The sequence below is a fragment of the Microchirus variegatus genome (assembly GCF_963457635.1).
Source record: "Microchirus variegatus genome assembly, chromosome: 5".
Classification (NCBI taxonomy): Eukaryota; Metazoa; Chordata; class Actinopteri; order Pleuronectiformes; family Soleidae; genus Microchirus; species Microchirus variegatus.
The window spans coordinates 10,917,035-11,060,289 of NC_139806.1; the positions used below are offsets into that span (position 1 = coordinate 10,917,035).

At 41.7% G+C, this 143,255-nt stretch overlaps 13 protein-coding genes across 14 annotated transcripts in view; 6 read left to right on the forward strand and 7 right to left on the reverse strand.

Annotated features, from left to right (window-relative positions):
* The first annotated feature begins 10,262 nt into the window (after positions 1-10,262).
* On the forward strand, positions 10,263-12,902 carry LOC310927120 (myocilin-like). The gene is made up of 3 exons (XM_083889387.1): positions 10,263-10,879; positions 11,254-11,361; positions 11,807-12,902. The coding sequence occupies exons 1-3, from the start codon at positions 10,396-10,398 to the stop codon at positions 12,598-12,600; spliced, it is 1,386 nt and encodes a 461-aa protein (XP_083745513.1). The 5' UTR covers positions 10,263-10,395; the 3' UTR covers positions 12,601-12,902.
* Positions 12,903-13,786: 884 nt separating this feature from the next.
* Positions 13,787-15,657, forward strand: LOC310927126 (peroxiredoxin-6-like; the record flags this gene model as incomplete). Its single annotated transcript, XM_083889393.1, has 5 exons — positions 13,787-13,869; positions 14,516-14,672; positions 15,011-15,160; positions 15,273-15,419; positions 15,529-15,657. 5 exons carry the CDS (start codon positions 13,787-13,789, stop codon positions 15,655-15,657), a joined length of 666 nt encoding a protein of 221 aa, XP_083745519.1.
* Positions 15,658-18,057: 2,400 nt separating this feature from the next.
* Positions 18,058-27,651, reverse strand: fggy (FGGY carbohydrate kinase domain containing; the record flags this gene model as incomplete). The annotated part of the gene is made up of 16 exons (XM_083888968.1): positions 27,520-27,651; positions 25,936-26,129; positions 25,617-25,728; positions 24,855-25,006; positions 24,597-24,685; positions 24,163-24,278; positions 23,887-24,015; positions 22,720-22,823; positions 22,159-22,266; positions 21,372-21,433; positions 20,931-21,093; positions 20,205-20,279; positions 19,995-20,115; positions 19,759-19,853; positions 18,523-18,584; positions 18,058-18,148 (listed from the first exon to the last, which is right to left on the reverse strand). The coding sequence occupies exons 2-16, from the start codon at positions 26,116-26,118 to the stop codon at positions 18,058-18,060; spliced, it is 1,662 nt and encodes a 553-aa protein (XP_083745094.1). The 5' UTR covers positions 26,119-26,129; positions 27,520-27,651.
* A 4,632-nt stretch (positions 27,652-32,283) lies between these two features.
* Positions 32,284-34,384, forward strand: LOC310927121 (transcription factor Jun-like). The gene has a single exon (XM_083889388.1). The coding sequence runs from the start codon at positions 32,600-32,602 to the stop codon at positions 33,611-33,613; it is 1,014 nt and encodes a 337-aa protein (XP_083745514.1). The 5' UTR covers positions 32,284-32,599; the 3' UTR covers positions 33,614-34,384.
* Positions 34,385-35,800: 1,416 nt separating this feature from the next.
* On the reverse strand, positions 35,801-39,595 carry tada1 (transcriptional adaptor 1; the record flags this gene model as incomplete). The annotated part of the gene is made up of 8 exons (XM_083889389.1): positions 35,801-36,136; positions 36,738-36,894; positions 36,995-37,146; positions 37,501-37,713; positions 37,822-37,916; positions 38,118-38,183; positions 38,394-38,485; positions 39,522-39,595. 8 exons carry the CDS (start codon positions 39,593-39,595, stop codon positions 35,984-35,986), a joined length of 1,002 nt encoding a protein of 333 aa, XP_083745515.1. The 3' UTR covers positions 35,801-35,983.
* A 6,112-nt stretch (positions 39,596-45,707) lies between these two features.
* Positions 45,708-51,617, reverse strand: angptl1b (angiopoietin-like 1b; the record flags this gene model as incomplete). Its single annotated transcript, XM_083889386.1, has 4 exons — positions 45,708-45,895; positions 47,436-47,706; positions 49,550-49,743; positions 50,816-51,617. 4 exons carry the CDS (start codon positions 51,615-51,617, stop codon positions 45,708-45,710), a joined length of 1,455 nt encoding a protein of 484 aa, XP_083745512.1.
* Positions 51,618-58,272: 6,655 nt separating this feature from the next.
* Positions 58,273-66,598, forward strand: LOC310927115 (protein zyg-11 homolog). 2 transcript variants are annotated; one of them, XM_083889381.1, is made up of 14 exons: positions 58,273-58,486; positions 59,436-59,601; positions 59,801-60,603; positions 60,764-60,904; positions 61,435-61,611; positions 62,322-62,386; positions 62,656-62,755; positions 62,956-63,006; positions 63,268-63,429; positions 63,530-63,577; positions 64,812-65,012; positions 65,095-65,147; positions 65,400-65,497; positions 65,611-66,598. In XM_083889381.1, exons 1-14 carry the CDS (start codon positions 58,484-58,486, stop codon positions 65,781-65,783), a joined length of 2,241 nt encoding a protein of 746 aa, XP_083745507.1. In that variant the 5' UTR covers positions 58,273-58,483; the 3' UTR covers positions 65,784-66,598. The 2 variants fall into 2 exon arrangements, with proteins under 2 accessions (XP_083745507.1, XP_083745508.1); XM_083889382.1 differs by having other exon boundaries at positions 63,271-63,429.
* An 8,199-nt stretch (positions 66,599-74,797) lies between these two features.
* Positions 74,798-82,825, reverse strand: LOC310927123 (leucine-rich repeat-containing protein 52-like; the record flags this gene model as incomplete). Its single annotated transcript, XM_083889390.1, has 2 exons — positions 74,798-75,242; positions 82,177-82,825. 2 exons carry the CDS (start codon positions 82,823-82,825, stop codon positions 74,911-74,913), a joined length of 981 nt encoding a protein of 326 aa, XP_083745516.1. The 3' UTR covers positions 74,798-74,910.
* A 3,589-nt stretch (positions 82,826-86,414) lies between these two features.
* Positions 86,415-88,488, forward strand: mgst3a (microsomal glutathione S-transferase 3a). The gene is made up of 6 exons (XM_083889394.1): positions 86,415-86,509; positions 86,948-87,074; positions 87,248-87,321; positions 87,412-87,469; positions 87,690-87,762; positions 87,854-88,488. The coding sequence occupies exons 2-6, from the start codon at positions 86,958-86,960 to the stop codon at positions 88,027-88,029; spliced, it is 498 nt and encodes a 165-aa protein (XP_083745520.1). The 5' UTR covers positions 86,415-86,509; positions 86,948-86,957; the 3' UTR covers positions 88,030-88,488.
* A 187-nt stretch (positions 88,489-88,675) lies between these two features.
* On the reverse strand, positions 88,676-94,094 carry LOC310927124 (uncharacterized protein). Its single transcript, XM_083889391.1, has 5 exons — positions 93,966-94,094; positions 92,778-93,092; positions 91,119-91,403; positions 90,868-91,034; positions 88,676-89,789 (listed from the first exon to the last, which is right to left on the reverse strand). The coding sequence occupies exons 1-5, from the start codon at positions 94,030-94,032 to the stop codon at positions 89,745-89,747; spliced, it is 879 nt and encodes a 292-aa protein (XP_083745517.1). The 5' UTR covers positions 94,033-94,094; the 3' UTR covers positions 88,676-89,744.
* A 465-nt stretch (positions 94,095-94,559) lies between these two features.
* On the forward strand, positions 94,560-105,711 carry LOC310927113 (importin-13-like). Its single transcript, XM_083889379.1, has 21 exons — positions 94,560-94,956; positions 95,827-95,952; positions 96,422-97,062; positions 97,576-97,716; positions 97,814-97,955; positions 98,039-98,205; positions 98,905-99,025; positions 99,124-99,271; positions 99,363-99,544; positions 100,141-100,167; positions 100,806-100,940; positions 101,158-101,304; positions 101,556-101,636; positions 102,531-102,668; positions 102,770-102,866; positions 102,944-102,996; positions 103,072-103,138; positions 103,513-103,571; positions 103,671-103,760; positions 103,838-104,019; positions 105,468-105,711. The coding sequence occupies exons 1-21, from the start codon at positions 94,870-94,872 to the stop codon at positions 105,559-105,561; spliced, it is 2,925 nt and encodes a 974-aa protein (XP_083745505.1). The 5' UTR covers positions 94,560-94,869; the 3' UTR covers positions 105,562-105,711.
* A 537-nt stretch (positions 105,712-106,248) lies between these two features.
* fzr1b (fizzy/cell division cycle 20 related 1b) lies at positions 106,249-113,554 on the reverse strand. Its single transcript, XM_083889385.1, has 13 exons — positions 113,436-113,554; positions 110,714-110,815; positions 110,566-110,629; positions 110,340-110,467; positions 109,527-109,609; positions 109,235-109,418; positions 109,083-109,148; positions 108,881-108,983; positions 108,468-108,649; positions 107,796-108,029; positions 107,522-107,626; positions 106,943-107,035; positions 106,249-106,397 (listed from the first exon to the last, which is right to left on the reverse strand). The coding sequence occupies exons 1-13, from the start codon at positions 113,511-113,513 to the stop codon at positions 106,356-106,358; spliced, it is 1,464 nt and encodes a 487-aa protein (XP_083745511.1). The 5' UTR covers positions 113,514-113,554; the 3' UTR covers positions 106,249-106,355.
* Positions 113,555-125,795: 12,241 nt separating this feature from the next.
* The window catches only part of LOC310927116 (3',5'-cyclic-AMP phosphodiesterase 4B-like), a gene marked incomplete at its 5' end in the record, with an annotated part of 37,134 nt that continues 19,674 nt past the window's right edge, over positions 125,796-143,255 (reverse strand). The window contains 10 exons of the mRNA XM_083889383.1: positions 125,796-126,184; positions 126,280-126,462; positions 126,849-126,971; positions 127,070-127,224; positions 127,461-127,560; positions 127,881-128,045; positions 128,135-128,233; positions 128,334-128,533; positions 129,799-129,892; positions 138,364-138,476. Of these exons, the coding sequence (XP_083745509.1) occupies positions 125,804-126,184; positions 126,280-126,462; positions 126,849-126,971; positions 127,070-127,224; positions 127,461-127,560; positions 127,881-128,045; positions 128,135-128,233; positions 128,334-128,533; positions 129,799-129,892; positions 138,364-138,476 (1,613 nt within the window). The 3' untranslated portion in view covers positions 125,796-125,803. The remainder of the gene's footprint in view (positions 126,185-126,279; positions 126,463-126,848; positions 126,972-127,069; positions 127,225-127,460; positions 127,561-127,880; positions 128,046-128,134; positions 128,234-128,333; positions 128,534-129,798; positions 129,893-138,363; positions 138,477-143,255) is intronic.

Sequence of the window (143,255 nt, forward strand, 5' to 3'; positions counted from 1 at the left end):
GCTGCGCATCGCTGCAACAGAGGAGGTGAACGCGCTGCTGCTTCTTCAGATCCCCGCAGTATAAGAAAGAGCAGAAAGCAGCTGCCGTGGATCTCCTTCAGGGACATTTTCATACATGTGCAGGCCGTGTCAGGCATATGTCACGTATGTTTGTCGACATCACTGCGTCCTTTAATAAAACACTGATATAACCAGCCTGTGTCTGGGTTTTCTTTGCGTGGACACAAACTCAGGCTCAGGCTGGCACAAGCGGTCACGTGGTGGAAAGGACGCTGTCATTTTGTCTTTCAGGACACACTATATGCTCACACAGTACATCGCTGTGCACATTTGCAGTAAATCAGGCCACTGAGTCCTGCACAATGTACTTTCACAGTTGGTGACTGGTTCATTTATAGCTGTTAAACAGCTGTTTACTTTAACTTCACAGTTAAATGACTGCGATTTAGTAGTATTTTAACGATTACTACCCTATTTAACTGTATAAATACGCCTTGCAGGAGTTTTCTGTAATGGTCACATAGTAATTTCACAATAAAACACAATAATTACGGATTATGATGTTGATTATCGCATTTAAAGTATGTGAATTGACAATTATAGGCACTTTTTTCATAGTTAATGACCCAGTGGCCTGCACTTGGTGGGCAGGGGCTCAGGTAAAAAAAAAGAAAGAAAAAAAAGGCACCCCTTCATAGTTATTAATAGAATTAACAAAATCTTCACAGTGGCAAATCAATAACCATGTACTCATGCAGGTGTTAAAATACAACTTTTGGGGGATATCATACACGTTGTAGAGATAATTACAAATGTCCTTCAAAACATTCCCTTATGTGTTTAGCAGGTGCTTCAGCGCCACCTGTAGTCGTGTACGTGCACAACCACGTGGCCCAGATAATAACAAGTGTCTCTGTTTTTACTGAATGAATTCTGCTCATGCTTTGATACAGAAGGACTAATCTAATTTACTCCACCAGGGCCTTTGGGCTGAGACATGCTGTCATATAAATAAATAAATAAATAAATAAATAAATAAACAAACATGGAGGACATTAGAGAGAGAGAAGGCTGAGCGCGCCCCTCCCCACCTGTCAAAAACAGTAAAACCTTATTGATTTAGTCGGTGGAGTCCTTTTCATTATGGTCAGACCTCCTTACACTGCTGTTTGACACATTAAGGTTCAGGGAGTCAATATGTCACTAGGTGGCAGTAGACTAAAACCCACTGGAGCACATATTTAGGGAAAATCAAACTCACAATTTAAAACATTGTAGAGGTATTTCTATTTAAAATGTTTTTATGTTCTTATTATTTATAATACATACTCCTCGAGTGTTTTATACTAATTACTTATTTTCATATTTGACAATGCTGCTTCCTATCTTGGCCAGGACAGACATCTCAGACTTCAAATAAAGGTTATCATTAAATAAACATTTTATGCCAATAAAAATAAAAGAATTCACAGCTAATAAGTTCTAATTCTTGCATTAGATTAGGGTATCAAGAGGTAATCCTCCATTACTTTCTGGATGCATAAGAGAGCAAATATTACATTTTTTGATACCACAAAAATATTTTTGTTAAGTGGTATTTTAAACATGCGGTGAGAAAAGATTTTAGAAAAAGACATTGGCCCACATTTCTTGTACAAAATGACAATTCCAAAGAATGGCTCAGTAATTGGGTTAAAAAGGTATATAGTATAATGATTATTCAAATATAAACTCTGCTTTAAAGTGTCAGGTGGTCTTTACATTTCTACTGAAATTGAAGTGACATGAAAACTGTCTCGATGCCGGACTGTGGTAGATCACAGGCTTGACCTCTGTGACCTCAACTGTCAGGGAAGGGATGTATGAGCTGAAGCGTCCAATAACATCAACATTTATCCACTTCTTCCACTCTCTCCCTCTCCCTCTCCCTGCCAAAGATCCAAAAAAGATCCCGTTTCCTGAGGCATCTTGGGTAACACGAGACTCCAGGTCAGGATTTAAGGCTCAGAAATATAGGTGGGTCTATTTTTAGAGCAGGAACTAACAAGTGCATTCTCCTCTAGACCTGTTCACCAACAGCAACCAACTACTAACAGCTCTGACTTTCATGTCAGTGATGTTAGCAAAAAAATGTAACTGTGAAAATGAGGGGTCGCCACAATTCAAACCATTGACGAATGATTTCAAACAGTGCTGATTAAGTATCTGTGGACACGGGGAGTGACGCGTTTTACATCATGACTGATGCAGCGAAGGCGGACGCATTAACGGCTGCGCTAGTAAAGCGAGTCGGCAGTGAAGTCTAGGTTAAGGAGTTAACCCTGGTTCTCTGAAACACGCGAGAGGCAGTGTGAAACCAAAAAAAGAGAACCGTGGGAATATGGACCGAGAGTTGTCATGTTAGAAAACTCAGAGATGTGGGGTCAGTCTGAGGGGTCAGTCTAGTAGTGCCTTGACAGGAGAAGTTACAAAGTGGAGCTTTAGATAATGATCTTACAATAATAATAATAATAATAATAATATGCAGATGAATGAATGATGAGGCTACATGTGAAAGAACAGAGTGTGTGGGTGCTGTGGTCGTGTGTTTCTGTGTGTTTTGAATAAGAGGCAGATGGTGCGACGCTGGTGGAGAACAGATTATTGGCTTCAGGTCAAAGGGAGGCCAGCTATCAACACGACGGTCTCCATCATCACGGCCCTGAATCATCCATTACCCATGGCTCACTGCAGCACAATTTCACACGCAGATTAAAAACATAATAATAATAATAATATTAATGTGAAGGCAGTTTTACAGAGGTGGGTTTTGATTGTGGGGACGTCAGTGCTCCAGAGAATATGGACAAAGCTCTGTTGCTTGGTCCTGACTCCTTATCACACAGGACTAGCACTCTGCTTCTCCCCCTCCTGGAAACTCCTCAGGACGTTTTCCTGGCCCACAACACTCCAGCTCCAGCTTCTATCTTCATCTTGCTCTCTTCCATTATTTGGCAATAAAAGACTCCTCCTGATTATTGGTCCCCAGCGTTCACCAATGAATCTAGACGTTGGGTTAGCTCACAAAAATGACCTCAGTGGCGTGTTTTGTTTTGAGAAAGTCGGAGACGTGCACTGCAGATGCAGCTGTTGAATTTGATACAGCCTCAGACGCCTGCATCTGCGTCCAGGGAGGGAATCCAGTGACTTTACTGGCCATTCCATGTCCCTGAGATAAGACTAGGAGGAACATTCTGTATGTGCTACTGTCAGTTTAAGGATAAGTGAGATACTAAAACTAATAGAAAGGTCAAGTCATTCACACAAACACAGAAGCTTAGTTTCTGGATGTTGGGGATCAGGCAAATGAAAAAGTCCTGCTTCGTGTTAAAGACTGTTATTGGTGTCCTTGGTCAATTCATATTATATCTCATTTTAGTTCTATTTTGGGATGGCAAAATAAAAAAGCAGAAACTCTGAACTCATGTGACATTTTTGTATAACAAAATAATAACAAAGGACTTAAAGCCACTGTGTTTGGTTTGTTCCACAGTGGAAAGGCCCTGGACAAGCGTTGGCCCCATTACGTAACAGACAGGCTGTTAAACCGTCACACACACACACATGGAATGTCAGTTTGTGTCACTGGTATGAAAAGAGGAATTTACTGACACTGTTAAATGTACATATTAGAGCTGCTGGAATCTCATAACCCATACTTTAAAAAACATGAGGAGGAGATGTTACTGGAATTACAATTTGGTGGAATGTCATCCACGTTTCTCCTCTGTGTATTTAGATGATGTAATGCCGCAAACAGCAGAGACGTCAGCGTTCATTTTAAAGGAGTTATTCATTTATCTCTATCTGATCTCACCTTCAACAAGATAAAAACTCCCATTGAGATAAAAAAAAAAAACTGGTCAAGACAGGAGGCAGCATGAGATTCTGATTTTGAAAGCATTTAGTGAGATTAACCCTTTAACACCTAAGCTTCAACATGTCTGTCTGGACTATTTTTGCTTATTTTAACCATAAAAGGGCTAGAAAATGTCCTCTGACCCATTTTTTTCCCCCAGACTTTCAATATATGGCAGATATTTACAATTTACTGCATGTTCAAAATCCACTGTATTACAGGTGTACATTAACACCAGATTTTGAGTGTTAAATGTGAACATTAGAACAGTATAAAACAACTCTCTCCAAAGACCTGCATTACCGTAATAACCACACGTTGGCTTCTCAGAAACCGTCGCAATTTTTCCGATAGCACAAACCGTCGCGCACTTACGGTAATGCAAAGTGAGAGTGAATAGTTACCCTTTCATCCTTCGTCAGCCGGCTGTAGATCTAAACAGGATAAAGCAGATGAAAAAAATTATTCATGTTACTCGTCAAACTTTCTTCAATTTTAACATCTGTGGATATATTTGTACATGGTACAGTTCTTGCAGAACTGTGCTCTCGTGCCGTTTCATACTCAGTCTTGTTAGTCTGTGGTCTCGGGGAGGCAACCATTTCCCCTGTTTTCAGTCTTTATGCTGAGCTCAGCGAACGCTCCGCTGGCTCTAAACAGCAAACAGATGGAAATATTGGTATCACTCTCATCTCCCGTTATTGCTTTTAAGATCCCTTTGAGACATGTTTAACACTACACTTAAACGCTCACTTTAGAATACTGATGAGCGCTTGTTTATTTATGATGTTTTATGAATGTTAAAACATATATACAGAGGCTATAAGAATGTGCAGAGTGTCTTACATCCTTTTTTCAGCACAACACGTAGATCTGGCGGATTTCTTTCCATTTTCACCAACTATATGAATGAGCAAAAAGTGATTGAATTTGTGAAAAATTGTGAAATTTGAATATTTCAAAGTTCGCTTGGCTCGTAAAATAAAACAAAAAACATCTATTTTGTGACTTATGCACAAGTAGCACTATTCCAATTTATTATTATTTATATATATATATATTTTTTTTTAAATAAAACAATGTGTGATATAAAATGCATCATAACTTTGACACAACAACACATAAGACCACAAAAAATAGCATTTTGTAAAGCCTGAAGATGGGATATCATGATCTGTGATGCACCTGCAGCAAATAATCCATGCTACATGAGCACTAAGGGTTAAAACATGCAATATTTTTCACCACAGAAAAGAAAACAGCAAATGGAAAATGGAAAATCAACATGACACCATATGAGGGGAAATATTGCAACTGCATAAAAAGGTTTTTGTCTGCCAGTCTTATCTTGAGATCTTTTCTCATGAGACCGTGAAGCAGGACGGCTTCTAGAGAAGCCCTTTACTGTTGCACGTTACACTGAGTTGTTGTGTAGGTTGTGTCTGTCAGGTGTGTTTGTAAATGTCTGTGTCTGTTTTCACAAAAGGACACTGTGGAGCCAGGTCTCTATCAGTAATGAGAACCTTGTGGTTTAACACGTGTGCAAACCTGTCAAAGACCAAACAACACCAGCTTTAGTCTGCGGGGGCGTCGCATACACAATTATACCTTCACTGTCGCAGCAGACATCTTTAATGCTTTTCTCGGAAAATACTTCACTCTGACCCACTTAGGTTACCTTCCAAAGAACACGAATATAGAACTATATTCATAATTATTAGAACCTGAGCACTCCCTCAGTGGTGCGAGGATCTATTGGAGTTCCTGGAATTAGTTTTCTTCCAAAAAGATCGCATTTTTGAGCTATTAAAAGTGATAAACACAAACTGACACACAAATCAGGTGGAAAAAATGTTTATAAAATAAGGGAAATGCGTAAAAATGGCTCAGTAGCGCCCCCAAAAGGTAAAACTCTGTAGAACAATGCTGAAATTATGTTGTGCCAAATTTCACGAAACTTGGTGGAAACATGTCGCAGCCCAAGACGAATAAAAAAGTCCATCGGGACCATGGGCTCAACTCAACAGGGAGTCGGCCATTTTGAATTTGGCGTCCTTGGTGATTTGCACGTTTCATAAATGAACAAACCCGTCTGAGCATTAATGGTACCAACATAAAAAAACATGATCATTTGAAGACACGTCAAAGATGAACACTTATGGCACAATTTACTCAGTTGGTACTTTGTATGTAAAATTTGAAAAACACTAATTTGGAGGAAATAAATCACGATCAGGATTCGAAATTCAATTTCATATCATTGCAATAACATTAAAAGTAAAGAATCTCTTAGCCCCAGTGCCAGCTCAACTCACCAGGTAATAAAATCAACAATGTTAGTGGTAAAATAATAACAAAACTGTGCTTTCAGTCTGGGTAATGTCACCTACACACTTAGATGGCAGGTTGTGTTTAAGAGTTTGAAAAATGGACTTGACTTCAGTGCTAAATCAAAAATGCAGACTGGCACCGATGTAAATGCATATTATACAACACTATTTACGCGTGTAAATATACGTCTTGTGAGTCCGTCTGTCTGTGTGTGTGTTTGTGCGCATTTGCTGCCTCTGGAAAATGATGATGTCATCGTCTCAGTGACCCAGAGCGAGAGGACTGGCATGCTCCTAATTATCAGCCACTCCCCTCGCCTCAATAATAAAACTGTAACGGCTGCTGCTGCGTAAACAACTCTAACGGCCTTTCATTCCTCACGTTTATGCACCGACTTCGCCGTCACACTGTGACTCATCTGTTTTTGCTTTTACTCTGTGACTCAGCCGCAGCCTTCCTCTTGTTCCTGGTGCATAATATTAAGAAATTCATATTCAACCAAATGCATCAGAAAATGCACTCCTGTGAATTAAACTGTCTTATTTTGCCAAGCACCCTGTGACTGTTTCTGTATTTCACATAACTGGCAAAAACACAAACAACGTTGACAAATGACATTGCCTTTAACATTAAAACATTAAAATGAAAATACAACATGTTTTGATACATGAGTGATACATGAGCTGCACAGGCATCAAGAGGTAAACTGATATTTTTTTTTACCAGTTTCCAGTTGATTCAAGCTAAACTAAGCCACATCTGGCTGCAGCTAAAGGTAGACATGGAAATGGTCTTGATCTTCTGAGAAGCTGAACTTGGGTTGAGACATGAAGAGCTACTCAAAGACTGGAAAGCAACTAGTGTATAGTATAGTAGTATAGTAATATAGTAGAATATAGTAGTAATAGTGAGGAAGACAGGAAAGGACAAAGAGTCATGACTATGAATATTTAAGGATCAGAACAAAATGAAGGTTAGAGTGGAGTGATCTAACAACACTGGTCAACACCAAATTTATTGTTTAAGTGTTTTTTTGCTGATTTAGGATCATTATGTGACGTATTCTGCTCCATCTGTTGTGAATACACCATTGTTTCTAACAGGAATCTGTTAGAAAACATTTTTTTTCTCCTAAAACCTTTTTTTGGATGAGAAATATTAACGATAAAAATCAACTGATAATGTCACAAAATTTTAAATTTAGTCAGAAGATCGCATTTTTCATAATCAAATTAGCATAAAAACCTGACCTGATCGTGAAAAATGGATGTCATTTTTGGATTCAGCGGTGCAAAATGGTTCTAATTCTGTTGAAAAGACATAGACAACAAATGTTTTTTGTAACCCAGTGCAATATATACAGAACACAAAATAAACATATCCTTCATGGCCACGCTGCAAATCATGATTTTGAAATGGTCTTATTAAACTACCAACAATTTGAAATTATTGGTAGTTTAGTCTAGAAAGAAAAAAAAGAATAAGGAATAATGTGAAACTCAGCATCTAATGGAGCTGCATGTCCAAAACCATTGACTGTGACTTTGAGATGGTCCAAATCATTAATGGTGACACCAGATATCTTACACCACAACTTGACTATTATTTGCCAACTTGTTCATGATTTTAGGGTTAAAGGTGCATTATGTAATAAATCTAAAGCAACTGGCCATAAAATCCTCCTAATATGTCACAGAGACTCAGGAATAATGTTCATATAACAAACTGAACTCACCAACAACAACAGTACAGACAAAATATTCGCATAAAAAATAATCTTTTGAGGACTGCAAATCATGTTTATGTTATCAAATCATGTTTTTAGCATGTGGCGCCACCTACCGCCGTCTACCAAAGATTGCAGTCAGTAGAGTCTCAGCTACCGAGCAACCACGGATTGCCAGTTACGTCTGAGCTACAATGGCGGAGAAAACGAAACCTAAAAGACCTCGGTATTTTGAATTTGAGTGTAGTAACTGTTTTTGGCCACATTCTTAAATATGGCAACTTTAAAACTTTATCAGAAAAAAGAAGAATTGCATTAATGTCATGCTCGCATTAAAAACTTATAACAGTCTTAAAAAGAACAACCATTGCTGTACCAACACAGACTACACATATATGCTGAAATGAAATGTATATTAAAGCAACACTATGTTTAACCCTAAGTATTATAAGTATTTTCTTTTCTTTGAGCTGCAAAAAGAGAATGGTGTCAAGTGGGTGTCAATGGAAAAAGAAACGTGGAGGTCATCACACATCTGCTTTCACTGCAGTGCAGTAAAGGTTACACAATAGGGCAGCCACTGAAGATCATTTTGGTATCCATTCATTCTTTTGTTGTCTATTAGTCACAATCATTTCTGTTTATTCCAAATATATACTGGTAATGTTGTTACATTTGTTGGTCTTTGTTGGCTTGAAATGCATTTGGTGTTAACAATGGAGGAAACAGGGCCTACTGTTGCCAGCACTTCCTGTAATATTTCGGTTCCTGAACGTGGTTAAACAGGTTGACAACACATCAGCATAGTGTTGCTTTAATGCAGCTTAAGTAGAATTCAGCCCCTGCATTTTCAAAATCTGTTTAATTACTGACATAAACAGTGAGAATCCTCATTGCATACACGTGTGCTCTTCATCTCAAGAAGACGCACATGCTGAACATTTCAGCAGACAAACACTGAGGTCTTGTTCCCAGTGGAACTATTATGGAAAAGAGTGTACACACGTTGTGATCTTCTGTTTTCTCCGGGGCTGGAGCTGACTTTTACAGGTTGCCAAGCCGTTCTGTTACATAAGTTTAAAAAAAAAATCACCTCAGCAGTAAAAACATTGTGGAATACCGGTGACTTTCCATGGGTCGTAAAACAGACAGGTTAACTAGGGAACAGAGTGATCCTGTGGAACCAAACACAGATGTGCTCTGGGGTTCATTACTGTTGGTATTTATATGAAATGCTTTGTAACAGCCATTCCGGACCAAACTAAGCATGGGCGATTAAGAAAATGATAAATGTAAGGGGCATGGAAAAGAGCTGTGGAGGTCATGTGAGAGGTCATGTGTTCATAACTGCAACTAATGGTCTTTTCCCCTATGAGACCAGAATGATGTTTTTTGCCCACCTACAATGGGCATACGTGCATTTGGTATTTCCTCTCTCTGTTCAACTCAGAACCAAACCAGGTCCCAGTTGTTTGCTCAGAGGCAAAAAAGGGCCACATCTATCTATCTATCTATCTATCTATCTATCTATCTATCTATCTATCTATCTATCTATCTATCTATCTATCTATCTATCTATCTATCTATCTATCTATCTATCTATCTATCTATCTATCTATCTATCTATCTATCTATCTATCTATCTATCCAATTGTAATAATACACCATATCTGCTGAAGAAAATACGGAGCCACTTGTTAGAAGATAAAGGTCTATCTGGTTTTCCCATAGACTTTCAGTCTACCCTCCTGCACCAGACGTCCTGTTAAGCTGTTGAAGTGGGGCAACTCGAGTTCATGCACAAAGGCTGCCATGTTGTTGTTGACGACAGCATTAAATGCTTTAACAAATTTTGTTAAATCTATAAACTCTAAAATCCTTGCCCTTAAGCCTAAATGTGACTTTGTTCCCACGTCATAAACTGATTTTAATGTTGCAAATCCAGCTATGGAGAAGTAAACATAATTTGACAACCAGGAAGATAAGCTGCCCAGGCAAAACAACCTGTGCATCTGCTGAGGCACAGTGAAATAATTCCATAAAAGAAACACAAAAAAATGGGTATTTTTCTGCAGATACTGTATGATTTTCACAATGTTTGTCCCTTTTAGCAAACCTTACTTAAACACCAGCAGAGAGAGGGAACACGTGGCCCTGAACACACAAACACACTTCACCTCACGTCACTACACACCCCCTGGCTATTTCATTCCCTGCCACACTCCTCGTCCCCTCCCACCCCCTTGACAGTTAACAGTATAAATATCCTACTCTAAGCACTGCTGGGATTCAGACACTGACCCTCACTGACAAGTGACACTCAGGTAGGAAGAGACTAGCTAAAAACAGTAAAGGGGCTTAGATCCCTTACAGAGAAGAAGAAGATAAACAACTATCTCTCTGTAAACACTCTTGAAGATCACTGACTGCCTCCATCAGAATGTGGCTCCAGGTGTCTTTCCTGTGTCTGTCCTGCTTGACTCTGTCAAGCCACAGCCAGGTGGAGGATCGAGCCTCCCTCCGCCGCTCCAGTGACCCTGCTGGACGCTGCCACTACACGTTCACTGTGGCCAGTCCACAGGAGTCCAGCTGCCCTGGAAGCAGCATGAAATCAGAGATGGACGGAGTCCTGTCGCGGCTCACGCTGCTGGAAGCTTTGGTCAGCGGACTCATTGCAGGAGTGGACGGAGGCACAGGGACCGGGGTCAAGCCTGGCCGCGATGAGGGTCTCCAGACAGCTTTTGCCCAGGTCACAGGGGAGAGAAAACAGCTGCAGCAGGACAACGAGCATCTGAGCAGGCAGAACCAGGAGCTGCAGAGGAGGCTGAGCGAGCTGAGCCAGGAGGCAGAGAGGCTCAGGCAGATGCCATGCCACCAAAAACACACCTCCGGGGGGGCTCAGCATGAAGGCAGACCTGCCAGTGGTATGTACGTCCATGAGAGAAGGGAAAGTGCACAGAAATGAACCACACAGTCATACAAATGCTGTTGTTTTTTTGTGTTAGGCTGTGAAGGTTCTTCCAGGGTCAGAGGTCATGTTGCAGTTAGTCATGCCAGGATGAGTAAAGGGAGAGGAATTTACAACACACTACTTTTATGGCTCTGTCACTCATGCATGTCAGGTTATGTGGGCATGATGATTGTGTTATGAGTTATCGGTGGAACCTGCTGTTCAAACGCTGACACTTTGATGTTGTCTTGTCAGGGCTGCTGATTCTCTTGATGTTTTCTTCCATGCATCATTCCTCCCTCATAAACATTTGTGTAACATTTTTCCTCCTTCGTTGCCCTCTCTCAGACCCTCCTGCATATGATTCTGGGAATGGTTCGTACCAGGAGATGAAGGCTGAGGTGACAGAGATTCCAGCATCACGCCTCATTCCTGACGGAAATCACAACTTCTCAGGTAAAAAATGTGTTTCACTGATGAAAGGTCCAGTGTGTGAGGATTAGTGACGTCCAATAGAAAGACTGCCAAGTGCAACATACAGAGGACTCAGCTCTCACCCTTCCCTTTCCAAAATGTGTCAGACATCTACGGTGGCCTTTGCATACCAAACATGATGTAAACACTCCTTCACAACTCTTCCACTCTGCCAGTCTCTCTGCTATTTCCTTCTTTCACTGGTTTATCCATTATGTTCATGGGAATTGATCTTTTTTTCATTTATACAGGAAACTTACACTTTCAAATTGCAAAACTGTCTGGTTTGTCTCTTTTACAAACATACTTAAGCATAGGCATTACATTTTTGGACCCTCAAATGAACACACAGGACCTTTAATGTCTTTCAAAGTATTGCAAAAATTCAGCAAATACCATAAAGGTGAACGTTCTGTTGTCTCTACAGGCTGTGGAGAGCTGCTGTCAGTGGGAGATCCTGTGTTGCACAGGAAGGCTGACAGCATCACAGGTAAATATGGAGTTTGGCTGCAGGATCCTGACCCTCAAGGTTCCGTTTACACCAACAAGACTGTGTGGCGCATCGACACAGTGGGCAAAGACGTCCGTCAGCTCTTTGCTTACGAAGACATCGATCAGTTCTCCAGAGGTTTCCCTATGAAAGTGGTGGTTCTGCCAGAGCCAGTGGAAAGCACAGGTGCAACCGTCTACCGCGGCTCCCTCTACTACCAGCGCAAACGCAGCCGCACCCTGATCCGCTACGACCTGGCCTCTGAGAGCGTGGCCTCTCGTCTGGAGCTGCCTCACGCCGGCTTCCACGGACAGTACCCTTACTCCTGGGGAGGCTACACCGACATCGACCTGGCAGTGGACGAGGAAGGCTTGTGGGCCATCTACAGCACAAGCAAGGCCAAAGGCGCCATTGTGATTTCCCAACTGGACCCTGAGAGCCTGAGCATGAAGAAGAGCTGGGAGACCAACATCAGGAAGAATACGGTGGCCAACGCTTTCATGGTGTGTGGACGTCTGTACACGGTGGCCAGCTACATTGCACTGAACACCACCATCAACTATGTGTATGACACAGCCACAGGCGTGCGACGGGCAGCCGCTATACCCTTCAAGAACAAGTACCGTTACAACAGCATGCTGGACTATAACCACGCCCACAGGAAGCTGTACGCCTGGGACAACTTCCACATGGTCACCTATGATGTCAGACTGGGCAGGGCCAACAGATAAAGAGGAAATCGACTGAGGGAAATTTACTGGACTAACAAGAGCAAGTGAAAGTGACAAGATATGTTATTATTATTATTTACATTGTAACTGTAAGGCTCACATATCTCTGTTTTTGCATCAATGAAATATATATATTTTGTCTATTAGTACTGTAAATAAGATGTATTATGACAACAGTGAACAGTTCATGTAGCAGGCATATAAATGCAGTAAGAATGGTTTTTAGTAATGATTTAGAAAGAGTGGAATATTTTTGTTGTCTCTTCATAAATGGTCGTGTTATTTAAGTTCTCAATAAATCTTTAAATGACTCACTGACTCACTCATTGAATAATTTCTGTCTTTTGCAAAAACATAGCTACCCAAATGCACAATGAATGATTTGGAGTTCCTCCAGTACAACAGCGTTCAAAATTATTATTATCTTAGTGAAATTAATTTAATTAATTAACTAATTAACTACTTAATTAACTGTTACACAACATATGCACATGAGAGAAAATAGGTCATTTGAAACAAAACCAAATAATGTGTTTATATAGTAATATAGTACTGATTATGCGTTATACATGAAGATGAAGATTCTGTGTATACTGTACGTACTGTAAGTACCTCGCTACTTTTTTGCTTTACATATTTTAAGCAGCTTGTTCTGTAGTATTTATGAGAAATTGTCAGATCCTGTGTCAAAATTCGACAAAATGAATGCAGATATTTGAATGACACACTAAAACTAAACTCACCCTTTAATCCATGTTAGTTTGGGGGGTATATTGTATTATGATGCACTGCCCCCTGTGGACAACTGGCTGCATCTGCAATCAGCCCGAACCTAACCGAAATTCTACCCCTAAAACCAGCTTTTACATCTCAAAAAGTCCTTTTGGATTAACAGCCAAAATGTGTCCTCTCATCCTACTCTAGACATAACATACACAAACACACATATTCTTGTACAGCTCTCTTACCGAGGACACTTGAAAACATAATTAATTCTCTAAACTCTCACTCCATCACAGTGAAAATGCCTAAACCTCACCCCTAACCTAACCTGTGTTAAGCAGTGGCCAATCAACTGCACCTCATGTGAGTGTGAGTGTGGTTACATTCAGTCATCCTGTGAGTATATAAACGTAGACGTGTGTTCAGAGGGAAGTTTTCATCAGACTCACCACTCAGAGTAAAGATGCTGCTCGGAGACGTGTTTCCTGACTTTGAGGCAGAGAGCACCCATGGCAAAATTAAACTCCACGAATTCCTCGGCGACTCGTAAGTACACTGTGAAATATGAAATAATGATTAAAACACTGTATTACACACTTACTATATACTATATTTAGACATTAAACACAAGTTATTGTGTTCTCAGAAGTTAAATTTACAGTCATCCATGGTCAGGAAGGTACAGCTAAGGAAAACATCTAATGAGCATCTATTTAAAAGCTCAACTTGCCTTAAAAAAATAAGTCATAAAATATAAACAGTAACTTAACAAACATAAACTTAATCTCCTTTGTTGAAACAAAATGTAATGTCAAGTTGCGTTTACTCACATTTTGAAGGTTTCTAACTTGTTAAAGTGATACAATTTCTTAAATGATTTTATCATTTACATTTCTGATATCAATGTGTATAAAATTTAGATAATTTAAAAGAGAATGAGTGAGAGAGAGTGAGTTCCTTCCGTCGGGTCTGTATTACTGCAACATCAGTGTGCCACAGACCTCACATCCTGCCAGTTTGCCGTCAGCTTCACCACATCTTTTTACTCTGCCGTGCAAAACCCCCACAAGCACCAACAGCCACATGACTGTGTCCGATGAGAGGAAACTGAGTCAGAATGAAAGACTCTAAAGACAGCACCTCCTGCAGGTTCACCTGACACAGCCTCATTCATTTGCTTCCTTTCACCCAGATGGGGAATCCTGTTCTCCCACCCCAGAGACTACACACCTGTGTGCACCACAGAGCTGGGCCGAGCTGCCAGACTGCACGGAGAGTTCAGCACCCGCGGCGTCAAAATCATTGCCCTGTCTGTCGACTCTGTGGAGGATCATCACGGCTGGACCAAGGTGTGATATCGGTTTCTGCAGAGGTGACATGAATAAAACTGAGAGGTTTTGTGGCTGTTTCTCTATTCTCTATCTATCTATCTATCTATCTATCTATCTATCTATCTATCTATCTATCTATCTATCTATCTATCTATCTATCTATCTATCTATCTACCTACCATATCTATCAACCTATCTACCATATCTATCTACCGACCTATCATATCTATCTAACCTATTGAATCAAACACTGAACAAGGACAGTGTGTAAAATATATTGGTGTTGCATATTGAACAATATTTCACCTAAATTTGACACACTGGACCTTCAGGACTTGCATCTTTGTAATAACTAGGACATCCTGGCGTACAACTGTGAGGAGTCGACCTGCTGCTCGCTGCCCTTTCCCATCATAGCGGACAGTAAACGGGAGCTGGCAGTGGCTCTGGGCATGTTGGACCCAGACGAGAAGGACAAAAGTGGCAGGCCGCTCACTGCCCGCTGTGTAAGTGTCTGCTCACACACACACACTCTCTTTGCCAAATACAGAATTTCATTTGCATGTTGTGCAATCAAGCCTTCTCAAACTGTGCATCTCCTTCCTTGATTTTGAGCAGGTTTTTATCATTGGTCCAGACAAACGGCTGAAACTGTCACTGCTCTACCCTGCCACCACGGGGCGCAATTTTGATGAGATCCTGAGGGTGGTGGATTCACTCCAGCTCACTGCAGGGACAAGTGTAGCCACGTGTGCTGACTGGAAGGTACAGTATGTCTCACCTGGAGTAGATACAAGGATAAAAGAACAAAAGGGAAACTGACCTGCTGCTGCTGCTGCTGCTGCTGCACAGAATAATCTAAGTTGTTTTCCAGCCTGGAGACTGTGTGATGGTTCCACCAGACCTGTCTGAGGAGGAGGCTGCCTCTTTGTTTCCTGCTGGCATCTACACCAAAGACCTGCCGTCTGGCAGGAAGTACCTGCGCTACACACCGCAGCCATGATCACAACACTGACCTCTGTCACACAAACTCTACGTTAAACTTTTTCAGAAAGGTTGGTTGTACTTTCAGCTACTGACGTCAACATGCACGCTACCATGAGCACACTCACTCTGACTGAAAACATGGCTGCCAGCAGGGACAGAAGGAAAGAAACGGATTTTAGCCTCTTAACAAAAGGCTCACATGATAAAATTAATGCCTGCTTCAGTCTATGGTATCTTAATAACAATACGTTATGCCACTTTTTCATGCTGATTGAGAGCCATAAACTGCTCAGCCCTGCACCATAGTTCATAGACGGTGTCAATTTTACATCACGACTCACAGAGTTGATAATCCACTGCTGCCTCTGTCAATTAGTTAAAATATGTCATCTTTTAGGGCCAAACGGTTGGTTTAGCGGTTTGCCTTTGCAGCGAGAAGACCAGTTTGCGACCTGCACACCAATTTGTGTTCTCTGGTTTCCTCCCACTGTCCAAAACCATGTAGATTTGGAGATTTGGACACTCTAAATTGACCAGATTGACTGGTGAATGGTTGTATGTCTTCATGTGGCCCTGTGATGGAGTTGCGACCTGCCCACCTTTCGCCCTATGTCAGCTGAGATTGGCACCAGCGTCCCCCTGTGACCCTCACATGGACGATAAAGTGATAGAAGATGAACAAAAGAATGTCATCCAGTAAATTCCGGGTTTACAATCATTCGTTTTAAATCAGCGAGAACAACTTAACAAATTTGGCAGCAGTAGAGCTGCAACTCCTGTGTCTCTGCGAGCTAATAACCTGTTTTTTTCTCTATTGACTATTGACTGGTGTGGTGTTGAGTTTCCAGCTGAAAAAGGATATCTAAAGCAGGGAACATATTCTTAAGATATGTTAGGCTTAAACAGGTGTACATTTTATTAGTGAGCCTTAAGTTTAGGGGCTAAACACCGTTTCCATCTGTCTCAGCCTTGTTATCAATGAGAGCGAGTGTTTGAGTCGTGGTGCACCCTAATAACCACGCGTAGATTGAAATTAAATGGCAAAGGAAGTTTCTATTTTCTACCAGTCATTGTGTCTAATATACAAGCTGGTTTGACATGTCATGGACATTTTGGTAACTAGTTTGTCGACCAATACAAAAGGAAGTGAGCTCCGCTGTCATAAACACACATAATTAGGTAACGAGGGCACAGAACACAACCATGACCCTATTTTAGCTTCCCACGCCACAGCTATCATTTGACAAACGTGTGCTGTTGTTGTAGCAAACACACCACAGTGATTTTTGCTGACTTCCAAGTCTTTTAACTTTTTACCTCATTGCAGCAGTCATCTTGAATTTACTGGGCCTGATTCTAGAAGTTTGAGACTCTGACTATATTTAAGCTCTGCTTCCACTCACTCACCAAACCGACACAGAGCAACTACAGAGTTTCAGGTGCTGAATGGAAACGGAAGAGGCTTCGGAAGCGGCGGCGGCTACCTTGTGCTGCCAAGTTCCTACAGAAGGCCATAAGGTCAAACTAGCCAGAAAGTGAAAAGGGAGTCCTCTTTTTGTTACAATCTGCAGTCTCACCATTAGATGTCAATAATTCTTACCTGTTTAACTGTTAAAGTCAAGTTGCATGGTGTGGCTTTAAGTGCTGGAACAAAAAATATGGATTTAATGTAGCTTACTGACACTTGAATGCGTGTAATGTGTGTGAAAATCACCCGTGAGGAACAATAAAAGCTTTTTCCACCCACAAACTTCAAATATTTAAAACAAAGCATTGTTCAGCATCAAAGAACTTGCTTCATCACAACCTCTCTGATTCAGTTAGGTGTGGGTAGTAGCGCTCTCCTCATCCCTCTCCCTCACAACTTACTTGTTTTAACGGAGCTGATTGTTAACTCAGCTGTGTAGGATTTGGCACTCCCTCCGTCTTGGTTGACAGTTTCTCGACTTTGATCCCGAGAGCTGCTGCCAACAGGTTTCCCTCTCTATATATGACATGAGACAAGAGAAATTAAGGACAGCAGAGGAGTCACAAGCTGGAAATGGAGGGACAGGTTAAAATGCAGTGAGATGAGATCTTAGGACAAAGGGTCTCAAAATTAATTGAGATTTAGTTTCACTACTAATGCTGAAGTTCACAAAATTATTAATCACACATGAGAGTATAGTGGACAGCGAAAGTCATTGTAATTATTTATTAAAAACATATTTTAAGGCAAACAAGCATTTGGTGCCTCAACACTCAGTCCTTCATTCTCCTCTTCATTTTGGGGTAGAGCTGCAGTGGATCTGTTCACCCTGGACCATAATTGGAAGAGAAATAAGCAGCAGGGTTATGACTTCTGCTTTTGATTTCCAGTGTTGGTTTAGTAGTCGGTATCATCTCTGAGAGCACACAGAGACTCTGGGTCCCAGCCTCAATCTGCCTCTTTGTGGTCCATGATGGCCTGGTACTCCCTCTGGTGGGCAAAAAGCCGCAAGAACACCTTGTACTTTCTCTTATAGAAGCTGAAAAATATATATATATATATATAAATATAATACGAGGAAAATGCTTACACATGCACAGTATATATCCATATATATATAGCATTCATTTTTCATTGTAACAACCCAAACTTGACAGTATTTTATGTGCAGTATTTTAATTTAAAGATGTAGTGTGTAATTTAAATATAAAATGTCTGTTACATTCAAGCCATTGTCAGGTGAATAAAATGAGTTACACACTGCAGCTATAATAAAGGATAAATCTACATGTATTATTATTGTCATGTCATGCTCTTATTGAACACATTAGATTCAGACTTTCACTGCATATATATCACTAACCTATGCATAGTAACATAAACATCAGTGGCTAAATGAAAACAAAGTCTCACCTCTGTAGTTTATGATCGGGCTGAACAACTCTGCCCACTTTAGCCATTTTCTCCATTGCCTCCTAAAACATGAATTGCAAAAGGAAAATTTTACCCACATAATAAAACATGTTCAGCACATTCGGTTTGGGGCCTGTTCTGTTCTGACCCAGTTACAGTGTGAAAAAACACGAGCCAGCAGCAGTGGCCGCAGCGAGGCCGACTTCATGACTAATGCAGCGCAGGGGCCTCTTTGTCTAAAGCAACAACAACAAAAGAGTCCAGTCACTTGACTGTGCAGCTCAGAGGATCAGACATAACATGAGATGGCTGCTGCAGTTTAGGGCTGAAAATGATCTGACAGGTGCAGCCTGGTCCAGACAATAACATCTTTTTTTCTCACGACTACTGAGAAACTGAGGGATGATGAATTTGATCTGGTAAAGAATGAGTGCTCACTTAAATCATAAACACACTCTTGATTTGGATTTTATCTTTAGTACATTAATGCACAATGATCTTTTTGTATAGTTTTTTTCCATCCAGCAGATGGCGGCATTGAGTGAGTGTATGTTTAGTAGGGCTGAAAATGTTTTATTTTTTTATTTGACACATGAAATTAGCAATTTAATCAATCTATTTTCTATGCACATTATAAAAACATTAATACACGATAGAAGAAATTCATATCGATACGTTCTCATCCTTGCGTGTGAATAGTAGTTAATAACTTGAAAGTTTCTCATGTGTCAACACTGCATCCATTTAAAGTGAAAATTTAACTCAAGTCTAACTAAAACCTTTACAAATATTGTAGCACATAAAATATCTATCCGTTTGAAAAGCTGAAATAAGTTATTTTCCAAAAGTTTGAGCAAATGATCGTCTTTAATGCTTACGAGGGCAATTATATTGGAACACAAAATAAGAAGATTGGATTCCAAATGTTAATACAATACATGAACTATTTTTGATTTTTACATAGTTTTTCATAGTACGGAACAGATGTCTTGCATATGTTCTGTAAAAGGTAATTTGTTAAATGTATATACATTAAACTAAAACTACACCATATAAAATCTTCTGGAAACTTTCTTCAATGTGTAATTTAAATATTTGTTATGTTAAGTAAAGCTAGAATAGAAAATATGGTACTTTATTATCGTTTGTGAATATCAAATAAGACACGGTTTGAATGCACATGAGATTACGAGTGAGACGAGTTTAAACCAAGCTCTTGTGTTTGTGTCTCTTTACCTGTACACTGCTGAAGTGCTGAGATGCACATGCTCCCAAGGTTGCTGCTCCGATCAACACGGCCTCCGTCTGGTCTGGCAACACCACAGGCAATCCTGGACGTGGTGATGTTAAAAGAGTTGAATGAACTTAAAACTTTTGGTGTAGATGCTGTTTAACTGAAGTGTTGAATATTTCAATATTAATCTTTCAATACTGGATGAGGAATATTATGCATGTACAATTCTGTGTTAAACCTGTTGCGTTGGCATGAATCTGCACAAACAGGGAGTTCTTGCTCAGTCCACCGCACAGGAAGAGGGTCGTGATGTCATGTCCTGCTTCTTTCATGGCCTCCAGGATATGAAGTGTGCCGAGCTGAAACCAGGAAACCAAAGTGAAACACTGACCACCTCCCTTCACACTTGAAGACACTATGGTGTTTGAAAATGAAACGGCACGCTTACAGCGAGAGCTTGAACGGTGGCTAAGTAGAGCAGAGCCAAGTCGTCGATGGTTTGGGACATCGACAGCCCGATCACCTGCAAAACAGTGATGAGTATTTACACCTATATATGGCTACGGGATACAGTAGTAACAAGCATTATCCCAATTAACTTCCTTCAAGAGCAACTACCGTCCAAAATTTCCAAATTTCCTATTTTTTTCAATGAATATAACATTAAATGAATCATAAATACACTCTATGTATTGTTAATGTGGTAAACGACTATTCTAGCTGCAAACGTCTGGTTTTTAATTGAATATGTACATAGGTGTATAGGCTCATTTCCAGCAACCATCTCTCCAGAGTTCTAATGGTACATTGTGTTTGCTAATCGTGTTAGAAGGCTATTCGATGATTAGAAAACTCTTGAAAACCCTTGTGCAATGATGTTAGCACAGCTGAAAACAGTTTTGCTGGTTCTTTGACCAAAGCAAAGATTATTATTTTGAATAAAAATCATTATTTCTTATCTTGTCAATGTCTTGACTATATTTTCTATTCATTTTGCAACTCTTTTGATGAATAAAAGTGTGACTTTTAATGGAAAACACAAAACAATTGTATAGGAGACCCCAAACGTTTGAACAGTAGTATATATAAAAAATCTTGCTTATAAGAGTATTATACCTATTAAACTAAATATACAAATTTGTAATTCATGTCTTGGGTGTACTTCCTGCCTCACCATGCCTTTCAAAGTGGGATCAGCCAGCGGTGACCTGTTCCCGTGGAAGTCCGGCCACAAATGAAGACTGGACCCCAGCAGGTCAACAGAGGGATGAGAGCCAGTCATTAAACTCAGGTGGCTATTCAGGTAACTGTAGACGTTCTCACCTGTGAAGGGAAACCTGGGGGGGAGGAAGAGTATAAAAATTATTTTATACATGGTCACTGGCTGCATGTCTTACTGCCTCTCTCTGCCCACTTTAAAAACACAACTGGTCAGAGCAAGAAGCATGGACAACACCAGGGCATCTTATAATCAAACTATTACATCAACAATTTTTGTGTTCATCAGTTTAAATGACATCTTTCACAGATTTACACAACCACTATGATTCTATAATCTTTTTACCAAAGTGAACAGGAATGACACCCTTGTGTTAAAATGACTTTGTCTGCTGACCTCTGCTGTGCCTGTTCCTGCAGCTGAGCATAGGCAGCATGGCCCTTCACTATATGGTCAATCTGAAGGAGGAGAGAGTGACAGGGTCAAACAGAGAAAAATAATCACATATTATACATATTCATGTATATCTTTACCCAGCTTTCTCACGCCTTGTTTGACATCAAATTCAAGAACTTTTCAAAGATTTTCCAGGACCAATTCACACAAATTCAAGGACCAAATGTGCTGACACAGCTTAAGATGGGAGCCATTTCTCCCAGGGCGTCCACATTTATTAATTTGCAGCACGAAGCATGAATCTGGGAAAGTAATTGTCCTTGGTATTTTGGGCAAGTGAGTATTTGTAAATTGCATTTTCAGGCATCATATAATTTACTCTCTCTTGCTTAACGTTACTCTCTCACTGTTCCGCATGGAATCTCACATTAGCATAATCACAGCAAGTAATTAAGACTTGACATTTGTTCTGCATAAGCCTAGTCCACGTACCTCAAGCATTGCAGGGCATGAAACTGGGAGACACTTATCTAAATATCAACTTCTTTCTTTCTCAAAATTCAAGTACTTTCAATTACCCATGTCTATTAAGGGCAATTTTCTAAAAACCAAGGGCCTTGAAACATTTTGTTTTTAATTCACAAGCTTTCAAGGATTTCAAGGACCAATTGGAACCTTGCTTTATATGTGTTTCTTGGACAAGTATTCATATTGAGTGACTGATACTTGGGTAACAGGTCGTTTTACAAAACGTACTATCTATACTCTACAAAGACAGTTGACTGACCAGTCGTCCTGTAGCACTCTGTCCTCCCTCGTTGAGCCACATGTCAGGCAACATAGAAGACAGGTAGGGTCCCCACACTCCGGGCACAAACAGAGGCTGCTCACTGACCTGGTACACATCACAGTGATGACATTAATAAATGAGTTAGTTTGTTTTGTACATGACTAGGGTAAAAGCTAACAGATGTACTCTGAGGCTCTACGTCTGTGCATCTGGACCTCAGTGAACTTCTTTAATCACCTCATTTAATATTAGAGATATATAGAGGATATACAGGATATATCAAACAATCTATTAACAACCAGAAAACTGTGGTGAAATTTGTTTAATCTGACACTAAACAAAGTAAGATTAAAATTGCTTCTTATCAGAGACAAATTGCATTATGTGCTAAATAAGGAAACTATGGCAAAATGTCACAAATACAAACTAATTGAGTAAAAGTGGTAACTAATTGAATATACAACCTTTAAAAAGGCGGTTTTCTGTCATTGACAACACATCATAGGGGTTGAACACTGTTGCAATCTTTAAAAAAGAAAGAAAAAGCTTTAAACTTACAGCCATGTGACAGGTTGACGTCCCACAGATCATTGCCATGCGTGAAGTCACTGGTTTGTCCTCACATGGTAAATTGAAGCCTGCGACGTCTGCACCGATCACACCTGGAACGAGATGTGATATATTTATATTTTAATTGGATGACATTAGAATCCATTTTCTGCAAAGGTTACCAAATAGAAGTTGACAAAGCTGCAGTGAAGACCTATCACCAGTCACAGATAACATTCATCTGCAGATCAAACACTTTCAATCTTGTTTGAAGTGACCCACTGAACTACATGTGGGACCTGAGCGGTGACACTAACTGCTGGAGTAATATTTGTCAAGCTGGTTCGAGTTTAACGTGAAAGGCTGACCTGTGTGCGCTGGTGGTGTTCATCACTGTGACGTGAACAACAACTAAAAGGCTTCAGTGTGTTTTAACCTCTGACTCATACAACAATGTGTGATCGGTGGAGGTCAAAGGCAAAGGTCAGAGGGCAGAGTTCGTTAGCAGTTTACCTCTCAGAACAAAACCAGATGGTGAAGAGGTCTGAGCTGAGGAACAGGTCATAGATACAGTACCACAGTAGATGTTTCAAAACTGGCAGAGGTTTGGAATACATAAGATAATTCAAGATGGGGCCGTTCTGGTTCTTTTTTCTTTAACTTTGTACATTTGATACTGAAAATTCCTTGTGACCGTGTGTTGTTGAGCACACAGTTTTACCATCTCCATATAACCCTTATATACTGTATATAAAAATAATTAATGTATGCTTTTTCACTTTTTGGACCTACAATGTCAACATTGCAAAAACAAAAGTATCACAAACTTTAGGCTTGAAGGCCCTTATTCTCTTTAAAGATTCAGTGGTGCATAACATTTGGTGATTTCTATTGTTGTTGCTGTTATTATTCTGCCCGAGTGTGGTCTTTATGAACAGAAAGGATGTAATATTATTTGTATACTGTGTCCTTTATCTGAAAACGGTCTCTGTCACTTCAGATTTGATTCAGGGAACGTTTGTGTGTATACACCAGCAGCACAGCTTGACCTTAAACAAATCACTTCCTGTGTACAGTGCAGAAATGTCACCAGGTAAGAGATGAGACCTAAACAAAGCTATGCTGTGAAACATTAGACATTTTATGTTCCAGTAATTGTATGTCATTGTGTAATACCTAGGCCTCCAGCGTGAGCATCAATAAGAGAGGCTCCAACTGCAGTTCCTGGATCCAAACCCAAATCTGCTGCTGCTTCCTGGGTGAGGCCACTGCCTAATGGGCTCCCTGGAGAACACATCTCACTGCCTGGGTGACAGAGAGGTCACAGTTAAAAATAATTCCCACTAAATCTTACATAGACACGAAGAAACCAAGAGTCCCCACAATGTTTTCTGAATATCTTATTACTAATTGACACATTGATTCACCAGGAGATGATTTTCATTCTCTGACCTATTTTGGAAAAGTTATTTTCCAGGAGGTCCTCCAATCCGATGCTCGTCCAGAAGCTGTCATCCCATCCATCTGGAGGGCAATACATCCACTTACACACCACAGTACATAAGGACCTGTGAAAAATTGACTTCTTATTTCTGCACAAAGGACATGGAGTCACATAAACAGTATCTTGTGAAGGTCATGGTAATATATTCATATATTTGATAATTGATGAAGGAAGGGAAGCACTCTAACCCATCAGCATTTATTTTATTAATACAAGTAACATTTGGAGGTTTACAATTTCCTTATAATACTATAATATAATACGTTGTCATCCTTGCATTAATGTACAGCAATATTTACTATTGTGATGGTATCTAATGTTTATTTATCACATTCAGCCCTTATTCATATTTTGGACAAAAATTAGCTTTACCAAGGTTTACCTTGTCAACGAACCTGTTGCTTTCCAAGACAGGAAGTCTGGCAGGTCAAAAAAGTGAGCAGCTTTGTCCCAGCAGCTTTCTTTCAGATTCTAACAAAAGAGAACACATGAGAACTTCTGGGGAAAGTTGTCTTCAAGAATCCGTATTTTGGGGAGAGAGGAAAAACAACATTCACCACATGCTCATCACCCACTACAAAGAGCAACAACAAAAGCCCAGAGACATTGGTGCCCTATGCTGACCTCTCTCACCTCTCACCTCTTTCAGCCAGAGCAGTTTAGGAGGCTGCATCTCAGGTGACATGACTCCTCCCACTCTGCTCAGGACCTTGTGGCCAGCGCTGGTTATACGATTGGCCTGCTCTGCAGCGCGATGGTCCATCCACATCACTACATTCCTCTGACTGTCCCCTGCAGAGGAGACAGAGGTGATCTTAAGATTAATGCTGCAGGACATAAGGTTTGTTACATTCAAACCACAGCCAATGAGTTCCTACAATTCTGATTCAGCCTGTCATCTCAACACCACTCTCTGTGTTTCACACAGTATAGCGATGATTTAGTATAGCTGTGAAGCAAGATGGCTTCAACAGGTTGGGTGTCGCTAAAAAGGCTAAGAAGCACCCACAAAAGGTTTGGGTTATACTGCTATTACAAAACCTGGACATTCAGCAGTCTAACAGGATAAATACCTACTGCTAGATCTCCAAGGCTATTCATCACATCGAGGAATCAGCAAATATTCTGGAAATTATTTACACAAATTACAAGGTGGCATGTGATTGTGTACCAGTGTCATAACCCTGTGTTCTATCCCCACCAACTCCTGAGGTTGTGTTAAGTAAGCTGATCCTGACCTCTGACCTTGCTGTGAAGGAGGGAATTTTACCTTCAGGGATCAATAAAGTATCATATCACAACAGAGTAGAACAACACACAAGCTAAACTTAACAGACCCATAATGTGTACTTGCCGAGGTTTGCATAAATAATGCTTTACAAAGTATTCAGGTCACATTTACCATCCTGATTAACTGGCAAAGGCTGGAAGTTCTGATCCAAAACCACTAGAGAGCAGGTGGCATCAAAGCCCAAACCAGAAACCTGGCTCTTCTCCACACCCTGGGTAACTTTCTGGAACAGATAGAAATGGCAATCTGAAAAACTCACCACAAAGGTAATACGAGTGAGGAGGGGACAAAGGGAAATTGGTACACATGTCTTGTTTTTTTGTTTTGTAGGTAGAGATAGCATTAGATAAATCAACTTGTGGGTCTGTGTTATGGTGGTAGAGGGCATCTTAATATAAAGGCACAAAGAACTGTTTTAATGTCACCCTACCTTGACAACTGCACAGCATTTTATCCAGATCTCAGAGGAGGATTGGACATTGTGGTCAGACTGGGGCTCCCAAATGCTGATGGGCTCCTCTGCAGTGGTCTTCACCAGGCCATCTCTGGTCACCAGTGCAGCCCTCACACTGGCAGTGCCTACGTCTACTCCAACATAATATACCTCTTCCATTAGGAGTCCAGCTGAATGTAAAAAAAAGGAAGATCAGTTGATTAAAAACACTGCCAATGTCAACACGTACAGGGGTGAACGCCAAAAGGAAATCCTCTGACAAGGAGGTGGAGGGGGATCAGTGGGGTTGACCATATAAACTTTACTTGTGCATTTATTGATTGAGTAATGTGGACTGTATTTTATTTTTTACACTAGAGGTTGTAGATGAAATTCTTACACATTCTGACACAAGGATATTTTTAAAGGAGTATTAATATAGGTTTTTCATGTTTCAGTTGTGGATGTTGGACAAACTACTCTGTCACACACAGTAGATCTGTATAGACCTATATAAGGTACTGTGATGTCATCCTTACCTTTTTAGCAGTGTTATAAATGGAATGTCAAAAAAACGTAAATTGAAAAATCTTTTTAAAGCCATGAAACACCAGCAAAAAAGCATTACCTCCTTGGCAGGGGTTTCTCCCTCTCTAGGGGTCACAACAGAAGATAACACTGTAAGCTATTTTTTTTTATTATTGAATTTCCTTCTTCCTCAGATTAGGTGAGAGTTGGATGCTTGAATTTCACACTGCAGAGCCAGAAAGGCTAGAAATACACATCATTATAGCACCTGAATCCTGTGTGTATGCAGAGCTGCATTTTAATTTACACTGCCTTCTGCTTTCAACCACAGCAAGTGTTACAGGCATGAAATTCACACTGTTAAAACGAGAACTTATGTGGAGAACTCCATGTGATTTAATGTGTCTGCAGTGACAGAAAAAAAAAAGTGGGATAAATTATTCTTGAGCTTATTTTAGGAACGCCTACATTTGTATCCCATACTTTGGATTACAGCGTGTGTTATATATGAGCAATATTGATTATTAGGGCTGAAACAATCCATTGATAATCGATTTCTAAACTAATCGTCAACTATTTTGATGATTGATTAATCGGTTTGTGGGTTTCTTCCATTTTTCAGCTTCTTAAAATGTGAATATTTTCCGGTGTCTTTGTTTGCATATCAAAGAAACCATTAAAACTGAATCATTCTCGTTTGTGGACATTTTAGAACATCACTTCCAGGTTGGTGAAACACTGATCAACATCTAATGAACCAAACAATGGAAATAATGGTTAGTTGCAGCTCTATTGTTTATACAAAGTATGGCCAGCTTTGCAGCCTGCAGTGCAGTGTGTAAAATGACGTTGCCCTGCTGACCTGTCCTCTCTGTCCTCTCTGTCCTCTCTGTCCTATCTGTAACGGGACTAACTCGCTCACATGGTTGGATATTGTTTATTTAAAAAGAAAAACTGTCACAATGAGATATTTTAACACCGGGGTTTTCAAAACTAACCAGCTACCGAGGAAAACTCCACACATTTTGGACGTGAGGTACACAAAATACGTACGTTTTAAGTGTAGATGTGAGCAAAGTCTTCTAACCGACAGATTAAAATGTCACTCCGGTGAAGGAAACCTGAATTTTGTCAAGTTTTTAAAAACTTTGAGAATGAAAGGTCTGTGACTTTCGAACTTTGAACCACAGACAATACTTGCGACGGAACGCGAAAGAGGACAAAAATGTAAACGGTCGCATTCTCCGTGGATCTGATGTCCGGCATGAAGCGGTCATGCCACGCCCTCTCGTTTTTTTCGCCTTCAAAATAAAAGTCCATATCCTCACGCCCCCTTCTCATTTGCAGCAATTTTCTTACCCTTCAAAATTAAACTCAGTTGTTAAGGCTATTTTTATCTTTGAATACAACGCTAAAGAGGTATGTTCTTTTCATAAGACAGAAGTTAATTTTTCTTGTTCAGCTTAGTAGTTGTCCTCACTTTTGATTTACCTCTGTCCCGTGTCTGTGAAGAGTCTGTGGGGGGCACCTCTGTGTCCGTCACTGCAGGAGACAGTGGAGTCACAATGGGACCAGTCTTTTTGGGAGGGATGTAGGTGCCCGTCACCTCGGGAGGTACTGAAGGCACAGGGAGGACGGTCACTGCAGGGGTTACTGCTGGGGTCACATTTTTTCAGTTTGAGGTGATGCAAAAAATTGTCTCTCCTTACATATGTTTTTGAACAAAAACAACAGTGGTAATGTCCAGTAGTCACACAACCTCTTCGGCACTTGTATATCAAAAAGCCTGTAAAACAATGAAAATATTTTGTTATATACTGTATATATATAATAAAATAATCTCAATGGATCTTCGCCAGGATTTTTGAATTATACAGCACAGTCATGTGACCATTACCATTACAACTATTACCTGCATATCGAACTACATCTTTATTGTGGCACTGCAAGTGAGGGACCAGCTTGCAGTATTCGCCTTCTTTGGGACAGAAAGGACACTGGAATTTATTTTGAGATCCCTCTATCAATTTTGGCTTTGTGTTCTCATGCAGCACAGACATATGGGGCTAAGGAGAAGAAAGAAAAAAAAATGATATACATACATACATTATTTATATACAGTATATAACACAATTTTGGTAGAGGACACTTTCATTTTTAATTGTAGGGAACTCATTAATAACTACATTAACTCAAATAATGTCAGTATGACATCTAACCCCGGTCACATACTTTAATATAAGCAACAGAGTAAGCACTAAAAATAGTATACATATATATATATATACATTCATATATATATACATATACATATACATATATATACACAGTGTTTATATATATATATATATATATATATATATACCTCACACATGAATGGCAAAAGTGACGTCATAAAATGAGTTGCAGATATCAGAAACTGGAGTTTTGTTGATTTCAAACAGTCAGACTTTGCGATTAAATGTGAGAAAAGTCTTGCCATATACTCCAGCTGTGAACTTACTGAGTCACATCCAACTCTGGTAAGCTAAGCTGACGTTAGCTTACGTACTGTTTTCAACTGTGACATGTACACACAGGCGTTGAATAAACTGTCGTTAACCTAGCGTAGGTAAAGTTAGTATATAAGTAAGTAATGTGAGTTATAAACAAATAAAAAGCCAAAGTAAACGCTGTCGGGTTGCCTTAGCTGCTGCTTTCGCGCCATTGTTGTTTTGGTTAGAGAAGAGGGAGGAAAAGGAAATGACGTCTGTAAAAAAGAGGCGTGGCGTGGGCATTGCAGGCCCGCCCCCGCGGCCGGACCTTAACACGAAACAAGGAGGAGGACAAGGAAATTTCATAGTTAGGTCTCTCTGTGAAAAATTTCTTCTCATAATCTGAGAGAATATGAATGTAAACCTATTTCCAACAACAACAACAAAAAACAATCAGAGTCAGTGATGACCTTTGACACCAGACTCACAACATTTTGTAGGTCATGCAGTGTTACCTCAACTTGTGTGTTGATGTGCCCTGTCTGTCTAGTTTTAAGTGTGTGCGTGTGTGTGTGCGGTATCTAAGGGAAGTGGAGCTGTGTTGTGAGCTTCTTTTTTTTTTTTTTACCACAAATGAGAGTACAGAGAAAAAAAAGCCAAACAGCAGGACAGGAAGAAACAGGTGGTCTTCAACAAACACTGCACATACAGGGTTTGAAATCTCATCGGTCCCTCTCGTGTGTGTGTGTGTGTGTGTGTGTGTGACCCACGCCTGAAGGTAATCAAAGCTTTTCTCTGTTGATAGACTAACGTGCATGCAGCTTCATACTGTGTGTGATTTGCTCTCATGGAGTGGACAGTGGGGGGAGACAGTGTTTTTCATGGAAGTTGGTCTGTCTTGACATTGTTCAACAAAAGCAGGTCTGTTGGGAGGTTGGCAGGACCAGCTCCTGATTAGAAAACTGCATGTGGTGGAAACAGCTGGCCTGTATGCAGGGGAGGAGGAAAGTACTGTTATCTTAAGACGACCTCGTTAGGGCCGGCAGAGGGGAAAAGCTGACAGAGGAACAGGAAGCTTGACTGGTGTACAACAACAGTTTAATAGGAACATACGAGGAACACAGGTGTACACAGAGAGTCAAGTTGAAGAAAGGAAAATAGAATATTATTTTGAGTATTGTCGCACTAGCTTTTCAATTGGGGTCAAATGTACACAGCAGGAACGACACTGGTGTAAATACTAGAGTTAATGAAGAAAGAGACAAACAAAGGAAGAATAAATGATCTTTGAATGGTAGTTGCATGGTTTTGCTGCAAGGAAAACTTCATTAATATTCCAAATGCAGAGTATTTTTCTACTGACCATTGGGAACAGGACTTACTGTATGGACTGTACAGTATAACGGCAGTAAATATAAGAATAACAAAGTAAAACACACATTTTGAAAGAAAGAAAGAAAATCCTAAATTCTGTGTTTGTAAAATGCTCCTGAGTGAGTGTTGTGAGGACAGCGTGGTGTCTCAAGAGCACTGCCCTCCGACAGCTCTGATTGTCTCAGGCTGTCTGGGGCTGTTCACTTATTTATAGTTGGCGTGAGGAGGAGAAGAACGTGTTGAATAATACAATGGCGGAGGCCACACAGACTGGACTGCAGCTGTACAGAGCCTTCAATCATGAGTCCAGTCTGACATTTACCTATGAGACCTCAGGGAGCGCACGTGCACAGACATCCATCATCCACAGGAGGACTGTGTGAGTTTAAAGGGAAAATGTAAGACTAATGGCTTGTGACTAATGTCCCTTAATGATGAACATTTATGATGCTCTCTTTTTTTTTTTTGTTCCCTATATGCATTTCAGATGTTTTCAGTCATTACACATACAGCCCCACACCGCAAGTTCTTTATACTACTGTGGGTTGCAAGAGTGAGCTTCATTCAGAATTATTTGCATGGTTTAAATAACTATATATACTTAGAAAATGGTATTTATATACAGTATATAATAGATATTTATATTAGGTATATAAGGTAGGTAGGCATCTATATGTAAACTATGAAAGTTATAGAGACCTGTGTGTGCTGTATCTGATTTAATGCTTTGAAATGAGCTGCCACCTGGCCATCATCACTGTTTAAATGTTATGTATAGGATTCAAATGATGTAATTTATTGTATGTATTAGTTTTTATTGTCAGTGTATTGTTCTTCTCTAATGCACATTCTCATTTACGCGCACTTCAAACTATACAATACCTGCAGAACTACATTTTGGTGACGAACGAAGCTCTGGTCTTGAATGTACTTCTGAATTTCTATTATTTTCAAGCAGGACTAACAGTAAATGTACAAATAACAGAATGCACATATTACCTTACTTACTAGCTTTTTTTTTCTTTTTCTTAAATTGTGAACTTAATATACGACATGGACCAAAGTGCTGTACGTAGTAATAGACAGAATAAATAAAATACATAAAAGCTCACATAAGGCAATGAAATACATATAAGAAGAAATAAAAATCAATTAAAAGACAAAAAAAACAAAACAATAAAAACTTCTGAAATATTGTTTTTTTTTAAATTATTATTATTATAATGTTAAGATAATATTGCCTTTTTCACTGTGACCTGATTGGATGATTAACTCACTGATTGTTTTATGTTCTATTGTGGGTGATTATATCACCCACAATATCTATCTATCTATCTATCTATCTATCTATCTATCTATCTATCTATCTATCTATCTATCTATCTATCTATCTATCTATCAAAATCACTTGAAATCACTGCACGCTGAGGCTGAGGTTTTTGTTTGTAGCTATTCATATTTTCATTTTGCTAATAAAAGAATAATCACATTTTCATGTGCTTTCCTCTCTTTTTTTATTATATTACTTTACTTTAAACGTCCATCCTTATTTATCTTGTATTGTATTTTTCTTCTCGCTCTGTGCTGCTGTATCAACGTCGATAAAGGCACGTTTCGTCTCACCATACAAAATAATGAATGAATTAGCTGCTCCGTGTTAATCAAAGCTCAAGTAAAGCCCTCGTTTTAAGATGGGTGACTAATAATTGAGCGGGTAACTGAATATTCAAAAACACTACGTAATCCCAGGGTACATTGCTCCACTGTCTGCATTACCTAATCCCATAAGCCATCGCGAAAGGGGGCGTGGATATGGCCAGTTGTCAGAGCAACCTGCATGTCATTAGACATTCCCCGCCCACCAAGACCCTTTGAGCCAATCAGTGCTCGTAGAAATGACATCATTGTTATTTTCAGTGGCGCTGCAGCTTCGAGGTGGATAAAGTTCGTCTCCACGTTGGAAGTGATAGAAAGTATTATCCTTTATTCCGGCGCCGCTTGTTGTTTTAAGGGTCGAAGATAAATCAAATGAGGATATTTGAGGCGTGAAAACACCGAGGCTCGGCGGACCCACGACGACGTTTGTTGGCGACGGCGCGCGTCATAGGAGAAAAGTTTTCTCAGGACACTGAAGTTGTCAAGTGAGTTGAACTTCAACAATAGGCGGACTCTATTACAGGACACTTCACAGATCTGGAGGCACAGAACCGCGTAATTCTTTATTTTTCTTTAAAAAAAAGGGACATCATATTTCCTTCAAGGTGATTCAAAAAAAAAAAAACTTTATGTCCAGAAAAATGGAAGCGACTTTCTACGACGAAGCCGTGAAGGCTTCGAACGCGCAGCATGACGGAGCGGCGGTGTTTGGGTTCAACCCCAAAACCCTGAAACAGACCATGACTCTGAACCTCAACGACCCGAAACACTTCAAACCGCAGCTGGGCGCCAAGGCTATGGACATCCTGACGTCCCCTGACGTGGGTTTGCTGAAGCTGGCCTCGCCTGAGCTGGAGAGGCTGATCATCCAGTCCTGCACGGGACTCACGACTCCAACTCCCACCCAGTTCGTCTGTCCTAAGAATATCACAGACGAGCAGGAGGGCTTCGCCGAGGGCTTTGTCAGGGCTTTGGCTGAGCTCCACTACCAGCAGCAGATCCCGGTGGTTCACACTGACTCACAGAGCAGCAGCAGCAGCAGCAGCAACGCCGCCGCCACCGGCGCAGCATCCGGCACTGCTGCGTCCGAGGGCGGCGGCGGGATTCCCTACAGCTGCGCGCCGCGCAATGAGCCGCCTGAATACACCAACCTGGGCTCGTTTAACCGAGCTGGAGGCCCCGCGTGTGCACCTGCCGGCGAGAGGCACCCACCCACGGGCTACCCAGGGGCTCCACCACCACCACCGCCCCACAACCACATGGACCACCAGCTGACGGGGGCGCAGCAGCAGCGCCAGCACTCGCGGCTACACTCCCTCAAAGAGGAGCCGCAGACGGTGCCCGAGATGATGTCCGGCGACACTCCGCCACTCTCCCCCATCAACATGGAGAGCCAGGAGCGCATCAAGGCGGAGAGGAAGCGCATGCGGAACAGGGTGGCCGCGTCCAAGTGCCGGAAAAGGAAGCTGGAGAGGATCTCCCGGCTGGAGGACAGGGTCAAAAACCTGAAGAACCAAAACACAGAGTTGGTTTCCTCCGCCAATGTGCTCCGTGACGAACTGGCTCTCCTCAAACAAAAGGTCATGGACCACGTCAACAGCGGCTGCCAGCTCATTTTGACGCAGCAGCTCCAAGCTTACTAGAAAGGGAGGAACAATAAAAAATAACCAAGGGACATTTCTTGGGGACCAAATGCAGCTTAAATTGGCCTTTAAAAAAAAAAAAAAAAAGACTCTCATGTAATGTTTCCACCAAATTATCTGCTCAGGCTGTGTGGTGACAAAGATACACGCAATATAGGTCAATATAATGAAATAAAAAGGAATGGAGGCCATGAAACTTATTGCAAGGACGCTCAGAGGAAACATTTGCCACCTTTTTCATATGACTTTTGTCTCTTTTCTTATTCCCACCCCCTCCAAAACGACAAAATGTATGTTGTCTTCAGCCAAGGAAACAAAAAAGGGGCAGGTGTCCTCTTCATCCGCCCCACAGTCTTCCATCATCGTGACTGGACTCTCTGAGCTTGTGTGGGAACAACTGGAGAAAAACAGTGAACCGGGTCCACGTGCTGGAAATCTGCCACTATTATCACGTTTATTATGATAATAACATGTTGTCAATGTATGCACATAGATGTGAGACAAGCACCGAGTATCCCACCAGCGATGTAACACTTTAAAACAGTTCCACACCTTTTCTTTTTTACGCACGGACTATACAGGTGTGTGTGTAGAGTTTACTGACATAAAAAAAAAGAAAAGGAAACCGCCTTACTTTCTTAACCCTTGTGTTCATATAGGTGTAACTAATGTTGAACCTGAAATAACACTTTGTAATAATATTTGTACGCTGTATTTTTTTGGAGCACTTAGACTGTAAATATGTCAAAAAACAAATAAACATGTTGGACACGAGTGATGCGTCAGTACTTGGGGAGAGGGAGGTGTACGGTCAGATAATTCAACACAGTCTCCCTTTTTCCTTTTTTCTTTTATTGGAGTGTTTGTTATTGAGGGAAATGGGCGGACGGGATATTGAGTCACCAGAGCAACGTCTGGTGGAGCTACGCGGCCTCTCATTGGACAGCGAGGTGCCGGAAGTGAGCCACACATAACCAAATAAGGCAGAAGGGTCCTGAGCGACTGTCCTCCCACTACAGCTGCTGGAGACTCCCAAAAGAAGAAACAGATGAAAGAAAAGCCAGACATGGTCTTGGAGAGTGGATTTTAGAACACAGATTGAGAAGATGGAGAGCCTGTGGAGATATTTTCGTAGAAAACAAGACGTACTTTATTCATTTCACTAAGTACTATCTGTAAAATAAAAAATACAAACGAGCTTTGTAGAAAAAGATACAAATTTATACACATTTTAACCTGAACTTAAACGAGTTGGAAGGTGTGCGACCACCAACACCGAGTTACTGAGCAGTCTGAACTGATCCAAATCAAATGATCCAAGGTTAATGGGCCTGTTTCATGGCAGCCATTTTGACAGGTCACACGAGGATAGGCGCAGGTGTAAAAAAAAATAATCATTAACGATGGCTGAGTTTAGTCCTGAAGAGTTAATCAATTATATTTATAATCCAAATCACATTTCGACACAGCGTATTTAGTGAACGGCAAAGGCTGCAAATATTGCAATCATATTTTTGTGTCTACTTTCCTTAGTAGTGGTAATGCGCAATAACATTTTAATGAATGAATATTGAACTCAACCTTGATTTTTACTAAATTAGAAATCACAATTCAAACCGCAATTGCATTATCTAGCACAAAAATGGCAGATATCTGCCCCCAAATTGTTTAACAGTCGCCGAGTTCTTACTTTCTTTTAGCTTTCCTCCGTCATGGCTGGCTCACTGTCTCAGTTGTCATTAATATTATCTGCAACACCTGTGCTTTTCCTGTAAAAACATTATAGGAACGGATATAAGAAGTGCTTGAATTAAATTTCTGGATCCTGTTAAGGCTAAGGACTTAATCCGTCGTTAAATCATTCTTATTGGTCTGTAGAAATCATTGTATTATTCCCATCGAGGTAGAAACTTCCACCTTAAATAAAAACACCAGTGTTACGTGACACGTTACCTTTTCTTGCAGGTGGTTCTTATGAGCAGTTGTGGTGCACATCCAACAATATGAACATGCTGAATCGTGCGCACACACACAGCGCAACCTGGGCCTTGTTTTTCCTTGTCCAATGCTTGTAGCTGCTCTAAATTGAAACACTAATATTATCATCCACACAATCAGATCCTCATTTTCATCCTCGTCAACTGCCAAAATGGCTGATGGGCAACACATGCTGCCAGCTAATGCCCATTAGCCTGAACCGACTTCCCACAATGTGCAACTATTCTCCTTTAATCTTGCTGTTATCTGTGAAAATAAAATAATTTCCATTTTTAAACACACTGTAGCAAGTCAATTTCAGTTTTGACGATACACTTTTTTTGTCTTCTTCCTGATGGTATGTTAAGTTGAGAGCTACAGTCCCGTTAGCTCTCAGCTCACAAACACGCCTTCTTTAGCAGCCAGGCGTTGCCGGTGAACGTGGTCTTGCTCCAGTTCTTCGTGGCTGGGGTGCCACAGCCGTGACAGGATGCGCTCCATGTTGAGGGCGTACATGGTGTGGGAGGGCATCACACCATGGTGAACCTACAGCACACAAGTGTTATACATGTATTTAACCGTGACAACTAATTTCAATATTTACCTTGAGTAGCAAGGACGTAAATTGGAGCAAATTGTAAAATACAAGGTCACAGAAACAAAGTCAGTCATTTTTGCAAGGTCATCTTATCTACAATAGTGTAAATAACGGCAGCTGAACTTGCTTGAGAAAGTCCATATTTTTAAGATCAAATCTCAATGTAGTTTCCCCCACAGACAAGGGAAGCAACTACTGATAATATTTAGGATTAATAATTGTGTCACTAAAGATTTAAAATAGCATATATTCCTTAAGTGGGATAAGTAATTATTAGCTGAATTACTATATCTCCAATTGAATCCATCATATCCAAATTATGGCTTGAAAATGGTATAATGCACACAAGCTGGAAAACAGATTCACATTTTAGTTCCTGACCCAAATCCACAGCTCAGTGCATTCATCAATGCTCAGTTATGAGTTATAACAATGCCCTTGACCTTCTTTTCTTCCAAATAACCTGTCTAAATGATTCAGGTTATTATAATGATGACGTATTATTTAACTTCTTGCAGTTATATAAGGCACTGGGGACATTTATCTTACCTGTAAAGCCTCGAGGAGATCAAACAAGTTGATGGGAGAAAGGGGTGCAGGAAGACTGTCAGCGGAACAAGCCAACAAGTGAACAGCTTGTTGCTCAGCCTCATCTGGTGATACTTGAGGCGTTGGACCAGTGTGGAGGGAAGCACTAGGAGGGGGACTGCAGGAAATAATTGCCAAAAAAACGGTTATAAACACTTATCGAATATACACTTTACAGTATATAGTATAAAATATATCAACTAGAAAGAGTGAAGTACCATTCTGTAACACTTTGGTAAGCTGCCAGGCTGTTTTTCAGATAAGGCTGCGGCGTGACATCACTGCCAAACGCATAAGGAAAATGACCGTCCCGTAAGCGGTATGCCTTCCTCCTGGTTATGACAGCGGTCAGGACATCTTTTAGGTGGTGCTGAAATAAATCATAGCTGTATGTAAAGCGTTGCCCAATCTGCAAACACAGCAATCAATTATACATGCAAAGTGGTGAAGAAGATCAAGCTCTCCAGTCATTTAATCCTCACACATCCTGCCCTGTACATCTACTTCCATAGCTTTAATACATCTACTTCCCTTTTCCCCTGTTAAAAGGTTTATATGGGAATGTTCCTTCCTAACAGGAAGTCGAAGGACAGAGATAGGTCTACCATGAACAAATTCTAAAGTATGTCCGCCAAACAATACATATAAAAAGTATTTTCAGGGTGGTTCAAACACTTTAACAACAGACTGTCGCGCAATATCCTGTAGACAGGTTCCCACACACCTCAACAGCGTAGACCATGGTGCCGACGGCATCGTCCGTTATGTTGTCCAAGCCCAGCTCAAATGCAGTCACCATCATCCGGGCCTCAAGCTGACCTCGTGTGGGCAGCAGCAGAGTGTGAGCACTGAGACGCAGCTCCTCCTCCTCACCTCCTGCCTCTCGTGGACTGAAGGGCTGGGCGGCACTCAGCGGGTTCTGAGGCTGGAACCGATGCTGGAAGAAGTCATACACTCAGACATCTCAATATTCAATACAACTTTTTTTTTAAATATAAAATACCAAAGTGCTGTTTGGGTAAATTGGCCATTTTATAGTACTTACATCAAATTTCTGTCTCGAGGAACATTTCTTCTTCCCTTTTGGTTTGCCAGGTTTTGATGCAGAGCCACCCTGCCACTGTAATGGCCCAGTGCCCTCTAGTGGACAAAAATGAAAACAACACTTAAAAAACATTTTCCTTAAAACTATTTTTTGTTTTTTTTCTTGTTCTTGAACAGTAAACATTTACTTTTACTCTTTTTAGGTGTATTCATGATGTGGTTTGTTTGAAAATGTGTGATTTAAAAATAAATCTCATATGCAGCGAACAGAGACACTAGATCATGAAATAGTATTACCTGGTGTGGAGACAATGATCTGGCAGCGCGTGAGAATGGCCAGGAGAAAATCATTGTGAACATGAACTGCGGAGAAAAGACGAAATAAATACAACATAAGTGACAGTTTTCATTCATTCATTCATCTCCTACAACTTAAACAACAAATCTGCATGTTTTTGGACTGTGGGAGGAAAACGGTGAACCCAGAGAAAACCCATGCACACAGAGGGAGAACATACATACGCACAAACCCCATTTAAAACAATATGAATGAAGAATTTCCAGACTACTTACCATTCTCCTGTGCCAATAGACGACGGGCCTCAACGTCAAACTCCTCTTTACTGATCTTCTGTTTGAACCATAGTTTCAGGTTGGCCCAGTAACTGCACGGAGGGAAAACAAATGACCAAACGTCAACAACAGAATATGTGACAATCATTTTCAAAAATAAGTGTATGCTACAGACACTGCAACCTTCACTCGTCATCGCCTCCTCAATAGTATGTTGAGTAAATGATGTACAAGAAGCTGGTTCTCAGTTGTGTGCTGATCTTACTGTTGTGAAAACGTGTGTCAAATCAGGTTTGAATAACCGTAGAGAATCTAATCACCCTTTACAGCAAGGGTTCTCAAAGTTGTGATACCTGAGGGCCAATTTAGGAACCCAACATTGGACTGAGGACCAGAAAGAAATCCCATTTGTAATAATTTTAATGACCAGATTGCAGTTCTACAGTTTACACTTATTGGTCTGTATCCAGTATTGTCCAATAAACATTTAACAAGCTTTGTAGCTCCTGGGTTAAAACTATCAACTGTAATTAATTGCAGGCCACCAGAAACGTTCCTGCGGGCCGCCATTGGCTTGCGGGCCGCACTTTGACAACCAATGCTTTACAACATATCTGAGATATCTGAGAAACCTTTATCTCATTTTTGAAAGCAAAAAAGGACATTTTACAACTTTTTACATACACACACATCTATATGGTCAAGACACTACTATTTATATAGCTCAATTGAAGAGCTTAGACACTGACAGGTAAATAAAAAACATTTTAACGGGGAAAAAGTGGGATCAAACTTAGGAAGAGGGGCGGGATCCCTCTCCCAGTAAACCATCGTCTAAGACTGACGCAAAAAGAATGTACACTTGTCCACCTCTTCAAACTGTTTTCGTACAAGACCACAACACAATTTAAAACAACTCTATTGTACAAAATACACACGGTTTGTGTATCACCTCTCCCACGAGAACACACTTTAACAGAAGAGAAGCGAGTGGACACTGGAAACGTTCACAGACCCTCGCAGGCGAGTTACTGCGTAAATAATGATGCACTTTGACGAAAAACCAACAAACACATTCATTAAACAACGTCGGGTAAAGGACATGTACAAAGACACGCTTTTTCTTACTGTTTGACATTCTCTCCAATTGCATCTGTGAGGTTTTTCTTTGCAACCTCAAGCTCGCTAGCATGAGCCGCCATAACGTAAACCCATACACTGACGTCATCAGCCGGCGACACCAAGTCGCCTTTTTTTGTCTATTCAAACTTTATTGAACACACTACAGTTGCAACAAACAGCACGTAAAAAGAGAACCAGAAAACTAGTATTTAGCGTCGGTTTTGGAATCAGCAGGTCACATGACACGTAGACAACTATATTTATACGTTAAGAAACTTTAGACTTGGAAGATATGAAGTATAAAATCTATTAAATTAAGTGTCTTCTGAAAATAATACTTTCCTTTAGGCTACGCAAACATGTTCGAAGACTTTCTTCACAAAGTCGAATCCCCCTCATTATCATCCTTAATCCCTAATCCATCAGGATTTTCACCCTCTCTCAAAGCTCCAAACAGGTAAATCTAATGTCTTAATGTCACATGTGAAAGTAAACAATATCATTGGTTTGGAATCATCATCACAAGAGATGGAATCAATTGAGGAAATAATAAGATAATATAATGTCAATACAGGAAAATTTCCTGGATTTCCTGAGGAAATATAAGGAGCAATAAAATTCAATACAATAGCTGAAATGATAATAAAGGCGTTTGTTCAAGCATGAAATGCAGTATAACTACTCAGCCACTAGATGGCACTGTGGTATCTGTTTTTTCAGTTCTACAAACCCTAACATCGAGGTTCAATTTACAGTTCTGTAAACTTTATTAAAGCATACACACACATTATACAAGTGTGATTTTACCCCCTAAGTGTAGTAACCTTCTGTAAGTTCTATTGTGATATGGCAAATCTCCATTGCCTGAGCTAATGTGTCAAAAGTTAAGCTGTTGTCGGGTTGATGTAACTTGATGAATGAGTCCTATCAAGGCCAAGAATGTGACCCAAGAAGAAATGAGTTATAAAAGAGCATGGGAGGATTAAATCCCAGCACCAGGAATGAATAATAGATAACACAAGTGCTGATTTGATCTTCCAACAAGTTCAAGACAAGACAAACACCAGAAATGTCTCTAAAAACCACCTTCCATTACAAAACCAGCAGCCGGAATCGTAGAGAAGTTTGAAATTGGACAAAGCTGTCATTAAAAAAAAACCATATCACATCCTATTTTAAACCGCTGCAATCGCTGCCCAATTTTAAAAGTCTCGCACATCTGCTGCCACTTAAAAATGCAGCAGCTAAAACAGACCACTGCTAAATGAAGAGCTCAGACACTGTATTTCCTGTTCTGTCAATGGACAGTGTTGATGGAGTCACCAGCTTCATTCAGTGCAATTGTTATTGGAACACATCCAGCCGTGAGTATCTTGTTTAAGAATTAAAATATGTTTTTTGAGCCACCGTTTTCTGTTTGTATTTTCTCTACTCTATTCTTTTCATTTCTTGCGGCGACGTATTTCCCCCCTGTAACCGTTTTATTGTTTCCACTTTATTGTCCGTCTGCAGCTGAAGGACGGGGCCAGCATTAGTGCTCTGTAAACTGCAGGGGTTGTTTGCAGTCTGCAATGGATGTAAAATATTTCTGTGGTTCGTTCTGTTGTCCTCTCGTCTCTTTTGAGCCAGTTTAGAGTGGGAGGCCCTGATGTTTCTCGCTGTTTTAACAATGGTGTAAAAACAGTGGAGCAGTCCGAGCGATAGCTCCTTACGCTCGCTCACTCCGGGCGGTCGTGAAGCCCTTAAAACAGACCTCATTGACTCATGCTATTCATCACGGTAAGTGGAGTCGTATATCCAGGACGTATACAGTTAATACTAGTGTAGACTGACTGTTAGTGGGTCCTCCAGTCGAGTGACTAATGCTGACTCCACAGTGTTCTTCTGAGGTCACACGAGACCATGTAACGGGTTTGAGTCTAGAACAAATAAGCATTTTATTCCAACCACACGAACAATAAGACCCATCAGAATTATCGGTCAGTATTTAACAGACTAGATGTCTGTTATTAGCAGCTGAACGTCGTGGCCCAGATGGCCCTTTGTTTGTTATCTCTGGGTTGCTCTCAGGGCTTAGACTGACTTGTCTCTTGGGAGGAAAAAGGTTGTTAAAATAAATCTAATTTTCACAATCTCAGCACTCTTGCTTTGGTGCTTCACAGCTGAATAAAATGTCATTCAACTCATAAGGGGGAGTGGAAAGTGAAGCTATCTGCGCTGTGAGCTTTCCCAGACCCCTCCAATTGGTCATCCTTTATAAACAAGTGTCTGCTAAGCTTTAAATCAAAAGAGCACTTACGAATGGACTTCATTATGGCGCTGTTTAACTCTCCCAGTTGGGGCAAGAATTAGTCATGGTTGCGTATTTTCAAAGAAAACAGCCTTACTTCCTGTCTGTTGATTGGCTGGTTGACACTGACCGAGTTTTGCGGGCAAATAAATGACGCTCACCGACATTTCCCTCAACCGCTGATGTCTTTTAGCAAACAACAACAAACTGTGGGATCGGCTTTTCCCAAAAACGCGGTGAAAAGGCATAGAGAGCAACGCTTCGCTCGAACAAAGAGAGCATTCACCTCGAAGGCCTCTCGAGGACCACGTTGCCATCCCCCAGTCTGGCCTGGTGTCCGTGGTGGTGCACGCCACAGTGTGGTCCCCTCGGGCAGAGGATGTCACCCTCACTGTTCCAATGTCTGACTGCATAGAAGTCGGTTTCTGTGGGCTAATGATGCATTTCCATGCTCCCATGACGCTGTTTAAAACATGAACGGCTCAGTGTGTGCAGGGCAGAGTTATTGGAAGATTTGGGTTGCAGTATCCCACAGTGGCAGCCTGTGGGCTGGTTAGCACCAGCCTCTGAGTGGCAGGTTTGTAACAGGACGGTGGCCCGTTACAATCATGGGTCTATCTCTGGGCCCAGCTGAGATAAAATGAGTTAAAATTAGACTCATCACGTTCAGCAAAAGTTGCTGAAATGTGTGAGGGAAAGGTGCTTTTTTTCATGAATTGCTCCTGTGTTGCTGTTCAGTCAGTGGTCAACGGAGGAGGACAGAACGAACAGAGCATCCACAAAACGGGCTCCACCAATACTATGACTGAGGGAGCATTTGTGTGTATACACCAGCAGTGCAGGGGTGGGTGGGGGGTATCAAACTACTTCAACTGTCTTGACACAGATCACTTCCCATGTGCAGTGTGGGAACGTCAACAGATACTTTGTTGTGTGGAGCTGATAGACTTAAAGGTGCATTATGTAATAAATATAAAGCAACTGGCCATAAAATCCTCCTAATATGTCACAGAGTCAGACTCAGGAATAATGTTAATATAACAAACTGAACTCACCAACAACAACAGTACGGCCAAAATATTTGCATTAAAACATCTTTTGCAGACTGCAAATCATGTTTATGTTTTGAAATCACCTACCGCCGTCTACCAATCATTGCAGTCGGTAGAGTCTCAGCTGCCGAGCAACCACGGGTTGCCAGTTACGTTAGGGAACGAAACCTAAAAGACCTCTGTATTTTGAATTTGAATGTAGTAACTGTTTTTGGCCACATTCTTACATATGGCACCTTTAAAGAGCATTGTCTGAACTAATTGACCTCTGCCAAGGAGGTTTATGTTTTCGCCGGAGTTTGTTTGTTTATTTGTTTGTCTGTTAGCAACATAACTCGAAAAGTCACTGGTGGATTCGGATGATGTCTACATTGGTGGAGGTCTGCGCTCTTTGAGTGCTTTTCTAGTTTGACAATGGTTTGAATGTAAGTGACATTTGTTAACATTTAAAAGTTACACACTGCAGCTTTAAGGAAAATAAAAGGTTCTCAACCAGCTGAAGTTCTTCACCTTTTCATCTATACACACTGATTAAATAGTGTGTCGACGTCCGCTATAGCTGCTCTCATATGTGCACATCATGTTGCACTTTTTAAGAAAAATAAATCTAAATTAAAATCAGAATACTTTCTCTCTGATTGAGGAAGTTTAAGGAAAATCTATGTAAAAATGACCCAAAGCTCACTGTTTTTGTCCAAATCTGTGGTTTTAGAGGGATATGCATTGAAGAAGATATTCCATTTCCCATAAAGATGAAACAAGGACTAAGGTGAAGTGAGGTGAGCTGCTGGGTTTGTTTTGTCGATTTGTTGAAAACCTTGGGCCGAGCCTCAGCTGCTGGCTCTGCTTGTCTGAGTCTTTATGTTAATGCAAACAAGCCGCCCGCTGACTCTGGTATCAATCATCGGATTTTAGTCTCGGTAGGAAATGACTTTCCCAAACTATACTTAAAAGTACAAATCCAAGTAGTGCAAGCATGAGCACAGATAAGGGATGCTATTGTGCCCTGTATCGTCAGGAAAAAAGGCGATGGGATTTCACAAAAACGCTTCGCAGTCGACTCGAAGACACGAGCAGTTGTTGAGAGAACTAAAGACATACATTTCTGCATTTATACGTGGAATAACTCTAACCCTGTGAACCACAGAGTTGTTTTACCACTTGAAAAGAGATGTCCTTCTTACACGAAACACACACACACAGCCAGGGACGTTTCTTGAGATTTCCAACACAGTCGACAACTTCATGAGGACTTACGAGTATCTGTTCAAAACAACAACATTTAATTGGCATGACTCACGCCCACGAGACGGAAAAGAACACAGACGAGTCACTTACAAGTCACGTGAAGGGTCTAAATCAGCGATGAATTGTGTTTTGTGACACATGCAGCATGTTTCAGTTTATACTGCTGTTTTAATTTTAGCATTATAACGTCATTTTTTTAATTGGAAGCTTTTTTTTTTTACATGTCCATTCCGTGTCCAGCTGAGTCTGTCCAGCCTCTGTGCTTCATACAGCTCTAAACATTTGTTAAAGAGATGGGTGTGAGGGATATTGTGGTCAATAAGGGGGGGGGAAAAAGCAGTTTATAAGTCTATTTTAACTCAGAGACCAAAGGCTGCTGGTCTTTTATGTGTGTTTCTGCATGTGTGTGTGTGTGTGTGTGAGGAAAAGATGTAGTTGTTCAAAGCAGCTCCTCTCGCCTCAAGCTGCAGAGGTTTCCCCGAAAGGACGCTGAATCAATTTTATATCCGCGATCACGGCGAGTGCAGGGATCCATGATTTTGTCAGTGAACTTTTTTTTTTTAATGAAATCATACACCTCTGCGTGGAAAGAATGTAAATGTCTCTGTATTTAAAAGTAAGAGGGGGGGAGAAAATAAGTTTGGAAATTTGGCCCGATTCCATCCCAGTTTCATCTCCTCTCCTCTCTTTTCTTTACTTTTTCTCTCTCTCTCCATCCTGTCTGGCTTTCAGCAATGTGTTTCTCGTTGTCTGCCCCAGTGCCTATAACTCTCAACACGCTCGGCCCTGGCATAGTTTTCATGCTTAAAAACCACTCGAAACAAAACATGACTCCTTTTTTTTTTAGAGTCACATTGAAATGTAATCAATGGCCTAATGAAAAAAACATTAAGAGCAATTTAAAAACGCACTTTGAGAATAATTGTCATGTATACACAGCAGAGGAAATGAGTCCCTTTTCACTGTTATGATATGTTCACTGGGCACATAAATTAACGTTTCTGGTACATCAATTTTTAAGATACTCGTATAAACTTACATATAATGTATATATAACCATTAATCAAATGTACCTAAAGTACTTTCCTTGGGAGGTTTTTTTTTTGGGAAGGATCCTAAATAAAATGATATAGTTACAGCTCCCAGTACGTCTCAAGTTAAACACCATAAAAGTGTTTCCTCAGATGTTTAACCTAGCGAGGTAGCTATGATAAATTCAATAACCCTCTGAGGATGCGATGATGAGGAAAACATTGGTTTCTTGGATTATTAAACTGCTCAATGATGGCATTAAATTTTAACCGCCCCCCCCCCCACGATGATACATATGTGGTGGTTAATGGGGTTTTATGTCTTACTATAAATAGCAGTAATACAGTATTTCAAACTCTGTACATCTACAAAGAGATAAAGGACAACGAGGACAACAGTCATTGACATTGGGGACATTTCAAGTCGCCGCTGACCATGTTCATTTTTCCATTCTGTGCTGCTTCTTTTATCTCAAATCATTCGATTGCTGTTGACAAACAGTCAAGAATGAGATTCAAGATGGCGTCTATAGTGCTGCCTGTGGACCAGCCTAGCTTTACGTGGTCAGGCTCAGTCGATGGGCCTGATCATCATGCGGACAGATTTCATGGAGTAGAAGCCTCCACCATAGTCCGCCCAGAAGATCCCATCTTGGAACTTGCTGCGGTAAACGCCGCCGTTGTACCAAACACCGTTAAGGTTGGCTTGGCCGCAAGCGTTGTACCACCAACCTCCTTTATGGAAATGGGCACAGTTACCTGTTGTCGAAGAAGAGGAAGATGATGAGTTAGTTTTTCACAGACTGAAACAAAGGACACAAGCAAAATTCAACCTATTATGTTTTGATGTTTCATGGCATATGGTGACTCTCCAACTCTGAATTTTGGTTTTCGTGTCACTTTTTTTGGTGAAACACGAGGCAAATGTTTGCACAAAGTTACTATTTCACACAGTGTTTGTGATCGGAACTCATAAGTATAGCAGGTGCTGGTTTTTGAAACAGGGGAAGCTCATCGTTTCATGCCTACATTATGACTAAAAAGAGGGTAAGGACATCTGATTTGTTTGTTTCTACTTCTTCATTTTCTGTGGTATATGCTCCAATTGCGCCATATCACATTGCATTTTTCTCACAAAACATTTAATATAACAGTTAATATAAATCAAGGCTATTCAACTTAAGGCCCGGGGGCCAGATCCGGCCCTTCAAGCAATTTGGACCGGCCCGTGGCCCAATAACCCATAAATAATGAATGTATTATTAAAAAGCCAATAAAACCGTAGCTTCGACTATTTCTGGCACTTTGCGACACTTTGTGATACTTTGCGTCCATTTTTGACAAATACTAGTACATATAATTCTAGGCAGCCTATGTATGTACCAGAATATATCACTCTGAGCCAACTGTAGCAGTACCTGTGTTTTGTTGGTACTGTAACATTGTAACATTTATGTTTTGCATTAAAAACCAACTGTAGCAGTTGTACCTGAATATTATTGGTACTGTTACTTATATTTCTGCAAAAATAGCCTTTTGTGGCCATTGCACCTTTATGTCGTTTATATTGTTACCTCTAATTTTGAAAGAGGCAGTTGTGACTGCTCTACACAAATGTTGGTGGTACTGTAACTGTAACCTTTTTGCACTATATACGCAAATTGTATTGTACCCGAATGTTGGTGGTTTTGTTACTTAACCTTTTTAGCACAAAACTAATTTTTTTTTATCTATTTGTATCCGTTTACTGTACATGCAACACACAATAGTAGTACAGGGGTTGATTGGCCCACTGGCTGAACAGCCTTCCGAAAAGCTGGCCCTCCGGAAATTTTAGTTGAATAGCCCTGACATAAATGGTCTACTGTCTAAAGATCTCCTCAAGTCTTGACAACCATTCACGTACAGAACATCTACTCCATGCGTCACTTTTTTTTTCCTATCGCACATCATTCACACACTGCCGTTAATTTGAGGTTTAGCGTCGTGTCCAACGACACTTTGGCGAGTAGACTGAAGGAGCCGGGATGAAACAAGCAACTCTCTGATGAGTGGACTACCTGCTCTACCTCCTCAGCCGCAGCCGCTCAGGAGAGCGCTTTACTCAATGACACTTTTAATAAGTGGGTGTGGACACGTCAGCGGGGATGTATGTCTGTAAAACCACTCGGATCACAGGTACAACCTTATTACTCCAAGGTTCAAGAGAGGCGTAATATTTTTATTAAAGAAAAAAAAAAAAACATGGCACACTTCAAAGGATGCTGACGGAGCACAAAGGAACCCTGTGTTCTTCTACCTGAGAAGGCATCCTTGTCTCGATCCAGAGTGGTGAACTGTTTGCCGTTGTGGCTGCTGAGCGAGTCCCCGGCGTTGCCCATGTAGGTGCCCAGTCGCAGGCGGTAGTCCTCGCCCGGCGGCTCCAGGTGGAAGCTGCTGTACTGAGCGTAGACCTTTTTGCCCATCCAGTCCTCCAGCTCCACCAGCAGCTTGTAGTCACCCTGCCTCCCCAAGCCGTAGATGGTTTGCAGGCCGAGCCAGTACTCGCCATCTATGTTCCCAAAGCCGCTCTGAGTCAAAGAAGATTAAAAGGAAGGTTATAGAAAAAATTACAGAAAATAGCGCACACTGTTTGTTATGCGGTAGCCTTGGGTGTTTGGAAACACGAGAATTGTTTAGTAACTGTGGAAGACGCTGCGGTGCCGCGCACAGAGCAGATGAGGATTTTCTGTTTGATGACGTTGGTGCTCATGGTTCTGTTGTTAGGAAAAACTTCAAAAGAAAAGTACATGAAGGGAAACAATGCCCCTCTGTCTTTGACATTCCGAGGAAGGACATGTCGTAGAGTTTGTGCAGCAGCCTTCTTCACAGCACCGGTTCATCATGCGATCCCCGCAGATATCTTGGATTTAAACTGGAATGGGCGCTCGCGTTAAATAACCTTGAGCAATCTACATCTGGCCATGTGCCTCCAAAACACTTCTCTTGGTAGAGGAGGCTGAGGTTTGTGATTGTGGATTAGTGGAGTGAGCCAGCAGATGATGAATGATGTAGGGTTTTTGGTCCGGGGCCTCCTTTTTAGTGCTGTGTGTGTGTGTGCAAATGTGGTGACTTTGTGGCAGAGCTCATTGCTGAGGAGGGCATTTAGCTTCCAGTTACACACGCACAGGCCTGGCCAGGCCGAATGGAACAGTGGATTGCTGAGGCTGCCAGCAGTGATATACTCCATCTCACTCTCACAGAGCTTTGATGACAGAAGAGGCTCTATATGGTGCGAGAGCAGCCAGCCATCCAGCCATCCATCCATCCAGGAAGGCACCATAGTAGCAGTGTTTTTGGAGTGAAAAGCCTGCAGATTGAGCTGTGGCACAAACCTTCCTCGTGGGCCATCTAGTCTTTCATGATGGGAATCTCTAACCAAACAAGCAGTGCTGCTGATGTTACGTTTTACTGTCAGTGAAGACACACAAGTATACAAGCAGCGTATGCAGTCCCAAAGACTCTAGACCAGGGGTTCTCAAAGATTTGATACCTGAGGGCCAATTTAGGAACCCGACATTGGACTGAGGACCGCCAAAGGAAAAAAAAACGGGGAAAAAAACTGAAAGAAATCCCATTTGTAATAATTATAATGACCAGATTGCAGTTAACACTTATTGGTCTGTATCCAGTAATGTCCAATAAACATTTAACAAGCTTAGTAGTTCCTGGATTAAAACTATCAACTGTAATTCATTGCGGGCCGCACTTTCAGAACCAATGCTCTAGACACTACTGTTCAAAAGTTTGGGGTCACTTAGAAATGTCCTTATTTTTGAAGGAAAGGCACTTTTTTCAATGAATATAACATTAAATGAATCAGAAACACACTCTATACATTGTTAATGTGGTAAACGACTATTCTAGCTGCAAACGTCTGGTTTTCAATGGAATATGTACAAGGTGTATAGAGGCCCATTTCCAGCAACCATCTCTCCAGTGTTCTAATGGTACATTGTGTTTGCTAATCGCGTTAGAAGGCTATTGGATGATTAGAAAATCCTTGTTATTATTTTGAATAAAAATCATTATTTCTAATCTTGTCAATGTCTTCACTATATTTTTCAATTCATTTTGCATCTCTTTTGATGAATAAAGGTGTGACTTTTAATGGAAAACGCCACAAAAAATTGTATAGGGGACCCCAAACTTTTGAACGGTAGTGTATATGTGAGGAAGAGGAGGATGATGAGAGAGCAAATTATCTAATTGGGAGTAAATTGATAATGGTGCCACTTGGTGAGCTCAATATTTTCTCAGGTGCTACTTTTGTATGAAAAAGTCTGAGAACCACTGCTTGGCCAAGTATTTGGCCAAAGACAGGAAAGAGAAAGAGTGTGTGAGAGAGAGAGGAGAGGTGTCCTTCATCATCACCTTGTAATTTTCCCAGTTCCTGAAGAAGTTAACAGATCCATCTTTTCTGGTCTGGATGATGGTCCAGCCTCCGTTGTCGATGTCCTGTTCACACCACACCTGCACCGGTCGCTCTGCTTCATCCGGTCGGATCAGGTACATGCCGCTGGTGCTGTGGCCGGCTTCCTGCGCGTCCAGACAGTCTCTAAACGGACCTGAGAGAACGCACAACATGTCAGGTGGTCGCAACAGTTACGTGAATGTGTTCCAAGTTTCTGCCATTTGGGTCTGCCATTGGATGTTTTAATGTTGCTGAAAATCCTTATGTTTTCTTTTCCAAAGCATATATCTATAGTCATACAGTCAGATTTTGGTTGCCAGAGGACAGGGACGACTACAACCAGTGCCATGATTTTACATGTTGAACAAACAGTCTGACAGAGGGTTAAATAAGCAGGAAAAGACTAGCAAACAAGAATAAAACCACATCGTCAGACGCACTAATAGAAAACACATTTATCTCGGTCCACAAAGAAACACTTGTTTGCTGTGTCCTCACAGAGCAGAACAGGAAAACGGGGGTTACTTTTTTTTCGATGACAGAGAAATCGCATGAGGTCAAAACATAAAATTTAAATATCTCATTACCCAATGTTTAAGTGGTAAGGAAAAGGTAATTCCCATTGCGAGAATCTTAATTACATGCACATGTAGCACTGAGTTTATTCAAAGTGCGAGCAGTCACTCTCCTAAGCTCCCAGCTATTAATGTAATAATGGAAAGGTGCTCATTCGTGACATGAGTTTTACCAGAAGCGCATGCAGGAGCTTATATCATGGCAGCCTGGGATTTGTCCACATCTCGCATGCAATGGAACAGTAGAGGATTATATTCAGGAGAGGGGATTATTTTCCGACACAGCTGTACTGAAATCCTACTCACTTTATTATTCTTTGGCAAGGCCAATCTAAATGTGTCAGGAATTTCTGTTGATGAGCAAAAATCTTTGCTTTGCTTTGCTTCAGTTCAGACGTTACAACATTTTTATTTCCACTCTGCCTTGTGTTCTTTCTGTTGAGCAGGGAGCCAAATTCTAGCTGAATTTGCAAATCTTTTTTAGAAATTAGGCCCACACCTGTAGCTGTATTCAAATCTACAGAATGTTATCGTAGGCCTGCAGTCAAGACAGTTCCCCACTTAAACTGACTGTTTTGGATGTTTGCCACAGAATCAAGGAATAGCTAAAATGAAGAATTGGATGCTTGGATGGTTTCGGAACGCACTCACCTTCAGTGCTGAAGTTTCTCTGAGGAGGTTTCTGGGCCTCCAGGGTCACACTCGTGGGCGACGGCCCGGAGCGAGAGCCCCTCTCCCTGGCGAACCCTCGACCGTTGTCTCTCTGGATCTCATTGGTAAAGCGTGGCACATTGACAGGGATGTTTTCAGGCACCACCTGCACCAGTGGAGGTCCCACTGGTGAGTGCTCATGTCTACGGCTGTACACCTGCATACAGCGCTCCTCCAGGGCTCCGATCAGCACAGACTGGTTGTTCACCACTGCAGACAGGACGGCGTATTTGCCCTCCAGCTCTCTGTACCTGGAGGCCAGACGTAGTGACTCACTGGTGGCGTTGAGGATACGCGTCTCCAGCTGCGCGAGCTCCAGCGAGTTATCCCTCTTCCTGATGATCTCATGCAGCAGCTGCATGTAGAGCTGGGTCACCCTGGAGTTCATGTTCCTGCTCTCTTTCCTTAATAACTTCATCTCGTTTACCAAGTTACCGTCCACATCCACCACCAGTTTCAAAGTCTCCATCTCGCGACGCTGCTTTGAAAGAAGGTCTCGCACTGCAGCGACCTCCAGGCGCGTCACTCGGTCTTTATCGGTGGAATAACCCCGAGCAGCACAAATGGGGCCTGTGATCTTCTGTTCAGGGACCAGGAAGGTGTAAGAGCACTTTTTGTTTTCTTCATTTGCCTCTGGAGCCCTTCGTATCCTTGAGAGAATGGGGTTCTTGGTGGCGGCGTGGCTGTTGCTCCAGAGGGCCAAGCAAAGCAGGACAAATAAGATCCATGTTCCAGGTCCCATGGTTCTTCCTTTCCTTTTCACCAAAAAAGTTGCAGATCTATAAAAACAGGTCATTTTACTTTAAAGGTGCATTATGTAATAAATCTAAAGCAACTGGCCATAAAAATGTCACAGAGACTCAGAAATAATATCATATAGTATATCACATACTGAACTCAAGAACAACAGTACAACCAAAATATTTGCATTAAAAAAATTATTTTGCTGACTGCAAATCATGTTTATGTTTTGAAATCATGTTTTGGCATGTGGCGCCACCTACTGGAGCAGTCAGTAAAGTCTCAGCTGCCGAGCAACCCACGGGTTGCCAGTTACGCCTGAGCTACAATGACGGAGAAAACGAAACCTGAAAGACCTCAGTATTTTGAATTTGAGCGTAGTAACTGTCCACATTCTTACATATGGCGCCTTTAAAGGACTCATATTATACCCTATTTCTCCAAGTTAACCTAGTTCCCTGGTGTCCTAATGAACATGTCTGTGACATGCTTTGGTCAAAATACCATAAGGATGAAGCACCACAGCAGTTCCATCACCCTGCCAAAACAGCCCTGTTCAGAACGCTCTGTTTTGAGTGCCTGTCTCTTTAAATGCAAATGAGAAACAGGAAACTACGTCAGCGTCACTGAGGTGCCAGCAGCTAACAGCAGTTAGCATTTGGAAAAGCCATCATTTGCCGACTCTAGCCGGCACATTGCCATTGTCATATATAAAATTAATCCACTGGATTCGTGAATCCTCTGAGGCTGGAAGTTTGTGTAGAACTCTGTGCTGCACTTCCGCTCTTCCGAATACTATTGCCCTCGTCTGCACTCTCGCGTTTTTTAGGGACAAAGCGGAGCTCCGATGTCAATACATTGTGACTTAACAATGAGTACGGAAGTGAACTTTGCGTGTTTTATCTCCTGCACTTAGACTGAGGCGGACCACAAAAACATGACTGAGTCATCCTTTTTCGCTCTTTGCCTACTCATAGGACCTCCAGAAGTATTAAATTGATTAAAAAGTTGATTGTGTAGAATATGACCCCTTTAAATCTGGGGTTATATTGATGTATTTCACTCACTGCGAGCAAATTCCTTTCAAAAACAAAAAAATGCATTGGTTTATTCTGCTCGAGCTTTCCAACATCCCAGCTCTATTGGATCCTACTGAATATGTGAACCCCGAAATGGCCCATGATAGTCAGTGGTCCACCACTGATGTGCACATGGAAATATTTCAAACTAGTGGATGTTTTTGCTACAACATAATGGCTTCCAGAGGATGACAAAAAGACATGAAAAACAAATAATAATGTGCAGCTTCATTTTGCAAATAAGCAGATGTTCGCACATTAACAGGCTAAAAATCAGACGGTGATGGATGATGATGATGCAGGATTACTTTAAGTTTGATGTTTAAATTGGATTGTGATGTGTGTCACTATAGACTTAATTGGCTTGGAGTGTTTTTGTTGCACTGCATTTTCATGGGAGTACATTGTAAAGTTCACGTATCCAATATATATTCAGTATAGCCTGCAAAACAAAAGCGTGAAGAGCTTTTCTCTCAAAACACAAAACAGACTCTTACTTACTGACGTGAGTGAGCAATGACACTGAAAACGAGCACCGCAGACAGTCCTGCCCCTGGCTGGTTCATTTGTGTGCAGTGTCACCCACCCACCACAAATGTGTTATTGTTACACAAATTCCCTGTGCATTCCCTCAGAGCTTGTCTTTCATTAAGTCCCCTACCACTCATGTATCAGGTGTCTGGGTGGGTGGGTGTGTGTGTGTGTGTGTGTGTGTGTGTGTGTGTGTGTGTGTGTGTGTGTGTGTGTGTGTGTGTGTGTGTGTGTGCAAGTGCTGAGATGTGTTTCTGCTGATCTCTGATAAACCTTCCTTTTGTACTTCTCAGTGGCTTGAATTTGAAAAAAAACCAAAACTGAAGTCACAAAGTTTTGATGGAAAACATATTTTGTAGACAATAAAAATTAATTGGCTAATTTAATACATCACTTTAATGGGACAGCGTCCACTTGAATGAGCACAGTGACAGCAGACGTTTCTGCTCGACAGCTACAGACACAGCATTTATATATGGGGGGCAGATAAAATACATTGATTTATTTAAGGAGCAGAAGTGGGAGCAGGAATCCTTAATTTATGAGTAATGTTTTCTGGAGTCTATTTTTGGAAGCAGAGCTCGCGTTTCAATCTTACTGACAGCACAACGAGCGAAGCCGGAGCGGCCGACGTTCAAATATGCTAAGTGAATGATCCCTCCGTCCAACACAGTCAATAGCAAGGTTTGGCACGTGGATGTGGGGCCTCTGCTGAGTCGACTGCAGGCAGATTTTGGCCTGTTGAGCCAAATCCAAGCAGAAGTCAAATGGATGTGGCCAAGGAGGTTGAGTTACCTTCGTCCAAACGCCTCTGACGGGAACCCAATATGAGCCACTTCACTATCAGAGGTCATCAAAAGCGACCCAGTGAGGATTTTAACAGATGTGAACGAGTCCAAGACAGAGACAGCATGGGCTTTGACTCATTCCTGTGGTCAGCTCTTGATGTTGAGTTGCACTGACCACAGTTAATGAGACGGATCCAAGAGCATTACCTAAGCTCAAACTGCTGCTGTGGCAGAATAATAATGCTCTTTTATCATTTGTAGAGGAAAACATGCTCGTCTCAAGGGGAGCACAAAACATCGAGTCTTGTGTTTTCATGTCGCACAGTGAGCCAACGGTGATTTTTCATGAACTTCACTGAAATATTTTTTTTTTAAACCGCTCCCGGGGAGTTTGTATACTACTTTTAATATACTGTATACAGTTTTGTCACAGATTATAAACCATCTGAGAGCCAAGGCAAAAAAGCCCTTTAAGGAAAATGGGCCATGTGTCAGAGCTCATAGACACTTTGGCTCTGTCAGTTTGGTTATTATTATTACCCAGAGAGCACTTTTGCTTTGTACTTTTTCTAATCACAGGTCTTTGCCTTCAATAGCAACTCAGCAACTGGCCCGTCTGGACGTGTCCAAGCCCAAAGTATGAATCTCGCAGGCCCTGAACTGACAGCAGTGACAGTGTTTACGTAGAGGCTCCTCGGGCCAGAGCTGTGAATCTCATCTGTAGTTATGACCACCGGGTTTATGTCCGCCGTTCACACCCTGCTGCTCTTTATCAAGTCAATCGCAGCAGACATTTTTATGTTGTCTTACTGGAAGAGCATCTCCTCTCTCCTCTCCTCATCCATATTCACCACCAAACAGGTCTAACTTTGCGGCTGCTGGTTTTCCCCCCCCCATCCCAGAGAGAGGAGGACGCTGCCAATCAATGAAACGACCGAGTGCAACCACTGAATTCTGCCTCCTTGGCACGCCATGCTACATTAAACAATTATAATTTATATTCAAGCCTTTAAAAGACGAATCCCACGCCACATTTTACGCCCCACGCTTCCTTAACAAAATTAAAGCAACGTTTTAGTGCTTCACTAATTGGCCTCCAAGAAGTTTTTTGGATAGTGTCCTCTGATGAGGTCCATCTGCTCAGAGGGAGGACAAGACGGATTATGGGTCATTTGACCATGGATTTGACATTAAAGGTGCATTATGTAATAAATCTAAAGCAACTGGCCATAAAATCCTCCTAATATGTCACAGAGACTCAGGAATAATGTTCATATAACAAACTGAACTCACCAACAACAACAGTACAGCCAAAATATTTGCATTAAAAAAAAATATTTTGCAGACTGCAAATCATGTTTTGGCATGTGGCGCCACCTACCGCCATTTACCAATCATTGCAGTCAGTAGAGTCTCAGCTACCGAGCAACCACGGGTTGCTAGTTACGTTGGAAAGCGAAACCTAAAAGACCTCTTTTTTTATTATTTGAATGTTGTAACTGTTTTTTGGTCACATTCTTACATATGGCACCTTTAACTTAAAAAAAAACCCCAAGCTAAATATGATAAATGATCAAATATATACAGTACATGCTTTACAACCATTGCACAATTGATGCAGTTTCCGTAAAAACTTTGATCTAACTTCTGATCAAAGTTCTCACCAGTAAATGTCGTGTTTGTAATGTGCTATTGTGATTAGATACATTTTTAAGACTTTTACACAGAAGATGACATTAAGAAAACATACAAATATCACGAACTGTGAGAGTAACTTCATCAGAAAAGAAAATTATAAAAAGAAATCTACCTGTGACAGTGACCGTTCAATCAGTGGTCCAGGATGTGGAGGTAAGACGTCTCAGTTGTGGTCGTGCCTGTGTATGTTCATGCTCTCCATTATTCTTCTCCTCACACACTCTTTGCTCTCATTAAGCTCCAGCTTCAGCTCCAGCTCCAGCTCCCGCTCCGGCTCCGGCTATGGCACATGCATGCATCCACTAACAGAGAACAGTGGAGGGTGGTCCATGCACAGAAGGAGGGAGGCTGATGGTGTAATTTTCTCTGTCGTTTCGAGCGGAGGGGAAGGCTTGGCCCTGCCTCCAACCACTGATGTCACGTAAAGTTTCACTGCAGTTAGGAAAAAGAAAAGAAGAAGAAAAGTAATGAATCAGATCTAAAGATCCGCTCTCATGTGATCTTCTTTTGTCTCTCGCTTGTAGAATTTGATGATCTACTCTTTGTGTCTGTCGCACAGAGATTACTCCTCCCCTCAAACCCCCCCCCCCTTTTTTTTTCTGTCAGCTCCAGTTTTAATGATTGACTGATTCTGGCAATATAGTAGCTTTATGTAAACAGTAAGACGTTTACTTTGGATTTGTGTTTATATATCGTGGGTATATTATACATTGGGTTGAGGAGGAAGTGCAGGGGACGTGGGGGAGACATTATTCAGCGTGTGGGAGGGCTGTTGGTCTTATTATGAACCACTGGTGCAGAATAATAGAGAGTGAAAATCTATTAAAGAATGTGTGATCTGTGAGGACAAATGACTGTGTCTTCCTATAAGTGGCATACAATTAAAAATGCATCACTAATATATGAATGTAAATGTCTTAACTGGAGAAAACAAAGTTAAAAATATAGAGTAATCCACTTTTTTTTCACAGCAGACATTCTGACGTGGTCATGCAGGAAAAGCACATCACATTAACCCTTTAAGGTACTAATCAACCGTTTGGTCGACCACACTTTATGTCACTATATCTCATTGAAAAATGCATCAAGCTGAATGAGCCATCTCTACCGTTTGGTGTAGTTGTGCAATGATAAAAAAAAAAAAATCCACTAGATGGCGCTGTGTCTGTGGCACAACGAAAATGCACGTCCTTTGATGACACATATCGGCGGAACTTTAGAAGTTAGTTAGTTAGTTAGTTACTATTTTGTTGACATATTATCATTTCAGAGGAGTTGTTTTGAAATTATGAATTGAATTATGTGACTTAAAGGTGCCATATGTAAGAATGTGGCCAAAAACGGTTACTACATTCAAATTCAATATACCGAGGTCTTTTAGGTTTCGTTTTTGACGTAACTGGCAACCCGTGGTTGCTCGGCAGCTGAGACTCTACCGACTGCAATGATCGGTAGACGGCGGTAGGTGGCGCCACATGCCAAAACATGATTTCAAAACATAAACATGATTTGCAGTCTGTAAAATATTGTTTTTAATACAAATATTTTGTCTGTCCTGTTGTTGTTGGTGAGTTCAGTTTGTTATATGAACATTATTCCTGAGTTTCTGTGACATATTAGGAGGATTTTATGGCCAGTTGCTTTAGATTTATTACATAATGCACCTTTAATTCAACAAAAATACGTCTTATAAGGGTCAAATATTTTTTTCAAAACATCCTCTACCAAACAGTTGATTTGTCATTTTATGGTAAAGTTAGAGAAGCGAGCTACAGTTGGTAAAATTAGGGGGGGGGGGTAGTGTTGTTAAAATGATTACTTTAATTTATTGATCCAGAAATTGCACTTAATATTGTTCCTTTACATTTTGCTTGGTGCGTACCTTAAAGGGTTAATGATGACTCTGTTCAATATAAGTAAGTCAGCACAGTATGGCTCATGCATCCTGAAACTGACTAAGATAAATGGAACTCAGCCATCACTTCTTTGATTATTAACACCTGTGCTTTTTCCACTGGGATCTGTCAACATGAACGAGGCCTTTATAGACCACATCGTTGGTTTATTTGTGTCCTTGTCCCCACAGTGTCACTCCAGATCAGCCCAGTCCAGGTTCAGTGTTGGCAGCATCAAAGAGGGTGGACAGTTTTTTTTATTCTAGCCCCTGAAAGTCTCTCTGAGTGAGCCCACAACTCCTTCACCACAGCACCACAGAGTGATAGGAAGTGGAAAATCCAAAAATCCAGCTCTCTGTGTGAGCTCCTCCTTGTGGCCAAACACGCGCACTGTCCTCTCCAACCTTGTCCAGGTACATTTTGTGGATAGATAGATAGATAGATAGATAGATAGATAGATAGATAGATAGATAGATAGATAGATAGATAGATAGATAGATAGATAGATAGATAGATAGATAGATAGATAGATAGATAGAGAACCTCTTATACCATACAAAAAAAAAAAAATTCAAACAACACACGTGTTCTAATTTTTGGAGCGCCTGTGACGTCACGTGCACTGACCAACAGGAAGCGCTCACTCTGTGACAGTTGACGCTGGACGATCCAGAGCGGCTTCTGTGATCAAAACAAGAAGAATAATTCACGACTTTTTTGGTTAATTTAAAGGGAGAAAAAACATTTATTCATTCTGGTTATGGCGTCTTTTGTTTTGACGTGTGCGTAACGACGCGCCTCAGCTATAGAGGTTTATTATTTGTGTGTTTCTTTGTTTTTTTTGCTCCCTATCGACTGTTTACCTTGTTTTAAACCATGGTAAGTTTGTCTCTTCCTCTTTCAAGCATAAATATGTCGCTATGTGATGTTTTTTTTACTCTCGTGCCCTTTGGAGTATACCAAAGAACCAACTGCTTGGTCTGACTGCGTATCAGAGAGCGGCTGTTGTGATTAGTGCTTTAAAGGGGCTTTACGCGTGTGCTTCATCTGTCCAGGATAAAATTAGACTCAAACCACCTTAGATCCTGTGTCACTGTGGATCAGTTAGGGCTCAAGAAAAAGCCTGTGTATTTTAAATGTGTTTTCATTTCACTAAAGGCTCATTGAGCCCAAATTATTATTTTAATATTGTTTAATGATTTTTCCGGGTGGGAATCAGTATCCGTCCGATACTGGTCAAAATCACTTCATCGGATAATTGGGGACAGATAAAACTTGTAAAATGTGCCTTTGAAATGACTCAGCACAAATGTGTTGTGAACAACCTCATAGTTAAATGCATCATAAATTACTTAAATGACTGTATCGGACTAATATCTGTATCGGAAGAGTTTTTGATATCACTATTGGACACAAAAAAAGGTGGTATTGTCCCATCCCTAGTTTGCACTTGTCAATATCATTTTCTAATTTGATGTCTTATCTTTTTATAAATGCGCTTAATATCAGCCCATAGCGTCAATTCTCAAATAAAAGTGTGTTATAATGGCCCAAAATCACAATTAATGTGTCATTTCCAAGAGTTAATATGGTGTTTTTTATAGGCTTGATGAGCTGCTTTACTCACGCATGAATACAACACATCCATATCATATCCATTCACCCAGTGCTAGCACAGCCCACTGTGTCTTGCCCAGCATGTAGACATGATGCCCTTTGTTTACATGACCCACAGGAAATGTCTGTGTAATCCACTGCACACACACACACACACATACATACGTGAAATGATCTTTGTTCTTCTTTGTACTTGATGACGACGCCACAGGATGCCGAGGGCCCTCAGGCCTTGTGGGATCTCTGTCTGGCTCAGGTGTGCCACAGCCTGGACGTACTGTGCAGCAGGCGAGCAGACGGATCCATGAGCCTCATTCGGGCGCCACCCTTACCGCAGGAGGTAGCTGAACAGCTGCTCCGTAAAATGGCGACTACAGGTAAGTCAGAAACTTAACCTTCTGTCTTACCACATTCTGTATGAAAAGTCCCTGACTCACTCTGTCATCGTATGATTTATGAGTTCACAGTGCACTACACTGTATGACAGGTTGAAATGATGGAAAACCTCTTCTCCACAAACATATATGTGGTGCAGCTTTTTCCTAAAACATTGCTCTGTTTGCGTCTCTGCACAAGGAATCCTGAATGACACAACTGTTGGGATTTTCCGAAACTGCAAAGAGCTCCGTCTGTGTCGGGCCTCCATCCGCTACTGTCCGCTGTCTGCACAAGCTTTCCACTTGGCCCTGTGTCCTCACCGCCTGCAGGAACTAGACGCCTCCTGGGTCCCTGGGGGCCTCACTGGGGCTGACGTCGTCTCAGGCCTGGCCTCAAACGTGGAGTGCAGGTCCAGCCTGCAGAGGTTGTCCCTCAGTGGTCTACATCTGGACTGGGAGATGCTGGAGGAAAACCATGGAGTCCGCGTTGGCTTCAGCTCTCTGCGGAGTCTGAAGACGTTAAACTTGGCCAACACAGACTTGACTGATGCTGCCCTTGAAGATATCTGCACTCTCCCTCAGTTGGAGGCTCTGGATATCTCCTGCACTGCTGTTTCACAGCTTTCAGCTCTGCTCCAGTGCAAGAACACCTTGAGGTCTTTAAATGCACACGGGCTGCAGCAGCTGGATATGTCGCCTTCCAGGCTGCTCTTTGTCCTCAGCCAGCTTCATGCTCTGAGGCATCTGGACTTTTCACATGACCGTTTTGCTGTGAATGACAGTGACAGTGAGAGAGACGGGGACGAGATGGTGCAGCAGCTTCTGGAGGGGAGCCCTCAGGTTCTTCCTCAGCTCATTTCTCTCGATATCTCTGGGAGAAAAGGAGTCACTGAAGCAGCGTTGCAAGTATTTGTGGAGGCCAGGAGTGAGCTGGTCTTTCTGGGTCTACTCACCACCAGGGTTTGCTCCAGTGAGGCGCTCTCATCACGGAAAAATCTAACCGTAAGTCTAGAGTGAACATTTAGTTGATGCCATACTATGGTTTGTGAGATGCCAGGACATCATTTTCCCATTTGTATTTGGTTTGAGGCTCATTTTCCTGTATTTACTGTATTTATATAACATATATTGTATTTTACATGTCATGAACTCATGTGCTCAGGTAACTGGAGAGGCTAATGAGAAGCAGGTGTGTGAGGCCCTGAGAAGGTACAGAGACAGGGAGTGTTTCACGCGAGAGGCCCTCATCCATCTCCACAATCTGACCACAGACATCGAAAAACCACGGCCGGATATGCTAAAGGTCTGGTTTGTTCATCATATGGTACAGTATACGGAAAATACATTTGCAGCTACTTTGAAAATCAGTTAACATGTCATTTTTCAAGGAATGATGCCAAGAATTAACTGCTACATACAGTAATGGCAAATTAAATACGTTTAGCTTTGCATGGTTGCACATTTACAGCTGTTATTACTCTGTTGGTTTGGAACAGGACAGGAACCATCATTAGACGATGACCACAATAACATCAGAACAGACAAACAACAACAGACTGTAGACCACATGTGTTGCTTTTATGTGATTTATCAAGAAACCATAACTTGCTTATACTTACATGACCATTGAATGGAGCTTTTCTTGCGTGTTGAACAATGTAGAAAAAAAAAACAGACTGAGATTTATTATACGAGCACAGGCAAACACATAAATGGACATTAATGTGTAGTTTTCTCGTAGGAATAGACAAGGAACTCTTAATTATAAGAGCAATACGTAGTTTATAGTTCTATGACGTGACGGGTGACACCTGGACCTCCTGTTTCCTGTAGCTGGTGCTGAGCGGGATGCAGAGCCACCCCTCCTCCCTGCACGTCCACCTGGTGGCCACCGCGTGTGCCTTCAACCTGACCACTCACGACATGGCCGAGGCCATGCCCGTCGGCCTGATCGCCGCCACTGTCGGACAACTTCTGCATGCTATGAAGACCTTTCCCAGCCACCGGCAGGTCTGAAAAAACACTGAAAAACCGTCAAACCGTTAAAAAGTCAGCATTAAAGGTTTAAGAGCAGCTACAATTTTAGAATAGACCAGTAAGAGGAGTCTGAGGATCACAGGGAGCAGGAGGGGGTATACAGTATTAAAAGTCCTATCAAATAACCAGGGGCGAGGTTGTCGGGGCTTTAAAAGTAGTAGTAATAGTTTAAAATCCACTATTAAAAGCAGCATTGTAACCAGTGTATAGTAGCCATGATGGGAGTGATGTTATAAGATTTTGTCACACATTGTGTTTTCAAGTTCCTGCTTTAAACGTTACATTCCACCACTTTCAGCACTTGCTCCATCAAACCTTAAAGGTGCCATATGTAAGAATGTGGCCAAAAACGGTTACTACATTCAAATTCAAAATACCGAGGTCTTAGCAGCTGAGACTCTACTGACTGCAAGGATTGGTAGATGGCGGTAGGTGGCGCCACATGCCAAAACATAAACATGATTTGCAGTCTGCAAAATATATTTTTTAATGCAAATATTTTGTCTGTACTGTTGTTGTTGGTGAGTTCAGTTTGTTATATGAACATTATTCCTGAGTCTCTGTGACATATTAGGAGGATTTTATGGCCAGTTGCTTCAGATTTATTACATAATGCACCTTTAACTTTGCCCACATCAACTCAGTGTTTACCCAATATCCATATAAATGTTTCATCTCTCCAGGTGCAGAAAAACTGTCTGCTGGCTCTCTGCAGCGACTACATCCTTCAGGATGTCCCCTTTGACAAGTTAGTTTAACTTTACTCTTGTTTTTTTTAGTTTTTTTTTTACGACGTATGAGCCCACAGTCTTGCAGTAGCCAAGATCATCACTGCAGTAGTTATAGCGGCAGGGCACTGTCGAGATTTTCCAGGAGATTGTGATCCAGCCAGAACATACTTTCTCCTCTGGCCTCACCGCTAAAAGAAATATACACCCTTCAAGATGTAAAAGTGCAAACCAGGACTCTGATTTTTCTTTTTTTTTTTTTTGTAATTACTCTGTCATCTATGTTCAGGTATTTAGCAGCCACCCTGGTGATTAACTGGCTGAGCAACCATGAGGACTTGACTCTTCAGAGGATGGCGGTTGCTGTCATCTCCATTCTGGTGGCCAAGGTCAAGGCTCTCACTCATTTAATAATGTGCGTTAGTTTGCTGCGCCTGTTCGTCCCGACCTGTTCAGAGCTTCTGTGAATATATACTGTGAATTTAGGCTGCTTGAATAAAACTAATTCCCCCATACCGTGGGTTAAAAGTTCTGTTCGTTTGAGACGCTGACATTTGAGAAGCACTTTTTGTTTTTGTTTTATTCGCAGTTGTCGACAGAGCAGATCGCACAGCTCAGCAAGGACATCTTAATTATGAAGGTACATTTACATATCCAGGGTATTTGGTTTCAAACATACACAACGTTCCCGGATTAGCACTAGATATGCAGGAGTGTATTTCGAGTTCCCTCACTCTCTTCCTCACCAGCTATATTTTCCATGACTATACTCATCTACTGACTGTCACCACATTGCTCCATGAACTTCAGTTTATTGTATATCTGGTGTCACAGGAACAAAAAAAAATCTTCTTACCAGAGGATGCTCCTTATGTTTCTCTGAATCTCTTTTGTCTCACAGCAGCTGCTGTCTATCGTGCAGCAGAGGGCCATGGTGGGAGCGGTGGACTCCTCTCTGAAGTTTGCCCTCACTGCTCTGTGGAACCTGACCGATGAGATGCCCTCTGCGGCACACAACTTCATTCAGTGCCAGGGCCTGGAGCTGTACGCCGAGGTTCTGGAGGTAAAGGAGCCCTGAAAACACACACTGATGTACAGATTATATTAAAACACAAAAAATGAAGATTTTTGTTGTTGTAATGCTGTGGCCCTTTGTTTTGCAGACGTACTACGCTGAGCCTTCGATTCAGCAGAAACTTCTTGGCCTCCTGGTGCGTTTCATGTGTGTAAATGTAGCGTCAGTAGTTGATGTGTAGGTTTGAATCCATGAGTCGGGGTTATGTATGTGTGTCGCAGTCCTGTTTATATAAGTAGAAGACATGGACGGGTCATGGAACATAGCAAGAAAAAAAGACAAGAAAATATGTCATATACATATTGAAAATGAATGGTAGTGTATCTATGTATGCATTCTGGGGAAATACACCGTGTTCCAAATTATTATGCAAATGAAATGTTTTCAGATTGTCAGTATAATTTTCAAGTCATCAACTGTGAGAGTATAATTCAAATTTTATTGAACAAACCTCCCAACTATAACAGTATCTTTTTCAAAAATAAGAATCTCAAAATGCACTGTTCCAAATTATTATGCACAACAGAGTTTCAAGACATTTTATAGGTTGTAAAGAACTAAAAATGGTCATTAGTTGAATTTGCAGCATTAGGAGGTCATATAAATTAAATCAAACGTTATTTCAATCAAAAACATCTCAACAGGCCGAGTTACAGGTTAACACAGGACCCCTCCATTGATATAACCTTCACAATTCTTGCATCCATTGAATTTGTGAGTTTTTGGAGAGTTTCTGCTTTAATGCCTTTGCAGGATGTCAGAATAGCTTCCCAGAGCTGCTGCTTGGACCAGGACTACCTTCCCACCCTCATAGATCTTTTGCTTGATGATGCTCCATAGGTTCTCAATAGGTTTGAGTTCAGAGGAAGAGGGGGGTCAGACGATGAGTTTCTCTCCTTTTATGCCCATAGCAGCCAATGACCCAGAGGTATTCTTTGCAGCATGAGATGGAGTTCAGTCAAACCACGTTGCAGCAGGCAAGAGGAGAAACCCTGTGGTCTGTATTTATAAACCACGTTTCTTGACTAGATGACCATTCAAAGCTGATTGAACACTTTTTCTATCACATAATATACCGTCTACATGTGTATGGCCATTTGCCAGCAGTGGAAATGGGTCAGAAGACAATTAAGTGTCCTGTCTAGGGACTAATGTAGACGGAGCGGAGCCCGGAATCAAACCCTTGACGACCCGCTCTACCTCTGAGTACTTTAGTCAAAAACCCAGCTATCTTGAAGACTAAACCTCTGTTTAAATCACTTTATTAGTAGACCCTAAAGGTAACTTTTCTCCCTTGAAACGCCTGTAAGAACAACCTGAAATGAAAGACGGCGCCAATACCTCTGCCAACATGTGTCTGTTTGATGCAGAACAACATCGCCGAGGTGGAGGAGCTGCAGGTCGACCTGTTGGACGAGGAGCTGCTGGAACACGTCCTCGCTCTCCTGCTGGATCCCCACGTGGAGGTCGGCGTCCGTTACTTTGCTGGAGGGATTCTGGCTCAGCTCGCCTCCAGACCAGAGGCCTGGACCCTGGACCAGGAGCTCCACGATACCATCGTGAAGCAGCTGGTGTGTGTGTGTGTGTTTTGGATGCTGGATGCAATAAAATGCAGCTTGGTCTCTCTTTTTTAATGTTCTTCTTTCTTCACAGCACACTTCCATTATGACATGGACCCAACTGGAAAGAGAAATGGTGTCCTATAGGTGAGACAGAGAAGATGCTTGGTGTAAGCAGTCATTGTAATGCATGTATTTGTTCTCTCTCATACCTCATTTAAGTAATTTCTCATCATTTAAACATCCTAGATTCTGTCTTTAAGACGTTCACCATTGAGAAAAAGTCTCTTAGTATGTGACAGAGTTATAATTACACGTTGCCTGATAGCACACACCAAATTGAATTTACTCATATGTTAATCTTATTGTGCTGCTTTGGGGTGTACACGTACATTTCAGGTCGTTCCATCCATTCTGCCCTCTGCTCCAGACGCGTCAGGCCCCGGGGGTGCAGCTGTGGGCTGTGTGGGCCGTACATCTGGTCTGCAGTCAAAACAGTAAGACACGCAATGTTAAATTGATTTAATTGAACATCAGAGGGTTGTTAGAGGTGAGGTAACGGTGCTTTCTCTCGTCCTCCTCTTTGACTTCTTACGCCGCCATTTTCTAGAATCACATTACAGCAGCATGTTGGAGGTGGAAGGTGTGACAGAACTCCTGAGGGCTTTGGTCGTACATCCGGACACACACAGCGACGTTAAGGGACTGTCACAGAGCGTCCTGCTGATGGTAGAGCAGCACCAGAGTCACTCTGGGGCCTTCAACGACCACACGGAGCCTTGAAATGCCTGAAAGGAACATATAAAAGTTTGAAATATGGGATTTTGGTAACACTTTAGATTATTGAACACATATTCACCAGTAACTAGGTGCTTACTAACATTATATAAGTAGCATACTAGCCCTTTATTAGTAATCATTCAGCACATATTAACACCTTATTCTACATAACCGTATTCTACCTCTATTACGATATGGATAAAGTAGGTTTTAAGGTGTTAATACGTGCTTAAAGGTGTCATATGTAAGAATGTGGCCAAAAACTACATTTACTACATTCAAATTCAAAATACCAAGGTCTTTTAGGTTTCGTTTTCTGACGTAACTTGCTACCCGTGGTTGCTCGGCAGCTGAGACTCTACTGACTACAATGATTGGTAGATGGCGGTAGGTGGCGCCACATGCCAAAACATTTCTAAACGTAAACATGATTTGCATATATATATATAATATTTTTTTAATGCAAATATTTTGTCTGTACTGTTGTTGTTGGTGAGTTCAGTTTGTTATATGAACATTATTCCTGAGTCTCTGTGACATATTAGGAGGATTTTATGGCCAGTTGCTTTAGATTTATTACATAATGCACCTTTAATATTCACTAATAAAGGGCTAGTATGCTACTTTTATGCATGTTAGTAAGCACCTAGTTAATGATGAATATGTGTTCCCTAATCTTAAGTGTTACTGGGATTTTTACTGTACATAATTTGATATTTGAGTATAAAGTGCAGTCACTTGTTGTGTGGAGTATCGGAATGTTCACATTTTTTTGATAACTGAAACAAAAATGTGTACAGATGTGCTGCTAGATAATATAATACATAAATAAATAAATAAAAGAGTCATTCCCCAAATAAACTGTGTAAACGATTGTGCTGAAAATCCACTGCCTGTCACTAGAGGGTGCTTCAGCGCTGTAGCTTCAGGGTCTTAAGATCTAAAAAGTTATTCATTCATTAGATTCAAGGTCTGACGACGTGATGAGTGACACAAAATTGACTCCGTTCATTCTTTTTTTTCCCCCTTTGTTTCCGTACTAAGCCATCATTATGAAGTCGTCAGTGCTTGAAAGCAAGTTAATCTCTCCCTCTCTTCAATCTACCCCCCCCCCCCCTCCCCAGTGGGATTATGATGAATTAATTATAATTTATGTAACTCAGCTGGAAGACAGAGCTGCTCCCCGTTATCCAGAGTCTATTCTTAGTTGGCCTATTGATATTTTCTCTTTAGAAAGTGGACGAACAGGCTCATGAATATTTGAGTCAACTTTTAAGTGTCAAATCCCCTGAAGGAATTCAAAGATGGCGACTGAACAAGGAAGCGGATCTCCGTGTGGCCCGAGAGTAAACTGACACAGGGTCAGCATTTAACAACATCGCCAAGCCCTGTGGGGATCAAAGGTCAAACGCCCTGTAGTGTAAAACGTAATTTATGGATGTAACCATGAGCCCGGTCATTAGAAGTGTGGGAAAAGGCATGGGCACAGGCTGCATCATATTCTGCATAAGCATGTGTGCGGTGACTGACTGTGAGCGACTGTGTCAATAGTTAATGTGGAAAAAAAGAAAAGAAAAAGCAAAGGAGGAGGTGGAAGTGGACGAAAGAGCAAAAGGGTATTAGATCAACGCGTTAATCGACGGGTCTTAGGTTTCTGCGCGCGGGTCAAAGAGCTCATCAATAATCGAGTGACACGGGAGAGAGGAGGACGGTGTCGGATAGACGAGGACGCGCGGATGAGGATTTGGAAATGTCGACATTAACTATCATATAGAGCGGTTTGAAAAGGCCTTAACAGCTTAAATATAACACAGCAGACGCATCTCAGCTCAGTCCTGAGTGAACATGGAAAGACTGATTGGTTTGTAAAGACGAGAGCCAGCTGTAAGAACAGAACGTTCTGTTTTCAGGAAACTGAACGTCTCCAGGCCCAGATCGTGGCAGCACATGAGTGTTTCAGCGGCTGTTCACACTCCTCGTTTGTTTCTCTATTAAATTAAGCTTCCCCCGTCCAGGAGTAGCTCTCCTTCTCTTCTCTCCTCTTCGACTTGGACTTGTTCGAGCGTTTTTGTGTGTCCCAACATCTCTGGAAATGGAGTTTGTTTTCAGCAGCAGTGTGCGAGCCAGCGAGGCTCCACTGAAGACAGTAATTACTGTCCACACTGAAACACTTAGATGCAAATGAGACACCTGATACCACCTTAATACTCAGAGATCTGAAGAAGGGGAAAGTCCATTCATTCAAAGAGCAGGGGGAGAGAGGTTCAATTACAATATAAAGAAGGGAAATATTCTCTGGAAAGAACTTCCTGTGACACACAAAATGACATGTTGTCTCCCCTTAAATGACCTTGTAATGCTGGGGAAGGATGTAGAGTTTGCAGGCCTCAGAGCAGAAATGTGCAGAAATGTAAAACCATTCTTCACAGACACACTTCACACTCTTCATCATTGACCTTTAAGCACCTTCCCGTAGAGTGGAGCTTGTGAATCTCAAGTCCACGACATAATATGCAACCTTAGACGACATATAATTCCCAATGACAATGTAAGGTATTGCACTAATGATGGACTGTTACGTCAATCAGGTAAGAGTTATTATTTTACAATGAAATACAGAGAAATTAATAAAACTCATCATTTGTGTGATGCTCCACATCGGTGTTATTATAGTCAGTGTGTCGTGTGAGACTTGTTGTCATCAACTGCAAACCAACAGCAACAAAAACACACTGTAATTTATTGTTGTTTGATGTGGCACTTTTCAAACTTTGGTGTTCGTCATACCGCTGCTCTGTGACTAAAGGGTCTTCGTTGTGTTTATGAGTAGCTGTGTCAGAGGGCCATTACAGTCGGTTAGAGCCACTCTGGCTTAATGTCACGCCTCTCGTCGTCGGCGGGTGTTTTTATATTCGCCAGTTCGCCTCCGGCTCGTTTCAACGCGCACAATGGTGCATAAATACAAGTTAAACAACCAACGGGCAGGAGCTTCTGTATTCAATATCTAAGTGAATTATCTCTCGTCTATTCACTGCCTTGGCAGGTGAATAATGAGACATGGAGAAGCAAAAAACGTTTACTACTGATGCAGTAGGAAGTCAACAGAAAGCAATCATTTGCTTCGGGAAATGCAGGTTTGAGATCTCATCAGTGTGGACGTACTGGCTCCTTACCAGAATCTTAACTAGCACGACTAAATGACTAACCCTAATCCAGTTTAACCCCTAAAACCAGGTCTTAATTCTCAGAAATCGAGCCGAAATGTCCTCACAAGGTCAACCTGTCCTCACAGAGATCAGGACCCACTGCATGTTTTAGATGTTTCCCTGCTCCAACAACACCTGATTCAAATAAATGGGTTCCATACTTACCAGGCGTTTGCAGAGCTTATTGATGAGGTGACTGTTTGACCCGGGTTAGTTGGAGCAGGGAAACATCCAAAACATGCAGGGCAGTGAGTCCCGAGGACCAGGATTGAGTAAAAAAAAAACGAACTAGCTTTACTAGCGCAATGTCGATGTGGCCTCCGTCAGATCTTGAATGTCACCCAAGATCTGAACACCCTTATTGTGAGAAATACAGTACACAGAGAGTTGTGTGGAGCTGAATCAGCACAGTGTGAAACACAAGTTACTAAATACAAATAACAAATAATAACGTAATTGTATTTCTGCACTTTAGTTTGAAGAATAAAATAGGAGCATCTGCGAGTCTAAAATATCTTTTGTCTGTGTTGGAAATCACTTGCTTTGTAGTTTACCGTTTAGCTCCAGGCCAAGATATAGACCATTACATAACTCTCTGGATTACCGTGATATTTTTGCACTTACACTTTGTTTTAGGGAGGATTAAACTAATAAGATAAAGATAGTTGCTGATGTTTAGAGGCGCTGTTGTGTGCTTTAGGTTCCAGCTTTGTTTACAGCGTTTCTGCTACAATAACTGGCTTTATATAGCTTTATATTTACGACACACTACACAGGCGGTATCGGTTGTCTTATCTTTTTCTTAATCATAAAGATAATAAGCGTATTTTCCAACCCCTGTAACTCATTTGAATTGCAGATGTTGCTGTTTTGATGATGTGTCTTTGTGTGTAATGTACCGTACGTCTCCTAAAGCTTTTAGACTGTGCTCAGAGGTGATCTGTGTTGGAGTTGGTTATGGAGGCAGAACGCAACGGTGTCCGAACACACGCCGCACACACATGTGCTGCCTTGTGAGGAGATGTTGCAGTGTGGGCGTATAAAAAGTGCCAGAATATTGAATTTCATCCATTTAGAGCAGTAAATTACCAAGTGGATGCTGGTAAAAGCACAGCGTACAGTATATTAAGACACTTTTGTCTCAGGTGCTGTTTTCTTTTTCGTCATAATTATCATAGCCTACTTTTGAAATACTTACCACTCTCTGTTATTTCGGACTCAGTTTTCATGGTGTAACTTGGCCCCTCAGTTGTCTATAAGGCCAGTTCAGACTCCACAGATCTGTATCTAACTTGATTTATTTGGCAATCTGAACAGCTAAAATAAGGGAGCATGCCCATGACCAAGTGGACCCCCTGAGCAAGGTACACAAACCCCATTGTGGTTGTGATTGCTCCTAATTCTAGTAGGTTTCTAGTAGAGGATGGGTTAAATGCAGAGAAGTGAATCCCAAGGGGATTATTGAGAAGCACAAAAGAAAAAAATTAGATCCAATTTTTCCAAAGCTGATTCAAACCACATACAGATTTTGTATGCAATTCTGTTCTGATAAGTTTTAATCTGAACGCCTCAGTCCCTCAGATAGGATTTCAAAGTGTCTTCTGTGGTCCATTTTCTTTATTTTGTTCAGATGACTATAGAAATCCATGTGGAAGACTAGACAACATCAAAATGAACACATGCACAGATCGGATCTGATCACTTGCAATAAATAATGTGAAAAGTTGGTCAGGAAGATCAGATTATGATCGGATATGTTTACAAATCTGATTTGGGCTGCAGTCTAAACAACGCTTTAGTGCTAGTTGTCTAGTGTGTGATCAACGTTGTGCCTCGTTTGATGGACTGCCGGTGTATCAAATTATCATTTCATCTATCGTTAAAAACTTATAGTACGAAGGCACACGAGAACGACATCAATGCACATTTTTGCGTTGCGGAAAAAGAGAGATGTGGGTTATCCCTCTACATCTGTTATTCCATCCATGTGCCGGCATGAATTAGAGCAGACAGCTCTCTCCGATTTCCAGGCCACACCCTCACCCTTGCCTGTGGCGTCACATGACCTCACCAGAGATCTGGTGTTTGAAGGCTTCGTACACGGACACAGACGAGGGTTTAGTGCATAGACTTCAACAAACGTATGCATTATTGTGAGAACTTACAGGCACAGAACATGGCTCATTATTATTATTACACTGTGGGCGTCCAATGATGTATATATAGTAAATGGTCTGTATATGTATAGCACTTTTCTAGTCTTGAGGGCCACTCAATGCTGCTTGACACTACAGTTTTGCTACACAATCACTGCAGTTATGCAAATTGCTTCAAATTTGGATGACTAACTAAAGACCATCTTTGTGCCAAAGTAGCAGGAGAAGTTGTTACATATAAGTACATATCATTCACATATTCCTTATATGTTATTATAATAATGCACTATATATAACAGTACGTTAGTATGTTTGGATGAAGCTCACCGTTGAGAACATGAGATCCCTATTAACTGTAAAAAGAAAAAGTTTCACAACACCGCTGCAGTTCACGTTACAGAAAGACAAACTGTCTCACTGTGCACAACAAAAAGTCATCAATAAATAATCCGAGTCACAGTTAGAAAAAAGCACAGGTCATTATAACAATGAGCCAACATGGACAACAAGAGGACTCTGAAACCAAGGCCGCTTCTAACACACTCACATTTATTATTTACACCTGTGCTTGTCTTACTGGGACGACATACACACATACGCACATACATTCATACATACACACATACATATAGACAAACATACACAAATACATATAGACAAACATACACACATACATATAGACAAACATACACACATACATATAGACAAACATACACACATACATATAGACAAACATACACACATACATATAGACAAACATACACACATACATTCATACATACAAACATACACACATACATTCATACATACAGACAAACATACACACATAGAGTCAGAGTCCTCTTGGACAACAAGAGGACTCTGAAACCAAGGCCGCTTCTAACACACTCACATTTATTATTTACACCTGTGCTTGTCTTACTGGGACGACATACACACATACGCACATACATTCATACATACACACATACATATAGACAAACATACACACATACATACACACACATACATATAGACAAACATACATACATACAGTACATACACACATACATTCATACATACACATACATATAGACAAACATACACACATACACATACATACACACATAGACATATTCATACATACACACATATAGACAAACACACACATACACACATACATACACATACATATAGACAAACATACACACATACATATAGATAAACATACACACATACATATAGACAAGCATACATACATACAGTACATACACACAGTACATACGCACACGCTCACACACACACACACACACACACACACACACACACACACACACACACACACACACACACACACACACACACACACACACACACAGGTTATTCAAATAGATCTTTGATTTGATTTGAGACAAAAGGGAAAAGCTGCACAGCACGAAAGAGAAAAAAAACGGACTCAATTTTGAGAAAGTATTGTTCTGTCTTGTAACTCCTTAAGTTTGTAACAGTCAATGTCATGGTCATTGTAGATGTACAATCATAAAACTTAAAGCAAACAGAGTGTGATACTGTGGTGGGTTTCATCTTGACAAATCATATTGTCTTTAGAAAAAATAAATTCCTTCCTCTATTTCTGTGAATCTGTTCTCATGGTCGAGATAAATCAATGCAGGAATATGACGAATTGTAAAGTCGATCAAGACATTTTCATGGTTCTCTCAAAAAAGAATGAAATTCAGAATGTGTCGTGTACCGCGATAAGTTCCATTACTTATGGCTGAAGTGTGTAACACATAAAACAAACGACTTCCTGTGTGCAGTGAGGGAATGTGGCCAGGACAGCAGGAGATTGAAGCACAACTATACTGAGAAAACACAGAGTAATCAGGCTCAATCAGCACAGGTTTGGTTTGAACTTAACGGACATTTGCTCTTTATTTAAAAGTTTCACACGACAGCTTTAAATGAGTGACTGACACTGGTCGTCTCGTAAAGGTTTCTCAGTGCATGCGGAAAAAGACAGGACACACACGCACACACACACACACGCACACACACACCTACTCAAACCAACAACACAGCACGGATAACAGAGAAGCCTATAAGTCAGTGGTAGTATACTCGGCAGAGCCTGCTGCCAAAGCACACCTCAGCAGATGGTGCGTGTTTGCTCACAACTTCAGAAACACTCAAGAACCTCAACGCAAACACGATGACTGCAGTTTTTGGAGACAGTCGCTGAACTGATGCACTTCATTTCTTTAAAAGCTCGGTCAATCATAAGCACTGGACTTCATACAGTCTGCATGTGTGCATGCGTGTGCACCAATGGATTATTCACTCTACACCGTTTCTCACTGGTGAGCAGAAACAGTTGTTTGATAAATTTGGGGTATATATGTGTATATATATGTGTGTATATATACACATGTACATATATATATATATATATATATATATATATATATATATATATATAAACATATACATATACATGTACATATATATATAAACATGAACATATATATATATATATATATATATATATAAACAGATACATGTACATATATATAAACATATACATATACATGTACATATATATACACATATACATGTACATGTAAATACACATATACATGTACAGGTATATACACATATACCTGTACATATATACACATATACATGTACATATAATATATGTACATATAATATAGGTACATGTATATGTGTATATATGTACATGTATATGTGTATATATTATATACACATATACATGTACATACATATACACATATACATATACATACATATACATATATATACACATATATACATAAACATATATATACACATATACATATATATACACTGTATACATATATAGATATACAGTATATGTACATATATATCTATATGTATACAGTACAGTATTTGTTTGAGGGGTAAACACTTAATCTTATCTCTAATTCAGATTTGGGGATGGTTAAAAGGGACAGTTGGTTTTTTTGTGGGACCGTAGTTTATGTAAAAATCAATTTGATTGTCAAGTGACAAAATCTTTTGGAAGAACTGTTTTACAGTTCATAACATGTGCCGGTCCCTGAATGAGTGTATATTTGCTGTAAAATAAATGTTATTTTGTTTCTGTATAGAATAAGCATTTTATTAGTACTTTAGACAAGGTTCTTGCTTTTCGGAGGCCGCCATCTTGTGCCATGTTTCTACAGCAACCTGAATAAACAAACGAAGAGTGTGACTGTTGCTTTTTGAATTCAAAGCTACGATGCATAGACTAGATCAGAATAGATGCCACTCGTTCTTGCACACTTGAAACCCTAAAGCTGAGGAACAGCTGTTCCACCATAAACACACACATTTGCATCTTGACAATAAAGTGTAATCATCCCCTCCAAAAAAATGTCTGCGTATTTCTTGAAGCTGGGAAGTTACACATGTCTGTTGCTGGTGTACATGAACCAAAACTGGCTTGTGTTGAGAACATCCAGTAATACACGATAACCACCTTTCATAATGGAGTGTTTTATTTCAGCAGGGATGACCATTTCCCACTCAGATGTCACGTAGACCTCCGCTCTGGCAGCCAGAGTGAGTTACATCACCTGAAAGCCACTACAAATGAGGAGGATGATTTTCCCCCACATCGGATGAGCTCTGTCTTTTCTCTTTCAGAGCAGAGCCTGTTAAACAGACTCACTTTAGTCTCATTAGACGTCACAGACAGTCCTGGACGTTGACAGGAGGCACTGTGGGTATCCAAAGTCTCATCTCTTAAACATTGTGTGAGGTTTTTAAATTCCCGTTGCCATGGTCACTCCTGGCACCCGAGATACGACTCGTCTCGCCGGGCTCTTCCTCTTCTTCGTCGACGTCGAGCTGTCCGTCTTTCTTCTTGATGTAACGCTCGTAGAGCACCATGACGACGCCCATCACCCAGGCGGACACAGTGCCGGCGGCGAAGATGACAAAGCCGATGGCGACAAAGAAGAGGTAGTCCCACGAGCCCAGAGTCTGGTGACATAACGTTCGTAGCTGGACGCCCACCTCGCCTAGACGACGGCCCTGCATGTCTGCGGGGGAGCCGCACACTGTCTGGCCCTCATCTGTCACAGAGAAACACAGAGAGGGGAGAGCGTGAATCACGATACGTCAACATATAATGGGAAAAAAAGTGTGACACTGACTCGCCCTGAAGACAGAAATGAATGTTTCCTCTCAAACATCCAGGGTGATGGTGCTAAAAACAACAAGACACAGTTGGTCAGCTGAACTCTGGCTGAACTCCAGTCATGACTGAGCAGGATGTGCAGGATGTCACGCATTTCTTCATACCATCAAATCAAAAACAGCCACATTCAACCCCCTAGTGTGCACCCATGGTGAATTACTGTGGGAATAATAGACAACTCCTTATATGGACATCCTGGGGGGGGATGTCCATATAAGAACGTGACGGTTTTCCAAATATCACAAATACAATTCAAAATTTTGGCTCAGGTTTGTTTATATAGTTGGTAAAAATATTTTTTTGTTGTGCTGAAAAAAATAATATATGTATATAATATACAGTATGTGTATATGTGTGTATATATATATATATATATATATATATGTATACTAAATAAATATATACACATATATATATGAACATACATACACATACATATATATATATATATATATGTGTATATACACATATACATGTACATACATACATACACATATACAGGTACATAAATACATACACATATATATACACACATACATACACATATATGTACATATAATATGTACATACATACACATATATAAACATATATGTACATACATTTACATATATATGTGTAAATATATATACGTATACATAAATAAAAGACACTATGTTGCATATTTTTATAGCCTCTGTATATAATGTATGTTTTAACATAAAAATAATAATAAAAAAGCAGCCAAAATGCTCTGTATTCTAAGGGTCAATAATAAATACTACTAATGTACCACTACTAGAAATGATGATGATAATAATAATCACAAGAAGAAGAATTGTTCCATGGCAACAGAACAACAAAAACTGCATTACAGTTGAGTTCAGGGGCGTAAAACTCATTTAAGGGGTCAGATTCAGCACAATTTGATCTTAAGTGGGCCGGAACAATCCAATAATAGTATAACAACATTTCCCCTTGTTTTACATTTAATGAAGTATCTTTTTACAAAACTTGACACGTTTGACACCCCTGGTATAGTTCAACAATGATGAATATAAACATGAAGAGTCATTTCTAAATAGAATATTTAACTTTAACTTTAAATATTCATGTCAAAAGTTCTGGAGAGAAACTTTAAACTGAAATGATTCATCACATCTCACATCTGTGCAGTGCTGGTCTCTGTCTCAACTATCATTTCTTACAGTAAAAACACTCAGATTTAAAGGCTGCTTTGATGTTACGCTTCACCAAAGTGCACAAACACCTCAGCGAGGAAGCCCTGATGCATATTGCATTAATCAAACAGCAGTCAACTGTTATAAATAATTCAAGCATGATACTTCAATTCACTTCAGCAAGATATGTAAATGGTGTGTGGCGAGTAATGAGCGCACTCATCTTCACACAGCTGCAGGACTAAAATGCAGAAATAAACTGGACTTGCATAACAATGTTGCCGTCTTTATCAAACACCAAAGGCTTCTGGAGCTCCCGGTGTAGTCTTGAGTTTAAAAATAAAATCAGGGATGAATTATTCAAACTCCTTTCTTCCCCTCAGGATTAGAGAGTGATTTGGGCCTTTGTGTGTCAGGTATCGGGTGCGACGGCAACGACGACGACAACAATTAAGACCTTGCTAAATCCTATGGAAAATGTCAAAAAGAGTCTCTTCTCTTTCATGAAACTTCAGTGTGGATATTTCAAAGGCAGTCGATATTAAACCTGCCACATTATGCTCATATCAGCTGAAGGGATACGCATTCTCTTTTGCTGCGAAGAACAGGAACTGGGGCAACACAACACAACAGAACGATGCAGCTTTTGTACCAGGAGAATTCCACTGGGAGACATGAAAAGACATCCACAGTGTTTCTGCACGGTGTACCAGCAACACCTTTTTAATACACAGACATACATCAGTTTGCTGCCACATAAACTGCGTGCTGCGTGACTCCCAACGACATGCATGATATTCCAGAAATGTGTGCACCTTCGAACAGTATACTGTAGTTGGACACGGATGCAAAGTGCTTAAAGGTGCATTATGTAATAAATCTAAAGCAACTGGCCATAAAATCCTCCTAATATGTCACAGAGACTCAGGAATAATGTTCATATAACAAACTGAACTCACCAACAACAACAGTACAGCCAAAATATTTGCATTAAAAAAAATATTTTGCAGACTGCAAATCATGTTTATGTTTTGAAATCATGTTTTGGCATGTGGCGCCACCTACCGCCGTCTACCAATCATTGCAGTCAGTAGAGTCTCAGCTGCTGAACAACCACGGGTTGCCAGTTACGTCAGAAAATGAAACCTAAAAGACCTCTGTATTTTGAATTTGAATGTAGTAACAGTTTTTGGCCACATTCTTACATATGGCACCTTTAATGTGTGCATGAAATACTTATTCCTGGACACACACTATACATCACATGCACACAATGTACTAATTCATGGCTACAAAATATGCATAAAAAGGAAATTCAGAAAAAAATATATACAAATATGCATAACCTGTGCACATTGTGTGGCTACATATGCACGGGTCATTAACCACAGAGAGTTAACTCAGCTGTGATTTATTTTTACTATTATATACACTATTCATACACTTTACTCTGGTTCCTAGTCTGGCTTGGCTACCTCATGAATGTTATCACGCCGTTTTGTTTATGATATTATTTGAGGAACGACCCAAAAGTGATTTTAAAGTGACACTTTGGAAATCTGAATCTTTGCCAGAAGGAATCAGTTAATTTTTAGGATACAAGACTCCAGATGGATCAGTCAGTTTTGAACAAGAATGTTCCATCCATCTATCTTCTACCACTTTATCCTCCACATAAGGTGCTAACCTCAGCTGATATAGGGCGAAATGTAGGGTCACACACCCTGGACAGGTCGCCAGTCCATCACAGGGTCACAACGACACAAACAACCATCCACTCTCACACTCACACCTACAGTCAGTTTAGATTGTCAATTTGCCTAACTCCATGCAAAAAAAGACCCTTGTTCCAATTGGGTCACAAACCCGAGTCTTAGAACACAATGTCCGTTTTGTAAATGATGTAAATAGGACACTAGTGTGACCGACTGCTACTGTGAATCTCCCTTTGTAAAAATGTCTTAAATGGATTTAGCCAAATTGCGATCCTGGAGGCTCCGGAATGGGAGTTTAGATTCTTGTGGTTGACATCGCGACTGGTCGCCACTAGTAAACGGAGACGCTCAACACAGATGTCACGCATGAAACTGATGATTCACTTCTGTTTCAGTGTGTGTGTGTGTGTGTGTGTGTGTGTGTGTGTGTGTGTGGTACTTTTGCTTCACTGTCAACTTCTCCGAGCTCTAACAACCAGAAAAAATCCAAAGCCTTCTCTGATCCTTTCACACGCTGCTGCTCCTGTGCACTGTTCTCACAATATGTGGCAAGTCTCCAATTATAACCATCCACACACACACACACACACACACACTCCTAACATGTAAACATGCACTATCACCTTCAACAACACTTATCTATACCATCTCCTATCTGTGCCCCTGCAGGGTCTTGCTTGTGTGTATGTGTATGTGTATGTGTATGTGTATGTGTATGTGTATGTGTATGTGTATGTGTATGTGTATGTGTATGTGTATGTGTATGTGTATGTGTATGTGTATGTGTGTGTGTGTGTGTTGGCTTGGAAGGAAATAAGGAAACCCTTCTGGCTTCACGCACACCATTCATCCCCCCCTGCAGAGACTGGCATCAAAGAAAAGGGCTTTCCCTCTCTCTCCTTCCCCCCCATGCACACTCCACTCTATTTCGAGACGCTCTCCTTATATAACAGCGAAGAGAGTGCTCATCGAGCCAGGAAGGCGAGACAGGAGGAGAATCTGTTGGTTCCTTCCTGAAGCTGTCTCTTTGCGCCCACTTGCTTCAGTGCACTCCCTTAAAGAGGCAAGCAAGCCGAGCTCCATGATGCCGAGGCTGGAGGTCTGTGCAAAAATGATGATGATGATGACGAACAGTCCAATGTTTCAAATTGGTTTTTATTATCTAATGACACTGTGGGTGTTAATAGAAACAAATTAAATAAATGATAAAAAAAAATGTTTACTGTATTGTACCGATTGATGAATGCATGGTCGCAAAAATGAAAACTGTCGGCTCGAACTAATTAATTGGATCGTGCTGCCATCGACTCTGAAGACAATGCCAGAGCTTATGCTAGCTTGCTAAATCCAAGGAGACAGTTGCAGGAACGTTGTGGTAAAAAAAAATTAGCCAACAACAGGTGTTGGTCGCAAAGACCTTTTTTGGGAAAGCTGCTGCCTTAGAAAAAGGCTGATGCAGAGCGATCCAAGACCTGAGTGAACATCCGACATACCGACTGATTCGATTATGTTTATCGTAAGTTTATCGCAATATCGCCATTGCGTGAAACGACAGCACGTCCTTGCCCCAAGTGGTGACTCGTTCATTCACGCAACAAGCCTCTGGCGGCCTCTGCTGGTCATAGTGGCAAGTGCATGTGCGGAAGCACAAACAAACAAACACACAGAGCCACTAAAAACAATACTTTACACCCACTCCGGAGTGCATGCATCAGTCAGTAAACGTTTGCATGCATGTGCCGAGATACACACGCATGCATAAATGGCTGAGATAAAATGTCCAGTTTTAGAAAGACTGGTGTTGTTTCCGCTGCCTACTGTAGGCTTGTAGGTTGAGACTTGAGAATGTGTACGTGTTGTGCAAATTGCACAATATCACGGTGTCTGGCATCTCTGCCGTGCTGCCAGCTGTCACTGGAGGAGGCTCTGCTCCAAATTAAATCGAGACAAAAGGCGGACGAGCAACCGGAAAATAGGGCAGCTCTTACAGGACTCCATTTGGACTTGAGCTGAACAGCAGGGACTGTCTGTGTGTGTGTGTGTGTGTGAGTGTGAGTGTGTGTGTGTGTGTGTGGGAGAGGGAAGCAGGGAATGCCTTTTTACTATGTGCGGCGAGCTCGTGAGCAGCTCTGATGTTATGGAGGTATGACTGGCTTCTTGCTCAGTAAAGCACACTATAAATAGCAGCTGCCCTTTTACATAGTGACACATCTGCACTCAAAGTGTGGGCACGGCGAGAAAGACGATTACATTTCTATCAACTTCACCGTAATAACAGAGGGGGTCGATGTTTGATGGTTTCATTTATCACACTCTCTTAATAGAGCACAGATCCACACATGAGTCATTTCCAGTGTTTTCTGCAAGTCTGAATTAATGAGCAAAAAAAAAAAAGTGTAGAAATCAGATGGCTCCCTGTCCCTGATCTTCTTTCACCCTGATGGTTATTTGATAGAGTGATGCTGCGGTCACGCTCCACTGTGTCATCACCTGCGCCGCATCCCACTGAAAGCTGAGCACTTATGACGACACGACGTGCTTTCACCACGTGGTGTCAACATAAACTCACTGCTTTTGTTGGGGATCCCTCAACCCCCTCCCTCCATTTTCTTTACATAAGGGGAACCTGGGATTTATAAATGGTCATTAAATATATTTTAAATACTTTCTGTCATGACTTGAGCTCCCTGAAAACCCCCTTATATTAGATTAGAGCCAGTGAGGAGGAGACTGCACTGACACTATGGTTGGAAACCAGGCCCAATGCCACTCACTACCTTTCTCAGGTTTGTTTTGGTCCCCGGGGTCACGTGGTTATAGCCATTAATAAAACCATTTAGTTCAACAATCAATCTTAGATAATAGGGGTGGGGGAAAAAAAATCGATTCACATATGAATCATGATTCTAATCATCCACGATTCTGAATCGATTCATAAACTTTAAAAATCGATTTTTGAAAAAAGTTTCTATTTTGAAAAAGTTTGTCATTTGTGTTCAGTTTATTTTTGTAACTTCTGGGAGAAAAGGGCAGCTAGCCTAAGCTTTTATTTATGCTAGTTATTTTTTTGTACAGTAAGTTTTTATTTGTTTTGAATTAATAATGTTAACTTTTGTCTTAAGTTTGCCTGTGTGATCACATTATCTTATAAAAACTGTATTGTTTTGATGCCATAATTTGCCTTAACACACTATGCATTGTATACATTTTTGAATCGAGAACCGGTTGAATTGAATCGTGACCCCAAGAATCCGAATCGAATCGAATCGAATCGTGAGCCACCCAAAGATTCACATCTCTATTAGATAATCCAAATAGTATCTGTATCAATTGCTGGTAACAAATATGACTGGAAATTATTTGTCAATTATTAAACTACACATTTAACAGCATCAGTGGTAATTTCTTACTCATTCAAAGTGTTCAATGTAAGAATGTGGCCTAAAACAGTTACTACATTCAAATTCAAAATACCGAGGTCTAATACCTAGGTTTCGTTTTCTGACGTAACTGGCAACCCGTGGTTGCTCGGCAGATGAAACTCTACTGACTGCAATGATTGGTAGACGGCGGTAGGTGGCGCCACATGCCGAAACATGATTTCAAAACATAAACATGATTTGCAGTCTGCAAAATATTTTTTTTAATGCAAATATTTTGTCTGTACTGTTGTTGTTGGTGAGTTCAGTTTGTTATATGAACATTATTCCTGAGTCTGTGACATATTAGGAGGATTTTATGGCCAGTTGCTTTAGATTTATTACATAATGCACCTTTAAATATTGTAATTTGGTATTTCAATGATGGAATCGGCTGCCAAAGGGAGCCAGATAATTGCTTACATAACCTGGTTAATTATTAACTGGAGCACATAAATGACTACTGTTGTACAGTTTTGATGACGTGTTAATGACTTAACAATTAAACAGGCAGGACCTTGGAACTTGAAGCCCTCCAGGTGGACCCACAGACACAGGTCCTCGTTCTCGCACTCACAGCTCCACGGGTTCCCGCTCAGTCCCAAAGAGCGCAGGGCGGGCAGCGCGATCAGAGAGGTGATGTTCACCACCGTCAGGTTGTTCCGGCTCACATCCAGAACCTGCAGAGCCGCGTTTTCCGTGAAGGCGTCGGGGTGAATCTCCGAGAGCCCCGGGTTGTCCGTCATCCTCAGCATCACCAGACTTGTCAGGGGCCCGAACGTCCTGTCCTCGATCCGGGTCAGGGTGTTGAAAGAGAGGTCCAGGTAGGCCAGCTTGCGTAGGTTTCCGAACGTGGACTCGGATATTTCCGTGAGGGAGTTGTTGCTGCAGTCCAGGTACACCAGGTCAGAGAGGTAGTTGAGCGACAGCGGCGGCAGCTCCACGATGAGATTGTTGGAGATGATGAGCTGCCGCGTGGCCAGCGGCAAGTTGACCGGGAAGGTGGTCAGATGTTGGCCAGCGCATTGAACCACCAGCTGGTCGTCGCACACGCACCTGTCCGGGCAGCCAGTGGAGATCACCGGGGACGCGGTCACCGCGGTGGCGACGAGGAGCAGAACTATGAGCCGCAAGGGTTGCGCGCTTGGCTGCGGGGCAAGACGCATGTCACCGCCGAGGGCTTCATCCACCCCGCTCGAAGAGAGTCGGACGCAGTCACATTCTTCATTGATAAACACTTTCTCCCAGAATGTGTGGCCCCGCAAAGGTCAAACCGAACCGTCGCCTGCTGTGGTTAACCCCCTTGCGCGTAACGTGTCAGTTCATCCGCTGATCCAGCGCGCGTCATCCACCTGTCTGGAACTTGACAAGCAGATGCTTTTTCACGTGCTGATTGATATGTCAGCAATCGATCGAGTTTCTTCTATCAGGAAAAACAGCGGCGACGTCCACTCACGCGGTCATGTTTGCCATGTCTTGCTTTCGGAAACTGAATCCAAAAGAGGGGGCGCGCTGCGCTCAGCTTAGCGCCGGGTGGGGGTGGGGGGTTTTTGCGCTTGGGAGAGATCTGACGCCTCGAAGAGAGCTGGAGCGAGAGAGAGAGAAAGAGAGAGCTATGCATGGATAGCTGATATAATGTAAGACTATCACATTAAATATTCAGACCAGCGCTATATAATCCACGAGACCTACAGTATAGATGTGACTTATAAAGCCTCAGCTGCAGGAAGGTGCTGTGAGTGTGACCTCAGGTGGGTGTACACGAGTGGAAACTGCATGTGCACACGTGCAAAAGTCTCAGGGCACCACCAGCTGTGTTGTATCCATGTCTGACAAATTGTGAGATCATTTGGATTGGAATGATGTGACTGAAAGTTTTATATTATGCTTAGTAAGTTGTAATAAATAAATAAACGTTTTCACAGCAGATATTTTGTGTAATGGTAGGTTACACTAAATAGTGGCCCGTGGGCCAAAACTGGCCCACCAGCATCAGTATCTGGTCCGGCAGATGACTTAACAAGTATGATCTTCAATGATTTGCTTGTCTTCACAACAAAATTCAAATGTCATATTGAGTTCAGAGCTTTTATTGTGGAAAAAAATATGAATTTATTCAAATTAAACTGAATGTTTGGTTTGAAAAACACTGCTGCTGTCATATAAAGCCAGGTTTGGGGAGTAAATGCCCGTAAAAAAAAAAAACTTTCTTGTGTTAGGCTCGAAGAAGAAGATGCACAATAAATGTTAACAGTACAAGCTGGTGATTAAAAACAACATTATTGTTAGCTTAAGGCAGAAACTGTTGGTGTGTTTTAAGGCATTTTGCCTAATGAAGATACAATGTTTTGGCCCAAATATCCAATTGCTTACAAATAAATTGTCCCTTGACCACATTTAGTTGCCGATCCCTGCTATAGAAGTTGAACGTTTTTTATTTTAGTCTATAGTCTACTATGTGTATGAGATTATCCTCTTTCACAACTTTAAAGGGCACTTTAAGAGTCTGTGTGTGTGTGTAGAGGTACAACAAGAAGCAGGTGCACCTGACACCTGGTATTGTATGTGACAACATGACACAGGAATACAGGCTTTAGAAACTAGAGAGTGCATGTGGCAATTATAATTATATGTTGAGGAAGTAGTTCGGGCTCCCATTAAGCCCACTCAGGCCTGTGCTGTGTGCGCACTGAGACTCCCATGATAATGACTGACGTATCTGCCACAGGCGACCGTGCAAACTGCACCCCGTGTCCTGGCAGCTGTGGATAATAATGGAATGAGATGTGATGGGACATGAGTGATGCTCTCAGGCGAGCAGTTGTTCTCCTCCTCTCTCCAGATTCAGTCCTCCTGAGTCTATTCTCGGTTCTCTGTGTAGGTGTTGAAGTGCTGAATCAGACTCTGTGCGATGGAGGAAGAGGAGGAGGTGGAGGAGGAGGAGGACAGATGTGCAGCTGACAGTGTGTGATAAGGAAATCTTCCTGCCAGAGCTGACACCTGGCTGCACACTGACAAAAAAAAGTTTAGCATTTTTTCCTTTACTATTCCCTGGTGTAAAACAACAACAACAACAACAACAACAACAACAACAACAACAACAACAACAACAACAGGAGGCCTGTGAGCTCATATATAAATGACAAGCCTTTTTGCACTTGCTGGGATTAAACTACTTCACACAGCTGTTTGAATTCAAGGGTGTTTAGTGGCGTTATGGGGACATCTAGTGACGACTGCTGTGAAGTGTTTCAGCAAAGTGAGCACACGTGCAAAACAACCTCCCACTGTTTTGTCCACTACTTAATAATAATACATTTGTAGTTGCTGGCGCCCATGTGCCTCGACAGGTTGGGGTGAAAGGAAAAATGGGGGACAGAGGAGAGGTGGGGGACAGATAGAGGAGAGAGAAAGGACAAGAGAGAGATGAGGCAGAGACAGAAGAGAATAATGGACTCAAAACAGGATCTGGATCCTGCAACCTGGAAGATGAGGACACAGAGAGATAGAGAGGAAAGGAAGGAAAGACACAAAATAGGGAGAAAGAACAAAGTTAGTGACATACAATAATAATATTACTATAACACAATATATTAAGAATATTAGACAGTTTAAAGAGGTGCGTTTTGAGGTGGGACTTGAAGGTGTCGATGGAGTCCAAAGTACAAATGTGTAATAGGAGTTCATTCACTATTCGTTGCATTCTGAAGAACGCAATAAATACTGACCTAAATACAGTCTCATAATTTGTCTTTTTCTACGATCCCTTTGTGTCATGGACCCTGTTTAGTCCGCAGACCACATTTGAGAACCACTGTTCTAGATACTCCACAGTTTCCAAGGAAGGTTTATTCAATTGGTGCAGGAGATCAGGCTTATTTTAACCCCGAGTGCTCACGCCGCACGGATCTGTGTCACAGGTGAAGCCATGGGAACAATACACATCTCCTTATATGGACATCCTGGGCATGTGTGTTTATAGGTCACATATTCAGGCTTTAAAAAAAATAGTAGTCATAGTCGTGTGATAAAGTAGCAATGGTGCAGAAGTCACAAAAATCGGTTTTCTCTGCTTTTTGTTCATAAAATCGAGCCAAATGACCTATCAACTGTGACGCATTAACAAATTTCTCAAATTCAATGTGATTTTAAACATTAGGGTTACTTTTTGCTCAGGTGCGTTTATATAGTTGGTGAAGATGAAAACACATTTTCATCAGATTGCGTTTCAGTTGTGCTGGGGAAAAGAAAGGATATATATATATATGTATATTGCACATTCTTATAACCTCTATATACTGTACATTTTAACATAATAATGGGAAAAAAGCAGCCGAAATGTTCTAAAACAAAAATGTGTATAATCTAAACAACTATAATCTTAACTATACCTCAACTATATGTAATTCTACACTATTTTTTATCGTCACATTCACTTATGAGAGAGAAATGCACAATCATTGACTCATTATAGCCTAGTATAATGTATGTTATCAAATAAAGTATACATTTGTATAATCTAGCAGAAAGGTAATCATTTTGTTATCAGTAGAAGAAAAGTAGAGTAATAAGTGAGTTACTTATTAACGTAAACTAAATTAAACGTGACTAAAAGGGCGAATATGTAGGTTTAGTACGTGTTAGTACAGTAACACATTAGCAACAACACCTGGAGTCAGTCAAAGGCGGAAACCACGCCCTGCGCTCCGCTTGTTTATGCGCGCGCGTGCGCGACCTTACGTAAAACCTTACGCACACGGAGGAAGCAGAGAGTAGAAAACTTGAGCGAGGTCTATCTGTCCGCTTTGTGCTACTGTCGTCCAAGAGTCGTCGTCCTCGACACAGTGAAGGTAAAACGCCGTCTGCCCGTTTGAAAATACGCGAGTCGTTTTCACCTCGTTTATCCTCGTTTTCACATCTTTGTTGCGTTTCCTCGCGGAGTTCTTATTCCTCTCTTTTGACCTTGTTTACAGTTTATAGAGTTTCTACGACGTCGTTACTCTTCCTGTAGTTAGCTTGAAAAGGTGTACGCACTTATTTTTTTAGTTAATGCAGCTGTTGAATGCATAGACGCAGTTTATGAGTCTAATCGAAAGGAAAAGTGTTTTTTGTTGTTGTTATTCTCTTTGTCTAACAAAGAGTTCTTTCTTAATGTTCTTACATAAGGGGAAACTGAAGTTTAAATTCACAAACACTGATGTCTGTATCTCCGTGTGTATTTAATATTTATCCATTTTATCTTGCTTTCTCTTTCTGGGGGTTTGATTGTGTAACGTTTCCTCACTCAGGTTTGCCAAAATGGGTGCGATGTCCAAAGAGTATGGCTTTGTGGTGTTGACTGGCGTCGCCAGTATGTTCATGATTGGACATCTGACATTTAGAGTTGCCAAAGCCCGCAGAACATATAAAGTGAAGGTGAGCACATGTACTGCTCTTCAAACTTATTATTCAACTTTTTTATTTTTTTGATGATGATGTTGCCTCATGTGCATGTGGCTGATGTAATGTGCTGTAACATAATCAGTGAACTAATCATCTTGTTGAAAGGTTGTGACTTTTCTAAAAATGCACACGTTTCTGCCTCGCAGTACCCTCAGATGTACAGCGACGACCCAGAGACGGGAAACATTTTCAACTGTATCCAGCGTGCACACCAGAACACGTAAGGTCACACACAGTGAAATACAACCGACGACGGTGACTCACGATGGAGGAGGTTTAAAGTAAACATGCTATAATCCCCTCTCATCAGCCTCGAGGCCTACCCCAGCTTCCTTTTTTGTCTGGCCGTTGGAGGAATGCATTGTCCCGTGAGTTTAATTTTGCACTGTCATACTACCACAGCACTAACACACCACTCCCACACTTGGGAGTTGTACGGAAAACCTGTTTAAGTCCATCTAGTCTGACTCCGTCTTTTTGTTTGGAAATGATAGGTGGGGGTGTGGGGAGGGGCTTTGTTTGCTGGAATCCCGGAGGGGGCATGTTCACTCTTGTGAAATCTGACACGGTTATCTTTTTGTGACGCAGCGTCTCGTCAGCGGACTTGGAGTCGTATGGATAATTGGTCGGGAGGTGTATGCACATGGATACTCCACAGGAGGTAAGAAAATGTTTTGTAGTCCATCTTATTTCTGTCTCTACTTTTTCTGTGTGAAAAGCTTGACATTAATGCTCTTATTCATCCTCGTCAGATCCTGAAAAGAGAAAGCGGGGCTTTTTTGGAAACATTGCTTTGTTTTTCATGATGATGGCCACAGCAAGCTACGGACGCCACCTGTTGGGTTGGACAGGACCACGGTATGGTCGGCCCTTCCGTCGCATCCCCACTTCCATCGCCCCTGCCGTCGCCCCTTCCGTCCCATTATAGTGAGGACAACGACTTCAAGCCCGGCTAGTGGAAATAATTATCACAGTTAAGATCACACTAATCAAATCTTAATTATTATTTTTTTAAAGCATGCATGTCCACCTCAACCATCTTTAAGTGCCCTGACCAGTTTTTGAGAGAAGGAATGTTCTGTGTAAATAAAGTGACGCTCCCATTCAGGCTCACAAATCAAGGTCAAATCAAGTCCACTTACCTTGACAGCACTGACCAACAGACTTGATGGTGTTCCATTTACAGTAAACACATGAAGATGATGCATATTATAGAAGTAAATAAACCATTTTCCACTGACAGAATTTATCAACTTAAACTGAAAAAGTGCATCGATTAGAAAAACAAATATGGTTGGTCATAAATAATGCAGCTAAAATACACTTGATGTTGTTTCTCAGTCTGTAAACTGATGGAATTAAATTGTACACAAAGGTTTTACACATGCTTCTTTTTTTTATGGATTGATTTTGGAAATGGACTGTGTATAAAAAGGAGTGGCTTTCTTTCTTTAGTTGATTTGTTCAAAGTCCACCAGACTTGTTTGGGCTGATAAAAGTGACACGATGACAAATTATTATAGCAGTACATTCATCATCCCACCCTGTGAACATACAACGCCGGCCTTTATAGTAATTCATTTTATTATCAAATGATATCAATAAGTTCTCACAGTCCACACTTCAAAGGCATGTCATATATCACTAATGGCACTTAAAGTCTGATACAACATCCAAAGTCCACCACATCTGCACAATCTAAAACACACAGGTAACAAAGCAACTTCCCTGATGCCACACGTTCAATTACAACAGCAGACAGCGTGTCATTTACACTAATATTAGAGTAAAATATTTAGTATAGCAGTGTACAACGGTGAATTAAGTATTCATCAGTAATTTATAGAACGAATAAATTAAAATTTTACATACCAGAATCCGCATATAGTGCGATTATACACACATTACAGATGGCAACAAATATAGTTCATGATAGCTTGGTTAGAGAACTGGTCTGTTATTCCGAATATAACACTTAAGAATTGTATACCACTGCAATTTTGTTCAGATTCTCTGCAAGAGCTCAGATTTAAGACAAAATGTGGATCCCGGTAATTCGGAAGTGCACTAATATTAGGTCACCTAGGATTACGCTTCATTTGGGGGGGAAGTCGGCACCTTCTTGGTGCGTCTCAAAGCTCGTATCATTCTCAGTCTGCCTCTTAAATCACTTGTTGACCTGAGATTTGTCAATTAATTTACATTGAAGGACGATGCAACCTTGATTCACTTCACCCCATGAAGGGCACATTACCTCATATGTCCCCTAGAGGGCATTGTGACCATTCGTGCCACATTAAAGTGCTGTGAGTACTTGTGGAGGCAAGTCAGATACAAGGAAAACATCCGGTTCCTACTGAACAGAAGATCTCCTTTACTCTAAAGGGAATGTCGGGGTGGGGGAAAAGTCAAAGAAGCAAAAACCTTTCATTGAAATTTCTCTGTATGTTCTTTCAGAGCAGATACACATTTTCATCACCAATAGGAAACACTCGGTCACAAAGGGAAAACTCATTCGATGCAGTTGCACCAGGCAAAAGCTTTGCTCACGTCCACCCTGGTCTTGCTGTGGTGTCTGCTTTACCTCTGTTCTGTTACCTCTGAGTGGTGGAAATGACAAACAAGAACGCCTCATCATCATCATCAGTGGCTGTATCTGGAGAGAGGCGTGTCCTCCATCAGATCATCCTGAAGAAGATTATCAACACAACATGTCAAGAGAATTGTACTTTATATAGGAGTCAAGTTATTTTATAAGTGAATCTGGGGCATGTTTGACTTTGTTAGTGAACAGGATCGGTTTTATAAATTTATCTTCTTTGGCATTTCATACATGCAATGCAAACGAGTACTAATGCATGTAAGGGCTGCAACTATCGATTATTTTGATAGTCGATTAATCTGTCGATTATTTTTTCAGCAAATTTGTGCAAATGCACGATTTCAGGCCAATTAAAAAACAAACTTATCCAATCCAGTCCAACTTTATCTATAAAGCACTTTAAAACAACAGCTGAAACAAAGCACTGTACATCAGAGAGATAAGAAAACAAACAAAATGGACGGAAACACCCTCTGTTTTCTCCAGTTGTGTTGATGATAAAGTGATAAATTAACTTACTACGAATTTAGCGTGACTCTCCTTCACCCGTGAATGCAACACGCGTCCTCTTCACGTGCTCATACAGCGCTTAAGTGCTGTCGTGCCAGTGCGACATCAGCGGTGCACATTTTGTGACCGAACGCTGTTCTTTAAACTCGTTAAAGTAAAAAGTGCTCCCGTACTTTTGACCACTTTGACGTACATTTTTCTCTCTGTTAATGTTGTCCGGCGCTTCTGCCATTTTTCAAACGCTTCCTGTCACGTCACGTGAGCTCCACAAGGCGTGACATTGGTTAGCTTCTTCTTCTACTGCTTCTTTTACGGCGGTCTAATTTAACTAACCCTCGTCACTGGCTCACTTTGGTCCTTGAGTGTATAACTGAAGTTCAGAATCACTCCATACTACATTTCCCATAATGCTCCTGTATGTTTTTTGTACATCCTGTTTCACAAATCGAGTATTATTTCATCCAACTTTTGGCAAGACCCTTAAATGCAACAGTAGATGCTGAAGCTGATTTGATAATGATATCAATAATTGATAATTATTGATATACGGTTGTACTCCTGACACCTAAAGTCATCTTTGTGTGAAAACAAATTGGTGGTGTGTCCCAGTGTGTTACAGTACACACAGATAGGGATGGACAACAGAAGCCTCACCATGGGGAGATCCTGCAGCCGATGGAACTCGGGGTGGTTTGTCCGCTGGCGGAACCTGAGGAAGAGGGCGATGAATACGATGGCGGTGGTGACGATGAACACTGACAGCAGACCAGCCAACAGGGGGTCTAAATGTGAACGGGAGTGATGTCGGGGCCCCTTGAAATCTGTGTTACACAACAACAAACATTGTAAGACACACATTTGGACTTATGTGAGATCATAATATAATATAAGTAATGCTCTTTCACCTTCATCTCCAACATTCAGTTCAGATGGGACCTCCTGGTGCGTTGGCCCAGCAGGGGCTGGAGCTGAGGTCAAAGAGCGGTCTGTGATCCAGGATTCAGATTGTGACTTTGTAGTGGAGTCGCGAGCTGTGGAGCTTGTATCCTGCACTGTGTGGGCACACTGGGCAGGTGAAGATGAAAAGGTGCTGGGGGGACCTTGGGTCAGGGGAGTCCTGCTGTCTGTGGTTGATGCGCGAGGCGGAGGAGGGGTGAAGCTATGCAGAGCGGGCGTGGATGAAAGGCTGCCTGAAGCAGAGGAAAGCAGAGGTGTGAGGGGAGTGCTGTGTCAATTCAAAACAGTGCAGGGAATTCTTCCAAAGAAATGGAGCATACACACAGCAGCGAGGGGAGAGCTGTAACGACACACCACCCTGCTCATTCAGGTACGACTGACATTAAAGCTGCTCGTGTTTTTATTGTCCAGCACCACCTGCTCTGCCTTTTAGGGCCAAGAAAGTCACACACTGTGTGTATTTTTTTTTATTATTAACAGTGGTGGCGGTGGATATGACACTAACAACTGTTAGGATTTGCCCCAGCCCTCATTTCGCCCTGAAATCTATTTAATTAAGTAATCAGTTGTGAATTGTTATGAACTGCAGTCCTAATACAGTCTAAATCTACACAAATAAATACGCTGTGTTGTGGGAATTCTCTGCTGCTGGTGAAGAATGAAATAGAGAACATCTGCCGGCCGACAAGGTTTTTATTTTCGTTGCAAAGAAAAAGGTCAATCTTCAGAGACCCTGAGCAAAGTGAGCCCTCCACATTTATACCTGAGCAATTCCCCTTTTGCATTCCTCCAATAGACAAAGAGTCTGCCATTGAAGGCGGTGATTTTGCAACTCTTTGTCTACTGGAGGTATCGGGGAGCTGACTACCTGCAGATGTTGAAGAAGGTGTCAGTTCAGACTAGACACAATACACAATATACAATGCACTATACACAAAGGACCTGGTATTCTGTGTTCGGCAGGTATGGGTGATAGACAGTTTTAGCTCTGAGTCAAAGAAATTGAATTTACCATTACAGCTGCCATCATACAGGTGTGAATGTGAGGTAGTATGTCTCTACCTGTCCAAGTTGTACACTACCAGTCTTGTACAGCACATAAAAGGGAAACGTATAAAAGTAAAAGTTAAAGTATCTGACCAGAAAATGACTTTGGTAGAAGTAGAAGGTTATTCATTATTTGGTAAATAATGAATGGCTTGATTGAAAAAAAAAAATACAACACATCTAATGCATATTGTACAGGCAATACAAAAGTACATTTTTCAGTTAAGATAATCTATGTCAGCGGTGAGTAAAAGTGTGACTTCATGTTGTTTGTTATGTCTGGGCTCTTGAAAGAGGTGACATGACATCAGCTGTGTTATATATCTATATATATATAACTGATCTATTAAAGGGAGCCTCTCAACTTAGGTTACAACACAGTTTCTCATGTGGGGATCAGAGGACGACTACGCTCCTGGAACGCTGCTGGCAGTGAGTGTGTGTGTTTGCAAACACACAGCTTTTATTCAGTGTGGGTGGTTTTATTTTAAGATAATAGTCTGTAACTCGTTATGGATGAGTTTTAGACTTGTGAATGCAATGAGGTTTGTCTTGATTACCTGAAGTGGTAGCGGTGCCGGGCTGAGCTGTCAGGACAAGCTCTTCATCCATTTGTTGAGATGTCGTCCCTGCAGAGCTCGTGCTGAACAAGTGGGTTCGAAACGCTGCATCTGTGACAGTCTCTGAATGGACTGCTCCGTTGGTCCTGATAGTGGTTGTGGTTTCAGTAGAGGTTCCATCCCTCGCTGCAGGATTATGTGTCCGCTCCAGGACCTCATTCCCAGGATCCTCTGTCAGGTCAGGAGATGCTGAGGTGTCAGCATGACTCGGGAGGGCAGCTGAAGGAAAGACAGGGGGCAAAGCACTGCTCTGACCTGTGAAAGTAAAACAAGAATTGTCTTTAAGATTGTGTTTGAAAGTTCTGCAGTCCAGATTATATATATATTTTTTATTTTATTTTATGAGATGAACTGATTAATATCTGATTAATTTATCAACAGTGAAACCAGTCTTTTACAGCCACGTTAGAGATTGTAAAGTGTCATCCTAAGTGAACCATCTTCAGTTTATTTGAAACCTCCGAGAACCATATAATATAATAGAACCATCCCCCTCTGCCTTTTTTAATTTGTTTTAATTGATTGCCAAATTTACCAGGAGCATACATACATACATACACATTAATACAATTTTGGTGCATATAAGTATAGAGGTACATTGGTACAGTACAAAGAAGGTATATGTATATAAATAGAGACTAGATGAATCTAATCACTGGGGGAAAAGAGTGAAAGAAAGAAATTGTCACCCTGTCACATGAATAATGAGTACATGAGTAATGAATCACAACCTGCTGGATACCTGAGTGAAACAGATGAACACATTATTATTAAAAATAATGTTATAGATGATATTTGTTATTTGTGGTTTTATGATTTGTGGTCTACATTCATGAAGATCAAGAACTATATTATAGGCGGAGTGATATGATGAAAGGTGGTAAGGTGATATATCACTGTTTATATCCTACACTTAATGTTTAAAGGGACATGTAAGTACTTTCACATCAACATACAGCCCACAAGAAAACCAAGGTATGGTTGTATTATTTTTATTATTATTATTACAACAATTATTATAATAATTATTACACGTAGTCTCCAACTTTCTATAAGATCAATTTCTGATTTAATAACAAACCTAGCTCACGTCAGCAGGATGTACACACGCGCGCACACACACCTTACCTATGGTCTGCGATGAGCCTTGAAGGAGCACCAGCATGAGAAAGACCGAATTAATTTCTAATGTCATCTCATCCGCTGCAGATCCCAGTGAAAGTGAGCTCTCCTCGCTGTCTTCGCTGCAGCTCTGCCTCTTCAGCTCTGGGGGCTGTTTCCGTTACGTGATTTGACGGGGAACATCATCACCGGCGCTAAAAATATCCTGAGGGAGTCGGGCAGAAGAGGAGGAGAAGCAGGGGTGGGGCCGCATGTGCGTGTGTGTGTGTGTGTGTGTGCAGCACAGACGGCACCAACAGCGACTGTGAGGAGAGAAAAGTGTCCCTGATCCCACTGCACGTTCACGCTTCACCTTCTTCTGCATCCATCCCTGTGTCATGATCCATGATCAGTTTGCATAGCGCTGTTACTCCGCCGCGCCAATCAGGTGCCTGTGCGTCAGAGGCGCAGTTGTGTGCGTCAGGAACAGGAGCGCGTGTTGTAGAGCGGCTGTGTGGAGCCGAGGAGCTAAGTTTCCACTGTGATCTTTGTTATTGCAGGGTGTGTGTGTTTGTTTGTTTCTCTCTCTGGCGCATGGATCTGTGTTGAGGCAGTAGTAGATGGACACATGTCAGTGTTTGCAAATACAAAAAAATAAATAAATAAATAAAATCAGTGTGAGAGAACTTTCGTGCGCGCACATAGGTCAGAGTGTGTCGTCACGCCTCAGCGCACTGCCCTCATGTGTAACTGTAGACGGCTGAATGACCCGCTGCGTCCTCTGTCAGCGCCGGGCTCTCTTGGACGCGCTTGAAAGGAGGACAGTGAATGCTCGACGCACCGATTGTTTTATTATCACCGATCAGGTTTTCATTTCTAAAAAAAAAAGAAGAAAAAAAAGGTAAATCCAGACGCAGCAGGAGAAACCTCCATGGAGCCTCCTCTTCCTCCTCCTCCTCTTTCTTATTCAGCCAGTCCTCCAGGAGAGTTGGAGTTAACGGTGGAGAATGTGGAATCGGTAAGTTGACAGCACTCACACAGTTATGGGAGTTCAGGCCTGCACATACTACTGCTCCTAATATCAATAAACATGTATTCAAAGAGAGCTGCTCATATTTTATATGTGAGTGAATGATCAGTAATAAAGCATCAGAGAACAGAACTCTGGTGATTGTAGTTTAACATGGGGGGGGGGGGGGGGGTCAGATTAGACAGACTGGAGTTTTTGTAACATGATACCAGCTATAAGCAAATGCTGTCCTAATAATAACTAACACCACGTGCTTTGGATTAGTTGCCATGACAACACTTTTTTTTTTACTCTGTTCAAACAATTGGTCGACCAGTCTGCACCACTGAAATGAAATTAACCTGGAAGTTGAATCTGTGTGACAACTCCTCAGTCTAAACAGACAGAAAACATGACATTTTCATTCATTCATTCAGTCATTCAGTCATCTGATGGCCCTCATCAACAACACCATCCCATTGTATAAACCAGAGTTCTCAAACTTGTGGCCCGCTACTTCATATCAAGTTATGATGGGACCTGACCCACGACCTCCTCTACCTGTAGCTAGATTATAGATTAGACAGACTATAGTGAGCTTGTTTTGTGTGTTTTTATTATTATTTAATTTTGCATCATAACGTCAACTGTATTGTTCCATATCCTAACAAACACTTTTACTTTGAAATATTGTTGATTTCCCCCACTTTTTTCACATGACCAGACTGGATGCTCATTGGGTCATTTGAGTTTGACGCCCCTGGTGTAAACTCTTATCTCTTCTCTTTATAATAATTGTAATATTCTTCAGATAATCAATGTTGTGATTTGGCACTATATCATAATACATTTGATTTGATGTTCTCTCCTCCTCTGCAGGCTCTTTACCAGCTTTACTTCGATCCGGACATGGAACGCAAGAACTTGGCCCAGAAGTGGCTAACCCAAGCCCAGGGCTCTGCACAGGCATGGCAGTTCTGCTGGGCCCTGCTCAGTCCAGACAAGGTCTGACCGTGTTGGCTTGTTGTACAGTTTACACTCATCTGTCATGAAGTTTTTGAGAAGATAAACCTTTGTGAGCCAATTAAGTCCTCAGAAGACCATTTTACTGCCTATTCTATAATGTTAGAATAAGTCAGACATTTCCAAGATGTGTTTGGTTTATAACACTAATAAGTCCCAGACTACTTTCTGGGAATTACTGCTTTAAACTGCAGATTTGTCATTCACCCATTCACATCCACATTGATATATGCAGCACTTCTATCACATGCTGTTGGCACAGCTACCAGGAGCAATTTAGGGTGAACACATGTTCGAGGGCACGACGGCGAGTAGAATCAGGAATCAAACTGACAATCTGGTTGGGAAAATTACCTGCTGTACCCACTGAGGGCAGTTAAGATCTCCATAGACTGTGATTCTGAGCAGCTATTTCATCAGTTAAAATTGTGTCTTTTTCTTTTTTTTTTAGCTCCCAGAGGTGCAGTTTTTTGGTGCCAGTACCCTCCACACCAAGATCTCCCGTCACTGGAGCGACCTCCCCACAGACCAGCATGAGAGCCTCAGGACGCAGCTCCTTTCCCACATCTTGCACTTCTCCTCGGGGCCCAAAATGGTGCTGACTCGTCTGTGTGTATCGCTGGCTTCCATGGCTCTCAATTTAATCCCCCAGGCTTGGTCCCGGCCGGTGGCAGACATGGTGAGGGCTTTCCAACCGCAGAAGCCTGCCTCTGAAGGCGGCTCTGGAGCGGAGCCCTCCCAGGACCCGCATACACACTGCCTGGCGCTGCTGGAGCTCCTCAGCGTTCTTCCTGAGGAGTTCCAGAGCAGCCGTCTGGCTCAGGCTCGCCGCTCACAGCTGAGAGAGGCCCTGACTGCGGAGTGGGCGGTGGTGTGTCCAATGCTGCGTCAGCTCCTCCAGAGCCAGGACTCGTCGGACCAGGTGAAGGATAAGGTTCTGCGCTGCCTGTCGAGCTGGGTGGGCCTGGATGTGCCTTTAGGAGAGAGTCATGAGCTGGTTCAGGACTGTTTCATGGCACTGTCCAATCCAGAGCTGTTCGACACGGCCGTGGAGACAATAGTGAACGCCATCTCACAGCCTGACTGCCAAAGGTGAGATATAAATGTTCTAATGAGTCGATAGCCTTAATTATTGGGTCTTTTGAACAGTAGTGTACATCCAAACCATTGTCTTGACTTCAGAGATCCCATCAGCTCCATACAACTCAACTTTCTCATGGTGGTGCTTTAATCTTGTTCCACTGGGCGACATTCCCCCACTGCACACAGGAAATTTCTCATTTTAAGCCAAGACCGTAGACTCTATGTTAAAAGTGGACATATTCTTCTGTTTTGATGGCTGACGACAACCTGGAAGTGAGAATTCATTGAATAGCCACCAGGGGGCGACACCACTGGTTGCAAAAAAAAAGTTTTTTGAATGGAAGTCTATGGGATTATGATCCTACTTGATTTGTAAGATCAGTAAACATCTTCCTGGAAAGTTAATGGTCTTAGTCGCTTGTTCCAGGTCTTCTTGGCGTTAAACTATGTGCCCAACATAATAATGATAAATCACGGTACATAGGAGTGGAGTGACAGCTACTACCACCCTGTGTTTTGCAGGTACGTGGACGCTCTGGTGAACCTGATGCCTCTGGTGCTGGGTCTTCATGAGCAGCTGAAGAAGGCGGTGCAGGACATGGACATGGAAACCTCACACGGGATCTGTCGCATCGCTGTCGCTATGGGAGAAACTCACTCCAGGTGCACACACTCATTCAACCTCTCCTCCGAAAAAAAAAGCCTTCAGTCATTTTAAATATCCCTTAACGTGTGGGTCCTTGTGTTTGTGTTTGATCAGGGTTTTGTTGGAACAGGTGGATCACTGGCAGGAGTATTTGGCTTTGGTCAACATGATTCTGTACTGCACTGGCATTCCTGGTCATTATCCAGTCAGTGAGACCACCAGCTCGCTCACACTGACCTTCTGGTACACTCTGCAGGTAAGGTTTTTTTTTGTACTTTTCATAGATGGTTTCGATGTGAATTTTTACAGATTCCCTTGTTGTAATTCTTGAACGATCAGGACGACATCCTGTCATTTGACGAGGAGAAACAGGCAGTTTACCTGCAGATTTACCGGCCAATTTACTTCCAACTGGTGGACGTGCTGCTGCATAAATCCCACTATCCATCGCAGGAGGAATTCACTTCCTGGTCCTCTGACGACAAGGAGCAGTTCAGAATTTACAGGTAAAAGACAAAACTGTATAGTGCTTCATCAGGAGAGTGAAAGACTGGAACTGAGTGGACTAAAAGTGCTTTACACAAAAATTCAGTACATTTCAGCTTTCTTTGGAGAAAATAGTTGCTGAAGATTAAGCTTTTCAAGTGCTTAGACGTGTTTTCAAGGTTCGAAAAAGTACGGAAGAGGATTAGGGCCACACAGGAAAAGAATATTTGAGTTCCGACTTTAAACTGAGAAATCTGACTTTATTCTCAGAATTCTGACTTTAAACTCTGAATTCAGTTTAAAATCAGACTAAAAACTCAGAATAAAGTCAGAATTCTGAGTTAATTCTGACTTAAAACTCAGAATAAAGTCAGAATTCTGAGTTAAAAGTCAGAATTCCATGTTCAAAGTCAGAAATTCTGAGTTTAAACTCAAATATTTTTTTCCTGTGTGGCCCTAATCCTCTTCCGTAGAAAAGAGCTTGAATTGTGTCCACAATCTGACTGAACAAGCTATTATTGTTAAGCAGTCAGAGCAGTCAGAGTCTAAACAAATGACCCTGCTTGTGTGAAATGTTCAGTAAGTACAGTATTTGTATAAATATGTACTGGAAAAGCATGACAATTTACTCTGAAATTGCTTAAAAATAGGCTTAAATTTGACCTTCGAAAAAGGTTCATGAAAGCTGGCTTTTGCTCCTTGGCTGCTCTTCTTTGTAGGGTGGACATCTCGGACACGCTGATGTACGTCTATGAAATGTTGGGGGCGGAGCTGCTCAGTAACCTCTACGACAGATTGGGCAGACACCTCATGGACCCCCAACAGTCGACAGTATGGCAGGTAATGATCCAGCATCTCTCTTTCTTTTTTTTTACTGCTTTCACCCGAGTGTTTATTCCTCCTCTTCTGCTCTGACGTCACATCAACTTCATCTGTAGGACACAGAGGCCTTGTTATTTGGCTTCCAGTCCATAGCCGAGACCATAGACGTGAACTACTCTGACGTTATCCCCGGTCTTATCGGTCTTATTCCCACAATCAACATCAGCAACGTTATGCTGGCCGACACTGTCATGTACACCATAGGTACACAGCCACCGCTCTCTTTCTCCTTCTCAACTCTGCCTTTGCGATTAATGTCCGTGTCCATTTACTTGTGTTTGTCCTCGTTGCCCAGGGTCCCTGGCCGAGTGGCTGGCCGATCACCCGGTGATGCTGGGTGGCATATTACCCATGGTGCTCCAGGGTCTTCTGAAGGCGGAGCTGTCTGTGTCTTGTGTGTCAACGCTGAAGCGGATCTGCAGGGAATGTAAACACGACCTCGGGCCCTTTGCTCACGACATCCTGTCTGTGTCACAGGTCAGTCGACCACGTGTACGCTACCGTTCACAAGTTTGGGGTCACTTAGAAATGTCCTTATTTTTGAAGGAAAGCACTTTTTGTCAATGAATATAACATTAAATGAATCAGAAATACACTCTATACATTGTTAATGTGGTAAACGACTATTCTAGCCGCAAACGTCTGGTTTTTAATGGAATATGTACATAGGTGTATAGAGGCCCATTTCCAGTGTTCTAATGGTACATTGTGTTTGCTAATCATGTTAGACGGCTATTGGATGATTAGAAAACCCTTGTGCAATGATGTTAGCACAGCTGAAAACAGTTGCTGGTTCTTTGACGAAAGGGCAAAATTATTATTTTGAATACAAATCATTATTTCTAATCTTGTCAATGTCTTGACTATATTTTCTATTCATTTAGCAACTCTTTCGATGAATAAAAGTGAGTTTTAATTTAAAACACAAAAAAATGTGTATAGGTGACTCCATACTTTTGAACAGTAGCGTAAACTTACTTATGTGTATGTTTAAAAGTGCAGCACATGTTTTTTTTAGCCACGATAAGTAAGTATTTCTGTATATTGAAGCTTACAGTGTGTTTTGTATGCAGGATGTCCTGGTTAAAGAAATCCATAAGGTGAGTAAACTGCCTTTAAAGGTGATATATTTAAAAAATGTATAAAAATGTATAAAAAAGAGCAAGCATATGAAATGGATGTTTATATTGGTATATCCTGTATTAGAGTACACATATACATACATATTTTTCTTTACGTATGGTTGCGTCCTGATAGAACCTAAGAAAACTGATGCAAAAAAATGCTAAATACAAAAAGAAAAAGAAAGTGACCAAATGTGCTGCAATCCAAAGTCAAAACACTGGCGTGTGGTTGCCACAGAAAAGTAGAAAAGTGGAAATAATTGCACCTTAAACCTCGTGTTACACTGTTACACACCCAAACTGATACACATTTCCATGTGTCAGTAACAGGCTGAGTTTGAAAGTGTGCTTTTCCTTTAGGGGTCTATGACTTATTCAAACACATTTCTCACATTTACCACTTTCACGTTGCTCTGTAAACATGAATGCATGAAGCACTGCTGTGGACACACTGTTTATTACGTGTCACTGTGTATGTGTGTGTGTGTGTGTGTGTGTGTGTGTGTGTGTGTGTGTGTGTGTGTGTGTGTGTGTGTGTGTGTGTGTGTGTGTGTGTGTGTGTGTGTGTGTGTGTGTGTGTGTGTGTGTGTGTGTGTGTGTGTGTGTGTGTGCAGAGCAGCCAGTGCATGTGGCTGATGCAGGCTCTGGGTTTCCTGCTCTCTGCTTTACCTCTAGACGAGATCCTGGGCCGACTTCACTCGCTCATCACTCCTCACATCCAGCAGCTGGAGACACTGGCCCAACATGAGGTACTGTACACCAAGAGAAGAAGAGAACATGTTCAGTATTTACACTGCTTTATTAACACATTTATTAGACCACAACCCAAAACCACAGCTGCTCTAATCATGTTCCTGTAATGGTTAATACACCAGTATGTAGAACTTTTTCAACAAAAACGTAAATTTGAATGAATACGAGCCATCATCTCAATCCCAGCCACTTTGTCTCTCTCTCTCTCTACAGCCTACTCCTACTAATAAACAGCCTATTGTCCACATCCTGGGGCTGTTATCGAGCCTTTTTACCGCTCTGGACATAAACAGGCAAACAGAAGACTTTGACGGAGCAGCCACTCCCAGATTCACACCCTCACAGTCCATGGAAAACCCAGTGAGTTCAGCAAATAACAACAAAACCGTGTTTTGGTACTGGAACATAAAATAATTACTAGTATGTACATTTATAAAGTGGCTTGGAGTCTGTGTTTTTGGTTCCTGTGAGCAGCTTAACTCAAAAAGAAAAAAGGCGGAGTTATGGCCCAAAGATGACAGTGTAACATGTTGGTGCTAATCTGGATTTACATACGCATCAAACTCAAGTTCATCATCCTCCAGAACTGATCTTCATCATTGATTCTTTAGGTTGTGGTTGTACTGCAGCAGCTGTTCACGCTGATCCAGACCATCCTCAGCAAGTGGCTCGATGATTCTGAGGTCGTAGAGGTCAGTGTTATATATTTGAACTATTTAAACTGCACATTTACTGATTTATCAGTGTGTGGTTATTCACACTCACTCACTCACTCACTCACTCACTCACTCACTCACTCACTCACTCACTCACTCACTCACTCACACACCCACTCACTCACTCACTCAGTCACACACACACACACACTCAGTCACTCACTCACTCACACACCCTCTGTCACTCACTCATTCATTCACTTACACACACACTCAGTCACTCACTCACACTCAGTCACTCACTCACTCACACACACACACACACACAGACACTCACACACAGTCACTCACTCACTCACTCACTCACTCGCTCAGTCACTCACACTCAGTCACTCACTCACACACACACACACTCACTCAGTCACTCACACTCAGTCACTCACTCACACACACACACACTCACTCAGTCACTCACACACACACTCACTCAGTCACTCACACACTCACTCACACTCAGTCACTCACTCACACACACACACTCAGTCACTCACTCACACTCATTCACTCACTCACTCACTCACTCACTCACACACTCAGTCAGTCACTTACTCACACACACACACACTCAGTCACTCAATCACTCACACTCAGTCACTCACACACTCACTGACTCAATGACTCACTCACACACACACTCAGTCAGTCAGTCAGTCACTCAAACATAAACACACACAGTCACTCACTCACACTCATTCACTCACTCACTCACACACTCAGTCAGTCACTTACTCACACACACACAGTCACTCACTCACTCACACTCAGTCACTCACACACTCACTGACTCAATGACTCACTCACACACACACACACTCAGTCAGTCACTCAGTCACACACACTCACTCACTCACTCGTGTTTCTTATCTCCAGGCAGTGTGTGGACTCTTTGATAAATCCGTCAGAACTCTCCTCCATGACTTTGGGCCCATGGTGGCTCAGCTGAGTGCGATGCTGGGCCAGATCTACAGCGCCTTCCCACAACCCTCTGCTCTGGACCTGACACGACAGGTGTGTCTCCCTCCACAGATCACGACAACAACAATACCCACAACGCCCCTCCCTCTCTCCCTCTGCGGTGAAAGCTCTTCACATGCTTTCTCTTTTTTCAGATGGTTCACATATTTGCCGGCGACGAGCATCACACTTTTCACCTCCAGAGCCTCAGTGAAGTGTTGACGTCAGCCACGCTCACGATATTTCAACAAGGTAATGCAAAGAAACGTGTTTTAGATTTAACATAACCCCTTTGTCCTGCTCATCGTACTATTATTTTTTTTACACAGGTCCACGGGATCATCCTGATATCGCTGAGTCATTTATGCACCTCCATGCTCAGGTCGGTCATGATCCCATTTATGCTCATCTGTATCATTTGAAATCCTTTTCCTACTTCTGTGTTCTTGACCTTTAGATTCTTAAAAGGAAGCCTGATTTGTACCTGTCCAACCAACTGGATAAAAAAGCACTGTTTTACTGCGGTGAGTATCATTACTGTGTCGTTCTTATAGAAATACTTCAGTGTGATTTATGTATAGAGATGAGTCTAGCCAAAGAATATAATTCAAAATAATGTAGAAAAACTAATGATAATGACTTTAGTTGTGTGATGAGGTTTAAATGTGTCCTTAAAGGACATAAAAGTCTGATTCACGTCAACAGTCAATGATATGTTTTAACTATAACACACAAATCATTCATATTATTATGTTCTACACTTGTGACTGAGATAAAGATCACATCTTATAACCAATTAATGCAGGAAATCAAGTCACCAAGTTGTTTTTATAACATTTTTTTTTTTGCATGATCTTGAAATTCAGACTAAAACTTTATTTGATGATGTTTTCTCCAGGAATCCTGTCGCTCAAGTTTCCAGAGACGCCCACAGTAAAGGCTGCCAGTCTGTTCTTTGTAAGTCAAGCCAGGATTGTTGTGTTTTGATTTATTTAACACGTTTTATCGCCCATCATAGACTCTGGCTATTATGATGTGTGTTCTCTCTCCCTGCAGACAGAGCTGCTGCCCCGCTGTAAGGACATGCCAGTGCTTGGTGAAGTGCTTCAGAGGGATGGAAAGCTCCTGACAGAGACCATCCTCCAGGTAAAGCCTGGGAGAACTAACTCATTACACCTCCTTGTATGTATACATTTATTTATTTACTTTCCTCCCTGTCTCAGGCGGTCGGCGGCAGCTCTCCCCGCAGTCTCACGGAGCATTTCTCTGAGGTGCTGCTGAGTCTCAACCGACACTGTCCCGCTTTATTGTCTCAGTGGTTAAAAGAAACACTACAGACCCCAGGATTCCCTTCTGCCCAGGTCTCCGCAGAACAGAAGCACACCTTCACTCAGCAGCTTCTAAGGTAAGCGTGGCCTTTTAGAAGCGTGTTTAATCACTTTAAATAAGAAATCAACGTTTTAATCATTTTAATACTTATATTTGGGACTCTGGAGGCCCTATGAGTAGGCAAAGTATGAAAAAAGATGACTCACTCATGTTTTGGGGGTCCTTGCTACGTCACAGTGAGACGTTCCTGGAATTGTTGTCTCGTGGAGCTCTGCTTTGTCCATAAAAACTGCGAGAGAGTGCAGAAAAGAAGTCCACAAAGTGTTCTATTCTTGTTCTTTACAAACTTCCAGCCTCAGAGGATTTACGTGTATAGTGAACACATTTAATATATGACGGCAATGTGTTGGCTAAAGTCGTCAAATGATGGCTTTTCCAAATGCTAACTGCTGTTAGCTGCCATAGCCTCAGTGACGTAGTTTCCTGTGTCTCATTTGCATTTAAAGAGACAGGCACTCAAAACAGGCTGTTCAGAACAGGGCTGTTTTGGCAGGGTGATTGAACTGCTATGGTGCTTCCTCCTTGAAGTGTTTTGACCAAAGCATGTCTACTTTAAAATAAAAATTGTTTGTCTTTTATAGCCTGAGAATAAGGCTTTTATATGTGCTGTTAACGGCTGCAGTGGAAGCTTACTAGAAAATCCACATCCTTCGAGTATGTGAAGGCCACTGTAGTTTGCTGACTATTAGATATTTCTTCCACACTGGGCTGTACTCATTGTTTTGATATTAATAATGGATCACCCACAGAGAAGAGTCACCTGACTCCATTGGTTTCCCCACCGTTTTAATGTCCTAAACCTCAGCGTTGTTGTTTTGTGATGCATACAATATTCATGTAGCTCGACTGTTCTCGTGAACCTCACTTCCAGCTGAATTCTAAATGAGCTCAGTTGAACATTACTTGTGCAGTGTAGAGAAATTCTCCATATTACAAATCAGTGAGCCATTGAAATTATGGCTTATTATAAGACAAAAAAAAAACAAGACAAAAGATGTACAGTGTCGCTAAGCACCACTATAAACACTCCACAGAGCTTGGTGGCATAAATAGTGGAGGGACATTTACTTAAGTGTCCGCAAACACCACCTCAAATGGAGGCTAATGGAGAATCGTGCCTCTTTCATTCCCACACTGCATAATGTCTGAATGTGAAGAACAAAATATGTACTTGCAGATTTAAAAGTTTGACACAGACTGTTGTCAGACTTATTTACATAAATCCACAACATGACTGGATAGTGCTGTGCCTCCTCAGTGTGGGAGATGAGATTATTCTCGTATTTTTATGCCAATTGTGAGCAGGAGATTGCAGACAGATGGGAGGTAACGCAGGGACACAGCATTCAGCTGTCAGGTTACAGGCTTAACGGAGAATAACGTTCAAATCATCTAAACCCAGCGCAGGATTTTAGGATTTAAAATTTAAAAAAAAAAATCTTCTGTTCTGTTTCTTTATTCCAGGGAGCAAAACAACAAGCGCTACGTGAAGGAGGTCGTAAAGGAGTTTTCTCTGCTCTGCCGAGGCCTGCAGGGCTCTGGATACTCGGATTATTAATCTGACGTTTAAGGGAAAAGGAACACAAACACAAAATATATTTGAATCTGTTTACGTGCCAAATAGGAATTGGACAAATGAACCTGGACAACAGACGGCAGCGTTTGGACCGAACCAACGCAAAGACAAGGACGAACACGTTTGTAATAAAGTGTCTCTGTTGGTTCCAAAGGAAACAACGTGTCGGTGTGTTTTGTTCTCCTCGGACGTGGATGTTTAAGGGCTGTTTTTTATTTTACGAACTTGAGTTGTTTTAGTTGATATAAACTTGACACAAAATCCAGACAAAACCTGTGTCTCTTCCCAGCTGCATGAGCAACTGTGTGTACGTTCACACATTTATTGTTTCTCTTCTGTCGTTTAACTGCTGTAGATCATGTTCACACATTATCAAAATATAGAAACCCTCCCCACCCGAGCTGAGACGACATCTTCTTATTATTATTATATTCTTTTTAAATGTGATGTTATTACATGATATAGCGTATAACTTTTTGACGATGATCCCTTCTGCTAATATAGAGTAAAACAACTTAATCACACAACAACAAAAAAAAAGGGGGGCAAAAACAACAAAGTCCACGAGGTGTCCCGGCGATAGGTATGCTGCTCGTTCAGTTTTTTTTTTTTAAGTCAGTGAAATCACTGCGAGGGAGAGCAGCTGTCGGCTGAAGTTGTAGAAAAAAAGAGGCCCGGTTGATGCTGAAGGTGCTGAGATGACGGCTGGTCTGTGAGTGTGTCGCTGGGCGACTGTGCAGTTCAACCACAGGGTTCCTCCTGAACCGGTCCTGACACTATCGTATTCGTGTGAAGAGGTTCAGCACCGACTTTGATTCCTGAGGGAAATAAAGACATTTATTTCAACGTATCAGAAACATTGGATGATATGGATATATACTGTAATATACAAGCTGTGTTATCCTATTTCTAAAAGTGGCTTCTACTTTAAAGACTTTCTTCATTAAGTTCAAACAACCGACTGCATCAGTTAATCCTTTACTTAATCCACCAATAATTCAATAGTAATTAAGCATTGTAATTAATCAGTTTGAGAGTGTTTTTTCTCGGATTTTAGCTTCAAACGTGAATATTTTTATTTTTTATTTTTATTAGTTACCCAAAATCCTTGCTTCGAGGAAAAAAACAAGACAGGAGAACTGTTATGACATATTATGAACTATATAACAAATCCTCCCACAGTCCAAAAACATGTACTTTTGGGGATAAGGTAAATTGAATTGAAATGGTTGTTTGTCTCTATATGTGGCCCTGTGATGGACTGGCACAGCACCATCTATGACCCTCATGAAAAGGATAAGGTGGTAGAAGATAGATGGATTGTTCCACCATGCCGTAGTTTCATTGACAGACAAATGTGTACCTTGGTACAGCGCGTCTTGCTAAAGACATTCCAGAAACGTAGCGTCTCATCCCCGGCTCCTGTAACAATGGCCTCTCCGTCAGGTGACACAGCCTGAGAAGGAAGGAAAATTAAAGCAAAAACAGGTGAATGGTTGATCAATAGATTTGGAGTGTGCATGCTGGGAAATGCTTGATTGCAGACAGATATATAAATCCAGTGTGTAATGTACAACATGCACATGATGAACATAAATCCATTGAAATAGCCTTGTCGCAGAGAGAAGACTGCTTCTTTGTGAAGTCTTGGCTCCTGCTATATCACATGTACCACTATATTTATCACTATAGTATTTATATATCTTATATGAACACAACCATTTTCAACCATTTCCTTTTTTGGTTCACTTCAACACTACTTTTTAATGCAAACTAAAATGATTTAAAATAATGTAAAAATCATAGATCATGTCCTAAATTGTAAAGCACCGTGTAACCCTGCTTTACAAAATGTTTATTATCACCCACATCATTATACAGGATTAACTAATTCCAATTTCAATTTTAGCCCAACAGTATCAATAAAAAGCTGTCCTCTCACCAGATACAACACTCTGTAAGAGTGACCGGTCAACTTGGCCACCTGTGTTAGAGACGGATACTTCCACACCAGGATCTGGTTCTGAGAGTAGCCGTGAGTGCTCACCTGGAAACAAAGACAAATGATAAATCTCTAACTATAAATCAACAGTTCCCATGAAGTAAAACGAGCGTTGAATAACTGTAAACTCAGTGTATGTATATTAAATGGCCAAAATGTATTAAATTGTCCTTTTAATGTCCTTAAACATATCCACACACTTGTGTCTCCTCACCAGTTCGTTGGCATGTTTGGACCACGCCAAGTTGCAGACCTGCGAGCCGGTGTCTGTGCTCTGCAGGGCCTGTCCCGTCAGCGTGTTCCAGAAGCGTAGGCAGCGGTCGGCGGTGCCGCCCCCTGACGCCAGCAGCCCGTGTTGGTGCGGTGACCAGGCGATGGCCTTGACTGCTGCCAGGTGGTCACTGTACTGCTGCACGGGGAGAAGACTGGAGCTGTTCCACACCAGTAACTGGGCCAGAAATAGACAGGAGCTTCAGAAACGATCACCCTTACCTTCATAGATAATTTGATTCATGAAAAAGAATTGATACATACACTACCGTTCAAAAGTTTGGGGTCACCTATACAATTTAATTGTTTTTTCCATTAAAAGTCACACTTTTATTCATCAAAAGTGTTGCAAAATGAATAGAAAATAGAAGAACACTGGAGAAATGGTTGCTGGAAATGGGCCTCTATACACCTATGTACATATTCCATTAAAAACCAGACGTTTGCAGCTAGAATAGTCGTTTACCACATTAACAATGTATAGAGCGTATTTATGATTCATTTAATGTTACATTCATTTCAAAAATAAGGACATTTCTAAGTGACCCCAAACTTTTGAACGGTAGTGTACTTAAGTCACTCACAAACCTTGTTTACTGGTTTCAAATTCTCTCACCTTGTTATCGTTGCCTCCAGACGCAAGGTGCTGGTGGTCAGGAGACCATTTGAGACCACACACTTCTTGCCGGTGACCCTGCAGCCTCCTCTCACCAGAAGGCGGGGTTCTGATGTCCCGCTGGAGGATCACTCTGTCCCGACTTCCTGACGACAGCTGCTCCCCATTCCACGCCAGAGCACCTTCATCACAGAGGGCAACAGGGAAGGCTCTTTACATTCCACTGTAGCTAATGGCTGACAGACATCCAGCTAACTTATGTGACTCCTGACACATGCAATACGTGATGGATTTTAAAGTTAGTCTAAAATAGCAGTTCCGTTTGCAGACTGAAACACAACTGCAGGTGGGTTTTAACACAGATAATTGTGTATTTTCTTTTACATGCGAGTGAAAACCAGGTGATGACTGACCGACACGTGCCGAGTGACCCTCCAGACTGGTCAGCTTCCTTCCTCCGGCTGCGTCCCAGATCTGAACGTAGCCCTTGTGCGTTCCGACGGCGACTAGACTTCCCTGATAGGAGCGGAGCAATCAAATATTATAATTTTTTTCTACATTAACACTTATTATTGTGCGTGTACGACACATAAATAAGCAGTTCTGGCAGCTCACCCGCTCGTTCCAGCACACTGACGTGACAGAGTCTCCGTCCACTGAAAGGTCACATAATCTAGTCACCTGTTAATTAAGACAACCACAATTTATTTTCCTGAAGCAACCAGAGGAGGAAATTCTAAATGAACGTCTTCGTGTCCTGCTCTGACCTGGCTTGTGCAGGCACTCCACAGGTAGACACAGGCTCCCAGGCCGACACTGAGCAGGTTACCTGCTGACCAGTCTACCAGGTTGAGGTAGAAGTCATCCTGCAGCTCCGGAGCGTCCAGCACCTTGAAGGGGATCTTGGAGATCTTTCGGGCCGGTTTACGAGGAGATCGGAGCAGCTTGTGGCTACGGGGGGTGGAGACAATGGGAAGAAACAGAGGGAGAAACGTTTTTCAGAGTCTACAGGTTCAGCATCAAATCTGGTCAGGCTGCAGTCAAAGACGCTTCACGTACCTCTTGTTACTAAGTGGAGAAAGGGAGTATGGTGAGACTTCATTATCGCTATCAAAAGGCACTCTCTTAGTGTGGACAGTGTACTGCAGAGAATGAACACAAAGCAAAATTTTAGTAGGGAAGGCGCTAACAGCCAACGTGATCGCATGTCAGTGTTGAACGGTTTCTTTGTGCTCAGGCATACACTACCGTTCAAAAGTTTGGGGTCACCTATACAATTTGTTTGTGTTTTCCATTAAAAGTCACACTTTTATTCATCAAAAGAGTTGCAAAAATAATAGAAAATATAAGATAGAAATAATGTTTTTTGTTCAAAATAATAATTTTGCCCTTCACACTATGAAAGAACCAGCAAACCTGTTTTCAGCTGTGCTAACATCTTTGCACAAGGGTTTTCTAATCATCCAATAGCCTTCTAACATGATTAGCAAACACAATGTACCATTAGAACACTGGAGAGATGGTTGCTGTAAATGGGTCTCTATACACCTATGTACATATTCCATTAAAAACCAGACGTTTGCAGCTAGAATAGTCGTTTACCACATTAACAATGTATAGAGTGTATTTATGATTCATTTAATGTTATATTCATTGAAAAGACTATTTGACTAAGCTACGTTAAGGGATCCTTTTTTTTGTTTTCTTCACTTAGATATCGTTGTGTGTCGCTATAGGATTGTCTTGCAATATATTGATTATCACGATATTACTGGTATCGTGTATCGCGTATCGTATTGTTAACATTTGACTTTGTCACCGTTTCACTATCTACTCACAGTTTTCATTGGCGTCAACCTTCACGACTCTTACCCTAAAAACGCTGTGAGAGTCTTGAGAGAGGACTGTGTGTCTCCGGTCGTCCGTGTGAGGGTCCGGCACCGTCTCTATACCTGCACCCAGCAACTCGTTCCTCAACAGGGCGGCATACGCCACCGTGTCTGCAGGGTCAGCAAGAAAAACACAGACGCTGATTACAAACATGACTCACGCAGAGATCTTCATCCTCACATTAAAGTGTCCATGGAGGATTTACGACCTTTGCTGGAGTCGGAGCTGGCATCCTTGGCTTTGTGGTTCTGACTGGGAGAGCGACAGTTCTCCTGTGGAGACGATCGGGACATTTATCAATTACTGAACTTATGTGGCGAGTCAAAATAAACACATCATAAAATAGACGCGCTCACATTAGCATAGTGGAAGTTAATGCTCCAGTTGCTTCCAGCTCGAGTGGGAATGAAACGATCCCCCGACTTAACACTGACGGGACTGCAGGTCGCACTCACGCACTGGGAGGATCGGAGAAAGACATGAAAACCATTTAAATTACAGCAGAGTTATAGTGATCTGACATCATATTTAAACCTCTTTTATTTGGTCAAATAAACAATCACAGTGAAAATAACCATGAGACCCAGTGCAAAGGAAACAAAGGAAGGAAGACACATAATGGAGATAGATTATTATTATTTCAATCATTTGAATGCAATAATATTATATCTATTACTATTCTTTCTACATTTTTATCGTCAGAATCTTGAAAAATGCTGCTAAATCACTCAAATTATATATATTTTTAATCCATAAATTAATAAGACAAAGGTACATTTATTTCATGGATTTAATATTTAGTAAATAAATACATTGACTTAGGGGAACAACTGTGCTAAACCATGTGGAACATATGGAACCCAGCTGTCACATGCACTCGCATAGTGTGGAAGTATTCATTGAATTATATGAACATTTTCTGTGGTCATTAACATGACCAAAATAACTGCAACATCATGATATTATTGTATTAATATTACAGATGTTTGCCTTTGTTGATAGAAAACATCCAGCCCAACAAAATGACTGTCTGAAACACACGTGACTATAGAACCGTGCAGTCCTACTGTAATGGAGTGGAGGAGATCTACAGAGACTACAGGTTTCCTGCTTGTTTTTCATGGCTATGAAACTGAAAACTTCTGGCCCGGATTCCATTTTCATCCCCGAGGAATTAAGCAACAATCAACGAAAGCGAGACAGGCGGGAAAAAAAGGGACATGCTGCACCTTTATGTTCCTTTGTAAGTACTCAAATGAACGTAATGTTATATACATTAATATTGAACATGATATGATATCATATCCAGGTGGCGAGACTGAGTCAATAGCATGAAATATTGATGATTTCCTTTTACATGAAGCACTTATTGTGAGCTCTTTTTTAATCACATTGCACAATAATGTAGTATATTGTATTCAATATAAATATTATGTATTCATTCTGGTGCCACGCTGATGATGTGACTGTGTGATGATAACTCATAATACATTTGCATGTAAAGCTCAAGCATTTTTTTCAATAAACCCTTTTTTCACAGCAGATATTTTGTCGACATGGAATATTACAACAAACGTAGGTTTTACCAACCACATTAATCTGATCTCCATTGCAGGTTAAAGAGAGCCAGGATCGCACTATTGTTCAAGTGTAAGTGAAGGTCACACTTAATTCTTTAAATCAGTAGAAGTTGTTGTTTTTCCTGGAGAAAATGTTGTTTAAAAACTGCATAAATTAGGGTCACAAGATGCATGAGGGAAAACATGAGGAAATGCCCTACTGGCTGCCATTCATATGTGGCTTTGAAATCAAAATGTAAATTTAAGATTTAAGTTTAAGTTGCAGAAAATTTAAGTTGCATTTTATAGTGTCCTCTGGGTGTCCTTCAAATCAAGAACATTGTGCTGTACATGACAGTGTCTTACAGGAAATTATATTATATGTATATTTTCCCTTAAAACTTTGTCTTTTTTTTAACCTTTTTCCTACTATCTAAGTGTGTATTCTTGTAAATGTCCCCACTGCGGGACTAATAAAGGACTATTTATCTTATCTTACAATGGAGAGGAAAATAATACATCATACATGCCTGCCTTGAGTGCACAGTCCATTCCCATTGTCCCAATTAGAGCTGCAACTAACGATTATTTTCGTAATCGATTCATCTGTCGATTATTTTCTCGTTTAATCGATTGGTCCATAAAATGTCAGAAAATGTGAAAAACTTTGATCAGTGTTTGTCAAACCTGGAAATGACGATGTTCTCGAATGTCTCGTTTGTCCACAAACCAAAATTATTCAGTTTTAATGATTTCTTATGTTATGCGGCGCAAAGAAACGAAGAAAATATTCACATTTAAGAAGCTAAAACAATCTGAAATCTTGTTTTAAAGGTGCATTATGTAATAAATCTAAAGCAACTGGCCATAAAATCCTCCTAATATGTCACAGAGACTTGGGAATTCTATTCATACAACATACTGAACTCACCAACAACAGTACAGCCAAAATATTTGCATAAAAAAAAAATATTTTGCAGACCACAAATCATGTTTATGTTTTGAAATCATGTTTTGGCATGTGGCGCCACCTACATGCCATCATTGCAGTCAGTAGAGTCTCAGCTGCCAAGCAACCACAGGCTGCCAGTTACGTCAGAAAATGAAACCTATAAGACCTCGGTATTTTAAATTTGAATGTAGTAACCGTTTTCAGTCACATTCTTACATATGGCACCTTTAAGCTTCAAACCGATTCAAATTTAGTAATCGATTAATAATCGATTAATTGTGACAGCTCTAGTCCCAATAATTGAAACGTTCCCCAAATTAACTTATTGCGGGTGCCAAATTATTGTATATTGTATGTAGTATATATTTATCTTGGTGCCACTTTTATAATGAAATATTCACTATTTATTCCATTCATACTTTTTTTTTTACTGATAGTGTCAATTCACTGAGTGCCTTTTATCGCGGTGTACGATAAAATCGCATTGCCACATTCCTATTTTTCATTAGCCCTTGTGTGTGTGTGTGTGTGTGTGTGTAACGTAAAAAAAAACGAGTCTTGTGAAACCTTTGACAGCCGGGTCTCTGTCGGTAGGTTCTGGTGGTTGATTTGCCTGAGCAGCCGTCTCTCGTACTCTTGGTCCATGTCTTCGGGGCTGACGGACAGCACGGTTCCTGTGCTGCTGCTGCTGATGCTGCCCTCCCCGCCCCCTTTATTAAACCTCCGCTCCCTCTCGGTGAGGCAAACGGCACACGGTCCCCATCTCTGTGGAACACAGGTCGGTTAGAATCAGACGTAAGGAGTCGGTAAGCAGTGCAGTCCGAACATCATACGAGCAGCTGTTCTGACTCGGTGAAGATGAACATGATGACATGGCCTGGTTATCGTGGTGTATGTTCGCTTCAGCGTATGAAGGTGGTGTCTGTGCTCTCGTTCCAAGCTTTTAAAAGCGAGTGTGCACCTGCTGTTTACTGTAGCGGGTAAATATCGCACTCAAACAGCGAAATAAAAGGGCTTCACGGTACCGTAATGACAGCTGCGCCGTTGTCATGGCATCATGCTCGCACAAGCCATTTAAAAGTCGCTGTTTACCGTCAGCTGACGACACTGCAGCCCGACAGCGACGCTTCCTTACCGGCTAACACGGTGGCTCAGGTCCCCAGAGCGGCTGCCATCTTCGCTTCTCAAAGGTCGGCGCTGCGGTGGTTGCGAGCTGTCGTCGCCGTGTCCCGGGGAGCCGCGGTACATCGGACGCCAGCGCGACTCGCTGGTGTGTTGTTTATGTTCACGACAAAGATGGCGACCGAATCAGCTGGAGCAGAAATTCTTTGGTTGGCTCACAGTGCTGCTGCCTGTGCGGCCACAATGTCGCTAAACAGCGACTCCTGCTGGCGTCTTATGGTTCTCTACTGTGGTCGTTCTCCGTTTGGCCACAGAGTGTCACTGTTGCACTGTTAAAAATAAAAGAATTGGCGCACAACGCACTTGGATGCTTTAATCTCGTCTTTCATCCTTCGTTTCTTTTTATTAGCTGCTTTGTTGTAGTAATAATGATAAATGATAATAATGGTTGTTATTATGATAAGACTTTAATCTCACAAATCAGGCCGTTTTCTTTTTTAATTATTATTTTTTTACATTTGATCCTAATCCTCTGTATTTTTTTCCAGGTACTCCAGTTTCCTCCCACAGTCCAAAAAGGTTAATTGGACATTCTAAATTGATCATAGGTGTGAATGTGAGAGTGAATGATGACCTGTCTAGGGTGCAACACGCTGTTTGTATGTCAGCTGGGATTGGCTACAGCCCACGTGACCTACATGTGTAGGATTAAGCCATCAACAATTATCATTAGAAAATGGTTGGATGGTTTACTATTATTATAATAGGAACTGTGTATCAATGCATGTCATGACCATCACATCAACACAACCTTGAGTGAGCATTCAACTGTTCATCTATTAAAAGTATTAATGAAAAACATAAATACAATGAATAGATACAGTCTATTAATCATTAATGAGTCTGATGGATGTTGACACAAAGCATGACTCACTTGGATCTGAAATACCATATTTCACAATCTACATTACAAAAAAAAGGAACACACGTGTACACTAGTTTCCATGACTTCACAGGACATTGCATTAAATGGCATTCATTTCCTGGAGACTTACTCCAACCTTTAAAACAGGTCTTCACCTTAAAATGTAGTAATTTACATTATGGGGACTTTTTTTGGTCCCAATATGGAAGACAAGCCCCCATAATAAACAGATTTAGGTCCCCACAACATGAGGAATACCAGGTACACTTACACACACTGACTCTTTAAACTTAACTCCAATCTAAACCCAATTCTAATCCTAAAAAGTCTTGAACCATCAGAAAGCCCTTTGAAGTTGTGATGACCAGCCAAAATGTCCTCACAAAGATTGGTTTGTGTTAAAATTTGTCCTCACAGTTTACCACAGATATGTGTGTCTGTGTGTGTGTTGAATGAATAAAACAGAAACCTCTGTGTAATGTGAAGGCCTCGCTGGTGTCAAGGTCAATGGAACTGAATCACATCAACATGTACTGACAATAAAAACGTTTGCAATTATTACTATATTATCTTTACTCTTGTAGAATGTATGTGGAGGTAATGACAGTGTTCTCGTACAACTCTCCAAAAAAAAAAAGAGTTAAGAAAAAGAAAGACACATACTTCTCCAGACCACATTGAACCCCAAAAGCCCTCCATTCTCTTTGTAAACACGCTTAAATTAACCCAGTGTGTACACCATCTGTGCCATCATCAATAGCTGTGTGTCATGCAGAGAGGGAGAGCATTGATAGCACATGCTTGCCTAAGGGCCCCTGTGTGAGCGGGACTTCAAAGTAAATAGAGATCTTCCATTTGCTCCCACTGATACTAACTTTTCCATTCACCTGCTAGTGGCATTGCAGAGCAGGCTTTGTAAACAGACAGATAAAGGTGCACTGCACGCTTTGAACTGTTTCACGTGTGGCCAAGTAAAAGCCTGGAAAAAGAGAGGGAGCGACAGGAAAAGTAGCCTTGCTGCTCCCTGGGCCTTAATGAGACTGACTGTCATGGTAGAGTGGAGACAAGGCATGGCATCCTTGCTGGCTTGCCGATCTGCACGTAGGCCCAGGGCATAGAAGACGTAGAGCCAGCGTCTTCCACGCTGCCCTTTGACACTTGGCCTTTCACATGTAAGCTCACCTGCTTTTTTTAAACCACACAGACAGACAACGTTTATATGTTGTTGCCCCTCTGCCTTCGGTGGTGTCTGCTTGTGAAACACACATGCCATCATAACACTCAGACAGGATCAGTGCTGGTGACATGTCACGTACGTTACTGAGGAACATCTAGGTCAATTTATAATAAGGTCATTCTACTTTTTGCAGGGCAAAACTGTTGGTGATCCCTCAATAAGAGTCCGGTGTCACTGTACATGAAGAAGTTTAAACTATAGCAGTGTCTAATTCTACAATATGCATCACTATGTGTGTGAGACGTATATTAAAGCTGGTGTGTGGATTTGGTCTTTGTTTTTGCTGATATTATTCTGCATCTGTTTGGTCTTTGTATACAGTGCCACCTACGGAGGCGGAGTCAGACTAACATGTAAATATACCGACTGTCACGTGGAGCGGACTTAATCAACATTGGGTGAACTTGTTTGATGATATTTAAAATGTAACAGCCATTTATTTATATTTAAAATAGACACTCTGCATCTTTAAATGCAATCAGCTGTTAAGACTTCACAGATTATTGCAAATATTTGCCTCAGGAATATGAGCAACTTTACCACCACTCTACATTGGGCACTACAGGCTTGTTTACAGCACACACGATGCACACATTCCGCACGTGCAGACACACAGGTACACAAACAGCAGCCCTGCTTACAGTACGCTATCGGACCATGATCATATTTCTGCTTTTAGGCCACCCCAGTCACAACAGCCCCTCTTATCTACATCCTTCATCAGCTCCACTCGAGAGTTCATGTTCGAGAAGGCTGCTGCCGAGCAGCTGTCTGCCATGGGTCAGGGTGGAGGGGGAAATGCTGCGGCCTTATCACTCCTCTAATACAGTGCCGTTCAGTGGGCACAGAGGAAGCTGGGTCAGAGCCTGCAGACTGTGACGCTCTCAGATCCTTACTGGAATTCACAACAGAACAAGAATAAGCCTCTGACTAATCTCATCTATTGTGGGATGACGAGAAAAGTAATAGTTTCAGTATGATTTCCTTCTAAAGAATGAGATAAGTTAAATGGTTGTCATGATGATCAGAATGACCCACTTCATAGTGTTGTGTTGTTTTTTATTAAAACATTGTTATTTACAGCCAAATATAATGTGGAATGTAGAGTTAAATAATTATTATTATTATAAACTATTATTAGTTTACTTTCCCCCGTTCTTATATATTATATGGGTTATTTTATTTAATAAATAGATATTGTTTTTTTAATTGTAAAGATTTATGTACGTGTATGCCTGTGTTTTGTTATTGTAAACTTGCTATCATTTTGGAAAAAGCAAGATACTCTTGTATTCTCAATGGGAAACTTGTTATGGAAAGGACAATGCTGGTATTACTGCAAAAAAACAACCTTATCTTTACATCAGGGCAGCAGTGACGCATTGTTTACCAAGTCTGAGACACTAATTCAAAGCCCATACTAAATTTAAATGGTCTTTAAGGCGTTTAAAAATCATCAAAGCCTCAGATTCTTTGTGGTTTTGACATATTTTCTATTTAACAATATTTTTTTTTGGCTTGCGGTGAGAGAGAGACAATGTGAAACACTGAGGGACAGATTCAGATCTGTACGAGGCTTTGAGAGCATCTTAGGAGTTTACATTTGACGGCAGCCAGATTGCTTTGTTTATCACACCCGTATGAATGTGACATATTAGATATTTTCACAGTGTTGAGGTCTCCCGTCTCTCACTCTCCCACAGTCTGTGCATGTTGAGAACCTGCTCCCACGCACTTGCTCACTTTGACAGACCAAAGAGCTTCAGAGCCACATGCTCCCCCTTCCTCTCTCTCTCTCCCTATTCCTTTTTCTCCCACATCTCTGGTTTATCTCTGTGTCAAATGAGGACAATCATTGATTCGGTCAAAAAACCACGAGAGGGACATGAGGACTCAACATGATTTGGTTTGCATTCGACCTTTATCCTGATACGCAAACTCCACAGTGAAGCCGATTCTCTGCGTTGAATACAAAAGTATGTTTATCTGGATTTTGTTAGTGCGTCTGCACACGCATAATCAGATATAGCCATTTATTATTAGGTGGAGAGGGTTCCCACCAACAAACAAACATATGTCCTCAAATGTGTCATCTTTAACTGTGCATGTAGGACTCTAGTGGTGTTTCTTATTTATTATTTTAATGTTTTTTTTCATTAGTGGCCAAACGATGACAGTGTGCTTGTGCTCTCCAGCTCCACAGTGACGTTCCCTGCCGTGTTTAAACAATCTTTGTGCAGGCTGCACGCTGGGTAAAAAGCCTCGAGGAATCTGCACAAATGTCACGCCAGTGCCACGTCCTTAAGCGCATTGTGATTAAATTTGATTCGACGGAAGACGAGCTTTAAACACACAGATTAATGTCCAAGAGGAACAAGCACACAAAACAGTGCCATATACATACATACCAGTACCAACACGGGTGGAAAGTAATGAATTACATTTACTTGCGTTAGTGTAATTGAGTAGGTTTTTCTATGTACTTGTACTTTTTAAAGTAATTTTTAAAATGTGTAATTTTACTTAAGCAGGGTTTTTTTTGGAAGAACAATACTTTGCATTTAATTGAATCGGCTCTAATTAAGGAGAAAGTTTGTGGGCATTTGACCCATTTTGACTGATAAATCATGACATAACCTCATGAAATTGCAATTCAGACCTTTTAATACTTTAAAGGCCTTAATTTTCCCAACATTGATTTATTAACTTTGAATACTTTTTAAGACCCCGCAAGTACCCTGTCACGAAAAGATAAGACACATTTTTAAAAAACATTTCTCACTGCTCTTTTTGTTGTATTATACATTTGCTGCTATACATGTTCTGTGTACTGAAGATCTATCAGGACAGTTGCATGCAAAGGCAAAGATAATTTGGGAGAAACGCTGCCATATCTGTCAGCGTTTCTGATAGCATGATGATTTGTGACATGTTCATGGGAAGGATGTATCCTGTAATTGTCATAAACCAGCACATGCACACACACGTGGATGCATACACACACGTGGATGCATACACACACGTGGATGCACACACATCTTTTCTTCTCAGGAAACTGCATCGACTTCCAATCACTTGATCAGTCTAAACAAAGTGTTATCTGTAGTTAAGTTAATAACAGATTAATGCCTTACCCTAACTTAAATGCAACCACAATTTAAATGTTACCCTTAAACTTAACCAGTTCCTCAGATATGAGGTTCTGCCTCTTTAGAATCAGGTTTTGGTCTCCATGAGGACTACTGGTCCTGACAAGGTCAGTATTGTTTATGCCAGAAAAGGTCCTAAAGAGGCAAATACAGACACACACAAACGGCTTCATTGATTCATGGGTACTTTTCCAGATTAATCATTTTTAGGAGCAGGGCAGAACTGTGTTTTTCTGCTCACTTCCTTGCCCATCTGTCTCCTCCTCTCTGCCATCTACACACACTCGCCTAAGCCACTATTGAATTATCCTGGAAGGCCACATGTTAGCCTGTATTCCTCCCACTGGCTGCCCAGTTGACTTCAGTCCTTACGGTCAGCCTGAATAAAAAACAAACAACAGCTGTCCAGGAGAAACTCCAGGAAGACATTTGTTTTTGTAAAGTGGCTATGGAGAGAGGTTTGTTTTGCTGGAAGTGGTTCTCTTCCTCTCTCGCCTTGGCCCTAGGCCCTTTCAGGTCCTGGCTGGTAAGAGTGGAGAAAGGAGGCTGACTGTTTCTCAGCTGGATCCACTTGCAGTCAGAGCCTCTGGCTCAGCATGAACTCAGCCGGTTCACAGACAGCACTGCTGGTGCTGGGGGAAGTCCGCCTTCGCCCTGTTGACGTCAATCACCAGCACACCACAAAACTTGTCATAGACTTTCAAAAACAAACTGCCCGTTGCTTTGTTACTATGGACCACCACCATGGAAATCACTTGTCCCCGTCTGTGCGGGAGTTTACCATAAACACTCTCACCATTTTTGTACAACATCAAAGGAAGAGAAGGAGGGTTTCAGTTTCCTATTGTCATCCAAGTATCCAGAAGCAGAGTAAACAGAGTTTATAAAATGTCAATCATGCTGTTGAAAGTTCCTTAATTATTATGTCACACGTAGCACACCCAGAACCACTTTCAATGAGCAGTCTTAGCAACATTTACTTTAAGGGCTTACTGCCAACTTCATCTTACCATGTCATTTCTGTAGCTCAATAATAAGTGCCTTTTAATGGCCTGGGCCCCAAGTGTCCTGAATGGCAGGAGCTGTACAGCAGCATTATTATAGTAGTAATATCTCTAGTAGAACAGGCATTTCAAGGAATTTCAGGGCCCTAAGCAGAAGGAACTAATGCAGTGTACAAATATGTAGCGCCCTTAGCCTGACTGGAAGGAACACACTACTGACACCTACACTCTTTCTAGGTTCGGAGAGCTGGACCCGTAACATATTCAAATAAAGGACATAAAGTGGAACTTTGACAATTTATTGTCACACATAAATAATTATTGCAGTATATGAAAAATAAAAAATACAATAGAATAGTGCTCTTTCATAAAAGATGAAATAGAAAATGAAATAAATGTGTCCCTTATTCTCTATTAGAAGTTAAGAGTTCCGATCTGGGTCGTGTATGTGCAATGTTCTGTTTCTATGACTACCCGGGTAGATTTTTGTGTATTATTTCCTTATCTGTGTCACTCAGTGGAATGAGATGATGTCTGGGGGTTCTCCGGAATAGATCCCACGGCGGGCCACACCGTGCACTGTTTCCGTCCTATCGATCGTCCTTCCTGGCTCGCCGCTGAACCTGCACGGGTTCAGAATTTGAATCAATCTACAATTCAGAAAATAAACCAAACAGAGTGCAGAAAAAACTTTACTATTAATCACATGACATCATTCTACTTTTTCACTCTGAATCTTCGACATATATATACACACACACAGATAGATAGATAGATAGATAGATAGATAGATAGATAGATAGATAGATAGATAGATAGATAGATAGCAAATGAGCCTTTATACATTTACAGTACAGTATTTTTACCAAGATAATTATATATTTTTACATAAATGCATTTATGAACCTTCATAAAGCACCATTTATATTATTAACATTTTAAAACCGTAACATGAATATTTAAACAGCTTCAGAACAATAAAACACATCATGTACATCACAGTTATCAAAGAATAATTACTATCACAACCTGGCATCGAATCGACACAAATACGCATCATATGCTGTTGCTGTCTCTCTCAGGTTAGCTTACTTGACCACACTGTTAACACTCATTACAGAGCTAACGTTAGCGGTAGCGACACTCGCGATTAGCGTTAGCATCGCGCTAACTTAGTTAGGGATCTTTTCATAGTGGCTTTACATTGTAAAACGGAGAGTAACACTTCAAACATTAGGAAATATTTCCGTAACTCCGACTGCTTTAAGAAAACGGTCTCAATAAAAGGCATTTCACACAACAAATACATCACAGGCTAGCAAGAGGCTTAGCCTCTCAGCATGTAGCAGCCATGTTTACCTGAGTTCTCTCAGAGGGCTCACACGGTGAAACGGCTTCTATCATCCAACATAAAACACAAGACTCGTCCCAAATAAGCGAAAGGCGTATCTGACAGTGATTTGAGGAGATCAATGATTGGTTTTCGACGTCTACGTTGTATTTCTTGCCGATGTTCATTCAGGTTTCTCGAATGTCGGGCGACATTCAGAGCGAGGGCATACACTTGACAGTGGGTAAAATGCTGGTGCGCCCCTTGTGGTGTGGCATGGTAACCAACTTTTAAATTATACATATATAATTACATAATTATGTACTTATGTCAACATACATTACACACTAAACTTTTAAAGGTGTTCTCACAAAAATATTGCTGCTGTGGACTTTCCATTATGTTTTATTTTCTCATCCAACAGGCTTCTTCAGTTCTGCCTGACTGCTGGGAATCTCCCCATATTCAACTCCGTTGGGTTGTTTACCTGCCAAGTAAACAGGTGAAACGTCTTCAAGAAAACTCAAACAAGTTCACTTATCTGCAGTCCTCAAGTATTTATAAAGGTTCATCAACCTCCCAAACTGGGCCCCCATAACCATAATAGTCACTGAGCTGACACAGAATATAAAGAGATTATATCAGTAGACGTCTTTACTTAAGTCTTCCCTCCTCTGTTTGCTTTCGCTTCGTCAGGAACTGAAATCTGTGTAATTCATCTGCCTTCTTGCTAATTCTAGTCAACATGCCCTCCTTATGATCACGTATCCCTGATGCTTATCACTGGGTCAAGGTGCTTTCGGCTGTGGGAGAGTGAATGCCCTACGGGCCCTGCACATAGCACAGTTATCTCTACTTTTCCTGTTTACATTGCTGCCTCTGTGTCCAGTCCCAGTGCAGTCATTTCAGAGGGAGGAGATGTCAGCGGTGTCACAACAGGGAAGTGAGTGAACGACTGAACCGAGCCGTTTTCCTCCATCTGTCAAGTTTCACCTGGTTTTTTTCCCCCCCGCAGAGTTGCTAAACTGGAACTACTGTATGACGTCAATGAAAACCACAATCTGCCATTATAATCTAATTGCTTGGCAGTCTTTGTCAACGCCATTATGAAGAATCAATGACCTGCGTTGTGTATGATTGTTTGTGTTGTGTATAATTACTATACTCGGATGACATAGACTTGGCAGCTTTTTTGGTCATGATGCAATGTGTTCAGTTCTTCGGATGCTGCAACATTTTTGTTTTGTTCTTCTTCGGAAAAGTGATGAGGGTAAAATGGAAGAATGTGATAAAAAACATTTTTTTGGTTGTGTTTAGTTGCGTTTTCTCTGGATAATCCGGTTTAACGACACTTCCAAGACATTGGAGAATAGAATTAGGTTAATTTGCGAGTCTAAATTTCCTGTAAGTGTGAGTGTATGAATGGTTGTTTGTCTTTGTTTGTAGGTCATTCCTCCACAGAGACAAGGTCATTGGAAATCTAGTTTTTTGGGTCACGAAATTAGACTGAATTCCTGTCTAATGTCTTCCTTGTCGCTATCTCCATGTAAACCCTTCAAAGGCTTAGCAGTATAGCTAAAGCAAAGGATATTAAAGGGGACATATTATACCCTATTTTTTCTAAGTTAACCTAGTTCCGAGGTGTCCTAATGAACATGTGTGTGACATGCTTTGGTCAAAATACCTTAAGGATGAAGCAACACAGCAGTTTAATCACCCTGTTCAGAACACTCTGTTAAGTAGTATCTCTTTAGGTCCACCTTAAAAGGGACAGGAAATGACATCAGCCACAGAGGCTACTGGGAGCTAACAGCAGTTAGCATTTGGAAAAGTGATCATTTGCAGGCTCTAGCAGGCACATTGCCGTCATATATAACATGTATCCACTGGACAGATAAATCCTCTGACGCTGGAAGTTTGTGTAGAACTCTGTGCTGCACGGTGGAGCCAAGAATAGAACTTTTCGCAGACTTCTGGTTTTCGGATACCGCTGCCTTCGCCAGCACTTTGTGTGTTTTACAGACAAAGCGAAGCTCCGCGAGACAACAATTCCCGGAATTTAGCGCATTGTGACACGCCAATGAGCGCGGAAGTCAACATTGCGTGTTTCATCTCCTGTACTTAGACTGAGGAGGACCACAAAAACACGACTGAGTCATATTTCTTCACACTTTGCCGACTGACAGGACCTCCAGAGTCCCAAATATAAGGATTTAAATTATTTAAAAAGTTGATTTTGCATAATATGTCCCCTTAAACAAAAACAAACTACTTTCTCCTTGACCTCCAGTAACACACAGACAACAGCGTTCTGTAATACATGCCCATTTTTAATAATCCGATAGAAAACATTTGTTGAGCACAACGTACACCAATTGACCATAATATATTGTGAGGAAAACACTGAAAAAATACATTTGAAACAATGTTATATATTTCAGCAAACATTCCCTAAAGCTGTACAATGACCCGTCACCGTACACAATATACTGCGGTAAATATCCAGAGTTCATAATCTGACAGAAACAAAAGAAAAAGAGCATCTTCGGCACCTCGTGTGAGGCGTTGTTGTTGGTTCGGACTGTAAAAACGTTTCTGGGTGAAATCTCGAACCAAAATAACGTCGTTAGAACCACCAGACGAGTTTAGTCAAACACGCGGGTAGGTAGTGCATATAAATAATAACAAAACACAGTGAATATTATCAATATTATCATGTACAAGGGAAATATAATAAATACACTCTTACAAATGAAGGGTCTGCACAAAAACACAGCTTGGTGCAACAAGATTGTGCTACTGTGTTACCACACACACACACATGTACACACACACGCTCCCTCACAATGTGGTACCTTTAAGGTAGTGTTGGACAGATTGGCAACCAGCTGCTAAACCTGTCGACGTAATTCAAAGTGCTGGAATAAGAACGACGAGATACACATTTATTACTGATAGGTGTTTCTTTAAATGTGCACACACACACACACACAGTCTTACAGTCATTCAAAAGTTCAAAAATGGTGTGAAGCATATTATTCTCGAGGATGTAAGATCAGGAAACCTACATTTTTAGGGAAATGGGCTTGTTTTGAGTTTCTTAAAGATGATCAGTTCTGCCTGACTGGTGTGAAATTGATGTTTTTATTTGATTACTACAATTGGTAATTTACTGTCACTTGTTTTATGGTTTTATTTGGCCACAGGATCATGTGATGGATCAGTTTGGCCATCTACAGCATTTTAGAAGTGGCAGTGAATCGATCAAAGTGCTTTCGTTACAGAATCTTTGGAATTTTCGCTGCTTTTGGGACCAAAAAACTACACAGAAGGTTTTTTTTTCCCACATTCAAATAATCTGTCACATAAGCCATGTGAATACTCGTGGAAAACAAAGCCGGATAAATCAGTGGATTTTGTAAAATGACTGATGCTTCTCTCCTCTCTGTATGCCGCAAAGTGCAAATTGTGCCAGGAAGTTAACCGATTATTGAAATACCTCCACTGAACTCTTTTGTGAGAACAAGCTTATACTATTGCCAGAACATTAGGAAGACTGTGTGAGACAGTAAAAAAACGTCCTCTCTGTAGAAAATTGGACACATGTCACGTTACTACATGTATGTGTTCAATAAATTATATTAAAAAAAAACACAACCCCCCCCAAAAAAGGCACACAACTTTTCTTTTGACGTGTTAGAAAAAAACGTATTGAGTTCAAATATCTCGCTGACCAGTAGTTTCGGTTGGACGCACTTAAACCAGGTGGCGTCCAATCCCGACACGATACAACAAATGAACATGAAAAGTGTCCTGAAGTGCAAGGATATCTCACTTGTCCTAGTACACTGATTCTTATCATCTGTGTCGCGTCGCTTGACTGCGAGGACCGAGGTTTCCGTCCTGCCGCGACAGTCGCACACAGTAGTCCCTTCTTTAAACGACAGAGGCTACACGCTCTCTCTGCTCCCTTCAAGGGCTCAAAATCAAACTGGCACAGGGTGTTTTCCCTGCCTTGCTTGCTGAGGCGACCCAAATTCAGCCTAGGCCCTCTTAACCAGACGGCTCCAAAGAGCCAGATTGCAGGATTCCTCCACTGCAATAAAATCGAAGCTAAAAAACAGCAAAAAAACCATGCTGCACTCTTAGAAGAACGCGATCAGCTGCGCTATGTTTTCCGCGTTGCTAATTCTGTCCCGTCCTGGTCAGAGGGGAGATTCTGGAGCGTCAGAACGTCAAAACCGTCCGTCGTCTCCATCATGCCGCTCTCGTCGTCTCCTTCCTCTGTGTCCTGCTCATCCAGCGTCACTTCGAACTGAAATTTACTGATCACAGATCCTCCCTCCACCTCCTCCTCCTCCTCCTCCTCCTGTGGGCCTCCTTCTTCTCTGTCACTAGTGTAGAAGGGAGGGGAGGGGCTTTGTGGGATCATACTTTGGTACCAGTTCCTGTTGTCCTCAAGTGTGTCGAGGATGTCCTGGGCATCAGGGTGGACCAGGTCAGCCCACGTCTCCCACAGCGGGTGGACGATGTAGTCGATGAAGCCAACCTGGAAAAAAACAAACAGGCACAATGTGGTTAAGAAAGGAACTCACAATAACCTCCTTTTTTCTGTGTGTGTGTGCGTGTGTGTGTCTCCTCTACCTGTGTTCTCTCTACTGAAGCGGTGTGTTTGTCACACATCGGGCTGATCTCCATTCCCCGCTCACGCTCTCTGTCTCCCTGGTGGAAGAACTCGTCCATGATCCTGTCCGTCCACTGCCGGTACAGATCCAGAGGTTTGGTGGGGTTGCTCAGGTCTGCACAGTGAACCATGTTGCGCAAAACCTGCAGGAAAAAACCCAAAACAAAACAAGAATTTAAGCTTACTGTACCTTTCTGGTATACACTACTGTTCAAAAGTTTGGGGTCACTTAGAAATGTCCTTATTTTTGAAGGAAATGCACTTTTTTTCAATGAATATAACATTAAATGAATCAGAAATACACTCTATACATTGTTAATGTGGTAAACGACTATTCTAGCTGCAAACGTCTGTTTTTTAATGGAATATGTACATAGGTGTATAGAGGCCCATTTCCAGCAACCATCTCTCCAGTGTTCTAATGGTACATTGTGTTTGCTAATCGCGTTAGAAGGCTATTGGATGATTAGAAAACCCTTTTTAGCACAGCTGAAAACAGTAAAAAAAATGGTAGAGGCGCACATCTTACCTGCATTCTGTCTGTGTAGTTGTCCAGCAGCAGGACTCCAGAGCTGGTCACCTTCTTGGTTTCCACCATCGTCTTCAGATTAGCCAACAGACTCATGTGCTTGGACATGTCAGTTGCCAAAACCTAGAAGACATAAAAAAACACAAAGAACGGTTTGAGAAATAATCCAGGATTGGTGCAATGGTTTTCGAAAGCTTAAACTCTCTCGGATGCTTCCTCACCATGTCTATGACCATTCTCCGCATCGACTGCCTCTGCTTCTTTGTGAGGTTTTGGAAGATGTCGCAGTTGTCTTCCTGCAGCAGCTTGAAGCCCACAGCCAAGTGGTGGTTCTCCAGCACTGACTCATCGTTGTACATCAGAGCCAGCTCAGAGTCTAGAGGAAGAAACGGCAGAAAGGGAGAAATTAAATAGAGCACTCGCTTTCAAAAAAAAAAAAAAACCCAGGTTAGGTAACCATGGTAACCATTCAAAGCCCACAAAAAAGACACGGCTTGATGGGAGACATAGCCTATTAAACCGTGCAAATATTTATGCCCATTTTGTTTCCCGTTATGCAACATAGACTAAATAAACCAGCGTTGTTCGTGCGCGACAGAGAAGAGGACTCACTGGTGTTGATGAGGAACTGGTTGGACACACCGGGGTGGTCCACGTCATGAATGGCTGCAGCAAATATGGCTGCCAGGATCTCCAAGTCAGTGAAGACCGCCTGCGTTTCGAGGGACACAAAAAAAGACAGAGATGAGCTTTCGCTGTGAATAAACTGGCTGAACGAGGTTAGGTAACAGACAGGTGTCATCCTCTAAAGGCATGCGTTTTCATGGCTATGCCAGTGTTGGTGAGTCATCGCATCATTCCAAAGAGCCTGGGAAAAAAGGTGCGGGGCCATTGTTGTGCCACATATGAATAGTGTCTCATATTTTTACCATATATGTACATGGTTACTGCAGGTGGAAAACTTCTGTACTACACTGTGGCTGATAAGAAAGGACCAGGATGTTCTGTTCTGTTCTGTTCTGAGTAACTTACATCCAGCGCAGGTGTGGACAGGAGGATGTGCGTGGACTGGGCTACGTCGGCGGCGTGCAGGCTGTTGTGGTACGCCACGTCCGAGTGGTAGTGGCTCTCCAGGGTCAGCATGAACGTCACAAAGGTGTCGGTTGGAATCTTGAACGTCCTCATCAGGTCTCGCTCCTGCATGTGACAAAAAGAGAAAATACAATGAGGAAAAACAACGGCGTTGTAGTGGTGGAGCCATGACTGCACCTTCTAGAGACACTGACCTGGAAGATTGTGTACATGATACACGTGAGCGGTCGGTTGTGCGAGTGCTCGGCCACTCTGAAGATATTCAGTCCCCATTTGTTGATGTGTTCCAGGTCCTGTTATAGAGAGCAGATAGGATGTACGCTGTAAGTGTCTGAGCCAATCACGTGATCCGTATTTTAACCAAACGTAACCATCTGTCAATCAACCGCCCACCTTTGACAGCAGCTCCTCCTGGTCCGTCTTGACCCCGAAGCGATTGCCACCGCTGCCCGTGATGCTGGGCGTGTGGCTGACCTTCCTCACCCCGCTAATCTGACTCATCATCCCGCCATGCTGCTGCTGCTGGCCCTGCCTCCTCTTCCTCTCCCTGGACTTGGGAACTGGACATGGAAGCTCCAACTCGTTTTGTTTGTCTGGAGAAAAATAATAATAAAAGAAAGAAGGGTCAGTTATGGCAGAAATGAAAAATAAATGAAGCTATCATTGACGGGTGAGCATCCTGACGCAAGATAGTTGCACTTAGGTGACAACACATTTTCTAATTAGCAACCAATACTTAAGTTACCATGTCTTTTTTTATGATTCAAACAAGATTTCTGATTGTTTTAGCTTCTTAAATGTGAACGCTTTCTTTGTTTCTTTGCTCTACATAACAAACAAATCATTCCAACTGAATCATTTTGGTTTGTGGGCAAAACGAGACGTTCGAGAGCATCGTCATTTCCAGGTTTGACAAACACCGATCAACGTTTTTCAACATTTTCTGACATTTTATGGACCACACGAGAAAATAATCGTTAGTTGCAGCTCTAATAAAGCTAATAAGATACAGGGCTAATGGGATGTTTTGAAATCTAACAATGGTCCCGAGCCTGGTTCGTATTTAGCTAAAATATTCAAATGAGGGACCAGATCTGGAGTGTGAAGGTTGTTTTATTTTTTTTTTGCAGCAGCATGTGATTCAAGACTCATGTCTGCTTTCCGAGTGTGATTCTCACATGCTGCACACAGCTGAGAGCTGTGTGTGTGTGTTTGTGCACCACATACACCGCAGTGAGAAAAAAAACAAAAACATCTCAGCAGCATCCTCCACACAGCACGGGAAGGAAAGGATCTCTCTCCACCTGACAGGTGTCAGCTGCAATGCAGATGACAACAACAACAAAAAAGCCCACACCGCTCTTCAAATACGAGCTCAGTACCTCCCCCGTTGTCTCTTTTCTCCCCCTCCCCAAAAAAGCAGCTCTATCACGTCGCAGTTCTATTGTTAGTAAAGGTGCAGTTTCTCCCCTTGTCAGATTGGAGGGTGCAAAAACACAGGTGACAGGACAGGTGAGCTCGGTAGTCACGAAATGCAGCCGGGGCGAGCTACGACACAGGGAAACACTGGTGTCTATCCTGATGAATAATGCAGAGTCTATCTGGACCCGATGGCTCCATATGCACACACCCCCCCCACCTCGCAGCATCATTCTGCAGTGACAGTGAGGGGGGATTCTCTATTCCAGACCAGATCTGACTGGTTTCAGAGCGGGGGGGGGGGGGGGACTATGACTTTCTCATGCTTTTTTTGGGGTGACCTCACAACCTTTTCACGTCCGCTCATCATCATTTGAGTTACAATCAGCCGCGTGCTGCTGCTGCTGTCTGTGCCGTGTGAGCGTGTCGCAGTGCTCACCTAGGAAGGTGTTGGAGATGTACTCAGACACTTGGTTGCCTGAGCGACTCATCTCAGACAGATGGCTTAGCTCCCGATTCAGCATCCTCTTGAACTGGAGGCGAAAAGAAAAGAAAAGAATAGATTTTTGATTAAATGGTCTGTACAGTTACACACATATTTATCAAATCAGTTCACTGCTGTTTTCCAAGAACAGGGACAAAGCATTTCCTGTTTTGTTTTTCCCCCCCAGTGGAATATGAGCCATGAGAACATGTTATTTTATGTGCCATATAAGGTCAGTGTTTATGTCTTCTTGGTTATGGTTTAATTTAGCCACGAATACACTTGACAGCGAGGCCAATAAAATACAGTAATGCCAAAATGCTAATGTTTATGCAGAGTTTTTTTTTTTTTTCAGGACAACATAATGCGCCATCCTTTTCCTCCAGGAACAGAAACCACTGAGCCAGAGCATGATGACAATATCAGTCTCATCCCATACAACACATCCACACACATCCACACACACATCAGATCCCATACGGGACACACCTTGATGTATCCCCAGGACACAGAGAACAGGTAGTTGGCCTCAGGCATGGTGCTGAGCTGTGCTGTGCCCCTGGTGCTCCCCAGCAGAAGCCCTGTACGCTCCTCTCTGAGTGGACCCCCAAAGCTGTGCTCAGCACGACTGCCTCAAGCTCAAGACGCCCCGGCAAAATCGCCGTCTCCCAGCAGTAGACTAAAACAAAAATGCCCCTGCTGAACGTGAAGAGAGGGGCTGCGGTGGAGCCCCTACATCCCTGGACAATTGCGCCTCCTCATGGTGTCAAAATCAATGATTTTCAAGGATCGCGAGCCACGGGCGAGAGCGATGGAATCCCCCCCCTGACTGTAATTAATTTCCTTTCCCTTTCTCTTGTTCTCACTGCCTCGGTCCGTCTGGCTAAACCTCCGTCTCCTCTTGCCACCGTCCAAATATTATCCAGTGACACGCAGGGTGTGTGTGTGTGTGTGGGGGAAATCCAGCCTTCACTGAGTGAACAAGGAAGGAATGACAGAATTTGAGAGGGACAGAGAAAGGCAGGGAGGAGGAGGAGGGTGGACGTGTCCCCTGTGGCAGACAGGCTGGTGGAGTCTCTCTCTCGCCTCCCACCGCTCCTGCTAAAAATTGATCTATGCACAGCACTGCAGAAAACGAGAGAATCCCCCCACATCCTTTTCCCCTCTCTTTCTCCCCAAACTCCCTCCTCCCTTCTTGATTTGCTCCCCCCCCCCCCCCCCCCCCCGCTCAGTAATGCAGAATAGATCCAGTATATACTGCGCAACGGGAGGCTTCGGAGCACCACAGTGTTTTTATCACATGGTGTGAGGAAATGCTGGGTATTCGTTTGTCACAAACACAGGAGGACGGAAGACAAACAGGTGAGAGCGAGTGCTCAGTCTGCAGCCCACCAGTGCAGTGCACCACCACCACCACCACCACCAATTGCATGACAACCTGAACGCCGTGGTAACAGAGTCACGTGACACCGGTCCCCCCACCCCCCCGCCCCCCCCTGGTTGTTCTCGCAGTGGTCCCTTCTCTGAGCACATTGCATCACATCACACACATGCACACACACAACACATTCAAAATGGCTTTTTAAAAAAAACAAAAAAAAAACAAATTGATGCCGCTTCTATAACATTATAAGGTAATAAATCAACCGTGATGCCTTTTGCCAAAGCTCCTTATTATTTCTTACAAAGAGGTCTTTTCTCTGGTTTGGGCCTCAGCAGCTGTCTCGTAGCTGTCGAGCAGACTTTCTAACATCTACTCGACTGTGAAACTCGAACACCACGTTCAAAGCACTGGCCGCCCTCACGAGCCAGACTGCCAGTCCATAAAAATAAAAGAGCGCTGGTCATGACACCGTTTTTTTTTTTTTTTTTTTTCCCAAATTCAGACGGCTTTATTATTCCGTTAAGAGGGAGCTGGTAATTGATCCTTAAAAGCAGCAGCAGAACAGTGCAGATTTGTGCGACCTCGAGGGGAAAAGAAAGCCACATGTCAGTGACCCTGTGTCACGGCGCTCAGCCGCGCAGAGACGGCACAGTTACAAGAAGATGACTGTGCTCCGATTACTCAAGGCAGGACATTAAGTCATACATCCTTTTGACGTAAGCAGATAAGCCACATAAAAAAAACCCCAAAAAACAAAAAACATTTAAGTATATAATTCATTAAGTTGTATTAACACTAAAAATAAAAAGGTGATTTTAGGCCGCATATAGTGAGCTGAAACAACCAACCATGCTTGGTGATCTTTACTGTAATCAGCAAAGAAACCAATGTTTAACCATTAAATTAACTGAAAACTGAAATGAATATTTTTCCTTCATTAATTCATTCCATTCTCCAACACCCCTGAAGCACAAACTAACTCACCTTTTTCCAACTTGTAAGCAACCCGAAGCTTTTCTTCTGCTTTTCAGAACAACATAGTCCCATTGTTACTCTTTTTTTAAAAAAAAAAACAACAACAAACAAACAAAGCTAAAAAGAAATCCTGCAAAGTTTCCTGCGAGCAGTAACTCTCTTCTGAGACCGACTTGCTTCCTCTCTCTATTCTCTTGACTGAAGTGGCATCTGGCAGGAAACATAAGACTTGACTGACTGTAGGCCTACAGTCTAACAAGACACCAGCGGCTCCTCCCACCAACACAGGCACCGAGGAACCAGTTCCCTCCTACTTCCTCTGTACACCATAGAGTAATACAGTGAGGTCATTTACTGGTAATCGTTGCGCTACCTAACGCGCCCTTAGGCGCCAAACAACTCGCATACCTGAGTTCATGAGTGAAAAGTCCTCAATTACGTGATTAGAGACAGCCATGCTGACGAACAGGGGCAGGAATATGACATATGCAGGCCTGTGCTGTGAATCCCCCCCAGGAAAAGTCTTTAAAGAAGAAAAAGTTGGCTGAGTTCACAGAGCACACTTTGACCTTTATTCAATAAAAAAAAAAAAGGAGGGAAATTGCGAAAGATTGCACGCAGGAACAGCTCGACGTATTTTGCAATGCAATGTGACAAAAGGACAGTGTGAGCCAACGCTGACCCCCGCCCCCCCCCCCCACTCCGTCCCATGTGTGGCTGTTTACCGTGTCAACACAACACACAACCGATTATGTCCAGTGAGTTGTCACAGTCTAGGAACATTAGAAACACTTGGTTCCCGGAAGAAGGTAAGAACAGGGTTACAAAAGAGCAGCAACAAAAACATTTCTGCGTTTTTGATTCACCACCAAGATCACATCATTTCTTCCCTGGGCCATGAACTACACACGCATCAAAATCTGTTATTTACTTTTTGAATTATGCTGCTCAAAGACAAACAGGCAAAGCATAGCAATCCTCAGCCAAGGTAATTAAAACCAGCTTTCATATACTGTATATACCGCCCTTATTTTGCCCTATTTTCCATGATAACAGCAGATTACAGAGGTTAAACGTTTTAATTACAATTAGACGCCATAATCACTACTGTAGCTAGTCTGATCTCCTCACCACCCGTTCAGTCAAAAGGGAATCGCAGCACTATAATTTAACGTCCATTACCCCTGCTATAGCTACAGACCCACCGCTACATCTGTTTCAATAATTTTGTCATTCTTTCCCCCCCGACTGAAAACGGCGGCGCTTCAAAGTTTCAAGTGACCACACGTGAGCTAAAGTTTCCTACCCGCTCCCCGCTCTGCTCGTCGGGCCTGCCTGCACGCGAGCCTGCAGAGCGCTGAACTCTCCTGACTGGATTCACATGGCAGTGTTTGTCCAAGGCCGTCACCAGCGTGAGCATGGAAGTGCGGCGAGGCTAATGATAGTGAAGGGGCAGGGGAGCAGCTACCAGCGCTGAGGTCACAGCGACCAGACTGGTGGTCAGCAGAATGTGTGGTCCCACAGCCCCCGGACACACCTGTGCCCTTGGACACAGTAAGTAGAGACACCCTGGGTTTTTTTTGACGCTGGGTTCAATTATATACTGTACTCTCTGATTCCGTAGAGAAACGGGCTCTTTGTCGAGCGCCGCCGTCGTAGAAACGCTTGGCAGCACACGTTGCAGTAATTGTGATATTGTGATAAATGTGGTTATGCCAATGTTCACTAAAACTGACTGACTGTACTTCATAGAGCATTGGAAAGTTACTAAATGCTGTTAAGTCTCTAAAACAGTTACACTACCGTTCAAAAGTTTGGGGTCACTTAGAAATGTCCTTATTTTTGAAGGAAAAACACTTTTTTTCAATGAATCTAACATTAAATGAATCAGAAATACACTCTATACATTGTTAATGTGGTAAACGACTATTCTAGCTGCAAACGTCTTTTATGGTTTTTAATGGAATATGTACATAGGTGTATAGAGGCCCATTTCCAGCAACCATCTCTCCAGTGTTCTAATGGTACATTGTGTTTGCTAATCGCGTTAGAAGGCTATTGGATGATTAGAAAACCCTTGAAAACCCTTGTGCAATGATGTTAGCACAGCTGAAAACAGTTTCGCTGGTTCTCTGACTATATTTTCTATTCATTTTGCAACCCGTTTGATGAATAAAAGTGTGACTTTTAAAGCTCACATAGAACGGAAGTACCAATTAACGCTGTTTTTTTTTGGTGTTTATCTGCGCCATACCTCCTTTATGAAGCCCTGAAGGTTCGAAACAAACAGTTCAGCCACTGCTTAGAACACTGTATTTTATTGTAATCTCGGGCTCAGCGAGATCTCTGAAAAAACCCGTTCTGGTTACGTAAACAGCAGTTCTTCTGAACAGCGGATCCTCCTGCTCCAGGCACTACAAATCCAGTTGCGTACATTGAACCGCAGAAGAAGAAGAACTCCCGTTGTGGAGGTGTTTCACTTGCGACAGTGTCTTCTGATTCCAGGTCAAAGTCATAAAAGGGACTGCGGCTGGGAGTCGTGACAAAGCTATTTTTAAACATTGTTAAAACAATGTTTTGATAATGAGTAGCAGTGCATCCACCGTTCCATTGGGGGGAGCTGCGCTTCTGAGAGCTGGTGTGCTAATTATGTCACTTCCGGGTATCTGGCCAATCACAAGACAGTTGGGAAAGCTCTCGTTGGCTGGCCAATCACAACACAGTTCTGTCTTCTCGGGTGAGATGTCTGAAACAGCTCGGCTGATGAGAGCTTCAGTGAGGAGAGATTTCTATCGGCTCATTTACATTTACAACTCGGAGGTTTTTGACCATAAAAACAAGTTAATGTATGTAAGTAAACCTCCATAACTCATAGTACATACGAGCGGACACCAGTGTGATTGACAGCTGGTATCGTCCAACAGGAGCCTGGTCGCAGTCTGTGCATGCCCGGTTGCGAAACATTAACATTGTACTGGTGAATTGTGGACGCTTCAAAACGTGTGTTCTTATGGGTCATGAGCAGTTGCCGCTTGTCAACAACAATAGGGCCCTGCTGACAAATTTAAGCAGGAACATCATAAACCACTGACCTCCATCATTGGGGCAACAATGCTTAATGGCAGTATTGTTATATTGAGAAGACTCTGAGTCATGTGCCTGGCCAGCCCGACCAGGCTGCAGTGTGTCTGCAGGGCCTTACGGTCATTGTCTTAGGAGTCCCAATGACGTGGTGTAAAGACTAAACTTGGCTGCTTGGTCAAAGCAACGCTATTGTTGTCTGGTAACCAGGGAGCAGAGGAGGGGGGGGGGGGTCGGGGGGGCATTGAAGGTCTCTGTATATAAAAAAGACAGGAAACTGGAGTCACGGTCAAAGTCACCCGTCATAGTATGACAACACCCCTCCTTATCCCAGTCCCTCAGACCACAGTGTAGAAGACACCCTTGGTGTTTAGGATCTGACGCCGCCATACAGTCTCCAATGTCTGCATGGGAGGAGGGGTTGAGTAATACTGTACGAGTGTATGGTAATTTGGATGAGCCAAACACAAACGCAACACACACCAAGAAATGTTTACGTGCATCAAAGCAAAGGGAAGTAATTAGCTGTAAAAGGCTGCTTTGTGTGGTACAGCAGAACCACAGTGTGTTTATTTAGCTCTAATCAGAAAGAAGAAAAAAAACACACAGCACATATTTAATGAATCCACTATGACAGGCCAACTGATGAGAATGAGCTGTTTTGTCTTTTTTAGCCTGATGAGCAGGGTTCTTAGGGAGAAAGTGTGGGCTGTAGGTCCTGTAGGGGGCACTAAAGGCTGTAAAAATACCCATTTCTTCTCAAAAAGTTGCTTTGTCTTGTAGCCTGAGTTAAAGTTCTGAAGTTATTTTCATCCATTATCCATTGATTTTCTACTGCTTTATTCTCCACATGAGGGTCGCAGGGTTGCTGGTGCCAATCCCACCTGACGCCTAGAGTGTCCAATTAACCTCCAAACTGAAAGGCTGGGAAAAGAACCAGTTATTTTCTTACCAGTTCATGAAACAAATGTTTTTTTTTACATTTTTATAACCTTCCACATAGCTTTACGACAAGATAAATGCAGATCTCTTTACTTAAGCTGCTAAGTGCTAAACCTGAGAACGGTCACTATGTTACCGTGCTGATTTTAGCATTTAGGAAAACACATGGCCGTGCCTAAGTAGAAGCTCAGTGAGCATTAGCATAGTCACTTTATGAATGCAAAGACTCACTGTTTTGTAGTGCACAACAGCATACTGCATTTAAAAACGATGAGAACTTCCACTAAATGATCACAGTGTCCTCCCCCCCCACTCCCAGCTGCTGCAGACTGTTCCACTGATTATTGCTTCCTGCTCCGGTCAATTTTCACGCAGCTCCGATGATAGCGCTCACAAATGTAAACGATCTGCACTGCAATTGCGTAAAACTGTAGACTGTAGCACCAAAATCACTGAGCAGAAGAATGCATCAGTGTACTATTTGCTATTAAAGGTGGGTAAGATACGCTTTAGGCACATGGTGGGAGCGAAATTGGAGCAAGGAGATGATCCAGTTTTTTTTAATAAGCTCGTCCACATATTAGCAAAACCCATCCACTCCATAGTTTTTCTGTGTCTACAAAAACTTTTTTCGGCATTTGATTATATTTTGAATCGCGATTATTTTGACCAAAACAATTGCCATATTATTGCGAATTTAGGGTTGGGCGACTGGATGTATTGAAAAACACCGGTACAATGAAACATGTTTTTTTTTGCATATAATTTTTTTGAACTAACGTTAAAAATAAATATTCAAGTGCTTTTAATCCAGGGAATAGAATGTAAAGAGCGTATGTTTATGTAAGTTTGGCTGCTTGTCAACACGCAAGGTAAATGCTGTAGCTGTTGGCAAATTCCCAGAAAAGTGGGTCAAATAAATAAAGGAGCACACAATATGTATTGACTGCCAAGACTCTTTAGGTTTTCACTGTACATTAAGTTGCATAATGGTTTGGCACATGCAGTTAAGTGTGTGTTGTGTTCCTACATTTTATGAGCATCATCAAAGGTGATATTAACTCATTAATTGTGATCGATTGGTGACCTGCTATAGTTTGAATCTTACTCAATGCCATAATGGGATTTGCTCCAACTTCCCCCACTGCCTTCAAAAAAGATGAGAGGTATCGATAATGGTTTGATCAATAAAGCACAATAAATGAGAGTTTGAGAGCAAAAAGCATAGAGTTAAATGTTGTTGGGTGACAGGTTCAAAAAGGTTACCTTACCACTATCATGGAAATGTTAATGATTCATCGCCCTGAGGTGAAAATGAAGCTGAGAATTGGGACACATTATACAACTAAACATGTCTTCATTCTCTCTGTTAATCTCAAACTGTAGTCTGGACTGACTGATGTGTGACCCTTTTTAAGATGATGTCAGATGAGAAATAAGTGAAACAACAGCATCAGAATACATGGTGAGTGTCCATGTGTCCTCATGTGCCTCAGGTAGTGTGAGGAAGAAAAAAAAAAGCAAGTACAGTGAAGCAGAACTTTTAACGTGGAACCACGCAGCGCCCTGCGCTGTTCAAAGACAACAGGAACTCAGAAGTCATAAAGTCAAGAAAAACAAATGCAGTTCACATTGTTTTCGGGGTTTTTTTACAAGAGCTGTGCAAACTTAATCATGCCAATTCACACACCACCACATAGCAGCTTGTACTTTGCAAGTGCGTCACTGTACGTTTCAAATAAACCGAGCTAATGAGCAACCACGCGTCGATAAAAGCACATTGTATGGTACAGCTGTAAACAAGTTAGTCAAGTCATGGCAGCCCAATCATCATTATGTCTCAACACAATGGCTCCTGACTGCACATTAAACACAAACACTGCAATCCAACTGTTACGCTGCAAACCCTCCGGGCGACATTAGCAGGTCGAACAGGAGTCGACACATCGAAATGTATGTTCAAAAAATTGGTCATTTAGTCTAAGGGTTGACATTTCTGTAGTCTATCAACTCATCTCTCAAAGTAAGAATATCATGAAAATTCAAATTGTATGCAAATAGCTCAAAAGAGTAGCAGTCATCCAGCGGAGAATATCTTTTCGTTGTTATGATAAAAATCAAATAAAACCATGGCCTACCTTGTTCGAAGCCATGTCACTGACAGAGCGGTAGGTCTGGATGGTCTCCAACTGGTCCAGACACCAGTCCAGCTCCTCCATGGTCTCCATGGCCAACTTCTGGTACGACTCATCTGCCAACAGACACATGGACACGTAATCAGGACCGAGAGGATCCATGTCCATAGCGGAACCCCCGGATACCATGCGCGTAGGTCCGAGGGTCCCCGTGTGGCCCGATCGAACAGATGACTGGGCCGCGGGACATCCGGGAGACGCAGAGGAAGAGGGGGAGGTGTGTACGCAAAGCTCCTTCATCCTGTGAGAAGTTGTACTCTCAGACAAACTGAGACTTAGGCACTTTCTCTCTGTAGGCTCTTTCTCTCTGGACCCCCTCGTTCCCTAGCTCTCGTGCACTCTGCAATCCCCCCTCCCTCTCGCCGTCTGATTCCCCCACCCATTCTCAGCGTCTCTCCTGTCCGTTCATATCCTTCTCGCAGAACGCTGTGTCTGCTGCCTCCTGCTGTTGACCCCCCCCCTCTCCCACTCAAACAAATACAGCGTGCATATAAACAATATAAACGGAGGTGCATGACTTGGGTGACGCAAAAACCCATCTGGCTTTTTGCTTTTTTTCCCCAGTGTGCATTGATTGGGGTTTTCATGCAAGCAAACACACGCCAATGCACATTAAGGTATATAAAAAATTACAGGAACCATACGAGACAAAGACAAGAACCTGCTTTAGCTTGTCTGACGCACTTTGTCAACTCACTTCACGCCCCTAACTTCCTCCCTGAGACATGCAGACCACTTCAAGGCTGCACTCTGCAGCATCTCACACCACCACGCTTCACAAACTGGCTCTCTCCTCTCTGAACCTCTCTGAGGGAGAGAGAGAGAGAGAAAAAAATTATATCAAACACCAAACCCTGTGTTTGCACAAGCAACACGAGAGGCAAACTCTGACTCCCTGAATTGGGGGGGGGGGGACGACAAGCCAGGGTCTCCTGTGTGCCAAAGAAACCAAAGCACTTCCTCTTTGGCCCTGAACTCGCATAAAACACGGGGCGGAATTACTGAATGGTGGAGTCACTGCTGGGGACAATCACAGCTGTCATTCAATAAAACGGCTCAGTCATTAGCAGCCAGGTGGTGGGTTAAGTTTTAGAAGGAAAAAGAAAAAGAGTGCTTTATGGGAAAGGCTTTGAAAGGACAAAACATGAGCAAACAAACGAACAAACATCGTATTCCAATATCTGAGGGAGAATGTTGATTCAACAAATTTGTGCCTGGAGGGAGCAAAGAGCCGGCGCGCATCTGGATTTCCCCATCTTCCCTTCTCGATGGAAAAGACTGATCTCGACTTCATAGGGCTTTCACACATGGAAGAGATTTAGCCCATATGCTTAGCACAACAGGACAGCCAGCGTGCTGCTCCCCAATTTACGTCAATATGGTGGATCAAAGCACTTCAAAGAACAGCGATGGCGTACAGACTCTGAACCACCAGTGTGTCACAAAAAACTTCAATGAATCTCATGCAGCACAGCATAATATGTGCAGTTAAGAAACCCCACCAGCACAAAAAAAGGAGAATCAGAACAACATGGTGACTGCGATGCTTCTGAATCATAAAGGAAAATCTAGTCCTGGCTCAAGTCCAAAACATGTTTTTTTTTTTTTCAGAAATAATGCCACTACTGCCTCGGATTACGAGAGGAAGACGGCGAACACTTGCCACATTCCTCAGGTCAGACCGCTTTTCCTTTACTTGAGCGCCAGGTTGGAGAATTCAAAGAACACTACTCGATGCCAAGCGTCATGGTCCACAGATTCACAAGAACCGCCGGTATCCCGAGCCATGTAAAAAAAAATCTGACACGGAGCAGAATGTACGACATCAAAGCGGCTCGTGCACAAGGTGGTGAGCTGTTGAAACTGGGTATATACCCACGTGTGGTTGTCTTTGGGCCATAGGAGAGGGAGATGCTGCCAAGAAGGTGGGACCACATCCTGTCCCGCTTTCCTCCGATGAAGGCAGATACAACCATTAGACATTTTAATAGTGAAGGCTGTTAAAAATCAAAGGGCTGGCTCGTTGAATGAGCAGGATTCAGGTCATTTTGAAATTGGAAGCAAATTCATAAGCACGCTCCAGTTTTTTTGTTTTTATGGCTGAAAACCACTCCGATGTAAACTGCAGAATAAAAAGGTTCACTTGCTTTGTTCTCCGTCTTCAAACCACTTGCACAGAGAACTTCACACATTCACTGACCGCGTCTCCTTCATTAAGACAGACCTGGGGACACACTTCCCGAACACAACCAGTGCAATAATTAGCTTTGAGTTGTTAAATGGGATCAAATTGGACTGCTGAAGCCATCATCACCTATTGTCAATCATACATAACATGCTAATTGCACTGACAGACATTTCACAATGTCACCAGTCAAAGGTGGCGTGACTGAGCTTCAGTCTGAAAAACCTGCTTCCAGACAGAGCGCAAGGTACTTTTCCAGCCTGTTTTTCAGTGGAAGTCTCGTTTTTTTTTTCTTCTTTAGTCAGTCCTAATGCTTTGGCCATATGCTGCCCAGAGGACAACAGACCTCAGTGTGCAGACAGACCCCGTCTGCCTCCCTTCTTCCCCCATTTCCCTCCATCTCTCTCCCCCTATAGGGCCACAAACCGACCTCTGTGAGAACCATCAACTGCACTAACGACCAGGGCTGGGCTCAAACACCCACAACCCCCTCCCTCCACCCCTCCATTCCCACCCAAGACACCTTCCACTCGCATCCACCTCACACTACCTCTCTCTGTGCTCTCGACCAACCTCCCAAAACCCGATTCTCTTGCTGTCTGGCGGAAGTTTGGTTTGCAGAACTGTTCTGTCTCATCTGTCACACACAAACTATTGATGAGGATTAAAAACATCCCTCAAAATATTTAAAAAAAAACGTTTTTTTTTTTTTACCAAGTTGATTCTGTTTACCAAGCTGTTACCTTAAAGGTGCCATATGTAAGAATGTGGCCAAAAACGGTTACTACATACAAATTCAAAATACAGAGGTCTTTTAGGTTTCGTTTTCTGACGTAACTGGCAACCCGTGGTTGCTCTGCAGCTGAGACACTACTGACTGCAATGATTGGTAGATGGCGGTAGGTGGCGTCTTTAGGTCGAGTAATATTTACCTCGTGCACTGAGCTGTATCTACTGTTCCAGCTGCTTTACCAGTGCAGTGAAACACTGAAGTCGGCGTGACATTTCACTCATGAGACAGACTATTTTATTTCTTGAATCCGTTTAAATTGTACTTCAAATTTTCCCAACTTGTCCACTTCCATACACTACCGTTCAAAAGTTTGGGGTCACTTAGAAATGTCCTTATTTTTTCAATGAATATGACATTAAATGAATCAGAAACGCTGTGTTTTATTGTAATCTCAGGCTCAGTGAGATCTCTGAAATAACCCGTTCTGGTTACTTAAACAGCGGTTCTCCTGAACAGCGGAGTGAGGAGAGATTTCTATCAGCTCATTTACATTTACAACTAGGAGGTTTTTGACCATAAAAACAAGTTAATGTGTAAGTAGACCTCCATAACTCACATATATGTGCGATAGGACCACTCTATGGGAGCTTTAATGGAAAACACAAATAAATTGTATAGGTGACGGTATAGTATCTCCTCATAATATCAATCAAAATCTTTAACCGGATACTGCACTTCTGAAACAACAAGGTATTACTGTAATATTATCACCTTATTACCAAACATACCATTAATACTACCTGTTCATTACATGGCATTACCATAATATGACTTCCTCATAACGCAAAGTGTTATACTAGTCTATTACTGTACTATTGTATTACCGATTAAGTGCCAACTCGGTTAAGCAGCGTAGCACGTCTTGGAGATGTGAATGAGAAAAACCTCTCAGACTTCTGGTCCTTTCTGCATTTTGTTTCAGAACAAAAAAGTAGAAGCATAATAATAACGCAGCAAAAGATAACAAAAAAAAGCAAAGCACCAGTGCCAAAAAAAGCATGTGAGCACATGCGTAAATGACTTAGTCACTTCAACCCACAAGGTTGCACGTGTAAGCAGCTTTGACACAGAGCTGATGTTTGAATTTTCATGATGAGGTTGACTCTCAGTCATGTTTATTCATAACAAACAAGAGCGAGAATAATGTGGCCATTTACAACAAAGAGTCAATAAAAAGGGCTCGAGTTACCACCGTCAGTCAAAGGGTAAACAAACTGCACGTACGTAAACACACACACATTCCTCGTCTTGACCTCACCGCATCGCGAAGGAGCGAGCGCACACTCCGACAGCGATACGTGCCCACAGTCAGCGCGGCGCTGGTTTGACTTTGCACTACATGTGCAGCTCAGACAGTCGGTTAAATGAATCATCTTTGTATCATCCCCCCAACATACGTCAATATGGTCAAAGTGTTTGGGTGCAGAAAAATGGCACGTCATTGAAACAGAGAGACAGACAGACAGAGAGAGAGAGACAGACAGAACTAAAGACAGACAGAACTAAAGACAGAAAATTAAGAAATAACTGAAGACAGAAAGAAACACAGACGGAAAGAAAAAAGAAACGAAAAATAGAAAAACAGAAAGAAGGAAAAACACAGAAAGAAAGAAGTAAAGACAGAAATAAAAAAGACAGAAACACAGACAAACAACAGAAAGAAAGACAACAGACAGAAAGAAAGACAGAAAGAAAGACAAACAACAGAAATAAATATAAACAACAGAAAGAAAGACAGCAGAAAGAAAGAAAGACAACAGACAGAAAGAAAGATAAACAACAGAAAGAAAGACAGCAGACAGAAAGAAAGAAAGAAAGACAAACAACAGAAAGAAGGACAACAGAAAGAAAGAAAGA

What these genes read in the sequence shown, in the direction of transcription:
- LOC310927120 (XM_083889387.1), top strand. Translation starts at nt 10,396, where the DNA reads ATGTGGCTCCAGGTGTCTTTCCTGTGTCTGTCCTGCTTGACTCTGTCA. An exon ending in TGAAGGCAGACCTGCCAGTG is followed by an intron (nt 10,880 to 11,253) that starts GTATGTACGTCC and finishes GCCCTCTCTCAG; the next exon opens with ACCCTCCTGCATATGATTCT. An exon ending in CGGAAATCACAACTTCTCAG is followed by an intron (nt 11,362 to 11,806) that starts GTAAAAAATGTG and finishes TTGTCTCTACAG; the next exon opens with GCTGTGGAGAGCTGCTGTCA.
- LOC310927121 (XM_083889388.1), top strand. Translation starts at nt 32,600, where the DNA reads ATGTCCAGAAAAATGGAAGCGACTTTCTACGACGAAGCCGTGAAGGCT.
- LOC310927115 (XM_083889381.1), top strand. An exon ending in AGGACATCTTAATTATGAAG is followed by an intron (nt 63,007 to 63,267) that starts GTACATTTACAT and finishes TTTGTCTCACAG; the next exon opens with CAGCTGCTGTCTATCGTGCA. An exon ending in TGTACGCCGAGGTTCTGGAG is followed by an intron (nt 63,430 to 63,529) that starts GTAAAGGAGCCC and finishes TTTGTTTTGCAG; the next exon opens with ACGTACTACGCTGAGCCTTC.
- mgst3a (XM_083889394.1), top strand. Translation starts at nt 86,958, where the DNA reads ATGGGTGCGATGTCCAAAGAGTATGGCTTTGTGGTGTTGACTGGCGTC. An exon ending in TTGGAGGAATGCATTGTCCC is followed by an intron (nt 87,470 to 87,689) that starts GTGAGTTTAATT and finishes TTTGTGACGCAG; the next exon opens with CGTCTCGTCAGCGGACTTGG. An exon ending in ACATGGATACTCCACAGGAG is followed by an intron (nt 87,763 to 87,853) that starts GTAAGAAAATGT and finishes CATCCTCGTCAG; the next exon opens with ATCCTGAAAAGAGAAAGCGG.
- LOC310927124 (XM_083889391.1), bottom strand. Translation starts at nt 94,032, where the DNA reads ATGACATTAGAAATTAATTCGGTCTTTCTCATGCTGGTGCTCCTTCAA. An exon ending in AGGCTCATCGCAGACCATAG is followed by an intron (nt 93,093 to 93,965) that starts GTAAGGTGTGTG and finishes TTACTTTCACAG; the next exon opens with GTCAGAGCAGTGCTTTGCCC. An exon ending in GGCTGCAGGATCTCCCCATG is followed by an intron (nt 89,790 to 90,867) that starts GTGAGGCTTCTG and finishes AATCTTCTTCAG; the next exon opens with GATGATCTGATGGAGGACAC.
- LOC310927113 (XM_083889379.1), top strand. Translation starts at nt 94,870, where the DNA reads ATGGAGCCTCCTCTTCCTCCTCCTCCTCTTTCTTATTCAGCCAGTCCT. An exon ending in CACAGTCCATGGAAAACCCA is followed by an intron (nt 101,305 to 101,555) that starts GTGAGTTCAGCA and finishes TTGATTCTTTAG; the next exon opens with GTTGTGGTTGTACTGCAGCA. An exon ending in AGGCTGCCAGTCTGTTCTTT is followed by an intron (nt 103,572 to 103,670) that starts GTAAGTCAAGCC and finishes CTCTCCCTGCAG; the next exon opens with ACAGAGCTGCTGCCCCGCTG.
- fzr1b (XM_083889385.1), bottom strand. Translation starts at nt 113,513, where the DNA reads ATGGACCAAGAGTACGAGAGACGGCTGCTCAGGCAAATCAACCACCAG. An exon ending in TCTCCACTTAGTAACAAGAG is followed by an intron (nt 109,419 to 109,526) that starts GTACGTGAAGCG and finishes CACCCCCCGTAG; the next exon opens with CCACAAGCTGCTCCGATCTC. An exon ending in CCAAACATGCCAACGAACTG is followed by an intron (nt 107,627 to 107,795) that starts GTGAGGAGACAC and finishes CTTTGTTTCCAG; the next exon opens with GTGAGCACTCACGGCTACTC.